The sequence below is a fragment of the Tenrec ecaudatus genome, chromosome X (genome assembly GCF_050624435.1).
Source record: "Tenrec ecaudatus isolate mTenEca1 chromosome X, mTenEca1.hap1, whole genome shotgun sequence".
In the NCBI taxonomy this organism is placed as follows: domain Eukaryota; kingdom Metazoa; phylum Chordata; class Mammalia; order Afrosoricida; family Tenrecidae; genus Tenrec; species Tenrec ecaudatus.
Genome location: NC_134548.1, coordinates 142,979,061 through 143,121,173, shown reverse-complemented (window position 1 = coordinate 143,121,173; position 142,113 = coordinate 142,979,061). Strand labels below are relative to the sequence as shown.

Genomic DNA, 142,113 nt, shown 5'->3' with positions numbered 1-142,113 from the left:
ACGAAAGTGGCTTCCTTAGTAACAGGAATCCCAGCACGGTATATGTGGTTTAGCCCCAAGGTTAGCAGTTCAAACCTACCCAGAGGCACCTCAGAAGAGAGACCTGGCGATCTTTTTGCCTAAAGGACACAGCCTTGAAAATTCCGTGGAGCAGTTCCATTCAGTACACTTAGGGTCTCCGTGGTGACAACTAACAACCGTCACTTGGGGAGAACTTTGGCCCAAGGGACAAGCAGGCAGTTGCCTCTCTCCTAGGCATGCTGGGGGACTGGAAGAGAAACACAAGGGGGCCTCCACGGGACTCTCTCAGCCATTTCCCTCCCAGAAACAGGGGGCAGTCAGAGGGATGTGCCTGAGGGGAGTGGGGAGGATTCTCATGAGTCAGCAGATTTGGCTTGGGCGTGACTTCATGTTTTCCCGAATCAAGGCTCCTACCCGCCCGCCTGCCCCGAGCAGGAGTGGCAAGTCCGGCTTTCAGGACTGGGCGGGTGGGGGGCGATGAGAGGACGCCTTGGGCTCAGTAGGCTCCCCTCCCCGACGGCTGCCTGTTGGTGGCCCCCCACTTGAGTGGGGCACTCAGCCCTATAAGATGTCCGGGACCGGCAAGATTCCAGAGCTCAGAAAGAAGGGCAAGGCGTTGGGGGAGGGGGCTAAAGCCTGGGGAATCCAGGAGCTGGGGACTTGTTTGCTTGCACGCAGTACTTCAAAGCGCCTGGGGCCACCACTTAGGCCCCCGCCGAGCTCTGGACGGTCCCTAACGTCAGCAAAGGAATTGTGGTTTCTGGGCCGGCTTTTCTCTCCGGGGATGGCGCTCTTGCCCCGGGGCAGTAGACTGGAATCGCTGAGTCCTGTCTAAGGCGTTGGGGGTGGGTTTCCCTCGCGCACTGGCGTGGCTCTCCTGAAACTAGGAGCACAGTCAGGGGCACGGGCAGAGGCCGGGGCTGGGCCTAGGTGAGCATCTAGGGAGAAGATTTCGGGTACCCCGGTGGCCATCCTATCTTCTGGAGCTCTTAAAAAAAAAGGCAAAAAACCCCACGTGGGGTTCAAACTTGCAACCTTGACCTCCTAGACCGACTTGCAGGGCCGGAACTGGAGGCGGGGTGCTGCTGACCCTGTGGTGGCTCAGGGTTCTGCAGTGGCTGCTTCAATTAGACAACGAGTATGGGGCAGCGCCCAAAATAACTTGTGGCCAGCCCCCAATGAACAACAAAATGCACGCGCCCCTTTCCTTTCCTTTTAATTCTCCTGCAAGTGCTAGGCATTGACTGCCGAAGACAAATTCACACTGCAGATATGCAAAAAGAAAGAAATGTTCCCATAATCTCACCAGCCCAGCCGCGATAACCAGCATTAGCATTTTCTGGAAATGTTGCCAAATTTTCTTGAGAAGAAAACCGTGGATTGGCACACATAAGTGGAATTATTGGGTTATATCTTGTTTGTCTGTTAGTTTGTTCGCTTAGGAAGGTAAATGTATGGAATCGACTCGATGGAAGCCCTGCGTTTGGGAACAGATTGTGAATGTTTCATATCTCAATAAACCAGTTGCTGTCAAGTCATTAAATACTCATGGGGCGGTAGAACGCAAATGTTTTGAAAATTATCATGGCAACAGGTGTACAAGTGTGCTTGACACAATGGATAGATGTGTGGAATGTGAAAAGAATTGGACGAGCCCCCAATACAATGATTTTTAAAAAGACTCATGAGGCCCCCATCTGGGCCAGAGTAAAACTGAGCCCTCTATGGCTTTTACAATTTAAAATTTTCTGTTGTTGAACATATACAATGCACATTATGTGCCAGTCCAGCAGTTTCTACATGTATGAGGGTAGAACAGTGCTACTAGGGTCTATGTTCATACATGCATGAGTTTATGTCAAACAAAACATGTGTAAATATGTCTCTGCTGTCAGGGAATGGCTGCGGCACGTTCTTGAACGGACACACTTGTCTTAGTTCCATGGGGGTGCCTCCCTACCCCCAGTCCCCAAAAAGGAAAAAAACAAACCAAAATTTAATTACAAGAGTGTCTTTCTAGTTCAAGTCCAGGCAGGGCAGTCAGATCAGATGGCTATGGAGAACTGCAGGGGAGGGTCACAAAGGGTAATCTTGCTAGATTTCCCTGAAGGAAGCAAGATGATTACAGCGGCTTAGCATGGAAAAGCTTTAAGAGAATGAAAAACTGCACTAGTGAGATTCACCGGCTAGGTGGTTTTTTTCCATCATGACAATGCTCCTTCTCTGAGGGAGCCTACCAGAATTTCATTGAGAACCCTTGTCCCAGCCACCTAACAGCCCTCATCTTGTCCCTTCAGACTTCTTTTGTTCCCCAAACTCCAAGAACATGATTTGAGTCCAGTGTGAATGCTAAAGAACTCATAAATCAAAGAGTACAGACTCTTCAGATAAGGATTCGAGAAATGGAAACTGTCTTCAGAAGTGTGTAGACAGAGATGTAGGGCAATGGCCAAAAGGCATTTGGATATGTTTGGTTAATAAAGGTTTCTCTGAGTTTGTAGCAATATTTTTTTACTTCTTGAGGCTCTTCAGTGACATCGGTTATACTTTCTGAGTTGTACAATCATTCAATCCTTATTTTCTGAGTTTTGCCCCTCCCTCAGGTTCTGTTGTCAATTTGATTCCATAGAGATCATTCTTTTTATCATTTTATTGGGGCCTCATACAACTCTTATCACAATCCATACATACATCAATTGTATAAAAGCACATTTGTACATTCATTACCCTCATCATTCTCAAAACATTTGCTCTCCACATAAGTCCATGGCATCAGCTCCTCATTTCCCCCCCTCCCTCCCTGCTCCCTCATGAGCCCTTGATAATTTATAAATTATTATTTTGTCATATCTTACACTGTCTGACATCTCCCTTCACCCACTTTTCTGTTATCCTTAAAAGAGTACAATGCAAAAAAAAAAAGGAGAAAACAATGCTCCAGGCAGACTTTAAAAAAAAAATAGAGCTAAGGTATTGTTTTACTAGTTGCGCTAAAGTGTTATTTGCTTTTAAGAAGACTTTTGGGAATGGATCATCTTCGTTTAAAGGTTAAAAGATTATCGCAAGTAGCTCAGGGCAACAATTTCAGGGACTCATGGAACTTTCAAGACTTCAGGACATCTGGAGTCTTGGAGATTTTGAAATTCTCTTCTGAATCCTCCCCCACTTTTGAACAGAGTTCTATGGAATCTTGGCTCAAAAGGTGTAGTTATGGTAGCTGGGCACCATTCACTTCTTCTGGTCTCATGGCACAGAAGGTATTTAGCTGAGTGTGCCAAATCTTCCTTCTATTCCTGACTCTCCTTGTTCCTTTATTGCTCCAGGTGACTAGAAACCAATTGTGGTACCTTGGAGGGCCACTTGCCAGTTTTTAAAATCTCAAGCGCTACACAACAAAGTAGGAGGCACAAATGAAGCACTGGACAGGCCATCATGTGTGGCCAGCACTACTTTGGAGCTGAAAGAAAAAAAGGTAAAGAAACAAGCAAGCAATGTTGAGAGCTGTAACTGTACCCTTTCCAGAGGCGACAGTGTGACACCTTTCTTCTTTTTTGAATCATTTTATTGGGGGCTCGTACAGCTCTTATCACAATCCGTACATCCATTGTGTCAAGCACCTTTGTACATTTGTTGCCCTCATCATTCTCAAAACATTTGCTTTCTACTTGCGCCTTTGGTATCAACTCATTTCCCCCCTCTCCCTCCCCACTCCCACTTCCCCTCACGAACCCTTGATAATTTATAAGTTATTATTATTTTGTCATGTCTTACACTGGTCCGATATTTCCCTTCACCCACTTTTGTGTTGTCCGTCCCCCAGGGAGGGGTTATATATACATCCTTGTGATCGGTTGCCCCTTTCTACCCCACCTTCCCTCCACCCTCCCAGTATTGCCACTCTCACCACTGGTCCTGAAGGGATCATCTGTCCTGGATTCCCTGTGTTTCCAGTTCCTATCTGCACCAGTGTACATCCTCTGGTCTATCCGGATTTGTAAGGTAGAATTGGGATCGTGATAGTGGGAGGGAGGAAGCATTTAAGAACTAGAGGAACGTTGTATGTTTCATCGTTGCTGCACTCAACCCTGACTGGCTCATCTCCTCCCTGTGATCCTTCTGTAAGAGGATGTCCAGTTGCCTACAGATGGGCTTTGGTTTCCCACTCCACACTCCCCATCATTCACAATGATATGTTTTTTTTTTCTTTTTCTTGTTCTTTGATGCCTAATACCTGATCCTAACACAGGCTGGTGTGTTTCTTCCATGTGGCTATGTTGTTTCTCAGCTAGATGGCCGCTTGTTTATCTTCAAGCCTTTAAGATACCAGGCACTGTATCTTTTGCTAGCCGGGCACCAGCACCTTTCTTCACCACATTTGCTTATTCACCCGCTTTGTCTTTAGCACTTGTGTCAGGAAAGTGAGCGTCATAGGATGCCAATTTAATAGAAGAAAGTATTCTTGCATTGAGAGAGTACTTGAGTGGAGCCCCAATGTCCATATGCTACCTTAATACGAAACTCATAAATACTTGCACATAGATCTATTTCCCCATCATCATATATTAATTTATTTACATATGTACATGTCTACATTTAGACCTCTATACATGCCTTTTGTCTCCTAGTTCTTTCCTCTATTTCCTTTTACTCTCCTCTGTGACACCTTTCTTGAGACCAAGAAAGAAAAGGTGTATTTTGGTCTAATACTCCAGGCACTCTTCTCCCTGGATAGCCGCCCAACAATTCCTGCTTTCAGGGTGCCCAAAGCCATCTGAGAATGCTATCTAAAGATTTTTTTTCCATAGAGAAAAGGAAAGGGGAGAAAGAAACCCACCTAAACTCCAACCCCAAAGGATCCTAAGCGCTCCCCAGTTTTGCTGTGTGCCAGGAGAAATACCAACTGCCTCCTGCCCAGACCTCAGAGCCCAGCCTGGGGCCTCCTTCCTCCCTGGGCGGGACTATTCCTGACTATTCCTGGAAAGTCCCGCCTTGCCTTGCTGCTCACCCTCTCCCCAAGGTGTCTCCTCCCAGAGCACAAGGATCCAATGGGCCCAGCCTAGTGCCTCCCTCCCTTTCTGTCCCCAAACTGCCCCACAGGCCTCAGCCTGTCCCCTCCCTTGATGCCCTGGTGCTGACTTCTCAGAAGCAGGGTCTGGCCTGGCATGCCTGGCTAGGTGACCTGGGGGTGGATCTGATATACTCATTTGTGTTAATGTGATAATGAGAGCTAATGGGATCTCTCGGCCTTGCCTCAGCCAAGTTCTAGCTGCCCAGAAACAGCCCCCACCCCATCCACTGCTCTAACCTCTAACCTCAAGCCTGGACTATAGGGATGGGAATTTTCAGGCGGACTAAACGCACTGCCTGCAGAGGGGGCGGGGAAGTGGAAGGAACCTCGCAGACCGGGCCATCCCAGGGTGCTTGTGCTTTCCCTGGAGGAGCCACTGCTGCCTCGGTTTCAGTTTCATCCTTGGCTGACACTGATCTCCCTGAGCTGAGTGGAGTTGCTTTGGTTTCTAAACTCCAGCCCCTCCCTCCTCCCCAGCAGCTCCCCTCCGGACTGCTAGCATTTCTCAGCCAGCACTTCACGTGGTGAGGGGAGAGATGGGAAGATAATTTGGCAGCCATGAGGGAAAAAAAAGTACACGTAGACACCCTGGACTCACAGGCTCACATACCATACGGCCTTGCAGAGACACACACAAGCCCACGCCCTGGGCAAGCACACACGCACGCTGGAGGGGACGGGATATGTCCACTACTTGGGCCTCCCTGGACACGCGTGGGCACACGCATCCATGTGGGTTAACACAGGCTCACACAAGGCCTGACAGAGAGCACACAGCCCCACCCCGCCTGCCGCAGCCCCACATGCACACTCACACGCTCGCTCACACAGAGGCCACAGCGGCCGAGTTGGATGGCTTCCTCAAAAGAGGGCTGGAAAGTTTGGTTGCTGCCAGAGAAGGGGCCTAGACATTCCACGAAATGACTCATGCTGCACCTTTGTAGACATGAAATGCTACATTTTCCTCCATTCCCCAACAACAACAACAACAACAACAACGTCCCGCAAACCCCTGCCCCACGGGGGCCTGCCCCACTGGGTTTGGCCCATGCTCTGTGGCTGGGCAGGATGGGCATCATCTGCTGCCTGGAGCGAACCTATGCCCTGAGGCAGGAACCTCAGCCTTAGTCCTTGGAGTCTGGAGTCAGGCCTGGGGCCTCCACTCTGTTATCCCCACCCCCCTACAGAGACCCTCCCCCCAAATCTCTCTGGTCTCAGGTCACTGTCCTGGATAAGTCCAATGGTGCTGTTCACATTGTTCCAAGGAGAACCCCACACAACATGTACCTAGAAGGAAGTCCCAGCTGGATTACTGCACGTGTCCTCTGTCCTCCCCACTTCTTCACACACTTAGGGACCGACAGTGAGCACTTGGTGCCGCCTCCAGCATGGCCTCTTCATCCAGCAGCCTGGTCCACCTGCATTGGTGCTTCTGAGGATGGCCAGCCCTTTGCTCCCCATTCCGAGCAGCATCGAGCAAGTAGTTAGTGGCTCTTGTGGAATCTCCATGGGGTGGTGAGACACAGTGAAGTTGCTGCCCCTTGCCACCTAAGTAAGGGATGTGTTAGGCCAGTAGCAGCTGAGTGCTGAGGGGTTAACACAGGCTCCATTGGATGGTGGCCAGAAAGGACCAGACACTTTCCCCTCTGTCCTGGTCTCAGGGATTTTGGCCAGCTGAGTGCTACTTCGGGCCAGTGGGATCTGAGACTACTGGGGGCCTGCCATCACTTGCTGAACTCTATCCAAAGTCAAGCTTCCTTATTGTTTTTTAATGAACCACAGGTTTGAGTCCCTCCCCGCAACACTCTCTCTCTCTCTCCCACCAACCAGCCAGCCTAAAGGGCATTGAACACAGTTTTCTAAGTACCAGGTTCACTCTCCAGCTGTGTGTCTGCCCAGCAGTCACTGGGCCCAGGACTGATCATGCACCATTCTGTCTTCTTCCTCCAGTGAGCCTTCCTATGTTGTTCTCCGGCCCCACAAGAAGCAAAACATGACGATATCCTAGGGGACTCTCATGGCCCCACTCAGCCAGGGCCTACAGACAAGAAAATGCACACACACACACACAAAACTCACTGCCATCAAGGAGATGCTGACTCCTAGCAAACCTATAGGACAGAGTGAAGTGCTTCTCTGTAACTCTTTTTTTTTTCCTTTAATTCTTTGCAGGAGTACAAAATCCCATCTGTCTCCTCTGGAGTGGCTGATGGTTTTGAACTTCTGACCTTATGATTAGTAGCCCGGCACATAGCAACTCGATCACCAGGCTTCCTATGGACATCAAGGAGAATATATATGTAATCTCCCCATAGATGTTGTTGGGTGCCATCGGGTCAGTTCTGACCCATAGCGACTCTATGTACAACAGCAGGAAACACTGCCCGGTCCTGCGGCAGCCTCACAAGTGTTGTGTGGAGCCCATTGTTACAACCACTGTGTCAGTCTATCACATTGAGGGCATTCCTCTTTTTCACGGACCCTCTCTCAAGCATGCGGCTTATATGTATGTACGTATGTATGTATGTATTTATGTATGTATTAATGAGAATTAACAGAGCTGGGGCCCTGGGGGTGTAGTGTATTATGCCTTGGGGCTGCTAAGCATAAGGTCAGCAGTTAAAACCCACCAGCCACCTCCCGAGAGAAAGATGAGTCTTTCTACTCCCCGAAAGATGTAGCCTCAGAAACCCACAGGGGCAGTTCTACTCTGTCCTGGAAGGTCGATATGAGTCAGAAGTGACTCGGTGGCAGTCAAGTTCTATGCTCGTCAGCCAGGAAGGTCACTGACCAGATGAAAGTCGTGACCTGAAAAATTGCTCACTCGGCACTCCCAACTTCACAGCCTCACTTCTAGTGGGGGCTGGGCCCGGGGCTCTGCTGTCAGGAGAACTCTGCAGTTCCTCCAACCTTGCCCAGGGAGTTCTGTGTGGCACCACCCAATAAGCTTTTGAGAACAAACCCTCCTTATGCTACCCAGCCACAGTCCTGGACTTAGAGATGCCTTTCGCCACCTCCCACCCCCGCCCCTGTCCCTGTATTTGACTATCTAGGGGATCATCCTGTATACTCAACAGATGCAAATCTGGAGTTTTTAAACACATCTGCAAAGGAGCATGGCCTGCTTCACAGAAAGAATTAGAAGGGGCTTCTCAACCACATTGTGCGGGAGTGGGAGTAGAGGATTCCTTCTGAACCCAACTTTTTATCTCACCTCTTAGCTATGCTTCTGCTCCCACAGTTTCATCTTCAGACCACTTTTTTGTTTGTTTGTTTTTGAGACCATTTTTCTCATATGTGCCTGTCGTGGAAGCTGTGGACTTGTGGTATCTTGCTCTGGCCACAGGTTTGAGTAGAATAATGTTTTGAGGCCAAATGGGTAAGTGTGAGGGATAGCAATCAGTCACCTTGTCGCCCAAGAATGGAGGTCATGTGTGAAGGAGCATGGGCTATTTCGAAAAGAGAGGCAAAGAGGGGCTCTGAAAGAAGCTCCAACGGAAGGGCTGTCTAAGGAGTGCAGTAGATGGAGCTGGTCCCCTAGAGACCACGCATCTTGGAAGCCTGAGAGGACCAAGCCCAAGAGTGAGGAAGAAGGGCATCCGGCAGGGGAGGGCAAGATGCCTGCACTGCTGGGTGGTGCATTGGGCATCCAGGGGCAACTCGAGAAGGGGAATTCCTGCCAAGTCAGAGGATGAGCCACTGGCAGAGATGGCATGGCTGCCGTCCGTCAGGAGAGTGGTGAGCTCAGTCTGGCAGGCTCCACCTGGCTGGGGCTCCCCAATAGGTAGGTGGAGGAGCAGGAAGCCAAATCGGGATGGGGGTAGGATGGGGACCAGCTGGCTTATCACATGGATGTGGCGTGGCTGAGGAGACAGGAGGGCCCCAGGGACCCGAGCCCATGACCCGTGCAGCTCCAATGGGAGAAAAGTGGGGCCTATTTTCAGCTGCACCTCCCAGTTCCTGGTGTGCTGGTCTAAGAGGGAATTTGTGGGATTCCCACAAACCATGGGTTCTGGGTCACTGGCAGGCCTCAGGACCAGCTATCATCAGGAGCAGACTGGCACAGTGTCGGCTCCTCTCCCTGTCTCTCTCAGGAGGAAGACCTCCAAGAGAGTTGGGGTAGACCCTCGCAATGAGGATGCAGACAGCACTTTTTGAGGGCTATACGAGGTTTTGGAGCTGTCCTAGACCCGGACTAGCTCATTCGCTTCTAGCCTTCTGTCCTGTCCTCGTGAGGGAGCTTGTTACCATCTCTAGTTCAAAAGGAGAGAAATAGAGGCCCAGAGAGTTGAAATGGTGCCCATCTGTCTGAAGTTAGGGATCATTGACCATGTGTGCGTGTGTGAGTGTGTCCATCAGCAAATTTTGAGGTCAGGGTCAAGGAGGCTTGGAGCAGTCTGTAACCCACCACAATGTTGAAGGGGAGTATAACAGATGGGAGATGAGCAGGGAGTCATGGGTCTCCTGGAGCCAGAATGCCCTTGGAGTAGAAAGTGTGCCTGTTTGTCTAAGAAAGAGGAACTTGGTTCGGGGACATGGCTGTAGGTAGCCAGAAGGTCTCACAGGCCAGTATCTCCAGTCTAGTCACTAGGTCTTCCCCTGGAAGCCTGGATGGAATTTTTGGCTGCCTTATCCGCCATGACCCTACAGTCCCCAGGCCTTCATGGGGACCAGCCTTTTTCCCACGGCTGGGGAAACAGGCAGGCACTGGGAGCCAAGCAGATCCCCCAAACCTCAGGCCCTTTACCTATCCCGGCCCCACAGAGTGAGGACCCTCCTCCCCACAAGGCCCCTTCTGCCAAGGAGACACTAGGGCTGAGGCTGGGTTGGACCCCTACCCCAGATTTAAACAAAAAGAAATCAACCTGCTGCCATGGCGTGAGTCCTGACTCAGCTCCCTTACGGTGCAGAGTAGAATCACCCTCTTAGGGTTTCCAAGGCTGTAAATGCGAAGGGAAGCAAGCTGCCACACTGCTCTCTCGCAGAGCTGCTGGTCTGTTCTTACCGCTAACTTTTCAGTTAGCAGCCCAGAGCTATCACTGTGCCATCAGGCCTCCTTAATAGAGTCATAAAACAACCATTGCTGGCTGTTGATTTGAACTCAGCGTCACCCTATAAAACAAAGTAGAACTGCCTCACGGGGGCGAAGTGGATTGAAAGTACCGGGGGCTGTCAGAAGAACAAACCTAGCTGACTTGCAAGTCCTACAACCCAAATGCTCCTTGGAAGGGAGGCTCGTGCGAGTTTGTCTGAGTTTTGCACCACTAACCCACTGCACAATTAGCAGCTTCAAACCACTAACCTATCCTGGAAAGAAAGACGACGTTTTCTACTCCCGTAGTTATTTATGGTCTCTGAAACCCACAGGAACAGTTCTACCTCCCCTATAGGGTCGCTGTGAGATTCAAAATGGACTCCACAGCAACGAGTGATCCTACAAGACGCAGCTCCCGAGCCAGCTCACGAGAGTCTGGGGGAAAGAGCAACAATGAGCGACGCCGGGCGCAAGCTTAGCAAGGCTTGTGAAGAAGGCGCGGGACGCCAGTGATTCCGCGCTCCGCAAACTCCTGCGACTCCGACTCACTTAGCACCTGCTGTCGACAGCCCCTCGCCCCAGGCCTCCTGCCCCTCCCCTGCCCTCTGCACATCCGCAGCCTCCGGTTTTCCCCACTCGCGAAGTTTAGGGCCTTAAGTCCAACTTCCCGGGACATCCCTTACCCTCTACAGTCACCCGAAGCAATCCCATAGCGTACTAGACCTAGGATCCTGCAGGTTTGACAAATTATTCCCAATTGGTTCCCCTGGGCATCGTCGTCTGCCCCCCTCCCCCTCCCCCCTCCCCGCCGCGCGCCCTCTTGGCAGGTGGGCACTTCGCAGACGCCTAGGAACCGGGGCCAGGGCATTCAGCACGTGGGTTCCCAGGCCGAGGGGCTGGACTTGGCTTTCCAGACCCTCTAGGCGTGGTGTGGGGGCTTCCCGCCGGGAGGGGGGGCGCGTCTGAGGGCGGGCCGGGAGGGGAGGGGAAGAAGCGGCGGCGCTCGCCCCTGGCACAGCTCCCCCGGCCTGGCCGGCGACTGCACGCGCTGAGGTGGAGGGGCGCTGTTTGCAGCATGATGCACAGCTCTCGCGCGCTCGCCCCCTCCCCCCCCCTCTCTCACTCCCTCCCCCCCTCCCGCCGCCCTCTCGGGTCGGTCCCTCCCTCCGGCGGCTCTTCCCTCACGCCCGCCCTGCCTCAGGCGCCCGCCCCTGCCGCCGCCTGCCTCGAGGAAGAGGGTTTCCAGCGCAGTTTCCCCTCCCGCTCGCTCCTCGCTGCACAGGTCTCGGCCGGCTCGCGCCCCCTCGCCGGGCGCCCCGCCGCCCTCCCTCGGCCGGGACCCCGCGTCCCAAGCCGCGCTCGCGGGCCACCGCCGCCTCACCTGGTTAGCGCTCCGTGCCCTCCAACTTGGCCACTGGCGGCGCGGCGGGGGGACCCTGAGCCCGCCCTGAGCAGCGTCGGCGCTGAGGTGAGTCACGGGCACCGGCTGAGGGCGGGCGGACAGGCAGGGACAGCGGCCCCGGGGACCGCGGGGACCGCCCGACCGACCCGGCGGCGTCGCGCGCGCCACTTCCACTTCTCCTTTCGCCGGCGCCACTCGCCCAGCCCGGCTTCCGAGGGCAGCGCGCGGTCCTGCCGGGCTGGGGAGGCGAGTCGCAGCCCCTTCCCGGAGGATCCCGGCGAGCTTTCGCAGCCGCAGGTATGTCGACGGCTCCGTTCTTGGCGTCTTTGGGGACCTAGAAGTTTGCCGGGCCGGCAGGAACCGGGGCTTCAGCGTGGAGGGCTAGGGCACGGTGACGGGGCCGGGTGGGGTGGGGGTGGGGGCTGACGACGTGGTGGCGACAGCCCACACTGGGCTCGCGTTGGCCCGGGGTCAGAGGAGGATTTGCTTTCCCGAAGCGGGTTTGGCCGCGTTGCCCCGAGGCCCCGGCAGCCCGTGTTCTGCGACGACCTGCTCGATGGTTAAGCGACCCTCCGAAGTTCGTGCACGAGGGCAGGCGCCTGACCTGGGCTACGACGGGGCTGCCTGACTAAGAAGGGGTTTCGGGGTCAGGCGCTTTGGGGTTAAAAAGTTAAAAATGAAAAAAAAAATGAAAGGGGGTAAAAAAAGAAAGCCTTATGACTTGGATTGCTGGATCGCCAAAATAGAGACCTCTTGGCAGGGGCTGGAGTTTCGGGTGAGCCAGCCGCCAGCTTTCCCGCTCTGGCGTTCCCGCTCTCCCGGCGTCCCCCTCAGGCCTCTCCGTTCCCTCCCTGCTGCCGCCCAGGGGACTCCGCAGCTGCGGGGACCCTGGGGTCCCCCGCCGTCAACGCCTGGTTTTCAGGGGACTGCGCAGCCCAGAACCGCTCAACCACACCCTACCCCTGCTGCCCTTTCCTCCCGTCTCTGGGCGGGGGTGGGGTGGGGTGGGGGTGGGGAGTTGGGGATCTGGCTTTTCTGACCAGAGTCCCCTCCTGACCCCGTGGCTCCTCAGCTCCTCGAAGCTCCGGGTTAGGGGCTGGGGTCGGGATGGCGCTACCTCACCCCCTGCTCATCGCACCTTAGCCAAGGGATTTGATTCGATGGCCGTTTGATTCCTGCCCCTCATCCCTCTGCCCGATAGAGGCCTGTCTGGTCCTGCAGCTTCTTGGGGTTAATGTTTGACAGTTCATTGTAGCTAATCATTTTAATTAGCTCTTAAAGCGGGGAGGAACAGTTAACCTTGGACTTCTCGATTTTGGCCTGTTAGGGCCTCAAACGGGAGGGGTGCTGGGGAGGTAGAAGCGGAAGTGAGGTCACTGCCCTGAGGGCCCCAGCCACTGCTGCTCGGCTGGGGCCCCTCAACAGCTGGCCAGGCACGCCCATTGGGGCTTTACTCCGGTGAGCTGACCCTGAGCCTCAGGGCCATGCCGGGAGTGGGGAATGGAGAGAAAGAGCCGGCTCTCCCGTTGGGGAGACAGCACACTCTGGCACTGAAAATGCCCGGGGAACACGTATGTCTAGCAAGAATGCAGCTCCCTCCTCTGGGTAGCTAGATGCGCGGGGTTTCGCTGGTAACAACGTGCTTTCTCAACCATTCATTCCTTGGGCTCGGTGCAGATGCGCCGCTGCGTGGCGGGAGTCTGTTTGGAGTTTGAGGGCGATTTTTCAGGAAGGACCTCTGACCTTAACTTGTGTCGGGGGATGAGGTGGGAAGAGGCTGCCTTGACTAGTGGGGGTCTCCAGCGCTGACTGGGTTCACAGCTTGGGGCGGCGTGGGGTGGGGGTGGGGTTAGGGGGTGTGGAACAAGCTCCACGTTGCTGTTTTCAGCCAGCTGTGAACCGAAGGAGCGGCTTGTTTGCAACTATGTCTGGCATTCCTCCCACGACTGCACTGTATTTTATTTGCTGGGTGGTTGGTTTCGAAGTGACGGAGGCCCACCCCTGGGCAAGCTGGAGACCCGAACCCTACTCTCCTCCTGGCCAGCTATAACTGCTGACACAGTGGCTTCTGTCCCCACTGTCATGTATTGGGAGCAAAAGTGAGGTGAGAAGGAGGAATCTGTCACTCATAGCTCTGATTGATGAGCTGCGCCCCAAAGCACACTACCTCCCCTGCCCCCCAATTCAAAACTCTTCTTCAAGAGGGGCCCAGCTCAAAGCTAGCTGGTGCACTCACTTTCCCAGGGAAAGCCCTGCTCCTAAACTTGGCCTTGGTCCTCCCCCACCCCCACCCCCAGCCACCCCACCTCCACAACCAATTTTCTCACTTTGCCTCCAAAATTGCCCGTGTGTGTTTCACTCCGGCTCTTTGATTTAGTAGCTGTGTTATCGCAGACAATTAATTGCATGCTTCACTTTCTTCATCTATCAAGCGAGACCTCCTTCCTAAGATTGTGATGAGGGTCACAGGCATCCATCCATGAAACCCAAAACCCCAGTGCTATCAAGTTGATTCCAAAACATAGGAACCCTATCTCTACAGGGTTCTGAGGCTGCAAATCTTTATGGGAGGAGGCAGCCTCATGTTTCTCCCTTGGAACCGCTGCATGGGTTGAACTATCTACCTTGAGGTTAGCTGGTCAGTACTCACCTGAAAGCAGCACCAACAGGCTCATCCCTACTCACTGCCATGGAGTCGATGTCGACTCACAGCGAGTCACAGGGCAGGGGAGAACTGTGAAATGTCAACAGGAGCAGAAAGGCTCATTTTTTTACTTTGGAGTCCCCCATGGGTTTGAAGTGCTGACCAGTGTGTAGCCCACTACACCATCATAAACCAACCAACACACACACACACACACACACACACAACTCTGCCATCGAGTTGATGCTGACTAAACGTGACCCTAAAGGGCCTGGTAGAACTGGCCCTGTGAGTTTCCCAGACTGTTTGAGGGAGTTGAGAGTGCCCGGTCTTTTTCCCACGGTGATTTTGAACTACTGACTTTATGGTTAGCAACCCACCTGCTAACCTGTACATCACCAGGGTTCCTCCTACACCACCATGTGTAGGAGAGTGTGTGCCTGATAGTTAGCATGAACTAACATTGCGCTATTTCACACCGTTTAAAATCAGTTTCCATTCAACTCTGCAAGTATTTTGTAAGGTCAGTTCCAGTAGTAGGCATCAAGCCGGGTGGATGAGGTGGGGAGGCCATGGATGAAGATAGAAAGCACATGCCTTGATTGTGCGCCTCTTCTTGTGTGGGCTGGACCTGGGGGATGGCAGCATGAGAAGGGACCAGCGAGAGTGATCAAGAACCCTAACCCAAAGCCAGTCCTGGATCTCCAAGACAGTGCTGGGAGCCAGGCACCCAGACTCAGGGCTTCTCCTTGCCCAAGGAGCTGGCCTGACTTCTGGGAGATAGGACAAGTAGAGGGACAGGGTGACCAGGTCCCTGCAGCTTGTAAACATTCTGGGTGTGGTTTGTTGGAATTAGTTAGGGTCCCCAACAAACACCTCTAAAGCTCCCCTGGGGTTACCCCTGCCTGTGTGGCCCCCACAGCCTCCTGGAGAGTTCTCCGATGAGCCTTCTCAACTCTGGCTAAGGCCTCACTTGCCTGGATTCTAAGCTGCAAAGAGGTTTCTGGCTTCACCACCAGTTTCTCCCCTTTGTGATGCAGAGACTGCAAGTCCGTTTTGCAGGGAAGATGGAAATCTCATCTGAGGTACCTAGACTTTTGTGGGGGTCAGGGCTTTTTCTCATCAGCACCAGCCTGTCCATACCACTCTGGTGACTGAGCCTCACGGGGGCTGTAATAGACAGTGGCCAGCCGCCTGGGCCCCAGCACTGGTTGCTAAGGAGCTGGTCGGGGTGTGTATGAGGGGTCAAACCCCACAGGGACTGCCGAGCTTCAATTCCACCAACATTTATTAACGCCTACTATGTGCCCCAGCCGAGCCAGGCTCTGTGGGGGAGCGATGACTAAGGCATTGGAACAATCAGAGGCGAGGACCAGCAGTGGGGCCAGTAGCTGGTCAGGTGCTAATTGTGCTCCTTGAGTAGGGGCCAGAGGCGCTGGGTCTCTGAGATCAGCAGCAGCCGGAGGGAGGGCAGGCTTCAGGAGGGACTCAGGCTTGAGCTAGACCTTGGAGAGGGCTGGGGGGATGGGGGGGGGGGTAAACAGCAGCACCGGGGAGAGAGGGGAGAAAAAGATTTATTTTTTTCCCCTCTATTCCCTAGCCACTGACTGACCTCCAAAGGCTGGATAATTGTTTAGCAAATGCATGTCACATAAAAGACCAGGTCAGTGAGTGTGAGTGGCTTGGTACGCTCTCCAGTCTCCACGCCGGGAGACACAAAGTGGCTGGCCTAGACAGCGGGCTAGGCATGTATTGATACGACACAAAGGGTGGCCAGGCTGTCCTGCCACCCAAGCTGAGGGCATTTCATGGTGAAAACCTCCCTGACACAGGCCCTAGAAGTGGCAGGGGCGGGGGAGTGGGGGGTGGGGGGAGGCAGGGGAGACATGTGAAGGACCGAAAGGACAGGGAAACTAACAGGCCACAGATGTTTACCACAGATACAAGGGTGACTTGAGTGGTACTCTCCCCCAGGATTCAGAGAGTTTTCTAGAAGCTCAGGTAGAGGATAGTGCTTTTCAACAATTGCCCTCCCCCACTCAACCAGCTGGTAAATTAGGGGTCTAGAAGGTACAACATGTTCCTGCCAGGACCACTCGGGTAATGTCAAGGACTAGCCATATATTTGTTCTGCTGCTTTTGTAGTGCCCTTGGTGAATAGAACATGGCCGGGTGTCGAGGGAGACTTGAACTGTTGGGCTTAATTGGATAAAAGCGTGTACACACACACACGCACACACACGCATACACACACACACACACACACACACACACCTCATCATTTCTTCTTGCTCACTGCTCTCTTGCCTCAGCACATTTCAACGTTACAGATGCATCCCAGAATGTACCAACTCTTTGGTTGGGAAATTATTGTGTCCTGGGGTGAGTTTCCAGGTTGAGAGACCACATTCTGCCCCCAGGGTGAGGAGGTGAGTCAGCCTGCAGGGCTCCCTATCTCACTAGCCTGGTCTGTGAGGGAATGCAGGGGACCATTTCTCAGAAGCCTGAGCGGCTCCTAGGTGGAACAATTGTTGCCTTGGGCTCCCCTTCTTCCAGGATTCTCAGTCTCTCTATTTCCCAGGTGCTTTCTTTCCTATACCAGTCTGCCCCAACAGCCTTCCCAAGAAGTGTTGCTGATCAATGGAAGAGTGCATAGCTCTCTGACTTCTCAGGGTGACAGTGGCCTCTTAGTTAACTTCTCTGGGTCTTGGTGCCCACCACACAGGGTTGGCGTGAGGAGTAGAGGAGCCAATACCTGGCAAGCGCTCTTCATCGTGGCTGGCGCCTAGGAACACCCAGTAAGTATTAGCACTTAAGTGCCTATGGTCCTCGATTTCCCTCCCAATACTCTTGACTTTGCTGGGTCCTGGGATCACTTCTCTGGCAGTGATGATGGGGGCACCGTTTGCTCCTTGGAATGAAGAGTTCAGTGTTGTGAACTCTGTCATCCCAAGGAATAAGATAGACTTGCCGGCAGAGAGCTTGTGTGCGTGTGTGTAATATACAGTCTTTCTGAGTGGCTGGCAATATGATGGTAAAGAATGACCTTCCAGTCATTAATATTTTGGTTGTTGTTGTTTGTTCGAAACTAGCCCGTGTGTCAGAAAAGAATTGAAGTCAGTTTCGATTTTACTTGTCTTCCTTTTATAATCACTCAGCCCAGTGTTTAGATCTGATGGGCAAGGAATCTAAAGGACTTTTTTGCTGTGACCCTTCTCTTTCTTATTCTCTCTCATTTCATTTATTTTTATCATTTTTTCCTTTTATTTGTGAAGTATGACACATGCACAGGAAAACATTATATGTAGTTGCACTGCCCATCGCATCAAAGCAGTGACACTGTCCCTGGAAACTCCCGGGTATGTCATTCTTCTTCTTTTTCTTTGTCACCCTCTCTCCTTACCTCCCTGTCCCCCCTTCCCCCCTCTTCCCCAACTCTGGCCTCTTCATAATCTTCACAGTCTTTTCCTTTGGTGTGATAACATTTGTCCCCCTTTATAATAATGGTATCATCAAATATTTATCTTTATGAGATTGACTAACTTTACTGAGCATAATGTTTTCCAATTTTGTCCAGTTCATGAGGTGTCTGACATACACATCATTGTTTTTTAAGGATGTATAATATTCCATTGTGTGTATGTTTGTAGAGCCATTCCTGCACAGACAGGGTTTTTTTATGGTTTTCATCTTGTTGCTATTATAGAAAGTGCTGTGAAGAACATGGGTGTGTATGTATCTGTTCATGTTTTGTTTGTTAGGTCTTTAAGGTATATACCAAGTCGAGAGATGGCAGGATCATAAGGTATTTGCATTTGTTTAAGGAAGTGCCATACCATTTCCCATAGGTCTTTAACATTTTTATTAGAAATGTCATCTTTACGTCTCCACTGTTTTCATCTTGAGTGCCATTCGCTGCAGAAATCTGTCCCTTTGAAAAGATTAACATTCTACCTCTGGGAACTATTTAGCAATCATCAGTTCATTTTTACTCTACGGCAGCGGTTTTCAACCTGTGGGTTGCGACGCTTTGGGCGTCAGGGGTAGCCTGATTCCTAATAGTAGCAAAATTACAGTGATGAAATAGAAACGAAAATAAATTTTACGGTTTGGGGGTCACTGCACGTTAGGAATTGTATGAAAGGGTCGTGGCACTAGGAAGCTTGAGAGCCACAGCCCATATGGTGTGTGTGACTCTGGGAGCTGACGAGCCAACACTGCTTACTTTCTCCCTCCTTTCACTAGAATAAATGGTGAGTCACTTTGGGGTCAACACCCAGAGACCTTGGGTTGGGGCTAGGGGTACCATTTTTGCAAAGAAGCGTTCCCAGGGATTGGGAGCCATTCATAGTCCAAAGTAACTTAGAGGCTCCATCTACTGAGTAAATTGTGTTTGCTTGAGGCTCGTTGGCAACCTACAAGGGCAGGCAGCCCAAGAAAAGTTAGACCACCCCCTGAGCAGAACACTCCAGCTTAGTCTCTGCTCAGCAGATTAGAACTGCTCAATTTTGGGGAATTGAAAGGTGAGCAATTCGCTGTAATCCTCCCCAAATTCCTGATGACCTGACAACAAGAAGGAACTAAGACAAAGATTTAGGAGATCATCTTCCTTCCCCCACTTAACCTCCCCCCCTCCAATTAATGTCCCCTGAAGACAAAAGAGGCTAGTTTAGCTCTTCTGGTTCTGTGGGGACCTATGCCCACAAAACACCTGGTCTCAATAAGGGATGACTTTGTTGGTACCACTCTAGTCCTTATAAAGGTACAAATAGATCTAATGCCCTGGCTCTGCAGGTTCTAAACCCATTTCTGGGATGTAGGAAGACACATTGGCCTAGCCCCATAGAAGGGAGAAGCTGGCTTGCCAACCCTGGGCACTTAATGTTTGTGGATTGGTGATGATGGATCCCCTTGGTGGTGGTGAGGTGGTGGTGGTGGAGAAAGACCATGCATGCTTCCCCTTCTGCTTATTTGGGGAAAGCTTTCTGGAGGGATGAGGGCAGATGACATTTCAAAAGAGGAAAGAGATTGTTTGTGCTACAGAGGCGTGCCAGGCTAGGTGTGTGTGTATGTGAAATGATAGTGATGTGGGAATGAGCAGAAGATGAAACAGCACACTCAGTCAGCCCTGGAGTTCAGACCCATTAGACTCAGCACACTCAGTAAGTCCCTAGGTCCAGACCTTGTCTCTATTGGTGGCACCAAGGAATGTGTTTTCTAGGAGAGTGTAGATGTTCTAGGCACCATAGTGGAGTACACATTGGGTTGCTGGCCTCAAGGTCAGCAGTTTGAAACCACCAGTCCCTCCCAGGGGGAAAGATGAGGAATTTCTCCTCCCATATAGAGTTACAGTCTCAGAAATCCTCAGGAGCTGTTCTACTTTGTCCTGTGGGTCGCTGTGAGTTGGAATCGACTCACCGCCTCGGTGAGTATTCTTACTTCTTTTATGGTATACTTTTTAGGTGTGTATACTACAGGCATTATATAATGTTGGGCTTAATGATATTTTAAGATCTCATAGGCTTGTTATGAGGATTTACTTCATGCAATGTGCTTACAACAGTGTCTAACATACAATATTGCTTTACTAAGACACAGCAATAATAATATTATATAAACCCAAACTCACTGTCATGGAGTTGATGCTGACTGTGTTAGTCTGGGTAGACTAGAGAAAAAAATCCATGGAGACTCATATGCATATAATAAAGAGTTTTATATAAAAGAGCAACTGTACATTAAGAATACATCCCAGTCCAGACCAAGTCCATACGTCTGATATTAGCCCATATGTTCCATAATAACCTATAAAGTCCTCTTCAGATTCACGAAACACATGCAATGACGTCGAATGCAGGAAGATCACAGGCCAGTGGGTAAAACGTCTTGTGGATCCAGTGGCGGTAGGAGCATCTCAGCGGCTGGCAGGGGTCTCCTTGTGACTCCACCAGTTTCCAGGGCACGGGATCTATTAGTGGAGTGCCTTGTGTCTTGTCAATAAAGCGTCTCTCAGAGAGTTAGCATAGAGAGGGAAGTGTTTCTCACCTCCAAGGAGGAAACACAGGAGTTCCCAGAATTCTCCGGAGAAGGACATGCCCACACAGAGACCTCATTAGTTATATCTTGATTGACATATTAGACTCCACCACGTCACTCTTAATCCTCAAAAAAAATTTTGTTAATCCTCAAATTGACAAACAATTATATAGCTACCACAGACTACCCCTTGCCAATTGGACACGTTCACATAACTCTTTAGCCATATATAATTTTCAAACAAACAATAATAAAATCACATCGGTACCTAATAGGATAAAACTAAAATATTGCTTTACTAAGACACAGCAATAGTAATATTTTATAAATCTTATATAAACCCAACCTCACTGTCATTGAGTTGATGCCGATTCATAGCTACCCTCTGGGTCAGAGTAGAACTGCCCCTGTGGGTTTCTAAGACTGTAACTCTACAGGAGTAGAAAGCCTGGTATTTCTCCTAATAGTATTACTGGGTATGATGAATAGAAGGAGCCTTCGTTAAGCAGAGGGTTGCTAATCACAGGTCAGTGGTTCTAACCCACCAGCCCCTCTGCATGAGAAAGAGGAGGCAGTGTACGCCTATAAAGATTCACTACCTCGAAACTCACAGGGCTAGCTCTGTTCTGTCCTAAAGGGTGGCTGTGAGTTGAAATCAGTTCGATGTCAGTGGATTTGGTTTGCTTGTTATTGCTTTATGTAATCAAATGACATGCTAAGCACTTGCTGCCACTATTATGGTTATTTTCCCTAAATTTTAAAAATTATTTGATTGGGGGCTTATTTTCTCTAACTTTAAGGACCATTCTCTTTCCTCCTATTTAACAACTTTACTGAGGTATAATTGACATGAGATGTACCTAAAATATTGAAAGTGTGTTATTTGTGATTTCCCTATGTCTACTTCTATAAAAACGCAACAACACTCAAGATCCATCGTCCTTCTTCCATTTTGCATCCCTCCTTCTCATCCCCAGGTGACCAGTGATCTGACCCTGTAGATTAGGTGGCATGTTCTAGAATTTCCTATAAATGGAACCATATATATAGTATATACTCTTTCTTTTCTTCCGGTATGGTTTCACTCCCTCAGCATACTTACTTTAAGATTCCTCTCTGTTGCTGTATATAACGCTTCATTTCTTTTTACTGCTGAGTAGCTTTCTACTGTCCATTCATCCACTCATCAGTTGACAGGCGTTTGGGGTCCGCCCCCCCCCAGTTTTTGTCTCGTACAAAGCTGCTATGGATATTTGTGGATGGCTCGTTCATTCTATGGATATACCGCTGCCCCTTTTCTCTTGGTGAAATGCCTCAGGATGGAATGGCTAGGCTAGATCATGGGATTAGTGGTGTGTTCCACTTTGTAAGAAACTGCCAAGCAGGGATAGCTGGGGGAAAGGAAGTGGTGTTGATAAACCTAGGGACAAGGGAACAAGTGATCCAAATTGGTGGTGAGGAGGGTGTAGGAGTCCTGGTAGGGTGTGACCAAGGGTAATGTAACCAAGAGGAATTACTGAAACCCACATGAAGGCTGAGCATGATAGCAGGACAAGAGGAAAGTCAAAGGAAATAGAGGAAAGAGCTAGGAGGCAAAGGGCATTCATAGAGGTCTAAATAAAGGCACATATATATCAAATGTATTTATAAATGAGGATGTGGAAATAGATCTATGTGCATATATGTATAGGCTTAGTATTAAGGTAGCAGATGGACATTGGGCCTCCAGTCAAGTACTCCCTCAGTGCAAGAATACTTTGTTCTATTAAACTGGCATTTCATGATGCTCACCTTCCTGACACAATCGCTGAAGAAAAAGTGGGTGCATGGGCAGGTGTGGTGAAGAGAGCTGATGGTGCCCGGCTATCTAGGGATGTGGCATCTGGGGTCTTGAAGACTTGGGGCGTAAACAGGCAGCCATCTGACTCAGAGGCAGCACAGCCCGCATGAAAGAAGCGCACCGGCCTGCATGATTACAAGGTGCCAAAGGGATCAGTTATCAGGCATCAAAGAACAAAAAAATCATATCATTGTGTGCTCATCTCCCTGAATTGATCGCTGAAGACAAATGGGTGCATGGGCAAATGTGGTGAAGAAAGCTGATGATGCCCGGCTATCAAAAGATATAGCATCTGGGGGTCTTAAAGCCTTGAAGGTAAACAAGTGGCCATCTAGCTCAGAAGCAACAAAGCCCACATGGAAGAAGCACACCAGCCTGTGTGATAACAAGGTGTTGAAGGGACCAGGTATCAGGCATCATCAGAACAAAAAATCATATCATTGTGAATAAGGGGGAGTGCAGAGTGGAGACCCAAAGCCCAGATGCAGGCAACTGGGCATCCCCTTACAGAAGAGTCTCAGGGAGGAGAAGAGCCTCCTCTAGTTCCTAAATGCTTGCTCCCCTACCTGCCCCACCCCACTATCATGATCCCAATTCTATCGTACGTACAAATCTGGCTAGACCAGAGAATATACACTTGTACAGATGGGAACTGGAAACACAGGGAATCCAGGACGGATGACCCCTTCAGGACCAGTGGTGTGAGTGGTGATACCAGGAGGGTAGAGGGAGAGTGGGGTGGAAAGGGGGAACCGATTACAAGGCTCTACATGTAACCTCCTCCCTGGGGAACGAACAAGAGAAAAGTGGGTGAAAGGAGACATTGGACAGTGTAAGATATGACAAAATAATAATTTATAAATTAACAAGGGTTCATGAGGGAGTGGGGAGCGCGGAGGGAGGGGGAAAACGAGGAGCTGATGGCAGGGGCTTAAGTGGAGAGCAAATGTTTTGAGAATGATGAGGGCAATGAATGTACAAAGGTGTTTTACACAATTGATGTATGTAAGGATTGTGATAAGAGTTGTATGAGCCCCTAATAAAACGATTTTTTGAAAAAATAGAAACTGCCAAGCTGTTGTCTGAAAATTTGTGTTACACTTCTGTAGTACCCCCAGCAATGTATGAGAATTCCAGTGCTCGCCATCCTCACCAACACTTAGATTTTAGTCACCTTCGTAGGCCTGGGAGTCCTGGTGGTGTAGAGGTAAAGTGTTAGACTGCAATCGGCATAGTAGCAGCTGGGAGGAAGAAAGGCTGGGCTTACAGTGTTGGAAACCTAGGGGGTAGCTATGAGTCAGCATGGGCTCCACAGGAGTGCGTTTGTTTGCTTTGGTGGTGTTTTTGGAGTAGGTGTGAAGTGCTACCTCCTTGAGTCAATGTTTCAGATGTTGAACATCCTTTCCTGTTATTTGCTCTTATTTGTCACCTACATATCTTCTTTGGTGAAGTATATGTTCACATTTTGGGCCTTTTAACATTTTTACCTGAAGTTGTTGGCTTTTCTTGTGGTTCAGTGTCGAGGGTGCTTTATATAATCGGTGCTTTGTGAAAGTCTGGTCTTCACAGTGACTTTGGTTGAGTGAACCAGTTTTTGCTGTAGTCCAATTCAGCTTTTTCCCTGTTGAGAGATCACACTTTTGGTATTGTCGCTTGAGATTCTTTAATCAGCCCTAAGTCACAAATGTTTCCTTCTAGAGCTTTTATAGTTGTAGGTTTACCTGGAGGTCTCTGATACGCCTTGAGTTGATTTTTGTATATGCTAAAAGGTAGGATTCAAACTATTATTATTTATTTATATGGTTTTCCAATTCTTCCAGCTCTATGTTTGGAAAAGGCTGCCCTCAGTCTAGTGTAATTCCTATACAACATTAATATATTTTTTAAAAGTGTGTGTTTTATTTCTGGACTCTATATTATGTTCCATTACTTTGCTTACCTGTACACCAATGTTACGTTGTTTTGATTACTGTAGCATTGTAATATTAGCCCCCCAACCCACCACGTGTTTGTCAATTTGTCATTCTGCAGTGGCTTGTGTGTTGTTGTGATGCTGGAAGTTATGTCACTGGTATTATAAATGCTAGCAGGGTCACCTAAAGTGAACAGGTTTCATCAGAGCTTCCTGACGAAGACCAGACAACAAAGAAGGACTCAGCTTCCTACTTCGGAGGAAGGAGCCGCTGAGAATCTTATGCATGGCTTTGAAACATTGCCAGATATCAAGGGCCTAAAGAATGGAAGCAGAACATTGTTGGAGATGGTGTCCCCTCAGGTCGGAGGGCACTCTCAATGTGACTGAGAAGAAGCTGATTTCTTGGAGTGAATTTGCCCATGGTGATGGGAGTGAGGTAAAACCTCTGGGGGTTGAGCCTTCGGGATCTTTATTTGCTGAGGGACATGACTCAAGGTGAAGAGAAACAGCTGCAAAAATCTGCTAATGATCAGAACGTGGAATGAAAAAAAAGAACACGGAATGTGTGAAGTATGAATCTAAGAATCTTGGAAGTCACCAAAATTGAAAGTGAACACAAAGATTGATATCCTAGACATTAGTGAGCTGAACTGGACAGGTATTGGCCATTTAGAATTAAAATATTATATGATTTGTTATGTCGGGGAATATCAACCAAGAGGAATGGCTTTGCATTCATCGTCCAAAAGGACATTACAAACAAAAGAAAAGAAAAAGGGCATTGCAAAATCAATCATGTTTGTGACAAGATTATGTCTATCTGCCATCAAGGAAATCCATTCAATGGAACTATTATTTCAATGTATACACCAACCATAAAAGCTAGTGATGAAGAAATCGAAGAATCCTACCAAAGACTTAAGTCAGAAATTGATGAAACATGCAGTCAAGATGTATTGATAATTACTGGCAATTGGAATGCAAAACTTGGAAACAAGAAGGACCAGTAGTTGGAAAATATGGACTTGGTGATAGAAATGAAGCTAGAGCTCACATAAGAGTTTTGCCAAACCAATGACTTGTTCATCGCAAGAACCTTTTTTTCAACAACACAGAAGGTGACTATTCACACGGACTTCTCCAGATGGAGTACAGAAATCAAATTGACTACATCTGTGGGAAGACATGCTGGAGAAGCTCAATATCAGCAGCTCAAACCAGCCCAGAGGCTGACTGTGGAACAGGCCACCAATTGCTCATGTGTACGTTCAGAATAAAGCTGCTGAAAAGGAAAACAGATCCATGAGAGCCAAAATATGCACTGAAGTCTATCCCACCTGAATTTGGCGACCATCTCAAGATGAAATTGATGCATTGAACACTAATGGCAGAAGACCTGATGAGTTATGGGAGGGCATCAAGAACATTCATGAAAAAAGCAAAAGGTCACTAAAAACAAGAAAAGAAAAGACCAAAGTGGATGTCAGAAGAAAGAAACTTTGAAATTTGCTCTTAATCATAGTGTAATTAAAGCAAATGGAAGAAAGGATAAAGTCAAGGAGCAGAAAATTTCAAAGGACAACTCGAGAAGACAAAAGCAAATATTGTAATGCAATGTGCAAGGACAGAATTAGAAAAGCAAAAGGGAAGAACACAGTCAGCATATCTTAAACTGAACGAACTGAAGAAAAAACACAGCAAGCCTCAGGTTGCAATATTGAAAGATTCTCTGGGCAAAATATTGGCTGATGCAGGAAGCATCAAAAGAAGATGGAAAGAGTCATTGTACCAAAAAGAACTAGTCGACATTGAAAAAGAAGAATTGATGAATTTGAATTGTGGAGCTGAGGAAGACTATTGAAAGTGCCGTGGACTGCCGAAAGAACAAATCGACCTGTCTTGGAAGAAGTATGGCCAATAGTTCAATCATATTAAGCCTTGCTAACATGCAGCGTGCATTGGCAAATGGATTGTTACAGATGCAGTTAGGTTAACATTTAGCCCTCTGTCATTTGATCTCCCTTGTTATGAGCCATTTAAATTTGTTCTAGTTTTTAACATTTTCTGCTTTCTTTTTTACTGAAGTTTTTCTCTGTTTTACTTTGTTATTGTTGTTACGTTGGTTTTCTTCAGGGAGGGGAGGTATGTTTTTCTGTGTATGAAATCCAGGAGAGGTAAATCTAAAGAGACAGTAACTGGATGAATGGCTCCTTGGGGGTATGGCTGGGGAAGTTGCTGGGGGTGGGGGTGACGAGCTGATAGCAATGAGTACCAAAAGGAAGCAGATGTTGCAAAACTAGTTGTGGTGATGATTGTACGACTCCTCTTGATGTCATTGAACTATTGAATTGTATGATATGTGAATTATACGCCAATAAACCTGTTGAAAAATAAATAAAAGGTACATTATCCAGCATAGGTTTTTAAAGCAGATAACCATGGCCTCATCTACCCAAACTGTATTCAAAATTAAGGGCAAATAATAAATAGCCCTATTTTATGATTTCTGAGGGGTATGGCAGGGTTAGTTGAGGGGGGGATGGGAAACTAACAATGAGCACAAAAAAAGAAGAAAATGTTCTGAAGTTGAGTGTGGTGATGATTGCGCTACTCTTCTTCTTAATATGATTGAACTATTCAATTGTATGATATGTGAGCTATCTGTCAATAAAACTTGTTTTAAAAAAATTAATAAAACTGTTTTTTTAAAAAGTCGTTTGATTGTACATTACCTTGAACAATAAATGAATATGAGGGAGGGACAAAAGAAGAGCTGATACCAAGGGCTCAAATAGAAAGTAAATGTTTAGAAAAGGATGATGGCATCATATGAACAAATATACTGGACACAATTGATGTATGGAATGTTATAAGAGCTGTAAGAGTCCCCACCCAATAAAATGATCTTGAATAAATAAATAGCCCAATTTTAAAAATAGACAGTAAAGCGAAGGAACTCTTTCCCCTGAGACTATCAATGAACAGATAAGCCTCCTCCAAAAGGGCATCAGGGAGAGTCGTGACTCTAAAATCAGATCTCCTATAGCAATTAATGCCAATAAGAAAAATTGAAGTATTGAAAGAAAATGTCATCGACCATTTGACTCTAAATTTATATAAAATTGCAAGTAGCCAAAAAAAAAAAGCCCAACAAACCCAAACATGCAACATTCAACTTTGAAAAAAAATAATCGAAGGCTGCTGTTGTTAAGGTGCCATAGAGTCCATTCCATCCCTTAGGGACCTTTTGCACAGCAGAACAAAACACTGTCTGGTCCTCACAATTGCTCCTATGCTTGAGCCCTTTGTTGCAGCCACTGTGTCAGTGCATCTCTTTGAGGGCCTTCTTCTTCTTTGCTGCCCCTCTACTTTCCCAAGCATGGTGTCCTTCTCCAGGACTGGTCTCTCCTGACAACATGCCCAAAGTATGTGAGATGAAGTCTTGCCTTCCTTGCCTCTAAGAAGCCCTGTGACCGAACTTCTTCCAAGACAGGTCGCTTTGTTCTTTCGGCAGTCCATGGCACTTTTAATAGTCTTGATCTTCCCCAGCTCCACAATTCAAACACATCAATTCTTCTTTTTGAATGCCAACTAGCTTCTTATGGTACAGTGAATCTTTCCATCTTCTTTTGATGGAAAATCAAGGGAAATATGGGTGACTAAGTAAAGTGGAGGCATCTTCGTGGCATAGGGAGTTACACATTGGCCTGCTAACCACAAGTCCGGCGATTTGAACCCACCAGCTGCTCCGAGGGAGAAAGATGAGGCTTTCTACTCCCATAAAGATTTATAGCCTGGGAAACCCACAGGGGCAGTTCTGCTCTGTTCTCTAGGGTCGCTATATGTTGGAATCGACTCGAAAGCTGTGAGGGTTTTTTTTTTTTTTTGGTTTTTAGGCAGAGGGGTCAGAATGTGAAGGACTTTTTGAAACCAAGCAGTTGGTTTGAACTAAAAGGTTCTGTTGGGTATGGCTGCTGTGGCCACAAGCATAGATCTACAGGTGAGTCCTGAAGTAGGAGCTGCCCCTCATTAAGAGGCTGGTGGAGAAGCTAGTCCGAGGCTGGACCATGATTAGAACTTCAGCTTCCTCAGTCTCGGTGAAGTGGATCTTCTGTTGTTCCAGGCCTCTCATTATTAGCTTCGCAAAGGGCAATCCCATTCGCTTTAGATCATTTCGTAACGGAGCCCACAGGCCGGGGAAGTAGATGGCGAAGGTCAGCTCTCTCCACAACTCACACTGGGACCCGAACCCACACCACAGAGTGGCCCTCTCTCATTAACTACCCCAACCCATGGCCTGCTGCATGCCCCAGAGCATCCCCCTTGCACCCCAACAGCTCTAGAAGGCCATTTAAAACGTGAATGTCGTAATTTGACATCCCTTTACAGAAGGGTCACAAAGAAGAGATGAGCCAGTCAGGGGGCAGTATAGCACTGATGAAACACAACATTCCTCTAGTTCTTTAATGCTTTCTGCTCCCCCCCCCCACCATCACAATCCCAATTGTACCTTACAAATCCTGCTAGACTAGAGGATGTACACTGGTACAGATAAGAACAGGAAACACAGAGAATCCAGGACAGATAAACCCGTCAGGAACAATAATGAGAGTAGCAATACCAGGAGGGTAAGGGAAAGGTGGGGATGAAAAGGGGAAACTTATCACAAATAACCCTCTACCTGGGGGACAGGCAAAAGAAAAGCGGGTGAAGGGAGACATCGGTCAGTATAAAACATGAAAAAATAATAATTATAAACTCTCAAGGGTTCATGAGGGAGAGAGGGTGGGGAGGGAGGGGGGAAAATGAGCTGATACCGAGGGCTCACATAGAAAGAAAATGTTTTGAAAATGATGATGACAACAAATGCTCAAATGTGTGTGACACAATGGATAGATGGATGTGTGGGTTGTGATAAGAGCTGTACGAGCCCCCAATAAAATGATTTTTTTAAAAAAAGAATGAAAGTCAAAAAACCAAAAACATAAATGTCTTTTGAGTTGCCTGTGTGAGGCAGTGAGTGGACTCCTAGGGGATGGCTCTGACTGGTACTAGTTAGAGGTCTGGGTAGCAAGAGGGCCATAGTAGGAGCAGGGACATGGCAAGAGCCACGTGACATGGCATGCCTGTGGTCGCACAGCCTGTTAAATGGCCATATTGCCTGAGCAGAGCTTTTGCAAGCCTTCCCACCAAAAGCGCCATATTCTTGTTGTCCTAGAGACCTAGCAGGACGCAGCCAGTAGTTGGCGAGCTAATTCCACATATGTCAGGGTACAACTGTGCAACGTAGGATTTCTGGTGGCTAGATTTTCAGGAGTAGATCACCAGGTCTTTCTTCTGAGACACCACTGGGCAGACTCCAACCTCCCACCTTTTGATTAGCAGTTGAGCCCTCTAACAGTTTAAAAATTTAAACTATTGTCTGTGTTTTAGGCTGCAGATTGCAAATTTTACACTTAGTATACAGCAATGGTTTAAATTTTGAAAATCAATTTTTTAAAAAAGTATGATTTCTCACTGAACAAAATGGAAACTTCTGGAAGATGGGTGGGGCTGGTTCTGTGACTTTGATGCCTAGTTGACCGAGGTTAGGTCAGTGCTGGCGAGCGGGCCTTGTGCCTGGGGAATTGGGGGTTGGTCAGGACTTGACTTTTTGGGAGGTTCATTTGTCTATCACCGCCCTCTCTGCTCCACTTCTTGATCCAGACCCAGCTAATAGAAAAACCCAGGCCCCGAGGTTCTGGGAGAAAGTGGTTGGACAACCTCAGGGCTTAGTTCCTGCTGGTTAGATGGCTGAGCAGATCTTAGGGTGGGGTGGAGATAGCCTGGGAACCAAGAAGTCTGTGTGGATCAACCAAGGCCTGAGGCTCAGGATTTCCCATTTCAGCCTCAGTTTCACCTCCGAGTGTTAGGTGATTAGGGACAGAAGAGCCACAAAGGTGCTCCCGGCCAAAGGGAGCCTCCTCAGCAGCCCTGTCCCCACAGCCTGTGATAGTTGCACAAGAACACATGCCCTTCTCACATGGGACCAGCTGGCTCAAGCACCGTAACTATTCAGGTTTCACGCTGGTTGGCAGGGCCTGCTGCCCGGCCTGGGGCACTAATGGCCAGTGCCAGGCAACAGGTCTTTGTCCACACCTCCTGCCTTCAGGGAGTGACGACACCAGAAATAGGTAGGGCCCTGCGCAGGCTGTCTGGGCGGGGCGGGGCAGCCAAGGGTGAGGCCCAGATTCCCCAGGCTGATAAGGCAGCTTGTAAACACCCAGTGAGGGGAGGGGGCAGAGGGAAGGCCACCAGATGGCAGGAGGGGGGCAGGGATCAGGGCCCAGGTCTCACTGCAGGAAATAGGGCTCGATGTGGAAACATCCTGTCCTGTCCGGTGGGGGGCTAGATTGGTGGCCACCAGCATTCACTCTTTTTACCCCCCAAGACAAGTTCAAGTCCAAGGTGGGATTCTCCAAAGGACATGCTGCACGGTCTTCTAGTCTGGCTTGTTCCCTGTCCCAGCTCTGCTGACATCAAAGCGGAGCCAAGCTGGCTCCTCCCACCCCCCCACCCCACCCCCCGCACATCCCCCACAGACACCAGAGCAGGAGGGTGGTCTTCGAGGAGGTAACTCTCCTGAGAGATGTTCTGATTCCACTCCCAAGCTAGTTGGCCCGGGATGGCAGGTCCCCTAGCCTATACTCAGTCCTTCCTTGTGACCTCCTTTTGGTGGAGCCAACGGAGCTGCTAGTGAACTCACCCACCTCCCGTTACAGATGGGGAACTGAGATCCAGGGAGGAACAGGGACTCAGCCACCAATTGAATGGCCGACCTGGAATGAAAACCCCTGCCCCTGAAAGCACTTTCCACAGCCTACCCTGCTGTTGCTGAGGCAGTGATGGAATGCCCGCCTCGCAGGTGGGAGATCCAGGTTCAATTCCCAGCCAATGCCCCTCAAGCGCAGCTATCACCCGTCTGTCAGTGGCGCTTTCAGACACAGACAGACTAGGAAGCAAGGCCTGACAATGAACAATGTACTTCTGAAAATGAGTCCATGAAAACGCCATGGTTCCTAAGGGTTCATTCTGTGTGTCCTGAGGCGGTAGCTGACTTGAGGGCAGGCAGCTGGAGATGCAGACAAAACCCTCACACACAGGGCTGGGCCTGCCTTGCTCGCTGACCAGACCTGGGGTGTTATCCTGGTCTGGGATTATGGAGGGGCCAGCAGGGGGAAAGAGCCTCCAAGTCATAAAGACGGAGACATGATGTCTGGCTTGAACTGCTCCATCAACTGTGGGTCTCAGTTGTTGTTTTAAATAACAACTTTATTGAGATATATTTCACAGGCCAGACCATTCACCCATTGCAAGTGTGCAAGCCTGTGGTTTTCGGTGCATTCATAGCATTGTGCAACTGTCACCACTATCTAATTCCAGAACATTTTTATCAACCCAGGGGGGGAAAAACCCGGTACCCATGAGCAATCCCTCCCCATGTTCCCTCTAACCCCTGGGCCTTAGTTCTGAAGAGACATTCACTGTGGAGGTGCCTTGGAGAAAAAACAGCCACCACTGTTTGGGTCAATGCTTACAACATTGTTTAACCTGGCTGGCTGGGAATGTAGATACTTAGAGACCCTGGGAGGGAAAGGCATTGGGTGGGCCCAGGGATCAAACCCTGGCACAGATGAGGTACTCAGACTGACTTTCCATAAATATTTGAATAAACATGTGAACCAACACCCCAAGATAACCAGATTTCCATTATGTGTAAGCTGAGAGTAAGTGTATATTTATGGGGCAGGGACCGTATCATGGCTACTCCAGGACTGAGGCCAGTCTAGGAAGAACTCTCTGGAAAAGAGTAGCTTCCAAAGGTACAAGAGCAGAGTCAGCATTAGCCACCCATAGCAACAGAGCTGGAAGGCCCTCCTACCCCCACCCCACTCCATTTGGGGGCATCCTTGACCTGGGAAGTTAGGGTTGACTTATCCAAAGGCGATTTGGTTGAGATTGAGGCCCCTGGTGACAAGCTTCTGTCAAGGGGTGGGGGTGGGGGGCATCATAGAGACTTCAAAGGTGGGTGCTGTGAGGAAGCCCTGAGAAAGGTCATGGGGTGATGATGATCTCCAGCGTGGGGGACTCTGGGGAAATGAACTCTGAGGCCACAGTCAGATAGGCTTAGGTTTGAGTTCGGTCTCCACGCTGGACTGGCACCCTGACCCTAGATCCTATCATGTCCGCTTTCCTATGTTTTTTTTAAAATTTTTAATCATTGTATTAAGGGCTCATACAACTCTTATCATAATCCATACATACATCAATTGTGCAAAGCACATTTGTACATTCATTGCCCTCATCACTCTCAAAACATTCGCTCTCCACTTAAAGCCCCTAGAATCAGCTCTTCATTTTTCCCCTCCCTCCCCGCACTCCCCTTCCTCATTAACCCTAGGTAATTTATAAATTATTGTTTTTGTCATATCTTGCACCATCCGACACCTCCCCTCACCCATCTTTCTGTTGTCCATCCCCCAGGGAGGAGGCTATATGTAGATCCCTGTAATCGGTTCCCCCTTTCCACCCCACCCTCGCTCAACCCTTCCAGCATCGCCACTCTCACCACTGGTCCCAAAGGGATCATCCTCCCTGGATTCCCTGTGTTTCCAGTTCCTATCTGTATCAGTGTACATCCTCTAGTCTAGCCAGATTTGGAAGGTTGAATTGGGATCATGATAGTGGCAGGGAGGAAGCATTTAGGAACCAGAGGAAAGTTGTATGTTTCATCATTGCTACACTACACCCTGACTGGCTTTTCTCCTCCCCGTGACCCTTCTGTAAGAGGATGTCCAGTTGCCTACAGATGGGCTTTGGGTCTCCACTCCGCACTTGCCCTCATTCATAATGATGTGATTTTGTAACATGGAAATATGATGGGAGTATTTAGAGAATAGGTTTTAGCTTGGCCACTTGCTCGATATGCGTTGGGTGGGGGGCGGTGAGGGGCTATGATGGAATGAAGGGAGATGGAGAAAGAATGCAAAGTGCTCAACCCCACACCAGCCCCCACAGCTACCTCCACCCCCAGCCCTGGCTCCGCTGTCCCATCCTCTGACCCCCTGCCTCTGAAGCAACTTGATGGGATAGCAGAGGGCACCAAAGAAAAACTTGTCCACGTTTAAACGAGGACCCATGGCCCCTCCCCTCTCCCAGCTGGGCCCATGGCACAAGCCACAGCAGCCACACCCACCGCCCTGGGCGGGCGCAAACTCAGGTCAGTGCCAACCCCGCATGCGCTCACCCTGAGCTGGCAGTGACCTCAAGCGCTTCCACCCCGCGGGCCCACAGCCTAGCCGGCCCACAGCCTATGCGTTCCAAACACATGCCGCCAGCGCGCTGAGCTGGGCTGTCACCAAACCTGACGCCGGTGCTCTGCAGATGTGGGGAGGGACTGGCAGGAGCCCAGGTGCACATCCAGATGTCTCTGAGACATGCGTGGCGTCCCTTGCAGCAGCTGGGGAAGGGGTGGAGAATCAGACTTGAATGGTGTCGGCACTCCCCCCACCCACACACACACCCCCCAGGGTAAGGGGCCCTGTCGCTGGGAGGCTGGCCTCCTAGTTGTCCTTGAGGACATGGAGGGAAATTGGACGGGCAAATGTGGGACTCTGCTGTCTTAAAAGGGGGCCAGGCTGGATAGAGCTTTCAGCCAAAGGCACCAAAGGCTGCCCCCCTCCTCAACTGAGAGACTAGGCACACATCCATATGTTTTTTGTCCCAACCAGAAGGATCTTCCTCAGGATTCCCTTTGTTTCTCTCAGGGAACAACATCACCCCTGGGTGGCAAAGGCAACTGGGAGGTGTTCACAAGTATGTGTCACCACACCCCCCTCTTTAGCTGCTACTGGATGGGAGAGCTCCCTGGTCTCTAACCCAGAACAAGCCATTAACCTTGACCTATATATGGTAGAATCCTTGGCTTTTCACGGGTGCCTCTGCCTATGGTTGCCGAGGTTAAGCCCTCGACAAAATTATGAAGTGACACTGATTTCAGCGTGCTCCATCTGAAGCCAATCCCTACTTGGACATTATCTTCAGGCACAGACATTTCTATTTCGGTTTTTCATCCAACCTTTCCAAGACTGGGCTCACTCTGCACTCCCCCTCTCCCCACTGTCCCCCACAAGAACTATGTAAAATGGTGATTTCCTATGTACTTGTCTGGTAACAGGAGAGGATTGAGGTTTTGAAACTGCCTCAGTCTCCCTCCAGGGAAGACACCCTTTCTACCCACCCTTCTGAACTTGAAGCTGCTGGGTTGTCCCCTTTTACAGACAGCTGTCTCCTCAGCCCGCCTGTAAGGGATCATCCCCATTCGTAACTCGAGGGGGCCCCTCCCCTCTCTGCACTGTCTGACCTGTGTGGGGCAGGGGTGGGGCTGGGAGGGCCAGCAGGCTCTGAAGGGGAAACTGCTGAAACCCCGGGACAGGAAGTGGCAACAAGGGGCTGTTTCCTCTGGTGGCAGCACAGGGGTGCGGTGAGAGCTGGCCCATCTCCTACTTGTCTGTCTGCCTGCCTGGAGGGGGAGGGGGCCGGGGGAGGTAAAAGCCCTTCTTTGCTCCCCACCCCAGGCCTGGGGAGTGTCTTTTTGAGGAGGCCATCTTCATTTTGCAGGGAGAGGAATTCAGGGCAAAGGGGGGACAGCAGAGCAGAAGGGAAGGGGTGGGGCAGGTGATGAGGGACCGAGGGGGCCCCCACAATGGCAGCAGAAAGCCACCGCTGGACAGAAGGACCTTGTCGAGAGCCCTGGCCCCAAGAAGAAAAGATCAGGGCCGTGCTGCCCAAACTGCATAGATAGCTGTGACGAGAGACCACTTCATTGTGCAGAGGAGGAAACTGGGGGCCCACAGAGCGGAAGTGCCTGGCTCAAGGTCACATCATGAATCCGGGCCTGAGCTGAGGCCAGAGCTCAGATCGGCTAACCCCAGACTAGGACTTTCTTTACTGCAAGTCTCCCACGTGTGTGCTGCGGTGCCATCCACATCTCTCTCCAGGCACCTTCACATCCAAGTGCTCTGTTGACGGGTGTGCTCAGAAATGAACTTGACCATGTTCACAATTTCCTGTAAAGGGTCAGAGACTGAATGCTTTTAGACCTTTTGGACGCTACGATCTCTGTCACAACTCCTCGGCAGGACTGTGATAGCGAGCAAGGACCGTAGTCCTTATTTAAATGGAGGAGTATGGCTCTGTCCCAATAAAACTTTATTCATGGACACTGAAACGTGAATTGCATATCATCTTTGTGTGTCTCAAGACATGCTTTTGATGTGGTTTGTGCGTGTGCATTTAACCATTTCAAAATGTAAAATATATATTTATTATTATTATTATTTTGCATCCTCAATTTGGGGATTTTGAAATTCATAAAAACAGAAAAAAACATTCTTAGCTCACAGGCTGGCTAAAAACAGAGGGTGGGCCCAATTGTTTTTGGGCTGTCGTCTGCTGACTCTGTGCTTTAGTCTGAAGGATCGAGCCCTGGTGGCCTGTTGGGTCACCACAAGGTCAGTGGTTCGAGCATACTGTCAGAAAGATGAGCCTATCAGCTCCGGGAAAGGTATAAAGTCTCAGAAACGCACAGGGCAATTTGACCCTGCCCTATGGCACTACTGTGTCCCACTTGCGTGTCAGTTTGTCTTACTGTGGTGGTTGGCGTGTTGCTGTGAGACTGACAGCTATGTCACCAGTACATCAATGGCACTGAGTGAGATGTAGTCTAAGACTTCCAAACCCCCCACTGCTGCTGAGTCCATGCCATCTCAGACTGGAAGCCACACTTACAGGACGGAGTAGAACTGCTCCATCCACTTTCTGACGCTTTCAATACAGCTTTATGGAATCTGCAGGCCTTGTCTTCATCCTGTGAAGCAGCTGGAGGCTTTACAGCACGGTGCTTAGCTCATCATTCCACCAGGGCTGAGGTGTTTAAGAGGAGGAGCAGATAGAGCAGGTGAGGAGGAAGCAAGTGACCCTTTGATAATGAGACACTTTTGCTTTCGGGCCTGAAGGATATCTTGGGAACCAGGACTGCAAAAATTTGGGCTGAACCTGTCCAGCCTAGGGGACAGAGTGGACATAGGCCTGGTAGGGGAGACATTGTGAAAGTTGAGGATGTTCTGCACATCGTGGCCTTGTTGTTATTTGCCAGGGAAGGAGCTCTGGCCTCCTCTGGTCCAGTTCTCCCTTGAGGGATGAGTTGGCTTTGTTGAGGATGCTGAGAGACAATGAGGAATGCAGGGAAAAGGGAGGTGCCCTGGAGCTTCGAGGGAAGGGGACATTTGGACAGGCAGGTTTTCCCATGGCTCAGGTGGAGATAGGCCCAGATTAGAATCAGAGCCTCTAGGTTAGGAGCATTGACAAAGAACTTTGTCTCTTCCACTGAATATCTTCTTGGTGGTGAGTCACCAAAACCACACCAATGAATTTAATTAGTCTCTCTCTGGTCAGTGTCCTTGTTCCCTCCCCCAGCAAGGAAAGCAAGCAGGCCTCCCTGGGGCCCTAGGTGGGATGACATTCAGAGTCACTGCTCTTTCGGGGGGATCATGGGCTGCATCAGGCCAGGTCTGTCCCTTTGGCCACTAAAGACTTGTCTAAACGCCTCCTGCCCTGCAAAATGAGGGCAAGCAAAAAGAAAAAAAATGCCTCTCTGGGCCCTCTCTTGCACCCACCCCCTCCCCGTTAATTCTGTTCTTTTAGGATGATCCCAACTTCAAATGCCAACACTAAACGTTTAGCCTGCTTGCCCTATCACCAGTCCCAGCCACTATCTTTGAACATTCTTAGTGAGGACAGACTACACAGTTTGGCGTCTCTACCGCTTTTGTGTTAGCCTAGAGTCCTGCAGCAGAAGGGCTCAGAGATTCACCTCCTGGGTTCCAGCTGCTTCCCCTGCTGTCTACCCATAGATCCGCCCACACACCCAGCCAGACCCAACTGACCATCCATCCTTGGGACCTGCTATCTTTGAGTCCCCCCTTGTTCAAGAATCTACACTAACTCCAAGTTGCTGACCATATAAAGTTCAAATCCCACTGCCTATTGCTTGGAGGCCCAGTTCACTCAGCCAGTTTATTCCCCTGACTCCCCAGCAAGCCCCCTCACCTCCCCCTGTAATCAAACTGGGCTCCCCCTCTACCATCAATTGGAGAGTCCAGGGTTATGGCTGCCCCCACAGCTGCCTTCATGTCTTGTCATTTCATCATCGCCCTTGCTCTTCTGTGTAAAGATCCACCCGGAATGAATACTTTATGAGTAGCCACAGCTCTCCCCCCCCCAAAAAAAAACCCTGACCCAAATCAGACTAAACAACTATAAAGCATGGTAGGACATAACCAAACATAACACCTACTTGAACTTGTTGGCTCTTTCCAGCCACCATAGGTTACTCTGTTATTTTTTTAACCATAGGATACTCTTATGCCCATTTTACAGATGAGGAAAGTGAGGGTTGGGAGTTAGGATACTTGCCTACACCCCAGGGCAAAGCTGAGAAGCTTACATCCTTAGACTTCAGGGACCTTCTAGCTGTGGTTGGCAGCCTGTACTTGCATTTGGCCCCCCAGTTGCAGTGGCCCTAGTTCCTGCAGAGTGCCCTCCACCCATTCCCAGCCACTGGCTTGTTCTTCCCTTCCCAGAAGGACTTAGTGCCGCTCTGCCTTGATCCCAGAGCGCTCCTTCTAGGGGGTGGAGGGGTGAGGGGGACAGACTCTTTTGGTTTCTCAGGCTGAGTCCTGATTAGACAAGGCAGCTGAGGAAATGTAAGTTCCCTTTGTTAGTAGCCCTCCCCCTCTTCCTCCTCCTCCTCCTCCTCCTCCTGCTCCTCCTCCCCTACTGGGGTTTCTGCTGTGCTCTTCTTGCCACATAACCACAACCCAAAGGTGGGGTGAAGGTGACGTGCACAGGGGACAGGGAGAGGCCCACCAACACAGCAGCCTGCCCCTCTGGCAGAAGCCTCACCCAGGTGAAGGAGGAGTGGGGGTGTCCATCCCTTCCAAGCCAACAGCTGGGACCCTCAACCCCTGCCCTGTCTATATTCTGGAGCCAGGGGTGGGGGCATCCCCTGAGCCCCTTGATCTTTGGGAGGTCACCTGAAATGCCTCATCTGGATGAGTGCTTTTTAATTTTTCAAGTGCAACACCCCCCCACAACCATCTCCATCCATCCAACCCTCCCATCCCCTCACTGCACCCCCCCCACCCCTGCTTGCTAAGCCTGGATTTTCCTCAGCCACTTCAAGGAGAGAAATCACAGGCCAGCAAGGTGGTTGACTGTCACAGGATCACCCTGTGGGTGGGATGCAGCCAGGAGAAGAGCCCCCTATGCACTCTGGGTGGGCCGAGGGCACCCCTGGATCTAGAGGAGAGATCATGTCCTTGGCTGCCATTGCCTGCAGCCTAGCCACCCCTCGTCTGGGGCAGGCCAGGGCCTGGGAGGTGGAAGCTGAACTGGGGTCTGAGAGAGAGAGAGACCAGGGAGGCAGCTGGCAAAGAATGCAGGGCCCACGTCACCACTGGAGTGTCTCGGCAAGTCCCGTGTGAGAATTCAGCAGTGACTGAGAGGCAAGGAAGGAAACTGGGTTTCTTATAAATATGCACAGAGAAACCCCAGGCAAGAGAGCTTGCAAAACCCTTTTTCCTCCCTCTTCCTGATTTTATCGAAAATGGGGGCGGGGCAGGGCAGGGCTGGTGGCTGAGGAGCAGGAGCTGACAACACAACTGGGGCCATGGGCCCTTTCTCTGGAGGACCCCTTCCTCCCCAAAAAAGAAGATTGAGTTGGCTGATTACAGAGCCCAGTTCCCAGGATGGGTTATTGAGACTCTACCCATGACTACAGATTGAGCCCCTGACAGGGAGGTGGAGTGTGGCTGTTGCTTAAATACATGCCACTGGTCACAAAGGTGCAGCCTCAGCTCTGCTGTCTGATGGATGGATGGATGTTAGCTGGGGGGGGGGCTGTTTTTCAGTGGAAGGTACAGCTGTTTTTTTTGGGGGGGCGGTAGTTTCCATTTTGTTTGGGTGGGGGATGGGAGAGGTGTTGAGAGAGTGGGAAATGGCATGAAGGAAATTGTCGCTTCCTTTCCAGAGAATTCCAGAAAGGTTTCCTGGAGGACAGGGTATTTCAGGAGTGGGAACTGGCTGAGTGGGGGGTGGGGGTGGGGGGCGAGAAATGAAGGACTGGGAGGGAGACTGTGTTCTGCTTTGCGGCCCCAGCTGACCATCTGGCCCCCATGTTTCCTGGCATAAGTGAAAATGCCATGGGTGTGACACCTCCCCCCCCCCAAAGCTCAGCCAAACGGGTGCAGATTTCAACTCACACCAGGAGGACTGAGGACTGTGGACGTGGCTCTTGTGTAGGGGAGGCCCAGCTGGGGGGAAGGGGAGGTGCTCTGGACACTGCTTGACATGTCCCAGTGACAGACCCAGGAGAGGGGCCTGTGCGTCTCTGAAGGGGGCCCAGCTGTGGTGGGGCTGAAGGCTGCCTAAACTACTTCTAGTTTGCTTTGGCTTGGAAAGGCAGAGCGCGGAGGTGTGCGGGTTGGGGAGCTCCGCCCTCACTGGCTGGCTCCCTCCCTCCCTCCCTCGAGTGACACTCAGGATCCAGGGGCCTCCTAGTCTCCCACAGGCTTCACTGACTGCAGCCCATGTAGAGCAGGCCTGGGCAGCCAGGGACCTGGCTGTACTCTTGCCACCTTGGAAGGGGACTTTGACAGGGGGTGCAGTTATGGGCCAGAGAGGCAGGGGCAGGGTGGGAATATACCGCCAGTTACCAAGGGCCTCCAGGCGCCTCAGTTCCTTGAGCCCGGGGGCTGTGTGTGCCCACACACCCAAGGCCAGCCAGGGCACTAAGCCACCGAAGCTGCACCTCAACCCCAAAACTGTCAGTAAGGGTGCCAGAGTGGGGCGGCCCTGGGCTGGGCCCTAGGTGGCCGCCTTCTGTGGTGGTGTGTTTGGGTTTCAGGCTCCTGGGAGAGGGAGGTTATTTTGAGGGACTTGGGGTGTGAGGGGGAGGGGGTGGGTGGGTGTTGGCACATTCCTCTGCAAGGGAGAGAGAGAGTGAACATGCAAAAGAGTGTCTCTCCACCTCTCACTTTCAAATCCTCAAACTTTGGAGGGGTGGGGCCAGCCAGGCAAGCTCTCAGGCCTGGGAGCCTTCATGGCCCGGGGGAGGGTTTTCCCAGCCTGGACCACAGGCGGTAGCAAGCGACTTCCACCCTGTACCCCCTTCTGAACACCCCCTCGGTCCCACCCCAGCTTCAGGCTAGACCAAGATCCCCACGGTCATTTTGGGGTGCTCAGAGTCATCTCACCACCCTGGGATAGTGGAACCTGCCTCTCTCCCGCCCAAGTCTTGAGTGTAGACTTTGAAATGGGGGAGCTGATGCAAGATAGCCACTGGGTTTGGCCTCTCTTCGGACCTCTGCTCTCTGTTTGAACTGCCAAGGGGTCTATCTAGTAGGGGAGCCTTCCCTCTCTGCCCCCAGGGCCCATGGGCTACCTCCTGCTTGAATGGCGATCTTCCTTGGCAGCAGCGGGTGGCAGGGGCAGCGGTGGCTCAGAGGTGGAGGAGGAAGAACCCCGCTCCCTGCTCAGAGGTGCCTTTTGACACACCGAGGCCGGCCCACGCGTGTGTTCCCCCCCCCTCCCGGTAGCCAGCAAAGCCCAAGTGCACAGCTCTAAGGCACTTTCCAGGGGCCCTGGAGCACAAGGGTTAAGCACTCTGCTGTGGGAAGATTGGTCGTTCAAACCCACCCGATGGCGCGCCGCTGGAGAAATGGGAGGCGGCAGCTTGCACCCGAGTGACAGTCTCTTTGGAGAGCCTAGGCACAGTGCTGCCGTGTCCTTTAGGGTCCCTGTGAGCCCCCAAGTGATTCTATGGCACCGAGCAACCACGGGCAGCTGTGGGACGCAGGAGCTCACCGGACATCCCCGGGGCCACGCAGGTGCGCCCACTCTGCCGGTCACCGGGCTCTCCAGGCAGCCAGGCCTTGGTCGAGGCGCTGGGGTGCCCGCACACAGCTGTCCCGCCCTCCAGGAAGCCGCTGTCTGCTAGGGGAGGGGCGGGGGCCTTCCCAGCCGCGGCGGGCGGCAGCTGGAGACCTCGCGAACTTGAAATACCGGTGCGGATCTGCGCTGAGCAGGCCGAGCTGCGGGAACCTGGAGAGGAGAGCTGGGCCGGCGGAATGACCTCGGAGTGCAAGGGGAGCAGACGCTGGCTTTCGTGTTTAGAGAGCATGGGATTAGGGAAAAGCGATCCCCTTTAAGTTGGTAGTCTATGAATGCTGTGGGGGGCGGCGCACAGACTGGCCGTGGGGTTGGGGGTGGGCGCTGTGGAGTGCTGGGCTTGGAGACAGATCTGCCAAGCAGAAATGACTCTGGAATGCTTCGAGGACCACAGGGATCAGGTCACTGGGGGAGGGAGACTGGGAGGTCACCTAGTAGCAGGGCTCTGGCTCTCCCACTGAGACGGGGAGAAGTAGGGTCTCGTGGAGGTTTGTTGTCGGGGGAGGGGAAAGGTGTGGGAGTGGGGTAGGGGTGGGGGAAAGGGCGGAGTCAGTCCTGTGGGCTAACGGAAAGGAAGTGAGAGAGGCCTGGGTGTCTCTAGTGGGGGAAAGCGGTCATCGGGGAGGTCACCCTTGGTCCCCTCCCTCCCTCTCTTTCCCCCCTCTCTGCGGTTCCTCATTTCTTTCCAGGCCAGGAGGTTTGTTGCCATCCTGGCACTGCCTGGGGTGTGCCAAGGAAGTAGGGGTCAAGTGAGCTGCTCCTACCGTGGATGTGGAGCTGATTCTTGAGATGTTGCTGTTCTTCAGATGTTGCAGGTTAAAGTGCGCCGTTAGTAGAACAAGCGCCTGCAGCCCAACACACAGCAGAACCCCCCAGGGCCAAAGTGGGGTTCAGTGGTAAAATTCTCACCTTCCCAGCCTGAGAAACGCAGCCTCATTTCCTAAGCACTGCACTCAGTGGGGACGAATGTGGCGATGATGCTGAACAGGTTTCAGCAGAGCATCCAGAGTAAGATAGACTAGGAAGAAAGGCCTGGTGCTCAACACCCAAAATTAGTCCAGAGAAATCCGACAAATCACACCTGAATTTGTTTGGTCACGGGGATGAAGCAGGACCAGGCAGATATGTTCCAGGGTGCAGGGGGTTGGGCATGCACAAGGGAAGGAGGGGGGTCGGGCTGGCAGCCACCCACATAACAGGAACCAAAGACTGGTACCTAGTTGTGGAGAAGGGCCCCTTGAGTGCTGGAGGGACGGAGCCAGCCACCCAGAGAAGGACCGCCTGAAAAAGTGCTAGCAGGGTTGGCATCCTGAGGGGTGGAGACCCAGAAAGCCACAGGAGGCCTGAATGAGCATCCGAGGCACAGTCTCCGGTGGGGGTGTGGGGACTGGGGGCTGCAGCAGACAGATTGGGGTGAGAGGTGGGGCTTAGTCAGCCCTGGGGGCATGGGGACAGGGACAGTTCCAGCAGCCTCTCCTTGCTCATTGGGTCCCAGGATGACAGTTTCAATCTTGAAACTGAAAGTGAAGCTGAACCAAGAACTCAAACCACACACAGCACCCAAGGCCATCTCCCCTGACATTGGGGGCAAGACATCTGGCCCATCGTCCCTCTCTCCCCAGACCCTCTGGCTCCTGCCACCACTGCCCCTGACACAACACAACCCCTATGGTGAGACATTTCCTCCACTGCAAGCTCCACCTCTCAAAAGGAGCCTGGCCCCGTCATACACCCCCCCCCCCACACACACACACACACGCACAAGGTTCTTTCCTAAGCCCAGAGCACTTAGAAGCTGCCTCCTGCCATCCATGAGGCCAGCCTCCGTAGCTGAACCTTGGAGCTAGTGCTGGGGACACCATCCGTCACCTTCTCTGGGCAGGGAGTGGGGGAGCTGGGAGGGAGAATGTGTGTCTTCAGGCTGGTGGCCACTGAAGGTGCAGAGCTGACTCCTCTTCCCCGGTTCTCCACCTGCTTCCTTACCCCCTCACCCAGTCCTTCCCTTCTGCCTCCTCTCTTCTGGCAGCCTGTCCTGTCCTGGCACACCCAGATCCCTCTGGTTCACCAGCTGTCCCAGAAGGTGATGTTCTCACAGCCCCCATCTCTGTTTGTCTAGGTTGTTCCTGAGCCGGACTTAGTCCACTCTGAGTCCAGAAGCTCCCATCTCACTCAAGAACCCCGGTTGCTCCAGAGGGGCCTGCAGACTCCACCGTCAGCTCTCCGGGAAGGCAGCATGGCCGTTACCCTGCAGGCCAGTGACTTGATCTTTGAGTTTGCAAGTAACGGGATGGACGACAGTCACCAGGTATGGTCCATAGCCCCAGGCCCAGCCAGCTAGCATGAACCATGAGCTCAGCACAGAGAGCCAGGGCTGCCTGCCAGGGACCCAGCCGGCAAAGAGTGACCAGGCACCTACTGTGCTTAAAGCACTGTGCCCTCTTGCCAACCAGACCGTATGCCAACTGGTCACTCATGGGGCACAGGCAGTCCTTAAGGAGCTGGTTGTCTGCGGGCGATTATGTGCCACGTGCAGCCACCAAGCCAGCTAAACAGCTGAGCTGTTGGTCTGTCAGCAGCGTGGACTGAGAGACAGCCAGCTGATCTCCGAGCCACACCCCTCCACCCCCTGAGTCACAGTGAGAAAACTCATGGGATGAGCACAGGCCGGCTGGCAAGAAGTTCAGGTAGAGTCCACTGCCTGGCGTCTTTAGACGTGTGTCCCTAACCCTGCTGTTGGCCCCTCGCATGACTCTCTTCTTGGCCCTCACAAGCTGAGGATCCAGGAACAAACTGAAAAGGTGGGAGGGAGTCAAGAACGTGGACCGGACTCTGGCGATCACTGCCGTACTGCTTCATTCCCAGCCCTGCGCCGGGGGTCAAGAGGGCACGTTTGCTGGGCACGCACCTGTACCTGTTGGATGGTGCCCTGGCCTACTTGCTGCCAGCCTCCACTCGTTCCACACAATGGAGAAAGAAGGCATGAAAGATGAGGACTCTGGGCCACAGGGTCACCTAGACAAGTCCTGCCCCTACTGTCTCTGGGCTATCAAAACCCTCTCTTCACAGAGAGGCGAACCTGCTGGATTACCCACCTCTGGGAGCCCTGGTGGCGCAGTGGTTGGGCACTCAGCTGCTAGCCAAAAGGTCAGTGGTACAAACCTACCCGTTGCTCCATGGGAGGAAGACGTGACTGTCTGTTCCTGGAAAGCCATGGAAACCCCATAGGGCAGTCCCACTCTGTCCTATAGGGCACTGTGAGTTGGAGTAGATTCAATGGCAACAGGTTTGGTTTGTTTGGGGTTTGGGGGATTCTGTTTTGTTTTTGTCTTTTGGAAGGGGCATCATAGCCTAACTCCATGATGTATCCTAAATCCCTGGGAGTATGAATAACCATGTCCAGTCTCCAGTGACCTGCCAAAGTTGCCCCCTAGTGGAGCTTTCAGCACATTGTGTGCATTTTCTTTTTTTTCACTTTGACTTTTTAAATCATTTTATTGGGGGCTCTTACCGCTCTTATATCCATTGTGACCCTTCTGTGAAGGAATGTCCAATTGTCTACAGGTGGGCTTTGGGTCTCCACTCCGTCCCCCCCCCCCCTCGTTTGCATCAATGCGATTGTTTTGGGTCTTCTGATGCCTGGTACCTGATGCTGTTGACATCCCGTGATCACACAGGCTGGTGTGCTTCTTCCATGTGGGCTTTGTTGCTTCCCAGCTAGATGGCCGCTAGTTTATCTTCAAGTCTTTAAGACCCCAGATGCTATATCTTTTGATAACTGGGCACCATCAGCTTTCTTCACCACATTTGCTTATGCACCCATTTTGACTTCAGTGATCGTGTCGGGAAGGTGAGCAATACAGAATGCCGGGTTATTAGAACAAAGTGTTCTTGCATTGAGGGAGGACTTGAGTAGAGGCCCAATGTCTGTCTGCTACCTTGATACTTAACTTATAAATACATATGCATAGACCTTTGGAAAATGGCAATTCGAAACTACCAGCCACTCCGTGGGAGAAAGAGGAGGCTTCCTTCTCCCGTAAGAAGTCAGTCTCGGAAACCCACAGGAGCAGTTCTACCCTGTCCGACAGGGTTTCTAGGAGTCGGAATCAACTCAATGGCAGTGAGTTGGTTGTGCTTTGCTTATTGGGTAGCCCTGATGGTGTTGGGGGGCTACGCGTTGGGCCACTAACTGCAAGGTGAGCAGTTCAAAGCCAACAGCCACTCCTCAGGAGAAGGATGACATTGTTTTCTCCCGTAAAGATGTCCAGTTGGGGCAAGCCTATACAGGGCTGCTTTCGGTTGGGATCAGCTCACTGACAGTGGGATTTTGGGCTTATGGGGTAGATACTATGATTACTCCAATTCAGTAAATGATACTGAGATACCCAGAGAGGTCGATGACTTGTTTAAGGTCACACAGATAGTAAATTACCCAAACCTGGCTTCAAACCCAGGTAGTCAGTTTCCAGATCAGCACAGCCCAGTGGAACGCTTGGAGGGCCTGGCCGCAGCTAACTATGAAGCATGGGGAATGTGTCCTAGTGCAATGGAAGAACGAACTTTTTAATGAAAGCCCCACCCCTGTTTTTTTAAATGAATTGACCTTGAAGAGCCCTTGGGTTTATATGCTCGGCTACTAACCGAAAGCTTGCAGGGTCAGGTTCACCCAGAGGCACCTCAGAAGAAAACTCTGGCAATCTGCTTCCGAAAAATGCAGCCGCTGTGAACCCTGAAGGCGCAGAACTTTGTCTGTCGTGAGTCTGCATTGATCCTAGGGCAATGGGCTTACTTAGTTTCCTCGCCTGTGGCTGGTGGCCATCGATTCCAGGGCCTGCCTTATCACCCCACCTGTCGGGGACCCCAGCCCTTGCCTGACGCTGCTCTGGTCAGCAAGACTGCCCAGGGCCCAGAACTGGACGATTCTTCTACATGCCCCAGAACCCTTGGGTGAGCTGACCATGCTACTTCTTTTTTTCATGAAGAACTAACATTCTCATGACATTTCTGGGAAATATGGAAAAGTGGGATAAGGGATGGGGTGGGGGGACTACCCAGTGTCCCACAACCAAAATATAACTAGTATGAACATTCTGGGACAGTTCCTTTCCTATGTATATATTTTCCCCATTGTTGTTACACTCCGTTTTCACTCTGCTTAGCTTAGTTTTCCTGGGGGGAGCAAAGGGTCAATGCCTTCGGCTGCTAATCGAAAGATTGACCGTTGGAGTCCACCTGCGACACCCAGGAGAGAAAGGCCTGGTGATCTACTCAAGATACCTCAGCCATCGAAACCCCGTGGAGCACCCACCGAAACCCTGTGGAGCACCCACCCGGTTGCCCTGATTAGACAGCAACTAGTGGCTGCTTTAAAGATCAGACAATTATGTCTCCTGGGGCCTGAGCCTCACCTGGATAATTCTAGACCCTTCGAGGGCTCTCAGTGACCACCACTGCCCTTGTGAGCTCGCAGACATGTGCTTTTGGTGCCATCAGCAGGTGTCTGCAGTTCAGACACCCCAAAGGTACTTCCAGGATCCCTGCTGTCATAGTGGTGACGTGCAGGGCTGCTAACTGCCAAAGCAAGCAGTTCGAAACCACAAGCTGCTGCTCAGAAAAAAAGATGAGGTTTTTTTACTCCCGTAGAGTTACAGTCTGAAAAACTCTCATGGGAACTTATACCCTGTCCTATAGGGTTGCTATGAGTTAGAATTGGCTCATTGGCAGGGAGTTTAATGTTTATACTCAGCTGGAAACCCAGGTTGTTCTCCACAAGACTGGAAGTTCAAACCCACCTGTCACTGTGAGGGCGAAAGCTGAAGCTTTCTGCTCCTATGAAGATTTACAGCCTTGGAAACCCACAGAGGCAGTTCCACCCTGTCATAGGAGTCAGAAATTACTCAATGGCAGTGATTGAGGAAAACAAAAGGTTGGTGGTTCGAACACAGCCCTCAGCACCGCATCTGTAAAGCTTATAGCTCTGTCAGCTCAGGCGGGAGGAGGGCTGGTGGTGCTCTGGGGAAGTGCTTGGCTGCTAACTGAAAAGGTCATCTGTTCAAACCAAGTCACTGATCGACAGGAGAAAGATGGGGCCCTTGGAAGTGTAAAGATTGACAGCCTTGGAAACTCTGTGGAGGCCTTTCTGCCTTGTGCCATAAGGTCACTATGAGAATCGCTCAAAGACAACACGCTTTATTTTGTTTCAACCTTATGAAACGGTTCTCCTCTGTAACCCACGGAGGTCTCCCAAGTCACCGCCCCATGACACAAACAAAGCCACCACCAACGGAGCTGCTCCTCTACTGCGCACATAAACGGTATTCCCATTACCTTCCCCGCTCCATTGAATCCAGCGGGAAGCCCAACCTCCTCCCCTGGCAGACTGGGACTGCACCCCTGCCTTTCTGTCCTCAGGATGCCTCTCTTCTTCCAGTTCCATTGCCACTGGTATTGCCACACTTAGCCCCTCGCTGTCCACACTCAGAGCCCTTAAACCTGCCTGTGAACCTGGGCCTCTACCTAGACTAAAGACCTAGCCCTCACCGTTGCCATGGGCAAATTTGTTCCCCCTCCACCCCACCCCGCTCTCTCGGCATGAGCGCGACCCTTCTCATAGCTCTGACCCTGGCCACAGATGAAGCATACCTACAACCTAGGAAAAATGCCTGCTCTTGGTGGTGGTTCAGAGGGTGCAGGGCCAACCCATTTCTGTTCATCAAGAACCCAGACCAACATCTGGGGCATGTGTACCCAGGCCAATGCCAAGAGCAGCCCCCTGCTTGGTGCTGGAACTTGATTCTGCAAAACCACACGAAAGGGTTGAAAATAGGAGAGAAAATTCCTTTCCTTTCCTGATAAAATGCTAGTATGTCTGATAAGCCTAGTTCTGTAAACTGGCTGGTTCATAAATACTGACATTCGAGGAAAGAGGAGACTCGTTTACAAGCTTGCATATCAGGATCAGGCTGTATACAGTTCGGAAAACAAATGCTAGTAGGTATCCTAACAGTAATTGATATAAGGAGGGCTGGTGGCACTCCCAAGAGGAGCCCTGGTGGCACAGTGGGTTACCCATTGGACTGCTAACCCGAAAGTCAGCAGTTCAAAAACAACAGCCGCTCCTTGGCAGAAGAATGAGGCGGTTGACTCACGTAAAGAATTGGCCTTTGAAAACCCAAACAGCGCTTATATTCTGCCCTGTAGGGTCACTCCACCACTGGTCTGTCAGTTTGTCACACTGTGGTGGCCTGTGTGTTGCTGTGATGCTAGAAGCTATGTCACTGGCGTGTCAAATGTTCACCAAAGTGAACAGGTGTCAGTGGAGCTTCCAGACCAAGAGCAGATAATGAAGAAGGGACAGACTGTTTGCTGCGGAGGAATGAGCCACTGAAAACCTATGGATTGCGACTGAGCCTTGTCTGACGCTGAGCAGCTCATGGCTACCAGCAGAACACTGTCAGAGATAGTGCCACCAGATGAGTCCCTCAAGTCAGAAGGTGCTCGAACTATGATGGAGGAAAAGTTGACTTCTGAAAGTAGAATCCACCACAATGATGGACGGGGTGAAGCCTTCGGGACCTTCATTTGCTGGTGGGGTGCGACTCAAAATGAGAAGAACCAGCTGCAACCATCTATCAATGATTTGACTTAGGAATATCTGAAGTATGAATCGAAGAAAATCGGAAGTCGTCAAAAATGAAATGGACCACATTTAGACCTTCAATAAGATGGACTGACCCAGGGGCTGCAACGATGGGTTCAAACACATTAGCAAGCGTGACGATGACCCAGGACTGGGCAGTGCTTCATTGTGTTGTGCACAGGCTCGCTGTGAGTAGGAAGGAACTCACTCACAATACTAGGGTCTCTATGAGTCCTGATGGCAGTGGGGCCCTTGACTCTCTGCTCTCTCACCCCTCTTATCTTTTGTAGATAAAAGGTGATGCAAAAAAACAAAAAATAGTTGATGCAGGCCACACTCCAGGGAAACTCCCGTGGCATCGGACCTGGGTTGTGACATGAGTAAGGGTGTTACATCCTATCCGAATCCCCTCATAATTGATTGGCTGCTCCCATCAGCCCATCATTTCATGTAGATGATCCCACACTGGCAGAACTGCCAAATCAGTGAGAATCATGGCCCGACCAAGAAGACACAGATTTTTAAAAAACATTTTTATTAAAACAAAATTTTTTATTAAAAATGAGGTAGCATGTCTAGATTTCAGACCATCAACTCTATAGTCAACACTTTAAGCTACTACTCTACTTCCACCCCAACCCCATTGTTTACCCTTCACCCACTCCTTGATTTCTCTTCTCCCTGTGATAAGCACTGAGCTTCCATTTCACCCAAGGTGACACTCATCCACAGTCTATCTTCCCTCCTCCCCACTCTTCCTCTGTTGTTCCCTTTGGTCTGAAAGTTGTTATGTTGGTGTTTCTGTTGTCCCCCACATCATAGAATATTTGACCTTTGGGGACTGGCTGATTTCACTCATCATAATGTTCCCATGACACATACTTTTTAAGGAGCCAATGCAATCGACGATAAGCTTCAAGGGACAAAGGCCCGGCAGTCAGCAAGGTGGAGACTGGTAGGCAGAAGCAAGTCAGAGACCAGTAGGCAGAAGAATGCCTCCCTCGTCCCGTCCCTCCCCCAATATGAACATGCTAATCTCCAGAAGCCCAGGAATAGGCAATACATGAGGTCACTTGACAAGGGACAACAGGAACAGGCTGCAGATGGACTGAAGGTCCCTCCTCAGTTAACCTTAAACTCGGGAGAATAGTAGCCTGGATAATCCAGTTGGGCTCAGTGTCATCATTGGGGACCTGTTAAGACAGGAGGGTGGAGAAAGATGAGGGACAATTGAAGAGAGACAGTGGCATGAGAAGGACTTAGCCCAGTGTTGCTGGCTTTGAAGATGGAGAAAAGGGCCACAAGCCAAGGAATGCAGGCAACCTAATGCTTCTTACCCCCTTGATTTTAGCCCAGCGAGACTCACATTGAACATCTTACCCCCAGAACAGTGTGATGCTGAGTTTAGGTTGTCCTGAGTCACTTAGAACCCATGCAACGTGTCACCTAGTGCTGATGACCACAGGGCAGCATCGTCTTCTACAGAGGACAGCTCCTCCATCCGGCTTTCAAGAGCTAGGGATTGCATCAAGGCCCAGACTCTGGGGAGATGGGAATCCTCAAAGAGGTGGGTGGGCCTTGAACCAGACCCCTCTTTTATCCTTAGGTGGAAGATCCCCCTGTGTTCCCAGCTGTGATCGTGGAGCAGGTACCCTACCCCGAATTACTGCACCTGTACTCAGGCCTGGATTTAGATGATGTTCACAATGGCATCCTCGAAGACAAGACCCTGTGCATGACGGAGAATCAGATGCTGGAAGGCAGGTTTTGGGGGGCAGGTGTGTCAGGGGAGGGCTGGTGAAGAAGGGGGAGCTCTGTCTTCAGGGGCTAGGAGCCCAAGCAGCATGTACCAGTGCCCCACCCCCCCGACCATGGGCAAGTAGGGGGCGAGTGTGATTAGGACAAAGGAGGGAGCCGTCTTAGGAGATGGAGTGGGACCATGAGGCATGGAGGCCAGCTGGGAAGTTATGGGGGAAAAGAGGGGAGTTATGGTGGGCTGGCACTGCTCCACGGATCTTCTGCTTCTGTGGCTCCTTAACCCCTGCCCTGTGCCCCATATCCTGAGGGGATTTTTCTTCTCTCTTCCCTCTTCAGATGACAATGAGGCAAGTTCACCCACCACATCCACCACGGAAGTCTTGCTCAATGTGGAATCTCCCAACGAGGTCCTGGATGAAAAGCAGATCTGTGAGTTGGCGCCTCAGTGCCTGCCTTGCCCTGGGCTGATCACCTAGAGTCCTGTTCAGAAGTATCACCTGGCTGGGCTTTCCTCACAGACATATTTTTGGGCGGCTACATAGAGAATGAGAGGGGTTAAAGGCTCCACCCTACTGCCATAGGGCCCACAGCCACAGGGGTGTCTCCTGTCCGACCCCCTTTCCTCCAGTCCAGCAGGCACCATGATAGAGCAGGTAAAGCAAGCCTGGAAGGTGAGACGGACAAACTTGACTCCATCACACAGCTTCCTTCCGGGTTTGCCAAGTCTTTCCAGGCACCCTGGAGTCACTGGGTTCTGAAGCCCCTTTGAGTTTCAAATGGAGTAACGACTCCATCAAGGTGGCTCTTTTCCTGGGAATGTCCCTGTCAATGTCCTCCGGTGGATCCTGCACATCCGCGTCTCTGAGGGACAGCGCCCCATCCCCGAGGACTGCCCTGCTTTCCGTCTTGGGCAACCCTGCCCCAGGACCCACTCATGCCAGGCATTCCCTCCTGCAGTCAGCACCTCAGAAATGCTCCCGGACGCCGATGATGCTGCCACCTACCTGTTTCCTGTCTCTGAGCCTGAGCCCCTGCACGGGGACGGGGACTTTGATGAGGATGAGAGGAGTCTCAAAGAGGAGTATGCCAAGAAGACAGCAAAGTCAAAGAAGAGAAGTGAGTGTGTGTGTGTGTGTGTGTGTGTGTGTGTGTGTCACCAAGGGGGTGGTGGTGGGGGTGCGGGTCAGGGAGACCCAAGGGAAGGCTGGGTTGAGGTGCCCAGACACATTAAGAAGGCAGCTCTCTGGCAGGTCATTTCCCCCAGCCTTTGCCCCCACCCCTCATGTACCCCCCCCCCGCCCGCCATTGAGTCCATTTGCAGCAGCGACCAAATGCCAGTTTCCTGAGACCATACATCCTTACAGGGAGCAGTCTGCCACGTCTTTCTTCTGGGGAGTGGCTCACCCCCTTTGCCCCACCTAGATGTAAGCTCTTCCTAGCAGTGCCCCGTGCGGACTTTGGAGGTTGATGTCACACTCGGGAGAGGACTTTGGGCGTTTCCAGACTGCCGTTCTCAAATAACCAGTCAGCGTGGCCACTAAGCTCCAGCTCCACCTGGCCCACCTCTCAGCTGACTTCCCACTTCCCCACTGCAAGGAGGCAGCAGATGCATTGCCCACAAGGAGCCCCAGCAGTGTAGGGGTTCAGTACTGAGCTGCTAACCCCATGAGGCTGGCGGTTCCCAAATCCACCCCATAGTGGCCTCCACGAAAGAAAGACCTGGTGATCTACTTCACAGCAAGTTGCCCGAGCATGGGTCCCCACACCCTAACTCCCTCTGAGCCCCCAACCTCCTGCACTTGCCCCCTTCTTGTCCACATGCCCCACCACCACCACCAGGTGAGCTCCTGGATCCTCCCTCCCTCCCCCTCAGCTTCCCCCTGGTCTCCCACCTCTCTCTCACAGTTCGGAAGACCAAGAGTAACCGAAGTACTTCGCCTGTCACTGACCCCAGCATCCCCATACGGAAAAAATCCAAGGATGGCAAAGGTATGTCTGCACCTCGGCAGGGTGGGCTGGGTGCTTCCTCAGCCCCCAGGGCCGCCCTTCATGGCCCGCCCCATCTGCAGGCAGCACCATCTACCTGTGGGAGTTCCTCCTGGCACTTCTGCAAGATAGAAACACCTGCCCTAAATACATCAAATGGACCCAACGAGAGAAGGGCATCTTCAAGCTGGTGGACTCCAAAGCGGTGTCCAAGCTGTGGGGGAAGCAGAAAAACAAACCGGACATGAACTATGAGACAATGGGACGGGCCCTCAGGTAGGACTGCCCCCCAAGTGTGTCCCTAGTGTTTCTCCTGACAAGTCATCTGAGGGCCCCATCTACAGGCTCTCATCAGCTTTCTATCCTGCCATCTGCTGCCCCCTGAGGATTCCCCAAAGCTAGAGACACCCCCCCTCCCACTTAGCCTCTTTTCCGAGCATGAAGCACATTTCTGGCCAGACATGCACGGGGATAGGCTTGCATGGGTCTCTCTGGCTAGGGGGATGGCCTGGCCATCTGTCCCTCACTCAAGTTCCTCTCCCTCACTCCCCCACGTCCTCTGCCGCAAAGCAACATGGGGCTTGACACTTAATCACCTTCCATCATTATTTTCCTTTGCGTCCCTGGGGGTGGGGGGTGGGGATCTCCCTCATTTCCTAAAAGCCCTCCAAGTTCCAAGAGTGGGACTCACCTCGTGCTCCTGGTGGGCTCCCCTGGTGACCTTAGCCTCTTGCCTTCCTGGTCTAGGGGGTGGCGTGTCAGGGAGACCCAGGGGTGAGGGTGGCCTCCCAGCTGCGCCTGAGCTCATGGTCATATCTTGTCCCCCAGATATTACTACCAAAGAGGCATCCTTGCCAAGGTAGAAGGGCAGCGGTTGGTGTACCAGTTTAAGGAGATGCCCAAAGACCTGGTGGTGATTGAAGATGAAGAAGAGGGCAATGAGGTCACAGCCGAGTCCCCTCAGGCCTCCACTTCCTCCACGCCCACCCCACGCCGAGCCAGCTCCAGGGTCTCATCCAGAGTCTCCACCCAGGGCAAGGGCAGCCTTTCTTGGGAGAAGCCAAAGATCCAGCACGTTGGTCTGCAGCCATCTGCGAGCCTGGAATTGGGGCTGTCTGCTGATGAACAGACACCCACTACCTCCGCGGTGCTTGTCTCTCCACCGGAGAGTCAGCTCCCCCAAGCCACAAGGTAAGGGTGCCGCCAGAGCCAGCGCAGAGTGCCTCTGCTAGGGTGTGGGGGAGGGGGGGGGTCCGTCTTTAACCTATCGTCAAGCTCAGCGCTCTCTGGCCTCCTGGGACCCTCACAGGATCTCTGGGAAGCTAGCTGGGTCCTTGTTGGTTAAGAGAGAACAGTGGTTGGCCCAGGGTCATGCATGGAGCCCTTGACCTGGGGGGACTTCTGCCACCAGCTAGGGCTGCTCTTGTCACCACCAGGAGCCTCTCTAAGCCCAGCTGGAAAATTCCCTCCCTCTGGTCCTCATAAGGTGCTCCCGAGCGGTGACATCCGTCATGAAAGACTGGGCTTCTGCGTTTGTGCCTCTTCTGAGGAGACGAGGCAGAGCCGACTGATAAGGAACACAGGCTATGGAGTGGGAGTCCCAGCTCTGTTGCTGTGTGCTCTCGGGCAAGTCACACAACCTCTCTGTACCTTAGTCGCCTCCGGCCGTGAAGTCACCAGACTATTCCTCTTATGCAATGGTGGGCCGCCATGAGGACTGCGCAAGCTTTTCACTGAGTGTAGAGATGTTTGAATGGCCGCGGACCCGGCTCGAGTGCTCAATAAGCATTCGCCAGAAGGTCCCCAAGTGATGTCAATGGTTTTTGAGCCAGTACTACCCTGGATGTTGATGGTTTGAACCCATTCCTCAGTGCTGCGCAAGAAAGGCTTGGTGTTCTGCACCTATAAGATGGTAACCCCCACAGGGTCGCCATAATTCGGAACGGACTCTACAGCAGTGGATAAACCAACAACAAAGACCGGGACCCTCAGCCTCACTCCCCAGGTACCCCCTTTTCCAGTCGGCGTGTGTCTGTTGTCTTAACCACATCTTTTTTGTTTCTTCTTAGTTCGTCTTCAGTGCCCGGCAACATCCACCTAGAAGTGGGCCCTGTGGGATCAGGCTCGACCTTGACCCTGCAGACCATCCCACTGACCACGGTGCTGACAAACGGGCCCCCTGCCAGTACAACTGCCCCGGCCCAGCTGCTTCTCCAGAACGTTCCATCTGCTTCCACTGTGCAGGCCTCCTTCCCCTTAAGCACCAGTTTCCCAGAGCGCCAGGTGGCAGCATCAGGGCCCCCACTGATTCTTAGTGCCACCCCCCAACTGTTAGCTGCATCCAGCCGCCCAATCAACCCGGCACCAGTCCCGGCCACTGGTGCTGGAGGAGCAGGGCCTAGCTCGCGACCCCAGGGGCCCATCATAACTGCCTTCATCAGGACGGCCACAGCAGCCCCTGGGGTCAAGGAGGGGCCAGTCACGGCTTCTTCCTCTCTGCAGGGTATGGTGACAGGGGGTCCCGTGGAGGGTTTGCTCGTGCCAGAGGAGACCCTGAGGGAGCTCCTGAGAGATCAGGCTCAACTTCAGCCACTCCCAACCCAGGTACTTGCCTGCAGCTCCCCGAATCAGAGCCTTGTGGAAAATCAGACATTCTCTCCACCCAGCTGCCCCACTGTTGGGCTGACCCCAGTGGCTGAACTTGAGCTCTCCTCTGGCTCAGGGTCCCTGTATATGACTGAGCCTAGCGTGACCTCCTCTGCGAGCCTGCTGACCAGATCCCCGACCTCAGGCTCCTTTGTTCCATTTAACCCCACTTCCCTCATTAAGATGGGGCCCCATGACATATAAGGCCAAGGGAGTTGGCGGAAGTGGGGCTGCTTAGGCCAGGTTGGGCAGTGTTGTTTTGAATGGTCTTTCTTTAGGGGAGACTGACTTGAGCAGGGTGCCCTGCCCTTCCATTTTGCCCCCCACTCCGGCCTGGGCTGGCCCTGGCCAACCCCTGCCCAGCTATGACCTCCCTAGCATCAAGCGGCTCTGCCTTGTCAGGATAACTGGCCTGACTCGGTGGGGATGGGCGGAAACCACCGCCCTCCACCCCCCCATCGCCCCCCCCCCACCCCGGTCAGGCTGGTGTGATGCATCAGGGGAATTGGCTGTCCCATATGTGAATATCTCTGTATGTATTTGTGTGTTTTTGTCTGTATCTAAGTTTCTTTGGGAAGATCAGAGTTGTTGTAGCTGTGAGGTCTTCAAGTATGTGTGACTTTCCGTAGACATAGGTCAGCCACAGACATGGGGACTTTTTAAAGAGAAAAGCATGATATAACTGCCTTGGTAGAAGCTGAGAGGCACTTGCTCTGGCATTCTAGGGAACCTCAGATCTAGAGTGATACCACAGCTGGCGCAGGCCACATGGGCGAGCTGCACTGTGGCAGGTGAGGGGATGCAGTCGGAAGGGACCAGAAAGCCCAGTGGTGTAAAACCCTGAAGGCCAGTGGAGGGTGGGGGTGGGGTGAGACTTAGTCCCAGGCAGCTTCTGGTACAAGCCAGCCTCACCCCCTGTCCTAGAGTTTGGCACCTTCACCAGGCCACAAAGCCAGAGCCGAAGGGGTGACATCAGGTTCTCAGCCTTCTGTAGTGCGTGGGGGCCTCACTTGGCCCCATGCTCACAATTTCCCTAACTCCTCTCTCCCCCGCTACCCCGCCTTCTCCAGCTCTGGAACTCTGGACTCATTTTACCCTGGTATTTCTCAGCTGCCCAGCGCTGTAGCTAGGATTCATCGCCCCAGGCAGAGGCAGGGTTCCCATAGATCATCTGCAGGAGCCCACTGCCCAGAATCTCCACCCCTCACGAGAAGGCAGGTGCTCCAGAGGTTGCCTAGTCACATCGCTCCGTCCTTTCTCCAAGGGGGGTGGGCAACCTATTCTCTACAAAAGTTGATCTCTGAGTCTGAGCTGAGGGCCTGGGTCCCTTCCCCCCTCTTTGTGTCAGCCTGCCTCCCCTGCCAAGTTTGAGGGCCAGGCTATGAAGTGTCAGCCTCGGATCCAGCCATATGTTTCTGGTGATTTTGGTTGGTGTGAATCCGTGCCTTAGGACCTTTACTACGTCCTTGGTACAAAGTCATGCACTTGACCTAACTACCTCCCCCAGTTGCTCTTTGCCTTCCTCTCCCAGTTTTCTTCCTACTCCAACCCCTCCCCCCTCCTCCAGGAGGGAACCACCCAAGTTTTTGCAGGTGCATTTACTACGTGTTTCCAGCAGATGGCATTAAAGTGTTTTTTTTCTAATAAAATCAGCGTGTTACAATTTCCTAGTGGTTGAAAGTAATTTATCTTGAGAAGGGAGTAACCCTTACAAAATAGGAACGAATGCACTGCATGGGTTCAGATGACTCTGCCCACCCTCCCTCACCCCTCCCCCAAAGTGGTCATACAAAGGTCATCCATACCTCTATGGTCAAATCCAATGGTCTCTTTCTGCCCCTATGGGTTCTGACAACATGTGACTTGAATGCCCCTCGCCCTCCGTCTGCACTAGCTCATCTTCTCTGTTGATTCTTGTGGCTGGAGCTGAGCACACTGGAGATGAGTCAAGAACAGCCCCGTCACCTTTCCTCCTAAGCTCCTGGCTCCCAGGTCCAGTGGGCTCCCAGCCATTTCCACCTTGGTGCCTGTTGGTCCCTCCAAGACACACCCTCTTCTTAGCAGTGGCTTTCTGTAGTCGTGCACCCACACAAGCCCTTCCCCCAAACAAGCAAGAAACACCTTCCTAATGTCACCATTTCCCTGATCTTCCAACCTTGAAAGAGCTGAGCCAAACCCTCCATCTCTGAAATCTGGCCTTTCTTCCGCATCCCCAGCACCAAGCTGACCTCGCCGGCTCCCCCAGGCATACAGAGGGCCTGCAGCATAACCTGGCGCGCTGCCTCCAATTAGCCAGGCCGCTAGCTCGGCCCTTCATTGCCCACTGGTAGGAGAGATACTCAAAACACTTCCAAGCTGACCAAGGTGATCGCACGCTTCAGCTGTTGGGTTCTGGAAGTGACGATGGTGGAGACAAGGAGGCAGTGGTTCCAGCAGCGTTTCAAGTTCAGTATCACTCCTGCCTTCAGACAGAGTCCTGAGCCTGCCCTTCAAAGCCCTTTCCCACTGGGCCCTCCACCTGAATGTGCCACCCAGTGGTGCCCAGTGGAGTGGACAGGCCTGGCGCTCACCTTGCTCAGAGCACCTTGCTCCCGAGGTGCTTCTGGGTAAAATCGAACTAGCAACCTTGAGGTTAGCAGTCGATCACCTCTAGTACCCACGAAATCGGAGCTATCATTCAAGACAACTCACAGTAGTAGTCTCACCATGCCAGCCTTCAGGGGGTTCTCGAGTTTGAACTAAGAACAATCTCCACTCTGGAATGGACCATGGCCAGTCTGTGATGTCACCTCTTTTCTAATCACAAGCACTGAAAGCTTTCCTGGCGTGAATCTATTTGAAATGAAAACCAAACTCAACGCCATCAAGGATTGCCCTACTCATAGCGACCCAGTAAGACAAGGTAGAACTGCCCCTGTGAGTTTTCCAGACTTTTATTTTTTTCTATCCTTTCCCCCCCCCGCTTAATTCAACTTAAAAGAAATCATTTTATTAAGGGCTCATACAACTCCTATCACAATCCATACATACATCAATGGTGTAAAGCACATTTGTACATTCGTTGCCCTCACCTTTTCATGGGAGTAGAAAGGCTTGTTTTTATAACACAAGGTAGAACTGCCCCTGTGAGTTTTCCGGACAAACTTTTCAAGGAAGTAGAAAGAAGCCTCATCTTGAGAGAAGAGGCTAGTAGTTTCCAACTGCAGACTTTGAGGGTAGCAGCCCAATGCATAACCACTGTGCCACCAGGGCTCCTGTATCTTAGTCTCCCCACTCATTTGTTAGCTCCTGAGGGTACGGGGTCTCTGTCACATGCAGAACAGGGCATTCTGTGAGCAAGCTGATGAAAAAAGAATCCAAACTCAGAGAGGTGACCTCTGACTTCCTGTCATCACAGGAATCCTCAGGTGACATTTTCCAGGGCCGGACTGTCTAAGCTCCTGGCCCTCTGGATACCCTCACCCCTCAGCCAGAGCTCCCAAGACTCTCTACTACTTGGAATGTCCTCTGGCCGGGAAGAGACTTTCCTGGCCAGTATCTTTCCTATTGGAAGTGTTAAGCAAAACAACCTGGTGCAGGAGCCTGTGCTGACCTAATTGTGGTAGGGCACTTGGGAGAACCTCAGGAGTCAGGTTCATTCAAACGGGTCATGTGGCAACCATGTCCCTGCCTTTGCCACAGTGTTGTTCCCCCCTCGCCCACCCCCCACCCCCGCCGCTAGCAGCTAGTGATCACTCCTCCCTTGGGCCCTCTCAGCCTGCTGTCCCTATCTCTTATCACTGTTGGCTCCCCACCCAGTATCTAGCATGGGGCTCAATATATGTTTAGGGAAAGAATGGAGGAGTCCTGTCTAATTTGGGGATACCAGCTCTGTGCTATGGCAGTTATGAACAGTGGGAGATGGACAAGCCAGGCCAGTTCTTGGAACCCTCATGAAAGGGGCCCTGGTGGCACTGCAGGATCAGCACACAAGCTCAGTGGTTCAACTCCATCAGTGTTCTTCGAGAGAAAGAGGAGGCTGCTTACTTCTGTACAGTTTTGGAAATTGCGTCCCGGGTGTTGGGGCGGGGGGAGGGGGGTGTCATTTTGAGTTGGAATGCTTGAAGGTAGTTGGGGTGTGTGCGTTATATTTTGATGTTTTTAGTTGTAACGTCATCACCCATTTGCTTCCTTTGCCCATGTCAGTGGCCACCTCTCGGACAACAGCTATGCTTCCCTGTCACCACACAGCTGGCCAACCCCCCCACCCCTTGCTGAGCCTGCCTCACCACTATTTCCTCAACCCTGGGCGGGGCTGCGTGCTGGGACTGTCAGGTCCTAGGAGGGGGCGACTTTTCTAACCCCTATCAGGTATAAGAAGAAGCCAAGGCAGCTGGCCCCAAGGTGGTGCGCTCCTTTCCGGCAGGTGGGCCCTTCCCCGGGCTCAGAGCCCCGGCGACGCAGCTTGCCAGAGCTTTGGCTGAGTGTGGAGGTCGGAGCCCAGCAGGTGGCGTTGTCAAGCCGGCGATTGCGGGCGGGCGACCCTGGGAGCCCAGGAAGAGGGGCGGGGCCTGCCGCTCCCCGCGGAGCTAGCCGGTCGCTTCCTGTCCCTCTGTTATGTGTCAGCGCCCCCAACCTTTTGTCCCTCAGCTGCCGGGACCTCCCTCCAGGGCAATGTAGCGATGGGTTGAATGGCTTCTCCTCATTGGCCAGTCGTGCCGGCCCCGCCCCACCTGGCAGGTGAGCCAGCCGCGGTGGCTCAGGCGCCCTTTCCAGGGGGCTCAGGGCTGCACCCCAGCCGCCCTGCCCTGCGCTCTGCTCGCAAGAGGACATCTTCACGTGGGCCGCGTCCCACCTGAAATCTGAGCGGGAACCTGGTGCCCGCGACTTCCGTTCAAAGCAAAGGGCCCAGCTGCCAGCTGCAGGAGCCCCTAAAGGCGGCGGCCCCCCTGCTCCACCAGGCTGAGGACCTGACGCAGCAGCTCAATAGGACGCCCGTGCGGCAAACCCACCACTACACACATACTTGCCAGAGTATTGGCGGGACACAATGAAACAGGGTGGCAGAGAAGGGGCAGAAGTTTAAGTGCCAAATTCAACCCCTACAGACGCTAGCTCAGTGTGTGTGGCAGTCCATCTGGGCTCTGCAGGGTTCGCAGGGGCTGATGCTAACAAGGGGTGTGGAGTTAGGGGGCTAGGCCTTTCTCAGAGAATGGAGTTGAGCAGAGCCTGCTTGTCAGCCCCCGCCCCCAGAGAACATTCTTGGTAGGCTTCTATCAGCTCACTGCCCTATGTAAGTGAATTCAGAGACCCTCTAGGGCAGAGTAGAATGATCCTTTCGGATTTCGGATGCCGTCCTTAAGGAAGCTGATCGCCGGCCACAGACAGCATCTTTTCCCACCAAGGTGCTGGTGCACTCCAAGGGAAGACTTTCCCGTTGGCGGCAGTTGAGCCCGGTGTGCTCCGTGCCATCAGGGCCCCGTGTCGGTGAGTCACTCATTGCCATCGAGTTGATTCAGACTCACCGTGACCCTATAGAGCAGAGTTACACAACCCTTGCTGCTGCGCTGAGCAGCTGGTGGTTTTGTACTGCTAAGTTTGAGGTTCGCAGACCAACATGTAAGCGAAGGGCTCCTCCTTCCGTAGGTATGACCGCACTTCTGCAGCAGCAACAAGTGCGCACGAGCAAGGCATCCATCCCATCCTCTGCAGGATTCTCTTTGATGCATAAATGGAATCGTGTTAGGCAGAAGGAGCAAATATGGCTCTGGAAAGATTCACCTATCACCCAGTGCAGCCAAGCAGGGCAATTTTCACTCCCTGTTCTCTAGTCAGACAGCAGACCTTGAGCAAGTGCAGTTGAAGGAGCCCCAAAGCCCAAAACTTGAAACTACTTCGAACTCACAGCAAGGGCTATGGACACACAGGGCTGGCCAAGCCATTTCTTTGCGGGGTTGTGACTTTGCCCACAGTATCCCCTGGCCCTCCATACTCTTTCCTCTCAAAGGACTCAATGATAATTCTTCTTCCCCTCTCTCTTTGCCCCAAACCATTTCTACCAATTTATTAAAATAAAGCAAACCATAAAACCGTTGACCTTTCACTACTTGTTTTAAATCTCCCCCAGGTGCCCAATGTCATAGACAAAGGTCCTTGCCTGTCTTCGCCTGGCCTGCAGGGCTCCCGCCTCCTCACTCCAATGCGTTCTTTGCTCAGATTATCCCCAGGTCTTATCTGCCTCCCCTATTTCCACTTACTGTGCGCATCACCTCTCCTGGAAAGCTTTCTCTGGTCACCTGTTCTAGGCTGAGGACCAGCCTTTGAAAGGTCTAGAGCATTCTGTGCCCCATGGAAACCCAGAACCACACTGCTCTTGTGGCCTATTGCACTATCGGTACTTCACTAAAAGTTCCAAGCAGAGGATGGACCTGAATCAGAGCTATAAAGGGGATGTTCATGAAGCAGTCAAGTCAGGTCTTGAAATCAGAATTGGGGATGATGTGGGGGTAATGCCAAGGCAAAGGAGATAATGCTCCAGGCCCAAGAAGTCAGGTCTGGATGCAGGCCAGTCCCTGGGGCTGGAGCCCTGAGATCAGAGATGGCTGAAAGCTAGTCAGGGAGTTCTGGTGCCACGATGATTACGTGCTGGACTGTCAAAAGTTTGAAATAGTCAGCTGCTCAGGAGGAAAATGCGTTCATCTCAGTCAAGACTCTTGGCAACCCGATGTGTGGGGGTGGGGGTGTCTCCTCTGTCCCACAGTGTCTCTCTGAGTGGGAATCAACTCAATGGCAACAGATTTGGGTTTTGTTAGTGTGGGTTCGGTTTGGTTTTGATGATAGCAGCCCTCCCTTCTACACTCACTATCCCAGGCTCTCCAGAGACTATGGTCATGGGTACAGGCCCCAGGAATAGAACTTAAGGGGGCCTTGCCATGGTCTAGCCCAACATTCGCTCTTGGAATCAGAAGGAACCATAGCTCTTAGCACAAGCTTTCAGCAACTCATAAGATCTTTGGTGAACTTCTGAGTTTCACAATAGCTGCAGCTCAGAAAAGCACAGCCTTGGAAGGCTGACCCAATGCCAGCGTGGGCAGTCCCCGGCAGACAAGAGAATGGCCAGCAGGTGATTTTCCTAGCTTATTCGTGCTTCTTGCTGCTGAAAAGAGCCACACTGCACGTCTCACCAGACTGCAGGCAGGCCCTTGGTATGCGGAATGAGCCCCTGGTTTTCTTTTTCCATCCAGAGCTTGACCCAGTGACCCCAATCTCCACTAACTAGCTACTACTTAACCTCTTTCATTCACTGCACCCCAGTGACTCAGTGGGCATTACCATCTTCATGGTCCCCAGGGGAAAGTCACACAGGACAAGTATGAGGAGAAAGACAGCAGACAGAAGGCCTGAGCCAGGTTTTCGGTTTTGCAAATGTTTTTGAGTCCACAGCCTGTTGCTTAAAAAACAAGAACCAACTAAACCCCCTCCCTCCCCACCCCCCAAAAAAACAACTGACAAAGGAAACATCCAGGGCAGCCAGAATACATACCTCAATGCAAAAGAGTAAAACCAGGTCTCAAAGAAACCACACAACACCACCGCCCAAACACAACCCAAAAAATCCAAGTGCCAAACCCCTCAACTTTATATATATATATTTTTGTCTTTTTTTGTTTTTGTCTTTTTTTGTCTGTTGTTTTGTTGGGGGTTTTTTTGTTTGTTTTTTTAAAAAGGGAGAACTGTTCAAAACCAACTGGGTAGTAATAGTGGGGGTGGGAGCAGTCCTACAGAAGGGGTTCTGGAACCCCCTAGGAATGAAGGACAAACACAATACAAAGAAAAGAACCACCGGGGCTCCCGCAATGGGCCAGGAGCCTTCCAGAGAACAGATTGTCCCATCTTCAAACTGGCTGGTTTGTTTGGTTTTCCTCCTCCATTTTCTTCTTCTTCTTCTTCATCCTCTGTTGTTGTTGTTGTTGTTGTTTTAGCACCTGTACAATAAAACTGTACCATCTCCAACCAGAGCCGGCCACAGGGAGGCCCTTATGCCTTTGGATGGCACATACTCTTTCTACCAGGATTGTTCGGAAAAATAGCAATTGACAGAAAAATCAGAGCAAGAGGGGAGAAGCTAACGGCACAGAAGGGGTGGGGAACATGAGCTCCTGCGTCCTCTCTCTCTCTCTCCATGAACAAGCCCCACGCTGGAGGCCTGAGGGGCCGGCAGGAGTGGAGCTCAGGCTGGAGCCCAATCTCCTGCCTAGCCTGGAGTTCCCATCTGGTAGTCAGTCCCGAAGCAATTCCCAGATTCCAAAGGAACCAGGGGCAGAGGGAAGAGAGAAGGGAGAGGGTGCTGCCTGGCTGGGCAGAGGTGAACCCTGCAGAAGCTCCGTCTCTAGAGACTGAAGATTGAGGCTGAGGCAAGGCAAAAGATGTGGGAAGAAATCCATATTGTGTACTCTGAGGGGAGGGGGCAGTGAAGAGGGGCCACACTCTGCACTCTTCCTTTACTGTAGTGACTCATTAACCTCTCAACCCCCCCCCCCCCCCCCCCCGCTTCCCTGCCCTCCGGTGAGCAGGGATCTGAAGCTAGCAGGACTGTAGCAAAGAGAAGCAGAAACTCTGTGTGTGTGGTGGTAGTGGGGGGAGCACCAAAGCCTGGGGGTTTGTTAACCCCCAGGCCTCTAGCCCTGGGCCAATACCAGTTGGCTTAATTCTCACACTCAGTGCACACCCCGCCCCCCCCCACCAGGCCTCAACACAGTCACTTTGTCAGAAGGAAGGAGCAGCTCCCGAGAAACAGAAAAGGGGGGGAAGAAAGTCCCTCAACACAACAAGTTGTCTCAAACCATCACAGTGATACAGACTTATCAGAAACCAATGAAACAATACAAATTAAATACTAATAAAATAAATACTATGAAAGACAGAAGAACACAGGGGCACAGGGGCACGGAGGGGGCCTTCAGAGTGAGTTTTTCTCATTTCTCCTCAGGACAGGCTGTGGCCACACCAAGGCCCATGCTGGGTCCTAGCCACCCACAGGAAGGCCAGACAGATCACTGGACCTCAGTGCTGCCTGCCACCACCCCTGGGGACTTCTGGTCCTCGGATGTGGGGTTCACCCTTCCTAACGACCAACCACGGCAACAATGACAAGGACGGGGAGATGAGAACTAATTGTAACCCCCCCCTCCCCTCAAAAAAAAATCCAGTCACTAGTGCTGGCGTTTGATAAGGCGGCATCTTGGTTGGTCCATGTTATTGCCTCTTTCTGCAGTCTGGTGCTTGGTGGCGAGGGGGGTGGGAGTGGGGAGAGACACAGGGGGGTGGAGATGAGGGAAAGGCTTGGGAGGAGAGAGCAGAAAAGGAGGGGGCCTTCCCGGTCAACTGGCCCAGGACTGGAATTCCACCTCAGAGCCCAGGAGCCGCAGCAGCTCCGGCTCATAGGGCACCAGCTCCACAGTCTCAGAGGAGCCTGGTGGAGAGGGGGACTCTCCCAGGCCTGAGGGCTGCTCAGCAGGGGTCAGCAGCTGACTTGAGGCCACCTGCCGGTAGAACTCAGCCTTGGGCAAAGTGGCAATTTCAAAGTGCGGGAATCGAGCCTGAAAGATCCTGGAGGAAAGCTTCAGCCTCTTCAGGACGTCAGAAAAGAGGAACCAGTTGCAGGGCCTGAAAAAGCAAGAAGGGATGTCAGGAAAGGGGGCTGAGGGGCAGGCTGGTAGGTCACCATGCTGGCCGGGCCACCCCCACCCCCTCCAGTGAACCAGGGGTTCTGGAGGTCTTTAAAGCAAACCTGCTGCCATAAAGTTGACTCCAACCTTTTGGCAACCCTGGAGGACGGAAAGGAACTGTCTCGGGAGACTTCCGCAGGAACCCTGATGGCACAGTGGCTGGCTGCACGCTGGGCTGTTAATGGCGAATGCCTGCAGCTCGAAACTACTAGATGCTCCTTCGGAAGAAAGACAGGGCTTTCTAGTCTTGTAAAGAATTAGTTTCTGAGGTTCACAGGGGCAGTTCTTACCCTGTCTTATGGGGTCACTAGGAGCCCGCAGCAACTCCATGGCAGTGAGCTTTAACTCAATAGGGTAGCAGATGGCTGCATCTTCCTCCCCAGGAGTCGCTCATGGATTCCACCAGGCTCTTGGAATGCAGCCAACCAAGTGCTTTAACCACTGAGCCACCAGGGCATCTCCTTCCAGGAAGCTAAAGTGACTATTTTCTTCAGAGCTGGCCCAGTTTCCCCCAAAATGGCCAGCACTGAACCTATGGATGGGCCTGTTCTGAAAGAGAGGGCGTGGGAGGAAATGGAGAATTGGCACAAGCCTTCCAGAAGCGGCACCTCTTTGCCGGCTTCCCCAGGACATCACCTGGCACTGACCATCTGCTGGCGCCCCCCAACCCTGACAGGTGCGGCTTGCTCACTCTCTCCTGTGTTCACTCCTGCTTCCCCTGCCTTCTTGTTCTCCATGGCTTACCCTGGCCGAAGGGGGCCGTGGAGAAAGGCCTAACCTGTGGGTAAGCCAAATGGCATTTCTCTGGGGCTCTGGAATGCATTAGACAAGTTTTCTCTCCAGTGGAGGCAGGGGCAGCACCATGGTTTCTACAGGCCAGAGGCTCATGTTACAGGCTGACTTAGAGGAGTGTCCCCGACTAGGCAACAGTCAGGACGGGTGACGGGGAGGCCCCGACAGTGACCAAGTGCCGCATCCCCACACAACTGTGTCCCCCCCGCCCCGTTCCCAGGGTTTCCCTCTTTGTAGGCCTTGCCCCGTTCCAGCTGCCACCACTCTGGCCTGAGTACATTGCATCAGGCTCCTCACTGGCTGCCCTCTGCCAACAATCACTCGTGTGCACCTCCCACCTCCCTTCACTGAGTCCTCTCTATTACTTGTTGTTTCTTACAAAGAAAGGCAGACCCTCTTCCACCCTCCTTCCCTCCCTCTATAGCTTGCAATGGTTCCCCAGTGCTTCCAGAAAATCTCCAAATTCTTTAGCTTCTTATGATACACAATCTTCCATACATGACTCCATTAGACTTCTTCAGCCCAATCTCCATCCTTCTCTCTCTGTCTCTCTCTCTCACACACAAACACACCCCATCACCCCGTCATGCGCCAGCCATTTGGTCGAAGACCAAGCACTGTTTTCAGCATATATGCACCCCAATGCCTTTGCCTGCGCCATCACCTCCTCCCTGGCCTAGTTCACATGCGGGTCACCTGTACGGTCTTCATGTAGCCGAGGGCTCATGCCATCCTCATTGGGCTCCTGGCACTTGCCGCACAGCCTGCTGTCAATATATCAAGACCTGTTTCTGCAAGGGTGCCAAAGCAACTGGAGCTGGCGTTCTCTGCATGGCACAGGTGAAGTGTGGCTTCTACTCCCCTCGCTCCTCCCTCCTGTACCGCCTTGCTTTGCTTTTCACAAGGAGCATGTATTACTGTCCTAACACATCTTTGTAGAACACAGAACATGGTGGGTTGTACTAGAGTTCACTAACTGTACCCGGGCCTGTCTCCCCTACTAGACGGCTGTGGGCTCGGCTGTGCCCGAGTTGGGTTCTGCTTCTCGGGGCAGCCTGACCTGGTGAGGCTGCTGAAGACTTGTTCATCGGACATACCCCTCTGTTTAGCACCTGAAACTTCACCTGCACCCCGTAGCCTTACAATGTGCCAGTTCTCTCAAGTTATGGTAATCTTTGTCATCTCAAACCATCAGGGAATCAAGTGTTGTGGGTCAAGAGAAGCAAGAACCAGAAGAAAACCATTCCAACGCAAAGCAACTTTAAACTCTTTACGGGAGCAGATATCCTCAGCCTCATCTTTCTCCTGCACAGGGACTGGTGGATTCGAAATGCCGACTGGTGGTTAGCCGTCCAATTCTTACCTCACAGTGCCACCTGAGTTATGGCCCCATAGGACAAGGTGGAACTGCCCCAACATTTCTGAGACTTTAACTGTGGTGGTTTGAAATCACCAACTTTGTGATTAGCAGTACAACCCGCAACCCAGTATACTACTTGAGAACATGGTTTGAGAAGTGGCGTGGGAACAACCAAACTCACTGCCATTGGGTTGGTTCTAGCCCATAGCGACCCTATAAGATATTATCGAACTGGTCCTTTGGGTCTCTCGGACTGCAGTTCCTTCTTTAGGGGAGTAGAAAGCTTCGTCCTTCTCCCGGGAAGTGGCCCAACACATCACCACGATGCCTTCATCGCCTGGGACCATCGCTTAAAAGCATCGAAAATCACGTCCCGTCCCCCCAGATCATACACAGAAGCCTAGCTTTGATGACTTGTAAGGCACTGCCACACAGCTCTCCCGACTCCTGCCGCCTGCCCCGCGCCCCGCTTCAAGAACATACACGTGCCCATCCTGCCGCAGCTGGGGGAAGGGCAGCTTCAAAACCGACTGTCAGGTCAGACAACCTGCACACTGGCTTCACGAGTCCACTCTGCTGAATGAGTACTTCCCCCACTGGCTGGGGGACAACATGCAGCCTGCAGTGGCCCTGACGGCTGCCTGCACCTAGAGTCAACTGCCCTGGTCCCTTTACTGCCCAGGGCCCGGTATCCTGTTTCAGACAAGGCGGTGCTGAGTACTTTGGAGGAATTAATTAACCGTGCAATACTATATCCCTGAGGCCCTCCTCTGCCAAGGATCAGCTTATGGCCAGAAGAATAAGGACCCAAAAGCTCCTGAAATCTGACCCCTCCTGGTGTCATCGCATAGGCTGTTTTTACTCTTATCAGGCCATGGCAGGGAGGGGGCAAAGAAGCCATGGTGGAGTGGTCAGAGTATTAAACTGAGGTCTCACCCATCTTCCACCCCCAGCAATGTGCTCTTCATGAAAAAAAAAAAGAGAGAGAGAGACTCCGATATCTTTTCCACTAGATATCGAAGAACAATTTTTACAACTTAGTGCAAAGGTATTTGCCATATGCGAAGACGCAGGTGAGAGAGTATTTTATACGGGGACGGAGCATAAGAAAAGCCAGCCAGCGCGTCCTTCCCCAGCGTGGCCCCACCCGGTGAGCATGTGACGGGAACCATGGTCCTCCAGGCTGCCCGACTTCCTGCCGAGTCATCGGACAGAAAGGAAAGTGGCTTCTGTCTCCTTTTTAAAGTGTTTGGTAGAGTCTCCTGAAATGGGTCACCCTGTCACATGACACAGTATGAGCAGACATGACAGTGCTGATACCATCACCTTGCCACACTTCAGGCTCCGAGGAACCAGGTGGTGGCGTGCTTAAGAACCCAAGGGGCCCCCAGCTACGGCAGCCTTGTGTCTCGGCTTGTCCAAGAACTTTAATTTCAAATATGCTGTCTGGCTGTCCCCAGAAACCACAAAAATGTTCCAAAGAGCCTAAATAGTTCATCAGTCCACCTATATCCCAAGCTCATCTCTTATATGCAGGACCACCACCAAGTACTCCTGCCCTGAGAATGGATTCTCACTGTTTGGTCCTAGAAACCCAACGGAGCAACCGACATGGAGCCTACAGACTCTACTGAGAAGGCAGGTAATCCAGGCAGAAGGTTCAGCTGGCCCCAGTCGTAGGTCATGTTCATGAGCTCCTTTCTCCAGGTCTCAGCTCCTGCCTGGAGAGCTCCGCCCTTCCTTAGAGAAGGAGGCAACCTGGGGTTGCCAGGATCCTGATGCTCAGTCCCCAAAGATTTCTCAGACACTTACCCACGGGACACTGATACTTGGAGGTTGTAGCAAGGCAGAAGAGGCTTGTCTGAGAATTCAAACATGAAATCATCCTCTTCCACATCATCTCCTTCTTGGTCAGAATTCCCGGGAGGATTATGCAGGAGGTCGCAGGCAAAGCCATCTTTTTCCTCTGTAAGGACAGAAAATGGCCGATTCAGACATCATAGATGCCGTGTCACCATGAGATACAATGGTGTATGTGCAGGTGGGTGATGGAGATAACCACTACTAAGTCCAAAGACCCTTGGCCAAGGTCAAGTTTCATGGAATCTCATCTTGGATGAAAGTTAGTCAGTGGCCAGAATATCCATTCTACTCTTCCCTCCAAACAGCAAGGGCATGTAAGGGATGAGCTACTTAGATGGCAAAGAATACGAACACCCTTTCCAATGCCTTCCCAAACTGCCCCGCTGCCAGCTGGAGGGGTCTAAGATGGGGCTTCCCCCCAATACGTGTCTGGGTGTGACTTATTTCATTTCATCCCAACCTTCTCTTTTTCCAGCTTACTCCAAGCTTGGGGGCACATGCCTCCCCCAATCTTCAACCTCCGAATGCCTGGTAACCAAAAACAAACAAACTAACAAAAAACCTCACTGCCATCAATTCTGACTCCTAGCAACCCTATAAGACAGAATAAAACTCTCCTTGTGGGTTTCTAAGACTCTACATCTTCATGGGAAGCTGAAAGCCTCATCTTTCTTCCTTAGGGTAGCTGTTAGTTTCACACTGCTGATCTTGCAGGCCCAAGGCGTACATAACCACTGTACCACCAGGATACCAAGAAAGCAAAATGGGGGCCAGAGGCTACAAGTCTCCAAGCAAGAAGTTTCCCTGGATACTCTTTGTGCATCGTACGGGCATACCAAGGAGGGACCGGCAGCTGCAGGATGGGCGTTGGTCCTTTGGGCTTCTGGCTAAAGCTAAACAAGGGTGAAGAAAGGGATCTTAAAAGAAAGAAGTAGAAACCAAAAACCAAGTAACACTCCAGGTGGGGAGTGGGAAAGGGCTAGAGCTCCTGAGGGAAGGCGTGGTTCGATTAGTGGTGTGTCTCCTGGATTAGGTAGTGAGTCCTGCCACTGGGAGTGGATAGGCTAGGATTGGATCAATACAACCTAAAGCAGGGGTCCTCAAAATTTTTAAATGGCCCTCATACCCGTTGGAGGGCCGGACTATAGTTAAAAAAACTATGAACAAATTCCTATGCACACTGCACATATCTTATTTTGAAGTAAAAAGCAAAATGGGGCAAAAACATCCCGTGGGCCAGAGAAATGTCCTTGGTGGGCCACATGTGGCCCGCGGGCTGTAGTTTGAGGACCCCTGACCTAAAGCAATCCACAGTTTTGTGCCACACAGTCCAGGGTGGAAGAAACCCACTGCTGACACTCTCTCTCTGTCTCTCTCTCTCTCTCACACACACACTTCACTCACTCGAAAAGGAAAAAAAACCCCATTGCAAGCTTACCCAACACCGAACTGCTGTAAAAGTCCCAGGACACTCCAGGATCCCCCTCTGCCCGGCCCTGGAGATCTGAGAGGTGATCTGAAGAAGGAAGAGAAGGTGTGAGACAAGGGGTGGGGGCAGGGGCAGGGGTAGGGCTGGCAGCAACATGTTTGCACGTGGGGTCAGGGGAATGGGAGAGAGGGAGGAAAGACCCCAAGAGGGACCCCCAATGACTAGAGAGAGGCTTCCTGCTCTCCTCCAGAGGCTGCTAGCCTGAAGCCAGGAGTCAGCTCTAGCCACTGACCACTGGAGGTTTGGCCCAATGTTGTAAAGTTAAAGATGTTTCATAAAGTCTCCCAGATTTTAAAATGTGGAGATTTCAGAGATTTCTAACTTTTTCTAAGAAAGAAAGAAACAAAAACCACACCCACAACCAATCAGAAGACCTGGCAACATTGGGTCCCCATTTCTGCAGGTCACAAGTTGACTGGGGGGCAGGTGACCAGTGGCTACCCAAAGGCAGTTAGACCCATTGAGTCCTGCTTGCAATGGTGCTGGAGCCATCTGTGCTAGCAGAACCCCAGACCGAAGGCAGGCGCCCAATTCCCGGTGTTCACACAGCGGCCACCCCTGGTCTCTCCGATTTGAAGAAAGGCTGAGCAAGTGTTTCCATCTGCCCCACCTTTAGGAACCAGGCTGGGGGGGGATGGCCAATGAAAGGGTTTCCTGAAGAGAATGGCCAACTTTAACCTTGCAGAAACCTTTCACTTCCACTCCTAGGTAGAGACCTCAAAGAACTGGAAGTAGATGCCAAAACCAACACTGTCCAACAGAGCCACAAGTGGAAACAGCCCACATGGAAAAAGACAATGTGGTCCACACACTCAATGAACTATTAAGCCAAAAGATACCTCACTGCCATTGAGTCTATGCCAACTCATAGCGACTCTATAGGACAGGGTAGAATGCCTCAGTGAGTTTCCCAGCCTGTAATTCTTTATGGCAGTACAAAGCCCCATCTTTTCTTGCACAGAGCTGCTGGTGGTTTTGAACAGTCGACCTTGTGGATCGAAGCCCAACGGGTAACCACACCACCAGGGTCACTCAATGGACTCATAGTACAGAAACATGCTGCCACAGAGCTAGTCTGTGAAAACATTACATTTGGTGACAGAGGCCAGACACCAAAGGGCCCGTATCTCGTCTGACTGCACTGATACGAGGTCTTGAGAACAGGTCCCTCTATGGAGACAAAAAGCAGACTGGTGGCTGCCAGAGAGAGATGGAGGCTGCACACCAGTGTGAATGTACAAAATGTTCCTCAAGAGTCCACTTTCACAAGGCCACGGTGGTTAAGTTGTATGTGTGCTTTTCAGGAACACTTGCGCTTACTTGCTCTGGAGATGGGCAGCATTAGCCTCCTTGTTCCCTGGCTAAGGATCATCAAGTGGCACTCTTCTCACTTCTCAGCATTCAGTGGACCACAAGTAGGTCCACTCGGTTCTCAGAGCAAATTTTGTCTAGCTCAGCAGTCGCCAAAATGCCACCTAGCACAACTGACAAGCTGGCTTCTCTGTCACTCGCTATCTTCTTTACTTCCTGGCTAAAAGGGCAGGAGAGAGTCCAAAGGGCACAGCGGAGGCCAGTGTACCCACTCAACACCAAACCTCAGGAGGAAGTTGGCAACAACTAGGAAAGGGGCGGGGCTAGTTTCCAACAATTGAAAACACCTCAGCGCCCTAACTGAACTTCCCCTTGGGGCCCAAATCCTATGGCCAAGAATACCAAGCAATTGTCGCAAGCTACTGGGAAAGTCATTATACAGCAACCTAGTGGGAGATGACGGGTTTCTCCCAGTAAGAAAAGGCAGCCATCTGACAGATCCCCTCTAGCCACAAGTGAGGGACTCAAAACAGCTTTACTCTCAGACAGAGATTATTATATAATTCCATATGGTGCATAGAACCGTGGTATGATAGTCAGTTGACCTCCCTCTTGACTCAACCTCAATTTGCTCTACATTTCTTGCTTCATGACCGAAATCTCTTCCCTGGCTTTTTAAATCTTGTTGGTGGTCTTTTCTTTCTTAATCTTTATTTTTAGCTTTATATTATTATTATTATTGTTCTTTCTGTGTTGTTTTTTATTTTTTCTGTTAGATTTCCCAGTTTGTGAAGTACAGGTGGGGTGGATGCATACAGACAATAATTGAAATAATGGTTTATCACGACTGGGGTGGGGAAGGTGAAGGGAATTGGGGAACAAATAATGTGGGAGGGAGGAGGGAGCAGAGGGGGAGGAAGCACTAAAACTGACTGTGATGCTATATATACAATTCCTTTAGAAAGTCGTTGGAATGTAGAAGTGTATGGGATGTGAATATTATATCAAGAAAACTACCAAATAACCCAAAATGAAACCTGACCAGTGGTTATCATGGGTGAAGGAGGAAGAGTTGTTGCCTACGGGTTAAAGATTTTATGTTAATACTGGTAGAATAATTTGGAAAAAGCTATCAATAATGGCTGTACGCCATGGAGAGTATAATCAATGACAGTGCATTATACATGTACAAGTTGTTGAATGGGAGAATGCTCTGTTGAATATATTTTTGCCATAATTTAAAAAATTACATGAATAATAGTGAGCACAATGAAGAAATGTTCTAAAATTGATTGTGAGAATAATTGTACAACTCTTCCTGATATAATTGAACTACTGTATTGTATGATATGTGGATGAAAGGCCAATCAAATTGTTAAAATAAAAGAAAGAAAGGCAGTCAAAGAGAAGCTTCTAGTACGACAGCCAAACACCCCGAAAGGAAAAAACCTATGCCTCTTAGACCTTCTGTACATTCCCTTGGGTGGGGGGGGGGGAACCCAGCCCCGCCTCTGAGATCAGCTACTCTGCACCTCTGTACGCTGTGCACTTCGAGACCTATCTGCACGTTTTCCCAGAAGCACATGGGAGTCAGGTTTTACGTTGTCTACTCCTCGGGCCTAACCCTGGGCCAGGTGTCCTGGGAGAGAAAGCAGGAAGTTTTTTTCTATTTCCCAAAAAGCATGTTCCTCAGGGTATGGTATAGCACCGATGAAACATACAACTTTCCTCTAGTTCATCAATGCTTCTTCCCCCCCACTCTCATGACCCCAATTCTACCTTATAAATCCGGCTAGACTAGAGCATGTACATGGGTACAGATAAGAGCTGGAAACACAGGGAATCCAGGACAGATGAACCCCTCAGGGCCAATATTGAGAGTAGCAATATCAGGGGGGAAAGGGGAAGGCAAGGGGAGAAAGGGGGAACCAATCACAATGATCAACATATAACCCCTTCCCAGGGGGGTGGACAACAGAAAAGTAGGTAAAGGGAGACAGCAGTCAGTGTATGATAGGACAAAATAATAATAATTTATAAATGATCAAGGGTTCATGAGGGAGGGGGAGAGGGGGAAATGAGCTGATACCAAGGGCTCAAGTAGAAAGAATATGTTTTGAAAATGATGATGGGAACAAATGTCCAAATGTGCTTGACACAATGGATGGATGCATGCATTGTGATAAGACCTTTACGAGCCCCCAGTAAAATGATTAAGAATACATAAATCTGAAGATAATTTTTTAAAAAGCAGATTCCATCTTTGTCTCATTCTTCATTGACTCCCTGGTTCCTAAGCTGAGGAAGGAAAGAAGAAAAAAGAAGGTAAGAAGGAGCGAATGAGAGCGGGTGGGAAGAGGGAGGAGAGGACAGGAACGGAGGGCAGAAAGGTCTACATATGAGACTATACATTCGGGTACTTGCCTACACGTAAGCACTCAAATAACTGTCATCCTCCCTGCCCCATACGGTCATATGATGATTTCATCAGAGTGGCCCTCCTTTACCACATTCATGGTGAGGGGTGGGGCTCTCAAGAAACTGCCTTCTGAGTCCACCAGCCCAGGCCTCTAGTTCTCCTGCCCGATGGCTACTCTAGGTCACTCACAGGTCAATGTGCTGAAAGCTAACTGGTACCAGCAAAGGTGCGAAAGTCCCAGGCAGGCCCTGACGAGCACCCAGTGGAGCGAATACTAACATATGCCGAGGATGAGGACCTGTTTCCTGCCCTCCTCTCTACCCATGCGCAACCTGCGTCCTTTATTCCGGTCTTCGCAATGCCAAGCCTAGGCTTAAGCATCAAAGAATTGAACGCAGGGATTAAAACAGATGTGTGTCCACCAATGTTCACTGCAGCCCGAAGTACAATAGCTGCAAGGTAGACACCACCCAAGTGTCTGTCAACATGTGAAGTATGCACGTGTGCAGTACATACATACAACAGAGTATTACTGAGCTGCGCCATAAAGAGCGATGCTACAACAAGGATGAACCTTACAAACACCATGCTGAGCGAAATACCCCCCCCCCAAAAAAAATCTAACACACTGTCATCGAGTCGATCCTGATTCATGGCCTCATAGCAACCCTATAGGACAGGGGAGAACTGTCCCTGTGATTTTCAGAGACTGTAACTCTTACAGGCGTAGAAAGATTCGTCTTTTGCCTGAGTAGTGGCTGGTGGTTTTGCACTGCTGACCTTGAAGTTAACAGCAGGATGTGTAACCATTACACCACCAGGGCTCCTGAACAAAATCAACCAACTGCAAAAGACTAACTGCTGTACGATTCCCTAATATGAATTATGTAGAGCAGGCAGTTCCAAAAGACGAAAAACTGGTTAGAGAAGATCAAGGGCTGGGGGTGGGACATGGGGGTATTGCTTAAAGGGTACCAAATTTCCATTTGGGGGTGAAAAAACCACTGACTCTTTTCCCGCTGCTCCTCTGCCTTCTGCTTGGCCATGCTGCGGTCTCTCTTTCTCAGGCTCAGGTCGCCACATGTAAGCGTGTGGTCCTGTGTTCAGTTCACTGTCAAACCTGACACTTCTTCTATCCTTTATAAACACTCATTTGGATCACAAACCAGGCTTCAGCTTGCATTTCTTTCTCATGCAAAGCCAAGGACCGAGGTATTTCCCACGGAGGAACCTAACAGCACCTCAAGCTTAAGAAAACCAAACCCTTCACAACTGGACCAAGAGACATCAGATAGACAAAGAAAAGATTGACGCTGTCAAGGACTTAATTTTACTTGGATCCACAGTGGACACCCATGAAAGCAGCAGTCAAGAAATCAAATGATGGACTGCAGCGAGTAAACCTGCTTTACAAGCTTTCTTCAAAGTCTCAACAAGCAAAGACGTCACTTGAGGATTAAAGTGTGTTTGATGCAAGCCATGGTATATTCAATCCCCTAGTATGCAAGTGAAAGTCGGACCACGACCAAGGAAGGCTGCAGAAAAACTGATGCACTTGAATCCTGGTGCTGGTGAAGAATAGTGAAAGTACCGTGGACTGCCAGACCAACTACATGTGTCTGGAAGGAAGTACAAGCAGAATGCTCCTTAGTCACGAGAATGCTAAGACTTCATCTCAGCTATTTCTGGCATATTATCAGGAGAGAGAGACAGTGGTAGCTAAATAATATCGCATGAACTTGAGGGTATTAAGAGTGAAGGAGTGGAGTTCAGCCTGTCAATCAGGTCACAGCCTGATGACGCCTCCTTGTGGGTCTGGCCTTCTCATGAGGATTCTGGGAACTTCCTCTCTCTCTACCTTCATCTTCCTGTTGATAAGTGACACAGACTTACTGAGACCTGTGAAGAGTATCTCTTTCTGCTTCACCTTCTTGTCGGAGAACCATACTCAGAGAGCTGGAGGAGCCACCCAGAAACCCGCGCCAACACTGAGATGCTTCCACTACCACTGGATCCACAAGACTTTTCCCCCACTGGCCTGTGATCTTCCTGAATTCAGTATCATTGCATATGCTGCCTGAGTCTGAAGAGGAACTTATGGACTAGTATCTGGCACATGGGCTAATCTCGGATTTATGGACTTTATCTGGACTGGGTTGGGATGTTGTATCAGCATACGATTGTTCTTTGATATAAAGCTCTTTCTTACACAGACACACCACTTTGGAAATAGGTTGTGGTGCTGGTTGTATAATGTGGTATGGGGAATTAATGTTGCTGAACTGTACATGTAAAAAGGGTTACACTACCAGTTCTGATGTTATCTAGAGTTTACTGTAATATTTAATTTTTCACATTTAAGTAAAAAAGCCTAAACCACAAGGTACAGCTCATAGCCAATAGGTTGGCTTTAATAAAAATGACAGACAATGACAGGTGTTGGTGAGGATGTGGAGAGAAATAGTTCCTCAGGTCAAATCCCTAGATGAGCCAGCAAGCCCACTCCAAGGGAAAGGCAGGTATTCTGACAAGCACACATAGCCAGTGTGCACAGTGGGATACTCATAGTGGCCCATTCACCTAAGAGTACCAAAGACTCAAAACCAAACTCACTGCCATCAAGTCTGTGCTGACTCGTAGTGAACCTTTAGGGCGGGGTATAATAGCCCTTGTGGATTTCCAATACTGTAATTCTTTATAGGAGTAGAAAGTTTTATGACTGTTGGATTCACACTGCTCACCTTGTGTTTAGTTGGCACACTTGTAACCCACTATGCCACCAGGGCTCCTTGGTGAGGGTATACAGTGTTGTGTCTGTTCTCACTGCCAGGGAATGTCCACTTTAAAATGGAGATTTTTACATTATGTGACTTTCATCTCAATCAAAAGGGACTGCTTATCAGGAACTCACGGTGGAGCAGGGCCCCAGCCCCCAGAGGGTCTGATTTCCACGGTCATCTGCTAAGAAAGGGAAACCACAGAAGAAGGTGCCTTGAACTGAGCATCATACAGCAGAGGCCTCTGGAAGGATAAACGAACTCCTGTGATTCGAGGTCCTCCAGTGGGAGGAAAAGCTGTTGAGGTGCTCCCCTTGACACCCTAAACCCAAAGGCCACAATTCCCCCCATTCCCACAGAAGAGGAAAACCAGCAGAAGAGGAAAACCAGCCTGTTTCCTTTGGCTGGCTGGGATCGTGCTCTTTTCTTCAAAGGGTCAAAGGTTAAGCCAGTCTATAATTTGGCCTAAAGGGAGAGGCCTTTCAAAGGCCACTCTGAGGGGCTGGCTGCTGGGTGTTCCAAGCATGAGGATGAAGTAGAAAGGGCTTAACAGCAGGTCTTGAGTACCTGTGTAGCAGCTGCACCCAACATAGCCCCAACTCCAAACCTACCATCGAGTCAATTCTGACTCAGAAAGGGATCTTATGGTACAGAGTAGAACTACCCCTGCGGATTCTTGAGACTTGAGCTTCCTGGAAGTAGACAGCCTCACCTTTCTCCTGTGGAACAAACAACTGGAGGATCTGAACTGCTGGATTTGCGGTTAGCAGCCCAACACCTAACCCACAGCACCACCAGGGCCTTCTAAACCTAACAGTAAACGTCTGGTGCCTGGATGGATGGATGAACAAATGAAGAGTTGGCACTTCCCTCTTTTATGATTGCCAGAGAAATGGTCTCATTTTAAGCAAACCCAATATAATAGAATCCACATTTATGACTGGGATGAACTACTAGCAGTTATTGCCATATAAAATGACCCTCCACTGGACCCCTGGAAGCAGGGACCCCCACTTTTCCAGAACAAGGATCTTGCACAGTGCTAGCTGTGTGAGGCACGGCCTTGATGCTCCTGCTTGCCCTTTCAGCCTGCAGAAAATGGGGCCCTTTGCATCCACACGGCTTCTCCTTTAATGTTATGCCCAGGGGGAGTGGGGAGGAGAAGAGTGTGCAATCTACAGAAGGTTTGGGCAGGCAAGTACTTAGGATAGAAAAGCCCAACATTTTTAAAGTCCCTCAGCCAGGCAACCAAGGAAGAAAACTGAAAGCTAAACCCTGTAGCCTGTGCAGACTGGCTGGGGGTAGGGCTGGGGAGGTGGGGAGATGGGAGGGAAATAGGGCCCCAACATGTTCCTGGCAGCCACCACACCACTGTCCCCACTGGGGTCTTGGGAATGCATGTGTGTAGGGGGAAGCAGGACGGGGATAACAAAGAGGAAAATAATTGACTTGAGCTATCAGAAAAGTCCGTAAATACTGTCTTTTCACCCCTCAATATGTCCTTTGGGCTAAAGTTCCTCCTCACTCTCCAGAGTTGGCTGACGTCGGCCAGTGCCTGCCTCTCTGTAGTGCGGGCAAGGTCCAGTTTGCAAGTACGCCTCCCTACTAGCCAGAGAATTGCTGTACCTTTAATCAAATCAAAACAACAAAAAAGAAGTTGCTGACTAGGGGCCCCATAGGCTATTTTGGGGCTGTTTGGGGGGCAGGGGGTGGAGAAGATTGACAGGCCTTGCCTCCAAGGTGCCTCTGAGTGGACTCTCTCACTTTTCAGTTAGCAGGTGAGCGCTTTAACTGTTTGTGCCACCCTGCGACCTTTCTGCCTCTAATAGTCTGCATAGAAAGGGGGAGGGCAGTGGCTAAGAACCCTGGCAAGCACCATTTATAAAGCTACGAACCATAGACAAACGATGGCAAGATGTGAATGGAGTTGCATGGAGTCCCCAGATAGCCCAAAGAGTTAAGCACTCAGTTGTTACCTCAAAGGTTGAAGTTCAAGGCCACCCAGAGGTACTTCACGTGAAAGGGGCCTGGTGAGCAACTTCCAAAAATCTAACCCCTGAGAAGCCTACTGTGACAGGCATGGGGACACCAGGAGGGGTGATGGTCTCCAGCAATACTGCTGTTTGGGCTTTTCATTCTTAGGATGGCTGGCACTGGAGTTCGTGAAGGAAGTGTCAAAAGGCTGGTTAGTTATTGGGATAAAGAACAACAACAACAAAAACAAAAAACAAACTCATAGCCATCACATCAATGCCAACTCACAGTGACCCTCTAGGACAGGGAAGACTGTCCTGTGAGTTTCCAAGACTGAACTCTTTCCAGGAGTAGAACACCCCGTCTTTCTCCCGAGAGCAGCTGGCTGGTGGTATCGAACTGCTGACCTTAAAGAACACAGCCCAGCACATAGCCACATCACCACCAAGGCTCCTGCTGTTATTGGGATGCATTTCCAGAACTAAGAAGGGATAGGGGTAGGGGTTTCTGTGTGATTTTTGGACTATTTCAGCCATTTCAACATCCTTTTTGGATTTTTGGCAGAAGAGACCATCTGTTTAAGAACTGTCTTTGGACCCAGGGATCCCCAAGACAACAGAACAGCAATCTCGAGCCCAAAGGGACACCTAAACTAGACCATTTTTTTCCCCGCCAAGACAGCTTGTCTTGCACAACCTCTGACAGAGACGCTCTGGCTATGCATGGTTGTCAGAGCTGGCTGGGCCGAGTGCAGACAAGAACATGTGTCGGGCTGTGAGAGAGAGCGTGGACGGCTTCCCTGGCCCCTAGCGATGCGACTACAAATAGGCCTCACATGACTGCCTGCCTGGGCATCCCATGGCAGCTTGGCTCTGAAAGACCTGGGAACCTAGGGGAGAGCGGGGGTGGGGAGGGTCCAGACCAGGGAGAGAGGGCTTAGTGGCTGGAATGGCACTGGCCTGAGGCTTTTCTTGCGCCTTCCACCAGGGCCTTGTCTGCAGCCACTTTCCCTTTCTTCCTCCACCAGCAGCTATTCAGTTATTAACCTTTGTTTCAGAAGCAAACAAGGCCCTGGTTGGGAGCCTGGAACTCTATCTCTGAGGAGAGTGGGGTTGGGACTAAACAAGTGGGAGGAGGGGGGTGGTCTTGGACAAAATCCTAGGTCCTGATAGTTTCCGATTCTAGAGGCACTGACCACCGACTCTGAAGCTTCCGAAGAAGATGGGAGATCCCGCTCCCAGCTGCTCTGTCGCTCAGGCAGTGAGAAGAAACTGCTAGAGCCAGGGCCAAGCTGTGATGTCACAAAGGAAACAGGCTTTTTGTTTTGTAATTCGGAGGTCAAGTCTGAGGAGAGTCCTACTGAGCATGCCCGAGCCAGACTCCCCTCCTTCCCTCCTCCAGGGCCCCACCACTCAGTAGAGCTCTCTAACTGCAGACAAACAGCTGTTAGCCACTAATGAGAACAGAAATGCATGCTGGCTTGTGGCCCTTGCCATGGGCCTGAGCACCAGACCCTTTCCAAAGGAGGTCGATGAAGGAGGAAGAGAAACCGGGGAAGAGAAGATAGGTGCAGGGGTACAGGTGAAAGTTGCAGTTACCACAGCAAGGGTGGTGAGGAACACAGCTTCGAAAGGGATTCCTGAGGGCTCCCCAGGATCATAGACTAGGCAAAAGTCCAAGAAAAACAAAAGCAAGATGTGAAGTGTCGCTTCTTTGGCAACGGACATCTCCCGCAATGCATAGGTCATTGTCTTGTTGCCTCAAACGGAACCAGAGACAGGGGCTCACTCACCCCACTGGGAGGCCTCGCTCCAAGATCCCAAACTGTTCAAGGGGTCCCCTGGGGCCACCAGGTTCCAGAAGAGGGTGCTTGCCTGCGGATGCTCCTAGCAGCAGGGTAGGAGGAAGTAGACACCTCAGGGCTTTTTCAAGTGCACAGAAATTTCTGAGAAGCTGGAAGCCTAGCCTGTGAAGAGGGCTACTGCCCCCTCATGGGAACTGTTTGCAGCTGAAGGACAAGTAAGAGTGTCCGCTTTCCAGGAGAGCTGGAAGCAGCCCCGGGCCCTGCTTACCACTGAGGAAGCGCTTCATGGTGTCGCTGCTGGCCAGCTTCATGGCTGTCTGCCCTGAGTAGGTGGCCAGCGTGGGGTCCGCCCCATAGGACAGCAAGAGCCAGATGGTCTCAAGGTTGTCGTTGACCACTGCGTCATGAACAGGCCTACAGAGGTGATACAGAGTGAGGACCAAGTGGGAACCGAGGGTCTAGGCTTGGGACCACATCATCAAGGAAAAGGGAGGTGACCCCCTACCCCCTACTCCTCTAGCGCATGGTCCCCTTTCAGGGCACTCTCCGGTGCTATGGAGCTCCATGGAGGTTCTGAACAAACTGAGTCTAGGAGCATGAGCAGAGTTTAAGCACATGCTACTGGCATGGGGTGGGTGGTGACCAAACTATGGAGCCAAACAACCTCCAGGGGCAGAGCTAATCAAAGCAGCTCCACACACCAGGCAATGGCCGAGCGAGTTTGCACCCCTGGACGACCCAGGACCCCTGACTTGGAAGGCAGCTCAGGCCCTCTGATGGAGCAAAGGTGAATGGGTGCCATTGCCTCAAGACAGTAGGTTTTTAAAAAAATCAAATCTGAGAGTGATCTGACAGTCAGCCTTCCAGTTAGCTCTTAAGACCCAAGAGTCTGCCAGAGATAGGGTGCCCCTAGGGTGATCTCCAGGGTCCTAGCAAAGCTAGCTTCCACCTCAAAACCAGCACAGACAGACTAGCCATTTCCAGAACCCAGCGGGCCTGGCCCAGGCTGGTTCTTCCTTGAGTCTGGCAGTCTTGACTACATCCCCTCCTGAACCAAGCCCCCTAGAAGCCAGCCTGCAGCCTGGCCTGATGAAGGACCCATGTTGTGGGCTGGAGCCGCCGCCTTGCCTTGTGCCATCCTGCGCACTGCAGTTCACGTTGGCCCCATGCTCCAGCAGGATGTTCAGGATGTCGGTCCAGCCCCGGGAGCAGGCCTCATGCAGAGCCGTGTACCCAGCGTTGTCTCGATGATTCACATCCTCACTGTCCTTCTGGAGGCAGTAGAGAACGACGTCCTGTGGGGACAAGGGCAGGGGGAGAGCTCCATGACCAGCGAGGTCTAGCTCTTGGCATCAAATCAGTTCAAGTCTATGCTTCACAAACCATCCACTGACTCAGACAGAGCCTGGTCTTCAGGGTGGGACGGAAGCCAACCTCAAAATCATGCCAGCCCAGTCAGTCCTGAGCCACCATCGCCAGGCGCCCAGACCTAAGCTGTCTTCCTGATAGTGGGGAGATAAGGCTACACTACATGGGGGTACAGTCCTTAGAGCCGCCCTGCCACAGCTCAAACCCTAAGACCTCAACTCCCTAGTCACATTCACACACACTTCATTGGGCTAAGACGAGGGGGCCAAAGATGAGAACTAGAGGCACTCTTGTTTGCCTGGGATGAGGCCAGTAAGAGAGCGGAGGGCCTGACTTGCAACCCAGTGAACTCATAAGTGCACCAGTACTGCCCCTCTGCCGGACACTGCTGAGAGGGGACACTCACTGGGCTGCCTGACAGTGTGTGCTGCAGTGGGGGAGGGGCAGCTTTACTAACGGTGGCCCCTTCCTCTTCACAGCCTTCTCAGACCACTCACTCTCCGCACCTTCCCAACAAGCTCCTCCTCACATGAAGACCCTGGCCTTTGGGTTCTCAGAGAGGCCTGACTGCTAGTTTTGTCCCAAGAACTCAAAGATAGAGGGGGATTCAGGTCACTTTTAGCAATTTCTGCCCAACTAAGATGGGTGGGTGGACCATGAGCCTGAAGTCCACTGTACTGTGTTGGCCAGCCCAGCTGGGAACAGAGCAGTCTTAAAATAAGTCAGCCAGAGCTCTCAGAAGGAGAGTACAGTCACAACTCAGAGCTCTCAGTCACAACTCTCAAAAAGGAGAGCTCAGTCTGGAACCCAGCAAGTCCACTGCTAAAAGAGCAAATTCTTGAGGCTGTGCTCAGTGGGGTAGGCCAAAATCTGTGTTCAAGTTTGCAGACACAAAAAAATGGGTGAGGACCTAAACGTCCAACCACAGAACTAGTTTCTGGTCATGAGTCAGTCTTCCATCACTACCCTGGGAACTAAACAGACCCTGGTTTGAACTCAAGATGTGTGTGTGTGTGCATATATTCACCTTATCTATACACATATATATACACAAATATGCATATGTATGTCTATGCCGCTGTGGTGTTGAGTCGATTAAGACTGAGCAACCCCATGTGACAGAAGAGAACTGCGCCGCCCCCCACCCCCAAGGTTTCCTTGGCTGTCATCTTTGGAGGAGCTGAGTGCCAGATGTTTTTCCCACAGAACTCTTGGGTGAGTTCAAACCACCTGTTTTTCACCATAGAACCAACAGGCTCCCTACATACTAAGCATGTACGAGGGGGCTTCCTAAAGCATATGGGGAAACCAGATTGTCTTTTATTTCCACTTTTCCACAGTTTTTTGAAGCCCCCCCCCCTTTGAGTTTCCTATTCACTTGGGTGACCCTGGCTCAATCACTTTACCCTGCTAAGTCCTGATTTTCTCACTTGTAAAATGGGGGCCACAAAGCCTATCTCCACATCCACAGGCTGACCATGAAGATTAAGTGACATGAAATAACCACAACTCTTAACATGACAAAAGAGGCCTCCATCAACCTCAGCTTCCTTTCCACCAGGGTAAAGCGAGGTTAGCTCAACCTCACCCATCGAACTTCTTTCTGACCCCTCTACTACAGAAAACCTAAATGCAGGGGTAGTGGTGGCAATTATCCCTCATTCCTCTCTGGTAAGGGGGGAGCCACCACTCGGGAAATTCAAGACTACACGAAAATGCCCAAATCCTTCTTCTGGCCTAGGAGTATACTGGATGAGACTGTGTTACCATGTCAATTGCCTTCATCTCACACTGCCATTTCAAGTGAGTTTGTGTTCCCACACACCCAGTGGGCAATGGAACAGGCAAGCCCCAGCAGTCATATGGGCAGTGAAGGAAGTTGGCCCTGGTCCCCACACCCCCTTAGGCTCAAGTCCTGAAAAAAGCCCTGCTGGCCCTGCCTGGGCTATACCAAAGAACCATTGACAAGAAGCTTCTCCCCTGAAGTTCAGGCCCACAGCAACCTGGGGCCCCCTCACCTTATAGCCTAGTCTCGCTGCCCGCTGTAAGAGGGTCTCGCCAGCATTCTTGTTCACGATCAGCCTCCGGGCTTCCGGCGGGATCTGACGGGCTGTGGGGGACTCTGCCTCCTCTAGGCCGGCACTTCGGGACTTAGAGGGCATGCAAGGTTCCATGGGCTTCACTGGGCTGGGAGATTTGGGAGACCGAGCCTTATGCTGGCTCCAGCGACCTTTACCCTGTGCAAAAGCAGAGATGCAGAACCGAGTTAGGTCAGAGAGCAGTTCCCATGGTGGCCACCCTACCCAGATGCCCAGGTCTTCTCAACTTCTCTTTGGCCACAGTACTGTTTGCATGGAGCCACCCAAATGGTCGTGACCCTGGTGGGTAGGGTTGAGGGCCTGCACCTGTTACTAGACCTTCCTTTGGAATCATTCTGGGTCCCTTACATGTCCTATCTGTAAATAAGCTGACATACATATGAGAAATGCAAAGCAGAGGGAGTCAGCGATCTTTGAAGGGACCAAAACACAGCTCCCAAACACCCACTCTTGGTGTAAAAGTGCCCCCTCCCAATCCTCTCATCAGACTTTCCTCATCTTTCCCCATACCATGCTTCCAGATAATACTCAGTCTCACCTAGACTGGGTGCCAGCACTGGTGGGCACCCTGCCTGCCTCTGCCCTCCACTAAGCACAAGGCCCAAGCAATAGAGACTTCCCTCTGAGCTACCCTATGGACTCCACAACTGGGAAGGCTCCAGAACCATGCATGCAAAAGGCAGGTACCCCAAATAGTTGAGCCCTTCCTTTGTGAGTGGCCGGAGAGCTCCACACATTAAAGTGGGATGTCATCAGTGTATTGCTACCACCTGTGCCACCATTGGCTGGTAGATGAGAACACGTGACATCCTGCATTCAGAGAGCTTCAGCCAGTGAGGCATTCTGAGCTGTGCTCAGGGAACCAGACGGCTCAGGGAGCCTTGGCTGCACTCGCACCTAATTTAAATGAGGAGACATCCCAAGAGGGCCCCTGAGGAGGCCCACCTTCCAGATAGAGCTCGGCTGTGTGACCAATGGGCCGCAGACATGATGCTGCGCAACTAGGTTCCAAAAGACACTGTGATTTCTGCCTTGCTCTCTCTGGATTCCCTGGCTCTGGGGGAAGCAAGCTGCCATGTGTGAAAGCAGTCACACAGCCCTCGGAAAAGGTCCACGAGGCCAGGGAAGGGGGCTTCTGGCCAACCACCACCATCAGCCTGCCAGCCCCCCTGCAAGTGGCAGAGTCATTCAGCCCCAGGTACACCTCTAGGTGATTGCAGCCATGGCTGATCACCTTGCCTGCCACCTCATGAGAGAACCCGGCCAGACATGCCCAGCTAAGCCAGTTCTGAATTCCCGACCCTCAAAACCCGTCTTGAGAGAATATATGATGACGGCTGTTTGAAACTGCTAAATTCTAGAGTGATTTGTTATCCAGCAGAAGGTGGCTCCGGCATGCCACCAATCTCAGAGCCTCAGCGCGTTAAGGCCTCAGCGAAGCCCTGGGTCTTCTACAACATTCTACAGGCCCCTGGTTCCCAGTGCCCTCCTTCTCTGCCTACCCAGAGCACCGAGGCGAGGCGGAGCCGCACCTCAGTCGCTCACTGCCTCCCTGCTTCACGTCCACTCAGTGTTGCACGAGGACGTCTTGCCTCCCCTGCTCAGTGTAAAGCTAGCTCTGTGGGGGTGGGGAGAGCACATGGTCTTGTGCACTTTTGCTCCTCCCACCCCCGAGCTCGGGGCAGGGCGCCGTATTGCAACCAGTACTGGTTGGCTGGATTCAAGCTGACTATGTGCCAGGCCCTGTGCCCAGCAGGCAGGCTGCTGAGGAAGAATGGGAGCCTGGACAGGAGGAGCAGAGAACAGATAAACACCTGGAGCATTTGCTCCATTCTGGTTCAATCCCAGGATAGCTCGAAGCCACGAGCTTTCCCGTCCTGTAAGGGCAGAGGACAATCCCACGCGGGGAGGTCACAGGTCTGTCTGATCATGCTGCTGGCTTTCCAGGCGGATACATTCCCAATAAGTTGATTGTGCCGTGTGGCAAACCCACGCGTTACAGACTAGAACTGTGGCACCAGAGGGCTGTCGATAGCTGACATCTTTCTGGAAGCAATGCCCCCGGGTGGCTGTGAACTGCCAACTTTCAGGTGAGTGGTCGGGATGCACACACCTTGGCTCTTTCCAGGAAAACAGCAGTGTATGAAGAAGGTAGGACTGGAAGGTGCTGGGGAAAACACACAGATTTCAACTACACAGCCAAAGGGCGTCTCTCCTACAGGGGAGGCGTGGTGTGTGAGCAGGAGCCTGGGACACCCCACTTGTGCCAGGGCTTGCAGAAAGTCCCTGACCAACTCCCCCAGTGTCTCCAGGATACAGACAGACACCACCCAACTCAGTCAGCGGCTGATGTGAAGAGCTCAGATTCTAGAAGCAGACAAGCTTCTAGAGTGCCCCGTCCCAAGTCTGTCACCCATGACTACTGAGTCACCTCCCACAAGACCATTGCTCACCCTCCCACCCGGAGCACCTTAGTTTCCTCACCAGAAAAGGTGGGACCTGGCCCTTAGCCCCAACCAATAAGCCCGCCTTGTCCCTCGGTCCTCCTGCTTTTATCTCTGGGCTTGTGTGCCGCCCCTCTGAGTCTCTGTCCCCTCAGGCTGGTTACCTCCTCCAGCACAGGGACACACGGTAGCCTTCTGAGAGTACTTTATCCTTCTGATGCTTATTGCCTTCTTTGTTCCCCCAAGGGTCCTTGTGAGCTACACAGGGCAAGGAGTGCTGTCTGCGTTGTTCACAAATGGGAACATGGCTTGAGTACCTTGTTGGAGCTGGAACCAGATTCCAAGAGGGGCAGGGGAGGGAGAGAAAGGGAGACTCACTACTCACAGGCAACAAGCCCGTGGGCCTTGGTTTTTCCAGTTGCCAACAATGAGTATGCTTTATGGGTATCCACTGAATGTGGACAGCTGGCCCTTCCCTCAAATGGAAAGCCCCTCCTCCAGGGCAAGGACTGGGGACAGCATGGAAACCAATATGAATGTCAGGTTCCAACGGGCGAGAATTGTGGGAATACTCGGCTACTGGTTAATGAGTGTCCCTTTGCTTCCCCAGGAAACCATCAAACTGGGGAAGGGGAGGGAGGAGGGCAGTTACAGCCCAGACCCAAGGGGAATCCCTTGGGTCCCACCCTTAAGCAACCTGTCTGGACATCGATTTCTATGAGTGGTTCTCTGCCTTGATTGACTCAGAAAGCTCTCTGATGATTGGTTTCCAATGAGGTGAGTCCAGATCAAAGTTTCTTGCCATATTCTTGAGCTCTTCCTTAACTCAAAAGGAAGCCAAGGCTTATTGCAAGAAGACCAAGGGTTATTGTTATATGTCTCCAGCTCCCACTCATCACCCGGTGCACCACCAAGCAAAAGGCTGCCCAGTCCTAGCCCATCCTGTGACCCAGTATGGACTCAGGTGAGGCAGCGAGTTTTCATTGTCTGACTTGTAGCAAACAGACCACCAGCCTTTTCTTCCTAGTTTATCTTACTCTGGAAGGCCCACTGAAACTTGTTCGGCCTTAGAGCAACACACACCCCTCCCTTAATTTATGGGCAGGGGCCATATCTGTGGTACACTGGTGATGATGGAAACTGGGCTGCCTAAATGAAAAGTGAAAATTCTCTCCCCTAACTGCCACTGCTCCCAGAACCAGCTTATAAAATACTTCAATGAACGCGAGTTAACTTGGCTCTCCTCAGCCACCATTCTCTCACTCCCTCCCTCCCTCCCTCACAGGATTAATGACTGAGGAGCTTGGCAAGAAGCCTGCGGAACTCTAGCCCACTCCCCCTTTCCCACTACTATACCTTGGCCTCTTCGGAGATGTTTGCCATGTGCTTGGTCTTGCACTTCCGCTTTCCTGATGGCTTTTCTGAATTTTCGAGGCAGGCTGGCTCCTCCAGGTTATTTGGGAGGAAACCATTGGGTGATTCCGCGATCCCTTGGGCTTTGTTGGGCAAGAGAAGGTTCCTGTTCCTGAGGTGGTGCTCTGAACTTTGGGAGGATGCCTTTTGCTTGTGGGCCTTTAAATCTGCAGCCATAAGAAGGAAGGAGTAGATGTCAGAAGCAGCCAAAGCACCTTCTTCTGAGATGAATCAGAGGTCTCTGGGGATTCAAATCTCCAAGCAAAGTTTTGCAATCATCAGCTATCAATCCATATCCAGCACTGGATGTCACCCGAATGCTTTCCTCAATGTCAAGCTTCCGCCGCTTCCATAAGCAGAAGAAAACTCCCAGCCAGGCCAGCAGGGGGCAGCACATCTGGGAGTCCCCAAGATGAGGGTACTTTTACAAGGACTTCCAGGAACCCAGAACTTTCATTGCCGCTTTCCCTCCACGCCATCCCTCCTCCCCCTTTGACTCTTTAACACTCTCCCAGGAAGGCAAGTTTAGCAGCATTGCCAAGCATGACATTGATACTGGGGTGAGGAATTAGAATCTTTCCTTCTGAGCCGCTGTCCTGCCACCTGTTTGCCGCTCTGCAGACACAAATATTACAGCCAGCAGAAAAGTCTCTGAGACCAGAACGCACCAGGGGGTCGACTCGGCTAGTAGTCAAGAGCAGAAACAAATGGCCTTTCTCAATGGAAAATCAACTAACTGGTGCCACTGAAACATAATGGGCAACATTTCTAAGTGGCCATAGCTCACTGATTCTAGCAAGGCCTACTGAGAATTCCACTGTGAAGGCCTTTCTCCTACAGGGTCTTCTAGAACACCCCACACCCCCCGTCTAGGCATCTCAACCCCATGGTAAGAGGGTGACTAGCCCAACCTCAAATTGTGCCACTGACATGAGCCAAGTTGTCATCTCTCCAAGACTCAGTTTTCATATCTGCCATATGTGGAGAATATGAGGGGGCTTCAAGACATTCACAGACAAAGGAATTGAGATCATGGGCATTTTCCAGGCACACGTTGATGCTGCCTTAGGTTCTCCACATCAAAGGACTGGCATGAGAAACCATTGAGGTAGTACATGTAGAACTAGATTATAAAGTAAGGCATCCATTCATATGGTAGTTAGATATACAGGTTCTTTAAATAAGGGCAATGCCCATGCCTGGCACATGGTAAAAGACTGTTAAGTCTGCTGGCTAACATTAGTGAACACTTTGATCAAACATTACAAAGAAGAATCCTGATTAAAAGGGAGGAAATACAGCACAGCAATAAAACTCTGAGATTCTAGATTTCCTAGAGTCACACAGGGTAGGTGACTCTCTGAAACCAAAACCAAAAGAGCCCCAGACATATCCTTAAAATCTAAGAATAACCAAACCCACTGCCCGAGTCACCTTCAACTCATAGCAACTGTATAGGACAGAGTAGCAATACTGTCCTTTTGTTTCTGAGGCTAGAAATGTTTACGGGACACAAAGTCTCATCATTCTCCCTCTGCGGGGCTGGTGGATCCAAACTGCTGACCTTACAGTGGGTTTGGTTATTCTTAGACCCACCTTAGGGGGCACTGCATTTCTGATAATGGGGAAGGACTCAGAAAGAGAAGGTGAGAATGGAATCAACATTAGTTCATCGCACACGTGGAAATTGCTAAATTGGTGTAGTTTTTGCTGTGGATATTCTCAACAGCAATCAACTAAACCAGTGGTTCTCAACCTGTGGATCATGACCCTTTGGGGGGGAGTCGAAGGACCCTTTCACAGGGGTTGCCTGATTCCTAACAGTAGCAAAATTACAGTTATGAAGCAGCAACGAAAATACGTTAATGGTTGGGGATCACAACATGAGGAACTGTATTAAAGGGTCACAGCATTAGGAAGGCTCAGAACCACTGAACTAAATAAAATATAAAGATTGAAAAAAAAGGAGCATTATATATGTGAGGTAAGTTAGCCAGCGCCTCAGTTTCTCCAACTTGGGAAATGAGGGAGTGGAGCTAGACCCAAGGGTCCTCAACCTGCTTCGCTCCGCCTGGACATGCACGCTCACATGTGACATCTCCAAGGGCAAATGTCCAAGAGAAATGATACTTCCAGAAGTGAGAGTCGGCATTACAGCCTATGGTATCAAACATCTGTTGCTTATGAAAGAGCCAGCTGTAAGACTACCTCTTTTCCTCCCAACTAAACCAGACCCATTAGTGAGTCCCCCTGTCCGAGAACTGCTGTGCTCATCTCTAATAGTGCTTCTAGTCAAGAACATTCTAAACCTGGGCTTTTGATGCAACGTTTTGGCCAAGGCAAAAGAGGGACCAGAACCATGTCTTACAAGGTATTCAGGCCACATCAGGGAGCCAGCCATATTACAGCTTTCATCGCTGCAAGAAATGCAGCATTCATTCCTTCTACCCCCACTACCCAGGGAAGCCCAGGCTCTGGAGCTCATTCCATGGCAGAGGAAAAGGGGCTTACAGTCACATGGGAAGGACTAGTGCTGTGGTAGGAGGTGTAGGAGGTGTGTGAGGGGAAGTGGCTCTGCCTGTTACCCCTGCAGGCCAAGTCAGCATGAAAGGGAAGATCTCGAGGCTCAGAGAAGAGGAAGGCGACCTGCCTAGCTAGGCCTTCGCCGGATTCTCTAATTATCAACCTGAAAGGCAGGTTGTCGTAGGAGGGATTGGTGCTTTCTGAGAAGGGAGATGCTTGCCAGGGAATTCATTCAGGAAAATGCCATCTTCAGAGCTGGTGGAAGATAACCTGACCATATGCCAAAGCCAGCTGCCTCAACACAAACACTCAGCCACACACATGGAGGGGAGTATGACCCACTTTCCAACAACTGGAATTTCCTTTAAATCAAACAGTGAGGCGTTCTATGCTTCTGGAGGCATTCGAGCAAAGGCTAGTTTCTCTATCTACCCAGAATGCTGTGCAGATCTCTGAATCGGGTGGAAAACCTGGGGCCAGGCAACCTCTCGGGGCCTTGGTGTTCCCAGAGCCGGCCAGTCCTGCAGGAAGCTGGGAAGCTAGGAAGCCAGCCTCCAACAGAGAAGATCAGGGGACAGGAAAGCTCCTCTTCATTCCAACACAAGTGGCATTGACAACTCATTCCCGACTAATCAGTTATGGCTCTGGCAGAAGAATGGGAAAATTGTCCCCGTGCTCTCACAGAGCTGATGCAAATGGGCTCAATTACTCTCTTGAGTGCAGGGATAGGCAGCACAGCTTACACAGAGCTAGAAATAAGGTTAAGCTTTCTTTGCATTATAGTAAACTAGAAGCTGCTCCTCATTCACAGTGCAATTATTCAATTTTACCTGTAATAAGGGCACTACAGATATTTACCAGCAGCGCTGGATGAATCCTGTTACAGGACACAGTCAATTGGTTCTTTGAGGGCAGAGGTCACAGTGAGAGAATGACGCAGGGGTCCTTACAGACCCCAAAGATCGGCTTTTAGAATCCGCTACAGGATTGGGCCTGAGGAGTCCTTACTGGAACAGACTGATAGTAGCCCTTTTGTGGCAGTCTATGTCTCTGTGATTTCATAGTCTAACATCTGACAGGGCCAAAGAAAACGTGGTTTTCTTTTTGGGCTGACTGCTTTCTCAACCTAGGCCCATGAAAAATGAGGCCACCCTGGCCCACCTCGAAGTTCCACTCCATCACATAGTAACCTCTGTGGCAGCAACTGAGAAAGTCAAGCTGTTCCTGCTTCTACTCCAAGTTACTATGCTAGCTTAAGAGAACTGCTGGACTTGGCACTTGAGGAACTAGAAACCTCCTGGGCAAAGCAGCCAATTCCTGCCCTCTTTCCTCGTGACACAAAGAGTCTAGGCCAGGGGTCCGCAAATTGTGGCTTGTGAGCCATACGCAGCTGTTTTGGTACTTCCATGTGGCTCTGAAATAAAACTAAAAAAAAAGAAAGAAAGGATAGTATTCTGATCAGGGTGATTTCATTTGTTTGTAAAACTGTATTTATGGCTCTCAAATCAATCTTAAATTGTGGTGATGGACAGGATTGGCTCTTCCGTCTCAAAAGTTTGCCGAGCCCCGTTCTGGGAGAAACCACCTGGCCTCCAAGAGGCCTGACTCCCTCAGCTCAACCAAGGGATTGGCTGACCTGCCAAGGTTGTCTCTGTGCTTTACCCATGGCTTCAAACTTCTATAAGAAACTGGAGGGCCTGGGTAGAACTGCCCCTGTGAGTTTCCATGACTATATCCCTTTACCGGAATAGAAGGCCTCATCTTTCGCCCATGGCGTGACTCGTGCATTCGAACTGCTGACCTTGTAGTAAGCAGCCCAAAGCATAACTCACTATGCTACCATCACTGGTGCTCCTTCAGGCCAGGCCTCATTCACACAAGCTCAACTCAAAGCCAATACCTTGGGCCTGCAGTGGAGTGAGCCCCCTCTGGCAGCTGGAGATCATAGCACCAGGTTTTTCTGGGGCCACAGGCCTTCTGCTGGTGCCAAACAGGCAGCAGCAGGCTCTTGGGAAACCCGGAGATGCCGCGGGTCCCTGACAGTGGGACTGCCAGCCTTACCTGTTCTCCCTTTCCGCCGCTGTTCTTCCTCTTGCTCAGTTAGATACTCCCCGGTCTGATACTTTCGGCTCTTCTGTCGCCTCCTTTTCTTCCTCTTCAACAGGCCTTCCTCCTCATCGTCATCCTCCTCCTCGTTGGTATCCCACATTTGCCTGGCAGCCTCTGTCCTCCAGGGCATTTCTCGGGCTCGCCACAGGTGTCTACGGCCCTGGCTCAGCAGGGTCTTATCCTGGGCATGGTGGCTGCGATACTGAGTGTCCCGTTGGGTCTTCCTCACCTTGCGACGCTTAGCTGGGGTGGGGGTCACCTCTTCTTCCTCCTCAGTGGGGAAGACTTCCTGGTTTCCCACATCACTGTCTGCCAGACCAGTGAAAGAGCTACAGATGCTGCCTGTAGAAGACAGGGAGAGGTGGTTCAGAGGCATCTCCAAAGGACGAAAAGCTCAAGCTCTGCGAATTTGTATACTTCTGGAACATTCTTTCATTTCTGTCTCCCCAGCTATCAATCAGGGATGGTGTTCCCTGCCTCATTGACCATGTCCCCCCAGGTTGTTTCTGAGGAACAAACCTGAAAATGCTCCCATAAATGCTTCTTCAACTATAATCGTCATATCCCATTTGCCCACCAACTTTGGTAAGCCCCCTTGTAACACAGTATTAGCAATACACACCCTTGCTCACCCCTGTGCAGTGTCACTGTCATTCACTCCCCAACCTCTTACTTGGAGCCTGGAAAAGACACTCTGCATTGTGAGAGGTTGCAGGGGCAGGCCAGAGAACCCTGCTCTGTGGGAACTCACTCACTGCCATTGAGTAGGTGCAGACTCATAGAGACCCTGCAGGACAGGGTGGAACTGTCCTTGTGAGTTTCCAAGACAGTAACTATTTACGGGAGTAGTAGAAAACCCTGACTTTGTCCTGTGGATCTGCTGGTGCTTTCAGACTGCTGACCTTCTGGATCGCAGCCCAGTGTGTAAACCACGACGCCACGAGTGTTCCCCCATCTGTGGGAAATTGGGGTTTAATAGAGGATGAAGGTGGCATCGTGCCCTGTGCCTGCTCTCCTCATGGCACTGCCCCCTCCACCAAATTTTGATGTCAGACCCACCCCAGACCAACAGGATCAACACCAAAGGAGAGTCTCAGACAAAGTGGAATGCCAGAGGCCCTTTCCTGAGAGACAGTCTCATGCAGCCAGGTCCAAATGAGCCTTCTTCCTTTCAATCGACTCTTCTTGTGCAGGTGCCGAGGGTTTGGGGGTGGAGCTGGCTCCCTGGCCCCATGCCCATCTCGGCAGCAGCTGTTGCTCACCACTGGGTGGGTACCTCACCCACCTGTGCTGACCACCCCAGCACCAGTGGTACCTCTTCAGGCTGCCAAGGCGGCCTAGTCAAGGGGTTAACACCCAAAGTCCAGTCTGAAAGTGGCCTGATTGAGCAGTCTGAGAGATCTGACACCTGCCTTGAAAATAGCTCTGGAATTCTACCACTTTTCTCCTCAGGCCCACCTCTCAACTTGATACCCTCCTAATTCAAGTGAGGTCCGCTGAAGAAAGAAAGAAATGGTTGGAGGCAAACAGAGAAAATTCTTGGCCAAAGTTTCAAGTTGGTCATACCAACTTTCCTGTATACACACCAGGCAGGGAGCAAAGTGTTCTGGTTACTCTCATATTCTCCTCCATGTGGAATTCCTACAGAGCTTGCCCATTTCCAAAGAATCAAACACAGTCCAATGGGTTTAATATCCTAATGGCCCCACATCATCCAATTGCACTGATGGTTCCCCCAGACTCAGACTACCATGGCCATGAGCTCCAATGACCATCTCCCTCTCCTGAGAGGTCAGTTAATAGAATATCAGCTAACTGGGTTTATACAGCACTCCGCTTTCCCCACTGTACCAAATTTGTATGACAGTCTGGGTGAACCATCAATGCAGAGGCTAATGGAAGCTAATGGTGACCAGAAAGGGTTAAGTGTTTTCCAGGTAACAAGGGTTTTCCCAATACCAATTCAAGGGACCAAATGTGATTTGGCCTACTCTGGTGACTCCACAGCCAGTTTCAGTTTTGATGACGTCTGCCAGTCACTCCAAGACCCAAAGGTTCAATGTTCAGGTCTGAGGTTGGCCCCCATCATTATCAGACACCAGAGATTGGAGTCAGGCCAGCTTTCCAAGGGGCACCGGGATGTCCTTCCACCCCTGCCTCCCCAGGCTGGAAAGCCAGGCTCCCAATCTTGTCGCACTAGAGTTGATTCTGAGTCATAGTGACCCTGTATGTCAAGAGCAGAACTGAGCTCCAAAGAGTTGTCCTAGCCATAAACTACGTGGAAGGAGATCACCGGGCTTTTCTTTTGATGTGCTTCTGAGTGGGTTTGAATTTCCAACCTTTTGATTACATGCTGACTCATTACGGCCCCTACAGAACAGAGTAGAACTGCCCCTGTGGGTTTCCAAGACAATAACTCTTTAGACGGGTAAAAAGCTTCATCTTTCTCCCTCGGAGCGGCTGGTGGATTTAAACTTCTGACCTAGTAGCCCAATGTATTACCCAATACATCACCAGGGCTCCTTAACCAAACCCTTTGCGCCACCCAGGGACCCCTCAAATCCTGAATAACACCCACTGCACCCCACCTCGACCCCCTGCTCTCTTGCCTCAGTAGGGAATTGAGCATCTTGGCACAGCAAATCACCTCCACCACTGTCCACTAGGGCAAATGCAACAATGGCTCAACGAGGTTCTCTTTTCAGAGTTCTTGCCAAATGGGCCATTGCCTCGGAGGACTCACTCACCAGACTGACTGCGCGTCCGGGTGCTCAGGACCACAGGGATAAAGTCCCGGAAACTGCTCTTCGCTTTCTTTTCCAAGGAACCTGGGGTTTGGGTGGGGGAGTTCATCAGGACAGAAGGCAGAAATGACAGAGTAATTGTGTTTGCCCCGGGGTAATACCCATTCATCCCATGTCTGAGAAGGTGAGCAGTTCCTGGTGGCTTTGGAAAATGACACATTTGGTCATGTTTGCTGACACCCCCAAACACGCATCGATTGGACAGCATGAGGGTATGGCTTGGAGGCAGCTATCCCGCAACAGAGTTAGAACTGGGTTGGAGCAAATCCCAGAGATGAACCACCTCAAATGGAGCTTGGTGGTCAGAGCAAGGCAAGAAGACAGGAGGAAAGAGGGGTGAACAGAGGAAAACTGCTATGTAAGAACAAGCTGAAAGAAGCAGGTCATGTCCAATAGGCAAGACCACAAATATGGACTCCCAGGCAAAGAATACAGGGACTTCCTCTCCTTAATGAGGGACTGAGGAGCCATGTGTGGCAGAGCTCACAGGTTGAGCACACTGCCGAAATCAACTGTCCCATGTACCCTTCAATAACAATAAGGGGACCCGATGCCTCTAAACCCTTCGAGTCATTCATTTTTAACTTCTAACAATGGGAGCTTTGGGGTACACACAGGAAGAGCATGCTGCATAAGGAAACCCTGTGTTCTGTCTCTAAAATCTCTGGATACCCATTTCTTTTTGAGCCAAGATCAGCTGCAGAGTGATGGCAGCCACCACCACCTTTGACCCTAGCAGTACACGACTCACTTTCCTCCCTGCCTCCTTAACCAAATCTTCTTAATCTTCTTCCACAGTGGAGGAGCCTCCCTTCCCTCGGTGTCCCAGGGACCCTTTTCCAGCCCAGCTTAGCCCAGCGGGTCAGGCCTGCAGCCTACCTTCCTCATGGCTCTCGGCTCGCTTTCCTGGAGACTGGGCTTCCGGCCTCACTGGCTTTCGGTGCTTGTGCTTGACCATGATTCCGTTGTGCTCTTTTCCTGACTCTGAAGCCCCCCGGGAATTTTTCTTAGTAGGTTCTTGGAGGTCACTGGGCAGCTTTCGGCACTGTGGGAGGTAGAGAGGGGCAGGTATGAGGTTGTCTTATCATTTTTTAAAGTTAAGTCACCAGTGTGTGGGGTGAGGGGAAGGGCCACTTGCCACCTTCCCCGGGGCACAGAGGTGGCTCAGGATGGTTCCCATTGTCCAGGAGACTCCGATGGGCTTCCACACTGCATGATTTTAAACAGTTTCACAGAATCTGGGTTCACAAGCAGAAGAAACGCCAAACACATTTCAAAAGGTGCTGAGTCAGGATCCCACCCTTTACTCAAACGCATACCAAGGGCAAGATGGACATAAACACCAACGCCTGTCCTGCCAATTGGGCGATTAAGTGGTTCACATGCAGGTTTCCCCCAATACCCCAAAGCAGAGCTTTCCTATGAAACCTTCAAAAAGTCGAAATGGTGTAAGGCTAAGAAGCAGGTTACCATGGGTGCCTATAGGAACAATTTTTGCATGTTTCTAGAGGCAACAAGTGACCTAACAATCAATACACAAAGCCTCACAGAATCCTTACACACGGTGATCTCAGACACAGTTGGAGGCCAGAGCGGCCTGCTGCTGTGACACTGAAAGTCATTCCCCAGGAAAGGAGCTTGGGGACACCACTCTTCGTGTGTGTGTGTGTGTGTGTGTGTGTGTGTGTGTGTGCGCGCGCGCGCACACGCGCATACACTCTGTCTCTTTAACGACTAACTACAAAACAAATGCCGAACCCCAGCTTCTATATTTTCCTTTTGCCTTTATTCCGTGAAATCAAAAATCCTCTTTGGCTTACTTTTGGTGAGCCAGAACAGGTCCTAAAGGTAGGTCTTTTATAAAAGCCTAGTGACATAAAGCAAACTTGTGAAAAGTGTTGGTGGGCAGGGGGTGGGGGTGGGGTTACCTGTGACTTGACAGTGAAACGTACTGATAGCAACAACCAAAAAAGATTCCTTAGACCCAGTCAGTCAAGAAAAGGCATCTCTTTTCCTGTGTGAATTAATACCAGGAAGTAGATCCAATTCAGGCATGAAGAAAAACACAAAGCAGAAGCAAATCAAGTGTCCCCATACTTCTGCAGGACAATGACAAGGCCCAGGCAGTCATAGTAACACCACTTCATAGCCAGCAGGGCTTCCAACTTCTCAAAAGGCTCTCATCGCCATGGTCTGGTTCGATCTCCCCAACAGCCCTGAGAGGAGATGCTAAAACCATCCCCATTCAACAAATGAGCAAACTAAGGCTTCCTCCAAAGCACTCTTCGCTGCCAACTAGTCAATGATGACACATAGTGATGCCCTGTAGGTTCCCGAGACTGTAACTGTTGATGGAGTAGAAAGCCCAGTCTTTCTCCCACGGAGCTGGTGCTTTCGAACTGCCAAACATGCAGATAGCAACCCAGTGCTTAACCACTATGCCACCAGGGCTTCTTCTGGACAAGAAAAGGTAACCAATGGATTTGCTCAGGAACTGCCACACTCTCCAGGCAAACCTGGACCTTTGCTCATTCACACTGACAGTAACAAGTAACACTGCTGGGACTGAGACCCATGCCCTTGATCCCCAGCCTCTTCTTCTCAGCTCTCCTAACCCCTCCTGCACCACTCAACAGACTCACGGGGGACCAAGGACACTCTCAGCCTAACAGCCACCATCCACGCTCACAAACTTTGAGGCCACTCAACACTGCTACACCAAGAAAAGGCCACGGAAGGTCGGCATTCTCTGTAGTGGAGCAGCCAGGGTGTGCAGAAGATGTGAAATGTTTGAATAGTGAACGCTGGGGGTGTGGCGAGGAAGTTCCACTTGCTGGAGGGTTTTGTTTTTTACCCTCTGAACAGACCCACACCATACCATCTAGAACACAGATTCCCAAACTTATTTGGTGCTTTTCGCCGGCAACAAAAATGTTTGTACTGTAGCCCAGAATCCAAGACAAAGGGGTAAGGTCTGCTTTTTGCAGCCCTCCTGGATCATTCCAGAGGCCCCTCCCTGGGGGAAAAGGTATCGCCCACTTTGGGAAATCCTGTACTAGAAAGCCATCCCTATCAAACGAAGGCTATGACAGAGCTCTTGTTGACAGAACATCTTCTGGAATAAGGGGGTCTCAATTTTCTGGGGATTGTGGTCATCATCACCCAGTCCAATTTCAGGGAACCTCCCACCCCCGAGTCCCTTCCTGCGTTTTCTTCAGCAGAGCTGAAAATTCAATCCCAGCTTTGCTTGCTGCTACGTCCGATGAACAAAAAGTGTCCCAAAAAGAAAGAACCAGGACGCCCGGCCGACGGGGAAACCATTTGTAGTCAGGGGAAATGACAGTAAATACACACATTGGTGAACATGCCCTATTTATCTCTGAATGTCACTTTGAACTGACTCTTTCACGGAGAGATTGTTAACTTTTACTTCCCGAGGTAGACAAAAACACGTAAAACAGAACGTCTGCAAGGGATTTCTACTTGTCTTTTCTGCAAGGGCAGCAACCCTGAAAGTAAAAACTTTACAGACAGGCCTCATTTTATTGCTCTTCACAGAGGCCACATTTTCACAAATGCAAGGTTTGTGGCAGCCCTGCACTGGGCAAGGCCTAGCAGTGCCATGTTTTCCAACAGCATGGGCTCACTTGGTGTCTCTGGGTCCCATATTTCACTTATCTCCATCTTCACAATCTTTCCAATATTTCTATGATGCTAATACACATTTCATACATGACGGTGGAGTGCACCCATGACTTTATTGTGATACTCGCTACATTGGCGTGGTCTGGAATGGAACCCAGGCCGGCCTGTAGTGCTTACTCCAGCTTAAGCTAACAGTTGGGAGGCTGGAGTGACCTCGTAAGCTGAAGGTTCTGGTTAACAGAGTTCTAAAATATTGTCCAAGGAATTTTCTAAAAGAAGACAATAAAACACACCCAGTGCCAAGTACAGCAGAAATGTGCCTTTGCTCATGACTCTGGACTCTTAAAGGATTCCAGCAGGCCTTGGAACAGGTAGTTGAGGAGTTAGGAGACTGTCCCATTGCTTGGCCAGGGCTTTGAAGGGGGCTGTTTTGAATTAAACCTGTGTTTGGATTCCTTGGTTGCTAGCCAAAAGGTTGGAGGTTTGAGTCTACCTAGAGGTACTTGGGAAGAAAGGCCTGGTGATCTCCTTCTGAAAACCCAAGGCAATGCAAACCCTAGGAAACACAGCCATACTCATTACACACAAGGGGTCATCATGAGTTGTTGCAACTTGATAGGAAGTGGGTTATCCACCCCCCCCCTTTGTTCTTCTTGGTTGACTTGCCACTAGTTTCTTTCTCAAGAGAATGGGGGACCTAGTGAAAGTTAAGATCGACGTTATTTGCTCTATTAAAAACTAGACACTTGCTGTATCATAGGCCACTTCAACACCCGGTAACTTTACTCCTTGTCCACTGCAGCTGTTCATCTGCCCAGCACACTGCTCATCGAATTCAAGAAGAGCCAGGCCTGCCTGTCACTGAGCCATCCACAGGGCCAGGGCCAGGGCCACGTCGGTTTTGCTTGCAATAGTAACAGCAGCAGCCACCAGCATGGAGCCCTGGTCTAAGCATATCAACGGACAAGGGTCGGTCAAAGGCTTGGTGCAAAATGAGTGAAACGGGCCTGAAATAGAAATACCGAAAGGTGCAGCTACTCCCGATATCTCCTCCAGCTAGGTCTGTGTGCTTCTGAGGGAGGTGCTTTCCACCTCTCTAACCCTTCCCCTGAAGAATTCCCCGCTATTCCATTGGCACCCCATCCAAACAGCAGTTTGGGCACCCGCTAGGGACTCAAGTTGTGTTCCTTTTCTTTTCAACATTCAAAGGAAGTCAGTCATTCAGGCTAAGCTCAGGGCTGTAGGGTAAACAGTTAACATTTCCCAGAGAAACTGTTGTAGGACAGCCCTTGCTCCCAGTGTACCTTGCAGGTATAGTGTGGTGAGAAAAAGAAACAAAACCAAAATAAACACCTTGGCATCGTTTTCTTTCTCACTAATGCGGTCTTTTAAAAAACTTTTTCCTAAGAAGCCTCTGTGATGATTTTCTGCACCTTGAACAAAATCTATCTAGACGAACCTCCATTGAAATCTTTAGACAACAAAAGCAAAACAACAGATACTATAATTTTCTGGCTTGGGAGAACTTGTAAAGAGTTACCATAGGCTCTGGAGGACAGTGGGAGCCCCAAGCCCATCTACAGAATATCTGGTCAGATTAAGCCTCTTGCAGAACCCTCTAGCCACAGGCAAGGGTCGCGAACAGCTTTACTATCAGACAGAGATCATTTTAAACTTGATTATGCTGGATCGCACTTGATACTGGGTCAGTTGACCTTCCACTTGACCCAACCTGAATTTGTTCTACGCTTAAGTATTTCTTGCTTGTTCTATGACAACAGTTTCTTCCCTGGCTTTTTAAAAATTGATGGTGGTCTTTTTTTCCCTCACCCATTATTTGTATTTTTTCCTTTATATTATTATTACTTTATCCTTACCACTTTTTGTCTTTTATTGTGTCTGTTGGTTTTCCCAGTTGTGAAGCATAGAAGGAGGAGATGCATAAAGATAATAACTGATGCAAGGGTTTATAGTGGGGTTGGGGGTAGGGAGGGTGATGGGGAATTAGGGAGCAAACATAAAATGCAGAAGGGGAAAGGAGCACTAGAACGGATTGTGATGATAAAACTCATTTTAAAATGGTTATCATGATATGTAAATACTATATAAGGAAAACAACGAAAATTAAAAAAAACCAAACTTGAACAATGGTTCCCATAGGTGATGGGGGAAAAGCGTTGTTGCATAGGGGACATTGAGTTGATGTCAATGGTGGTAGAATAATTTAGAAAAGGCCATCAATAGTGGCTGTACAGCACATAGAGTATAATCAAGGACACAGAATAATACCAGCAGAAATTGTGGAATTGGAGAATGTTCTGTATATATTTGCCACAATTAGAAAAAAAATTACATAAACAATGAAGACAAGGAAGAAAATGTGCTAGAATAGAATATGACAATTCTTCAACTCTTCTTAATATAATTGAATTGTATGACATGTGGATAAAGAGCTAATAAAACTGGGGTGTTTTTTTGGGGGGGGGTTTACAGTGTTGGAAATCCATAGGGGCAATTCTACCCTGTCCTACAGGGTCGCTATGAGTCACTGTGTTTGGCTATAACAGTGGTTCTCAAACTTCCTATTGCTGACCCTTTTAAACAGTTCCTCGTGTGGTGGTGAATGCCCCAACCATCAAATGATTTTCATTGCTACTTCATTACTGTCATTTTGCTACTGTGATGAATCGGGCGAACCCTATTTAAGGGTCATTCAACCCCCCACCCCCAGGGGGTCATGACCCACAGGTTGAGAACTGCTGGGTTATAACCTTCTGAGCCTCCTTCTCTGCCTTGAAGTTAACTGGCCCAGTAGAATCTCTCAGAAGCCACTAGTGTGCTTGGAACCTGTTCTCTGGCTCTTATTGGTAAAGCCAAGACTCATCCTTGGTTATGATTTGTTGCATTAAATCATCTTCATTAGCTTCAGTCTTGCTTAAAAGACTGATGGAAAAATCAGCTCATGGAGCTGGCTGACGATCATGCAATGCATTTGTCACCACTCCAGCCCAAAGCTCGTTGAGGCCAAGATGTTCTCTTTAAACAAGAAATGCTGCCCCATGTGTGAGAGCCCCAACCTTGGGAGGGCCTGCATCAGTGTTAATTCTATGGTCTTTTCCACCAGTTTCTGGACTCCAGCCACAGCTTCTTCTTTCATCAAGGTTGATGGTCTTCCTTCTCTTGGCTCATCTTTGAGGGCTTTCCAACCTTACTCAAGACACTTGATCCATCTAAACACTGTTGTTTTAGGTGGGAAAGCATTTCTGTACACTGTTGCAAAGCTTCCCTGATTGGGGAATACTCCCACTTGAGTTTTGTTAAAGATTTGTGATTAGCCCTAACCTCAAAAATTATTTTTTTCACAGCACAAAAGTATTTTTGGGGGGAAAGTCACCCTCAAAAGATTTGTCTGTAGCCATCTACTGATGGCAGGGACATGTCTAATCATGTGTTACTTATAATAAACCTACGTGTACATGAACTGGCACCCTGGTAGCAATACTATTTTTTAGTTACTCTTGTATAACTTCCTGCCATCTTTATTTCTAGTAACAGCTTTACTGAGATCTAATATACACACAGACATGTAGTTCACTTATTTAAGAGTATAACTCCGTAATTTTTAGTAATATTAACAACATTGTATAGCCATCACCACTAATTTGGAAAACATTTTCAACTCCCCCTTAAGTAACCTTCTACCCATCTACCTTCCTAAACTCTCTGGATTCTTTCTGTCTATATAGCTTTGCCTGTCTGGGGCATGTTATATCATTCCATGCAATCTTCATAACCATCCAATAAAGAGGCATTATATCATTGCCTCGTGTCACAGATGAGAACACTGAGGGTCAGAGACATGAACTCACTCGACTGATCTCACAGTTAGGAAGGAGTGGAGCCAGGATTCAAACTCAGCACTCTGCCTGGTTCCAGAGAGCACAGGAGTCACCAAGACTGTGCACCACAATGATATAGCAGGCACCAAGCAAGTGGATAATCATGCGGCCCCTCGGAAGAAGAGGATGGGTTTTCAAGTCAAAGGGGCCTGAGTGTGAGTTCCAACACTGCCACTTAGTAGCTTTGCAATAGGAACCTGACCCTCTCTCAGCAGCTGTTTCCTAGGTTTTCTCATCTGTGACATAGGTGTAGTATTCACCCCATAGGGTCATTACTCACTGCCACTGAATCAATGATGACTCACAGCAACACCCTGTGGGTTTCCAAGACTCTCACTGTTTATGGGAGTAGAAAGGCCAGTCTTTCTCCCGAGGAGCTGCTGGTGATGTCCAACTGCTGACCCTGTGTGCACAGCAGCCCGATGTGTGACCACACCACCAAGGCTCCATATATGGTCATTATACAAACTGATTTACATAACACATGAAAAACACGTAGTATAACATCTAGGTACAAAATGCCTCAAAAAATCCACTCAGTTGCTGCAGAGCTGATTTTAGGTCATGACAATCCCTTGCCTGTCAGAGGACTGTGCTCCATAGAGGTTTTCACGATAGTGACCTCTTAGAAGCAGATAACCAGGTTTTTCCCATTGTGCTTAACCATTGACAACACCCAGGAACTCCAGGTTTCTACTCAAAGACTTGAAAGTAGAAACTTGGAGACATGCACACCGATGTTCATTGCAATGTAAGAGATTGACAAACTCGATACCCATCAACAGATAAAGGGAAAACCAGGGGTGGCACCTACATGCAATGAAACACTCGTTGACCATCAAGAGAAATGGAGTTCTGCCATATACTTCAACAAGGGGGAACCTTAAACATTATGTGAAGTGAAATCTCTCTGTTCAAAAAAAGGACAAATACTAGATCATTCCACTGAGGTTGAACTATGCGGCACAGGAACTACAGAGTGAGCAAAGTTTCCCAGTGACCACCAGGGGTTGGGGAAAATGAAAAGGGCCCAGGTGGTATAGAAGATTAAGCACTGGGCTGTTCACAGCCAAGGTGAGTGGTTTGTACCCACCAGCCATTCAACAGGAATAGGGTGAGACTTTCTGCTCACATACAGATCTACAGCCTTGGAAACCCAATGGAGCAGTTATACTCTGTCCTATGGGATCAATATGTGGCAGAATTGACTTGATGGCAGTGAGTTTGATTTTCGAGTTTGGGGAAAATGAAGAATTACTTATGGGGTACTGAATTTCTGGTTCACCAAAAACCAAACCCACTGCCATAGACTTGCTTCTGTCAGACAAACTAGCCCTGTGGATTCTCTCACTCACTCACTCACTCTCACTGCCATTGAGTCAATTCCGACTCATAATGACCATACAGGACAGGGTAGAACTGCCCTCTGTGGGTTTCCAAGACTGTCACTCTCTGTGGAAGCAGAAAACCTCACCTATGTCTCATGGAGCGGCTGGGAGTTTCCAATTGTTGACCTATGTTTAGCAGCCCAGTAGCATAGTCACTAAAATACCAGGGCTCCTCCCCTGTGGGTTACTAAAACCAGACTCACTGACATAGAGTCTATGCTGACTTATAGCAACCCTATAGGGTAGGACAGAACTGCTCCTGTGAATGTTTAAGACCATAATTCTTTACAGGAGTAGAAAGCCCCATCTTTCTCCGCAGAGCAGCTGGTGATTTTGAAGTGCTGATCATGCGGGTCACAGCATAACCACTACACCACCCACAAGAGCTGCTGAGTTTCTGTTTAGGGGGGTGAAAACTTATTTGGAAACGAATAGTGGCAATAGTTGCACTCTATGGTGAAAGCGATCCATGTAACGGATTCAAAACCGTTCCAAAGGCAAATACTTTATTATTTCAACCAACATTAAAAAAAAACAACACACCACTTGGTATCTAGTAGGAGTTGAACAAATGGGAACAAATCTACTACTGTTGATTATTAGTCGTATTACCACCAAGGGCAGATTACTTCCTGAGCTGACCAAACATCATGCTCTCCTAGGCCATGACCTCTGTTTCATCTCTGATAGAGAGATGGCTACGAGGTTGAGTGAAACCAAGGCAAACGCTGTCCCAGGAGTTCTGAGCCTGGGGTCTATGGATGGCTTTGGGGAGAGGTGGGTTCAAGGACCTCCAGAAAGGATTGGCAAAACTCTGAGGTCATTTCTCTGGGGAGAGAGTTCACAACTCTCAGCTGCTTCCCAAAGCAGCTTCTCAAAGTGGCCCCAGAACAATCCAGAACTTCCGCCACAACCAATGCATGTGGTGTTCTGGCTAGAAATGTGTTCAGTAGCATTTACCAGTATCCTATTTGAGTGTCTAATAACAAAACGTTAAATATTTGTGTGTGCGGGGGAGGGCATTGTATCCTTGATTGCTTAAAAGAATGCCCTGGGGTCACCAGTGGCATCCACTGGATTCAACTCGAGTCCTCCTGGCCTTTGGGGGCAGTGAGGGAGTGCTAACGGGGGAGGAAGAAGCCAGAAAAGAAGGATGAGACTGCTTGCACAATCCTAAAACGGCATCAGTGTCACTGGTTTGACACTGCTCCATCAGTTAATTTTGTTGTATCCATTCTCAACAACAAGATATGTAAACTTTGTAAAAGGGAAAATGGTATGCCTTGTGTTGACAGCAGCCAAACACGTGAATGTACTACAGAACACTGTACTGTGCACTTCTAAATGGCTAAAATGGTGATGAAAACCCCAACTGATGTGCTTTGGTGGTTGTTGCTCGAGCCCTGGTAGCACAGTAGTTACATGTTGGGTTGTGATCCCCAGAGTCCAGAGTTGGAAACCACCAGTCACTCTGTGGGAGAAAGATGAAACTTTACTCCTGTAAATAGTTAGTGTCTCAAAAACCCACAGGGGCGGTCCTACCTTGTCCTATAGGGTCACTTTAAGTCAACTTCAACTTGATGGCAGTACGCTTGGTTTGGGTTTTGTGGTTATTGCTGAACAACAGCCATTCAACTGTTTCTCCACATGCCATTGGGTGTCATTGATGACACTCTGTCAGGATGGGGACCATTCTTACCCTCCTTTTCCACGTTGCCCCCCACCACTAGCATAAACTCACTATCCCCCTGAGCCTCCTATTGAACCTTTCAAGATACTGTTGTCAATCAAACATGAGATTTTTGTTATACAAGTAGTTGATGACAACAAGCAGTCAACAATTATGTAAGTAAATGACTAATCTGGTACAGTGCAGGTGCTTACCTGCCTTGCACACTAAATTCCTACTGGCCCCAAGCTCAAAGCTGCCACCCCAAGAGTGAGGTGTCTAGGCACCTAGTGGGTTAAGCCCCCAAACCAAATTGGTTCTTGTTCCATGAGGCTTTCCCAATGGGGCAAAGAACAACCCTGTCCAAGGCCCTCTTACTCACTTGCTGGGCCTTAAGTTCTCAAGGAAGGAAAAGCAGCTGCTATCAGGGAAGGGCTTGTTATTCATTTCCTTCCCCAACACCGTCTTTTGCTTTCCAACCTCATCTGGGACAATGCCGTCTATAGCCCCCGGGGTCAAATCCACTGCCACATCTTCTAAGAGATAAGTGACCCTGCCCCTCTGGATATATCTGGAGAATCTCACTCACACCCACTCACTGCCATCAAGTTGATGTCCACTCATAGCGACCGTATATCTAGAGAATGGGGCTTGAAAAGCTTGTCAATAAAAGTTCCCTTCACAGAGCCACTCCAGAGTGCATAAAACAAGGTGGCTATCTGAGGAACAAAGGTGGTGTCTCTGTCCAGCCCGAGAGCCCATCCCAGCACTCACCTTGGGTCCATGTGAACTCCGGACTATGGGTTTGGGTTGTGGTGGCTGCTGCTCCTCATTTTCCTTCTCTTTGCTACACTTCGATTTCTTGGGTGGCAGTGACTCGGTCATGTCGTCTGGCTGCCACTTGTTCTTGCAAGTGAAGACTCCAACAGTTTCCTGTTTTACTCGCGCCTGCCCAGCCTGGCCCAGAACCTCAGCCTGGCCCCTCTGGGGAGCTGGTGGAAGGCCGTCGGCCCGGAAGCAGGTGGCTAGATTGAAGACCACGTCGCCTTCCACCTTCTCCATTTTTACCCGCCCCAAGTCCACCTGGCTTCCCAGCTGTGGGAGCTCAGCGCTTGGGTCCCTCTTGCTGCTTGGAACCACATCCAAGATGAGCTCCTTGGGGTGGCTGTCATGAGGTAGCAAAGGCAGTTCGTGGGACATGTAGGTGGCCAGTACTTGGTTCTTGGGCTTAGTGTCTCCAGCCAGCTTCAGGCTACAAGCCCCCTGGGGGCCTTCCACCTTAGAGGTGCTGTCAGGGCAGAGGTGAGTCTCAGACTCCTCCAGGCCCTGGTTCATTCTTACATCCCCACTGCTGGGCTGAACAGACAGGGCCAGGGTCCCTGTCTGAGGGCTGAGAGTCAAGAGGACGGGATTGACTTGTTCTTCATAAGGCTTGGCAGCAATCCGGCAAGTTTTGTTCTTTGAGACTGTGTCCTGCTCGGGCACAAAGGGGACCCCAGGCCTGGGCTGCCCATCGGGAAGTCCATGCACAGGTTCACCAGAAAACTCAGGCACCACACTGCTGGGCCGGATGGGCACCCCTTGCTGACTGGGGCTCAGCTGTCCAGCACCGGAAATACCGATGGATAGCAGAGATGCTTGGTGATATGGTGACCAGCCTACAGGCAGGACCTGGGTGCTGGTGGCTTTCCCATTGACTGAACACCGAGAATAAATATTTGCCTGTCCTGTGGGTTTCCACAATGAGAGCTCCTTGGTTTGGCACCCTGGCAGCCCAGGGGCAATGCGGGCTGGCGGATAACGTTTGGCTGTGCTTGGCTGTCCCTCAACACTGGCCTGGCTACCCTTTTTAGGGCAAGGGGCAGCCATGTTCTTCGGCTCACCTTGATCAATGATGGAGATGGGCTCCTGCTTGGGAAGATGGCGGGGATCTCGGGGGAGGCCCAGGTTGGGGTCTTTGTTCAGCAGCAGGGAGGCAGGCACTGGATTGGCTACGCCCACATAGGTGCCTGGAATGGTACTGATGAGTGCAGTGGAGTTCTTCACCCAGGTGCTGGGGTCACCGTTCCTCACAATCTCAGGGAAGATGACAAAGGGAGAGGATGTGGAGCCCAGGCATGAGGTGACACCACTGCCAGCTGCCTGGGTCGTGCGCTGAGACCTAGACAGGACTGTGGAGAGGAGGGCCTTGCTGCTGGTATGCACGGGAGTCAACACTGGCATGGGGGGAGTCTTGCGCTGGTTCGGCAATGGAAGCTTCTGACGGTTGGACTTGGAGGAGAGATCAAGGGGCATCTCGCTGCACTCCGGAGGAGAGGCCATCTCTCGCTCCAGCTGTGGAGGTGACTTGAGGGGAGAGAAGGTGACGGAAGTCCCTTCTGTTTGCTGCTCTGTGCCACCAGGCATCTTGGCTGGGTGTGGCGGGGCTGAGCTCCCACTGGAGAGTGGCAGCAGAGGCTGTGCAGCTGGAAGCACCCTGGCAGAAGTGGTGCCAGGGGCCGTCTCTGCCAAGGGCCCAGGGACCCCATCAGCGGCAGGCTGGGTGCTGGCGCTGCTAGACGGGGAAGTGCAGGGCAGCCTGTTCATCTCCAGGGGCACCAGCTTGGAGTCGGAAGTCAGAGGCCGGGCCACCGAGAATGCATACGGGTAGGAGCGGAGCTCTGGGGAGGCCAGCACGCCAGGAAGACACCGTTCCTGCAGGTAGGATGGCAGGACAGGAAGGGTCAGGGTGGAGGAGACCCCCAGGGTGGTTGGCAGTGTGGCCACACTGAGTGGCTGTCCACAGCTCGGAGGTGGGATATAAACCAGCGGTGGGCTGGGAGTCAGGACTGTCCCCGGCTGAAAGGACAGGGGGACTTTTTGCATAGCTGGTGCTTGTGCCGCAGGAAAGCACACTCGATTCAAACTGAAGGAGGCGGGGATCGGGGCCGAGGTGGGGATGACAGTAGGTGTGGCGGCCGGCATGGGTGTAGGAGCTGGAGTAAAGATGGGGGCCGGCGTTGGGGCTGGCACTGGGGTCGGGGCAAAGGCTGGGATGAGGGTGGGAGTAGAAGGTGGGCCGGAGGAGGGGGTGGTGGTGGGGGTGGGCATCGGTGCTGCTGGAGGTGGGGGAGCTGCTGGAGGAGTGGAGGATGGCATGGGGGCTAGAACAGGAGTGGGGACAGGAGCCAGCACCAATGTGGGAGCTGTGGGAGGCACAGGAGCCTGGATGAGGGCCAAGGGAGGTGCAGAAGCAGGGACTGAGAGAGGGGCAGGGGTGGGAACAGGGATGGGGACTGGACCTGAGGGGGAAGCAGACGCTGGCACAGACACCAAAACTGAGGCAGAGACTGATACTGGGGCTGGGGCCAGAGCCGGAACTGGTGCTAAGGGAGAGGAAGGCGCTGGAACTGAGGTGGTCACTTGGACAGGGACTAGTCCGGAATGGGGCACTGGGGCAGGGACAGAGAGGGGAACCTGGAATGGTTCGGGAACAGATGGGGAAACAGAAACCGAGCCAGGAGCGGGGGGGCAGATGGGGGCTGGCATGGAGCTGAAGTTGGTGGTAACCAGAGGCAGGGTCCCCTCCATGGGGACACCTGTTCCCAGAGTTGCCAAAATGAAAGCATTCTTTTCTCCACCGCTGTGCCGAGAGTCCGGAGCCTTGCTGGAGGTGGAGGTGGCCGCGCTGTCGGCCTGCTTGCTCATTTGGACACTGAGGGGTGCCCAGGGACACTCAGCCCTGCTGTTGCTGGCCTCGGCACTGTCAGGAGGGGGAAGCTTGAGTTTATCCCCTGGGCTGCTCAGGGCCCCGACCAGGCCATCAGCCGCTGCCTCGTTCCCAGCATAGTCCATTTTCTGGTGAGGGTCATCAAGCTTTTCTCCTGACTTGTGCCCAAGTTTTTCTGTCGCACAGCCATCTGGGTCTGCCCCCCGGGCATTGCTGCCACTACCAACCGCTGTGAGCTCCACCTGCAATGACAGAGTCGTGCGCATGTCTTAGCGTACTCCCTTTTGGTGGTGCAAGGGTCCCTGAGTGACCACTGCAGGGTCTCTCTGAAACTCCACCCTCCAGGTCTAGGAAGACACCCGTAGCCACACCTGGGAAACACCCAAGGGCCTTCCCACCTCTCTCCCTGGGATAGCAGCCTAGGTGTGTCACCCCAGGCAGGTCAGCCCCACCCTCTGGTGAGCAGCACATGGCTCCACATGTCCCCTTACCTTGGAAAAGCTGCTGCTGACACAAAACTCCTGAGATCCAAAGCGCTGGCAGTCACCTGTCGTGGACTCCTCATCAGAAAGAGGTGCTCTTCTAGCAGGGGGAAGAGAGCCAGAGGATGGAGGGCCATGAGGCCTGATCTGGGGCCACCACCACCTGTTTCCCAGTGTTTCCCTGGAGGCCCCTTGAACCTTCCTACCAGGCTTCCCTCAGTGGCTGGTGAGGTATTACAATGAATTGGGGAGGGTTGGGGGGCCGCTAGGCTGCAAACTGTGGCTTTCTCAGTTTGGCAAGTTCTTCCCAGCAGGTGATCCCCCCAGAGTGACCAGGGCACTGTCTGATTTTATGTCTGTCAGGGAGACTGGCTGGAGGTGCCATATAGGCACCATGTTTATACCCTAAATCTGAATGTTCACCTTGTTGCCTGATGTGTGGCCACCAGGTCACAGGGTGCTGAGGAGTATGAAGGGCACTCCTTCCTGCCTGTAGCATACATCTCCCTGGTTTTAGCATGGCCCCTGGCTCCAGGCCCATACCCTGTCTCCGACTGCTGGAGCCTACATAAATTCCATCTGTTTCCATCCCCACAATCTTCCCTAAACCACTCAACACCACCCCATTCACTTCCATCCCAAAGGAAGTTACTTAAGGCCACAGGAGCCAAGTTCGGGCTAGCATATCCCAGACGAAGAGCTCCAGGCCAGAGAGATGGGTTCCAAAGGAAGGAATATCCACTGTCCTTTGGCCTGCACACAAATTCGTCTCCAAATTTCAAGCGAGAGTATAAGAAAATGGGCCATCCTGACCACAAAAGGGTCACTTGAAGAGGGTGACACTGAAGAAGGATCCAATCGACTCTGAAGGCTGGGTGTTTCGTGGCTTTCAGCACAGCAAGAATGCCCTATTCCCTTGTCTCCTGCTCAAGGGAAGATGAAGCAGGAATAGGAGCTTGGAGTTGCCAGAGAGGGAGATATGGGCTAAAGCAGAAAGCCCTCACATACCAGCTGCAGCCCATCTCCTAGGTGGACAAAGCACTAGGATGTTCTGTACCTCTCAAGAAAATCTTGGACTGTCCTCAGGATTGCTTCCCTACTGTGTCCCTGAAGAAGTCGGCTCCCACCTCCCCGGCTGCCTTAGCCAAAGGGCAGTCAGGGTGCCCGGATCCAGACCCAACCAGAGAAAGGAGAGCTCAGCTAACTCACTCTCACATGAGCAACCAGGTACCATTGAGGACTCTGATACTCTACCTTTGGCGAGACTGGCAAAACAAACAAACAAGGAGGGGCCGGTCACCACAGACCTAACCCCATCTTTGCAGGGTTCCATGATGAGCTAACTGGTAGAGGGTGGGGAACCACTTGGTTCCTTTAAGAGGCAGCTAGGAGGGCAGAAGAGAGACAAACCACAGAAAGGATCTGTAAGAGAGGCAAGGATGATAGGATGGTGTGTGGGGGGGGGGGGGAGGATGGAGACAGGGGGAGAAGGAGAGCCTGAGAGAAAAGGAAGACATTCTTTCACAGCAACCTCTGAGAGACCAGAAAAGTCTGCCCTCTAGCCAGCCTTGGGGAAGGGGGACAAGCATGGTCTGACTAGATTTAACAGGGATGGCTTGTGGGGAAGATGGGGGGGCAAGAGGAAACAAGGGGAAGCCCCTCCACCCCACCCCTCTGGGGCTGCATAGGGGCAGTATTTTTTCATTTTCTCTCCCCTTCTCACCAGAAAAAGTGGAGAGAGTCAGCTGCAGACTCTAGCCTCCTGCTCAGCTCTCATGAAAGGCTCCCTCGTGCGACGAGTCTGCCACCAGAGAATAGCAATGGTAACCAAAAGGACTCAGGAAGTAGTAGCAGTGAGAGCAGCTGTCCAAGCCATGTCAGGGACGACCCTTGAGTATGTCCCAACCCCTGAGGTGCTGGCAAAATGTCCTGGGGCCTCATTTCAAACCTTCTGAGGAGAGAGATGTGTACAGAGCTAAGGCAATGCTCAGTTCCTCAGTTGAGAGCTTCTGGGACCAGAATGGTTTATAGGGTTGGTGGGGGTGGTGGAAGGGAGCGACGGGAGCTGGGTCAAAGGGGCAAGGTTATGAGGGGGATGGGGCAGAGAGAAGGAGGGGAGGGCATGGGTCAAGGCAGGCTTCAATCAGGCCTGAAAATCAATCCTACTGCTTCATTCCACTACAGATCCCCGCCTGCCCCCGGGCTGTTAGGTACTTAAACTTTAACCAGAAACGGACACAGCCTTTCAGGGCTATGTCCCTGATTACCAAGGACCAGCCCACTGTCAAACTGGACCTCTTTCACTCACTTGTTGAGCCCCGATTACAGGAGTCACAGTAATATCCGAGCCAGTCCACACTAAGCCCCTTACCTTCTAGCCCATACCTCCAGGACTGCCTTCATCCCAGCCAGAGGCCTCCCCAAACCCTCATTTCCAAATCCTCTTCATCCTTCCAGACCCTACTCAAAGGTCACTGCCACTGGGAAGCCTTCCTTTATTTCTGCTGGAAGTTGGTCTTTGTGCCCAGATGCCCAAAGAATCTGTACATGTCACTCTCACTGCGCATCCCAACAATCAACCTCATGTGACTGTTGGTTTGTCTCGCTGTGTTTAATAACTCTTTGCAGAAATGTGCAGAATGAAGGAAAACATTCATTCTAGAAAGGAAGCAAACAAGCCAGGAAGATCGATTTCACTGGAGACTCGACTAGAGATGGCTGGCCAGGCTGCAAACAGAATGGGAAGAGCTCACCATCAGGTACAGCTTTAGACCCCAAACCTCTCAGTTCAACGTGTTGTCAAATGCAGAGGAAGATGGGTTTTAAATAAGGTGAGATCACATTTTGGAAATCAGCTGTGGTGCACAGCCTAGGCTGGGGGTGGGAAGGCTACGATAGAAGATAGAAGGTGGATGAGATCAGAAGAGAAAAGCCTCAAAATTAAAAGGTCACCTTAACCACCAGGCACTTCAAAAAAGATCCTCAAAGAGAGAAGAGTGAGTTTGGGGGGGCCCACTTCCTGCTCCGGTCTTTGGAAAGAGTTATAATGAATGAAAAGGTCCTGGTGGGGGCAGTGCTTAAAAGTATTCAGCTGCTAATAAAGAGGTTGGTCGTTCAAACCCACCCATTATCTCTGTAGGAAGAAGACCTGACTGTCTCCTCCCATAAAGATTGGAGCCCCGAAAACCCAATGGGAATTCAGCTCTGTCATAATGGGTCATCATGAATGGAAGTCAACATGACGGACATGATGAAGAGAGAAGCAAGGTGACTTCAAAGTTGGCTTTTTGAAGGCTCTAATGAAGAGATGACTGTATCAAAATCTCAAATACAGCCAGATCAACCTAACTTACCAATGAACACTTCACACACATCCATCGGCCACCCTTCCCTCCCCTGGATCAGCTCTTAATATTTATCAGCTGACATCCCTCAAATACAAAGATGAATACCTTTCTTCCTCAGTAACTGAGAAGATAAGTGTCTTATCTAATCTTGTAAAATTAAATTTCTTTCAGGTCCATCTGTAATTTGGTCCTTGGTAAAGAGAATGAAGACATCAGGCACTAATGGCCTAAACAAGTAAAAATATCTGTTCTCTTTGGCCTAAACCCCAGACAAGTAGACAGGCACACACTTTCCCAGTTAGAATAGGATGTGAATATAGATCAACACAAAGATTAGTTATTCCTTTTCCAAATTTACCAATATTCTTCCTCCACATGCACAGATACATACATACATGGCAAACAATTCTTAACTTTACCCAAGGAAATGGCAAAGCTTAAACCTCGAAAAAGCCATGTTTTGTGTTCTAGTTGGTTCATCTGATGCATTTGGATGGAAATAACCAATGGATTGAAACAACAGCTAAATGGCAACAATCATGGAGAGGGGAGCATGTCTTCCCTAACTAAGGGGGAGAAGCAAGCATCTCACTGCAGCTCTTCAGCTAAGGGTAATAAAAGTCAAACATACAGGTCTTAAAGGCTTGAAGATAAACAAGCAGCCATCTAGCTCAGAAGCAACAAAGCCCACATGGAAGGAGCACACCAAGGGATCAGGTATCAGGCATTGAAGACCAAAAAAACCATATCATTGTAAATGAGGGTGAGTGCAGAGTGGAGACTTAAAGCCCATCGGTAGGTAACTGGACACCCCCTTACAGAAGGGTCACGGGGAGATGAGCCAGTCAGGGTGCAAGGTAGCAACGATGAAATATATAACTTTCCTCTAGTTCTTAAATGCTTCCTCTCCCCCATCCCCACTATCATGATCCCAATTCTGCCTTGCAAATCTGGCTAGACCAGAGGATGTAGATTGGTACAGATAGCAACTGGAAGCACGGGGAATCCTGGACAGATGATCCCTTCAGGACCAGTGGTAAAAGTAGCAATGCCTGGAGGGTAGAGGGAATGTGGGGTGGAAAGGGGGAACCGATTACAAGAATCTACCTATAATCTTCCCCTTGGGGGATGGACAACAGAGAAGTGGGCTAGGGGAGATGTCAGACAGTAAAAGATATGGCAAAATAATAATAATTTATGAATTATGAAGGGTTCATGAGGGGGGAGTGGGGAGGAAGGGGGAAAATGAGGAGCTGATTTTAAGGGCTCAAGTAGGAGGCAAATGTTTTGAGAATGATGAGGGCAACAAATGTACAAATGTGCTTGAAACAATGGATGTATGTATAGATTGTGAATAAGAATTGTATGAGCCCCCAATAAAATGATTTAAAAAAAAACAAAAAAGAAAAATACATCAAGAGAAACTTCCCACACTAAAATGCAAAGAGTAAATAGAGTGAAAAATAAAAAGAATATCATAGAACTATGACTTCATTACAAAAGGTGAAACACAGGCATGTTCTAAAACTGATTGTTGTGATATATTTTCAACATTTTTTGATATGACTGAACAATGGAAGTGTATGATACATGAATTATATCTCAAGAAAACTATTAAAAATACACATGAGGGAGGGGGGAAAGGGGAGGGAGGGGAAAAAAAGAGTACCTGATACAAGGGGCTTAAGTGGAGAGCAAATGCCTTGAGAATGATTGGGGCAGGGAATGTATGGATGTGCTTTATACAATTGATGTATGTATATGTATGGATTGTGATAAGAGTTGTATGAGTCCCTAATAAAATGTAAAAAAAGAAAAAAAACTATTAAAAATATATAGTAACAAAGCAAAAAAATAGAGGGGGTGGGGTGGGAGGGGAAAAAAGCAAAAAAAAAAATACAATTAGAATGTCATTTTGAGTACTCATGGTACAGGGCATAGTAAGACAATGGCTTATCTGGTCAAACAAATATTTTGGCGAGCAGAAAGAGGGAAACACATACGCCAATTAGGCAAGCATCATTATCAACTATTAACACTCAGTTAACTGAGACCAGTAGGACTAGATGGTGCCGAGTTACCTCTTTCTTACCATTCCGACCAGGGACACAATAGAAGATCCCAGATCCTATGGGTGGGTAGGGGTTGGGGGGTACGGAAAGGAAAGTACAACAAAACCAAAATTCCTTAAAAAAAAAAAGTCCAGGATTCTCTAGTTGGCTGACAGAGAATAAAGGAATGCCTGTCAAGCCTATCATCATAATACTCTTTGACCTGAAGCTTTTTCTGCAGCTCACCTTTCAGTCAAATAATAAACTGGCATATAAAATAAGCTCTATCCCCTGTGAGTACTGTGCTCCTTAAACAATGAACTATCTGTGACCAAATGGTCAACAGCTACCCAAAAGCACAGTTCAGACCTTTGAGATTAGCGAAGATCCCTTTGGACTTTCCCCCCAAACTACCCCCTTTAATAAGCTCACTATTACTGTTCAAACCTTTACAAACCAAAAAACAAAGCTGAGAAGGCAAAGAGGGGCAGGAAAGTTAAAATGAATGGAAACAGTAGAACTAGTGAGAATGCTGCCACATTATGGAAATCATAACTAATGACAGTGGGTGAAGGGGGACGTCAGACAGTGCAAGACATGACAAAATAATAGTAATTTATAAATTATCAAGGGTTCGTGAGGGAGGGAGGGTGGTGCGGGAGAGAGGGGAAAAATGAGCAGCTGATAGCAAGGGCTCAAGTAGAAAGCAAATGTCTTGAGAATGATGATGACAACAAATGTACAAATGTGCTTGATACAATGGATGGATGGATGGATTGTGATAAGAGTTGTATGAGACCCCCAGTAGAATGATATAGGAAATTAAAAAAAACCTGGTAAACGAGAATCTAATTTGCTGTGCAGATTTTCACCAGAAACAAAGTAAAATGGTATTTTAAAAGAAAGCAGTTCAACCACTTTGTCTTCCATTGACTTGTGGTGGGCCTCATAATGATCCATCCATGAAGGGTCAAAGAAAGACAAAAAGGTTGAACTGCATTTGTTTGCTTGTTTGTTTTTAATAATATGACTGTGTTTTAGGAACCCTGGTGGTGTAGTGGGTTACATGTTGGGCTACTAACCTCAAGATCAGTAGTTCAAAACCACAAGCTACTCCGCAGGAGAAAGGGGAGGGAGGCTTTCTAACTCCCATAAAGAATTCAGAAATGAGGCAGCGAGATCTCCTAAGCTTTGATCTAAGACCACCATAAAAAAAAGAAAGAAAGAAAACTCCAAACACTATTCAGTTGATACCGATTCATGGAAATCCTATCGGGCAGGGTAGAACTGCCCCTGTGGGTTTTTGAGGCTGTTCACGCTTTATAGGAGAAAGTCCAGTACTTTATAGCATGTCTCAATTCAAGCCAGAGTCACTTCAATTGCTCACCAGTCAAGTGTGGCTAGGAAGACCAAATGTTGACACAGCAAGTAAATACTGCAACTGCCTGAGCATCTCCTTATACTCCAAAATCTAACCGCTCTTAACAAGTGGACAAACAGTAGTTGGCACAGGGCCCCACCCCATCCCTTCCCAACCCATCTAAGGACAATTGGAAACTACCAACAATCTCCCCTCCACAGGCCCTGTTGTGATCAGCCCTCTGCTCACTAGAGGCCACCAGCTGCCACCTTCCCAGCCACCTCACCTCTCCTCGTTGATGCCACACATGTGAATCCGGTCAGAACTGGTCCAGTTGTGTACGCCGCTGTAGAGCGGTGCCGTAGAGATCATGACAGCCACTCACCACCAGCTAGGACCTGCTGTGGCCACTCCCCCTGGGAAAAAGAAGACAAAAGAATCAGAACTCAGAACAGGGACAGCTGTCACCACTGCCACCTTTTACCCAGAAATGAGCTTAAAAGGAATCGCTGCATCAAGACACTAATGCCATCTAACGAGCCAGCCTGCGGTGGAAGGATGTCGTCCAAATGGGATGAGGGGCTCCAGCTTTCCAAGATGGAGACAAGGCCACTGCTAATCCTTTAGGGTGCTTTTTAAAACTATCCTACAGAGTTGAGTATTTGAAGAAATACCATTAATGTCAGAGAAATGGGTTTTTTTTTCTACTCATGTTTAGCTGAGGGTCTGTCTCTCATCTACTCTAATCCATGGGTACTCAAGTAAGCAATGTAGTCAACTTAAGGAGGGAGCACAAGCTCTTTATAAGCCTGTCACAAACACCCAAAACCGAGGTCAAGTTGGACCTCATGCATATCACCTAACCTGCTATAAGGCTTCTGTCAGAGCAGATCCAATCTTCCGAGGACTAGTGGATCACAAGCAAGCAAACAGCCAAAACTTGGTTCATCAACAACCACATAGTCTAGTCTGTCCTTTCCTGGTAGTCTGGCAGCCCCATGCGGTATTATCCCTCTCCCCAGACAGCATCCAGCTCTCACTGGTGATGACCACCACACAGTCAGGTCACCTTCTAGAGAAAAGGAGGCAGCCACCAAAGAGAGGCTTATCCAAAGAGCTTGCCATGTAAGCCTTACACTCTAGACTTAATTTATTAACTGAAATCCTTATTCATCAAAACTCAGCTGAAAAGGACTCAAGAGTTGATCAGAATATTATGCTGTTCACCACTTGCCAGAGAAACAAATCATAGTAAAATAGTCACATCAGGAATTTGTTCCATTTACATTGCATATCATCTTCAGAGAATGTCCCCATGAAACATGCTATCCCTTAGCCTATGTGCCAGTAAAGGCACCCTGGTGACACAGCAGGTCTAGCACTGGGCCACTAACTGCTAGGTCAGTGGTTCAAACCTACTAGGTGCTCAGAGGAAGATGAAGTTGTCTGCTCCCATAAAGATTTATGGTCTTGAAAACACTAAGGAGTGGTTCTACTGTGTCCTTTGGGTTGCCATGAGTCAGATTCACCACAATAGCAGTGGGCTTGTGTTTGTATGTCTGTTTGTTTTTTGGTATGTGTCAGCATTGTTCCACACACTGCTGCGGGTCCTGTCCATTCTATTTCTGACGCACAGAACTGCCCAATCAGGTTTTCTAGGTAGTAATCCTTCCAGGAGAAGATCATCAGATCTTTCTTGTGTGGAGCCTGAGGGTAGATTCTAACTTCGAACCTTTCACTTAGCAGTTGGAGCACTTAACAGCACCTAAGGCTCCCTGTTCTAAGCACTAGAGGGTTAACAATTAACACAAGCCTAACTAACTTCCCAGTAGACTGAGACAATGAACATATGTAATTGTTCGATGTTCTGGGATGTGAGAAGGTGGTATCACACAGCTAAGGGGTCTGGGAATGTCCTAGAATGGTTCGTTGTGAGAAGCCATCGAATCAGCCCTTGATACACTGTGACACCACGCTCAATGCAATGCTGCTCAGTCGTACACCAGCTACAAGGGTGGTAATGGAATGGGCCATTGTGATCCTAGGTTGCCTTTCAGCAGTTAAGGTCATGAAGATTTTCTCCTTGGTCCAACTGAGTCGGGAAACTCCACTGAAACATGTTCAGTATCAAAGCAGCGTGCAAGCTTCCACCGAAGGCTGGGTGGCAGTAGAGTCGAAGATACATTGAACCACCACTGTCTCCCATCCTGGGGGCAGGGACTTCTGATTTGAAAGAGGGTACAATCAGGGGAGGCCTTGCTGAGAAAGTGACATTTAAGCCACTTAAAAGCAATAAAGAGATGAGCCGTGCTGCTATGTGAGAGAAGAAAACTCCAGGCCCAGGAAAACATTTCAGGGAAGGTTCTAAGGCAGACCACAAGCCATGTGGTCAGTGGGATCCCTTGCTCTGGTCAGTGGGATCCCTTACATCTCTCCTCTTACTTTTCTGTTTCCTCCTCCTCCCTACCATCCTCTTCTGCTGACTAGTCTTCTAGCCATCTCTCTTCCCCATTATCTTCTTCCTCTACAGCTCTCTCTGCAGGTTCCTCTCCTTGAAACTTTTACCCCCTATCCACCTCTCTCTTCCCATTGTTCCTGACCTGCCATCTTACCCCCCCTATTCCCATCTAGCTCTCCTACAGAAGGTCACCTCTCTTCACTTCTCCCTCTCTCTCCTTCATCCTCCATCCTTTCCCCTCTACTGTGTACTTCTGCCTCTGCCTTCCTCTCTGTAATTCTGTCTCCTGGTGTCTCTCGTTCCCTCTTGCTCTATTGGTTTACGCCATGCCACCCGTCTCTCTACTCCATGGCTCTCTCCCATCCCCATCTCTCTCCTCCTGTGCATCAATGTCTGCCTTGCTTCTCCTCCTTCAGCTCATGAGCTCCCTCACTTTCATCACACCTGCTTTATGCCCTCAATCCGGACTCCCAATTCTGTCTCTGTAGCCCTCACCAGCTCTCCTTAGGCCCAGATCAGAATTTCCAGCTGCCATGCTCTTGTTGTTAAATGGAAATCTACCAAGCCCCCCCCCCCCAAATTCAACACATCTCAAATCTCCCTGATTATCTGGCCCCATAAACTTGTTCACACCCTCTCACGCACAGGACATTTCCTATCTTAGTTAATAGCATCACTATCCCCACTGCCCACAAACAAAGGTCTAGACTTAATTGTGCTCTCCACAGCTTCTCCTTGTGCCCCTCCCTCTCCTACTACTCCGATGCAGGCCCCCATCATCTCTCCCCCAGAATACAATAGCTTCGAACTGAGCCCTCTGCCTTCAATTCCTGGATTCTAAAATCAATTCATCTTCTACAGCACCTGTTTGATCTTGATCATGCCCCCCCACCCCTTCTGCCTCAAAAAATTTCAAAAGCTTGTCCTCTTCCACCACCTTCCATGTCCCTGCCACCCCAGCTGCTTCCCCTTCCCTCAACTGATTACCTCAGTTCAAAATGCAGCTGTTTCTTCATCCTGAAATGACCATTCCTGTGTCACCCCAAGGCCCCCACCCTCCTCCATCATCCTTCAAAGCCTAGCTAAAACTTGATCAGGTCAGCTCTCCAGCCCCAGTCCCCCTCAAAGTTAACCCCTCCCTTGCTGGTTCTCCTCCCTGAATTCACACCTCTACCCCAGGGCAGATTCAGATTCGTGATTCTCCTCTGCAGGGTTGTCTGGGGATGGCTAGGTGGGGTACACCCTGTTTTCTTTTTTTTAAAACAATTTATTAGGGGCTCATACAACTCTTACCACAGTTCATACATACACATACATCAATTGTATAAAGCACACCCTGTTTTCTTCACTTAAACAATTAGCTACTTAAGGTGAAAGAGATTGTCTGCCTTCTTAAAGTCTGGTTTGTCAAGCATAGCTTATGTGTAACTAAGCACTCAGTAAATGTGTGTTATGTGGACCTGAGTTGGAAATGAGAAATGGGGTGAAGACCTTGAGATATCATAAGAAGAAACACATCTATTGTGCTACTGCAATACAGAGGGAACCCAGGTGTTGTAGTAGTTACTTATTGGACTCCATCTGCAATGTATGCAGTTCAAAATCACCAGCAGCTCTGAAGGAGAAAGATTGACTTTCTCCTCCCATTAAAGACTTCCAATCTCAGAAACTTACCGGGGCAGTTCTACCCTGTCCTATAGGGTTGCTAGGAGTCAGCATTGATTCCATGGCAGTGAATTTAACATAATACAGAAACAAAATTCTGTGCTTCAATAGGAAAACAAAAACTATGCAATGCCTATGCTGCTTCTATATGGGCTGCCTGATTTTAACCCAGTTAGTTCATGGTCCTTGAGTTATTTTGCACCTCTATGAATTATAGGTAACTGATGGCACTTGTCTTGTTCAGTAGAGTTCAGATGGACTTCCAGCTACACTATGGAAAACTCAGTTCTGCCTCCATTTACAATTCAACTCCTATAGACCATAAAAATTGGTGCTTCTGGATGAACAATCTGGAGGAGAAAACAACGGGACCGACAGTTCCAGGGGGACATGAGAGAGGGGGAGGTGGGCAGGGGGGAAGAAGTGGTGTTAACAAATCCAGGGACAAGGGAACAACAAGTGATCCAAATTGGTGGTGAGGAGGGTGTAGGATACCTGGTAGGGCGTGATCAAGGGTAATATAACCGAGAGGAATTAATGAAACCCAAATGAAAACTGAGCATGATAGTCAGACAAGAGGAAAGTAAAAGGAAATAGAGGAAAGAGCTATGAGGCAAAGGGCATTTATAGAGGTCTAAATAAAGGCATGTACATATGTAAATATATTTATACATGAGGATGGGGGAATAGGTTTAGTATTAAGGTAGCAGATTGACATTGGGCCTCCCTCAATGCAAGAACACTTTGTTCTATTAAACTGGCATTCCATGATGCTCACCTTCCGAACACAATCACTGAAGACAAAGCAGGTGCATAAGCTAATGTGGTGAAGAAAGCTGATGGTGCCCAGCTACCAAAAGTTATAGCGTCTGGGGTCTTAAAGGCTTGAAGATAAACAGGTGGCTATCTAGCTCAGAAGCAACAAAGCCCATACGGAACAAACACACCAGCCTGTGCGATCACAAGGAGTCCAAGGGATCAGGTATCAATAAACAAAAAATCATATCACCGTGAATGAGGGGGAGTGCGGAGTGGGGACCCAAAGCTCATCCGTAAGTAACTGGACATCCTCTTACAGAAGGGTTGTGAGGAGGAGACAAGCCAGTCAGGATGCAGTGTAGGAACGATGAAACATACAACTTTTCTCTAGTTACTAAAGGCTCCCCGCCCCCAATTATCATGATCCCAATTCTACCTTACAAATCTGGCTAGACCAGAGGATGTACAGTGGCACAGATAGGAACTGGAAACACAGGGAATCCAGGAGGGATGATTCCTTCAGGAACTGTGGTGAGACTGGCGATACCAGGAGGGTTGAGGGAAGGTGGGGTGGAAAGGGGGAACCTATTACAGGGATCTACATGTGGCCTCCTTCCTGGAAAACAGACAATGGAAAAGTGGGTGACGGAGGCATCGGACAGTGTAAGATATGACAAAATAATAATTTATAACTTATCAAGGGTTCATGAGGGATGGGGAGGAGGGAAGGAGAGGGAAAATGAGGACCTGATGTCAAGGGCTTAAGTGGAAAGTAAGTGTTTTGAGAGTGATGAAGGCAACGAATGTACAAATGTGCTGTACACGATTGATGTATGCATGGATTGTGATAAGAGTTGTATGAGCCACTCATAAAATGGTTTTAAAAATTGGTGCTTCTTGACTCTGGCAGCTAGTTATAACAGCTGTCCAGTTCCCTCTTTAGTTGATTAATGGGAAAAATTAAGTATTTCACACTTTTATACCCATACGAGAGTCGTGATTTTACCTTTTTCTGAAACTTATCTTTTGAACGTTATTAAGATGGTTAAGCAGGAGAGAGCTGAGGCTTACTCCCGGATAGAGTTTCCATCTCGGAAACCCACAGGGGCAGTTCTACCCTGTCATAGAGGGTCGGTAGCAGTCAGAATGGATTCAATGGCTGTGAGTTTAGAGTTTAGTTTGGTTGCTAACCAACAGTTGCCTTTATGGGAAAAAGGCACAGGCAGGGAGCACTGGGCCAAGCGGTCTACACAAGGCGGCAAGATGGGTCTTCCCAGACCAGAGAGGAAGCCAGAGGAACTTCCAGAGAAGCACCAGAAAACAAAGGTTCTCAGTAGTACAGGAAGGGAAGAGGCCAAGATGGCTAGCATGCACCATGGTGTCTCAAGCCAGAATCAATGAGGTGCTGATTCCACCCATAGATTCCGAGATCCCAGCCCCAGAGATTCTGATTCAGGAGAACTTTTATCAGGTTTTGGTGTATCGTGTTCAATTGAACTACGAAGTACTTTCCTAGGAAAGGTGAGCAAAAGGACAAGCCTTTTTACTTGATTGACTGCACTGGTGCACACGGTTGTACTCAGTCTTTGCTTTTGCTTGTGTGTGTAATCTCTGTGTGTCTGTTTCTCGGATGGGAACCATCCCATCAAAAGCAGAGAGGTTCCTAAAAGTAACTTGGAAAACACCTGATAATCCCAAATGGCCCAGGAAGTACAATCCTAGGATTTTAAATACCTCAAAGGCTTTACCCAGATGTCGCAGCCATCTAACTGTTAAGAAATGAACAGCTGCATAGGTCAAGAACTAAATGTTGGCCACCATTCAGAAGCCAGTGGGACCACTGTGAGCTAGCCCCTTCCCCCCTTGGTGGGGAGGAGCGAGGGACGGCTCAAAATAAATGTTCAACTCCTGGGGAGTGGGGGACAAAGGAGAGGGCAAATGCTGGAAGAGAACTCAGCACACAAGTCCCTTTGAGCTCTAAGAGGCACATGCATACAGAAAGAGAAGGATGCCCGAGAGCCAGGGCAATTAATTCAACTAGTGGACAGTCAGCCACCAGCAGCAGAGGGTAGATAGTCAGGCACGTGGAACAGGGGAAGCTGAAAAGAGAAAGGCTAATCAGAGCCTGGTAACTAGAAAATTGTGAAGAGGGATTGAAGCAGAGGGTGAGCGTGTAGTAGAAGAAAAATCATCCTAAAGCTGAGACCTGAAAAAAAAGTGGGGGGAGGAAGAGGGAGAATATTCTAGAAGATAAAGGCAGGTGTGAACGGCACAAAAGAGAAACCTATGGAGTTTAACAACCAAAAGGGGAAAAACCGTGAAATAGGGGAACCTGGGCTATTTCACCATCGTGGGCCAAACTGAAACCCTTTGGGGAAGCAGTGACAAGACAGACATTTTAGAACAGTTTAAAGAGAAAAAAAAGTTTAAAGAGAATGTGTTATCAAAAGGGGAAGAGCAATGCCACACCAGAGCCAAAGTCTGGGGAAGAGGGAGTTAGGAATAGAGGATGGGCTGGACTGAATCTCAAAGAAGAGCTGACAGAAAGGCTAAGGATGTGCTTGGGGTTTTTTTGGCTTGAAATAAAGATTCCCCAACAAGCAGATTTCACAATGGCCAGCAAATGCGTGGTCATCGTGCATATGAGGAAGGGGAGGACATGGATGGAGGTGAGAGACAATCAATCTGACAGATGACTTTGACTCAGCTAGGCACAGCATTTGGAAGTGTTTAAACTTGAAATGAAACTGACCAGACTGGGCGATTGTTCAGTTGACAAGTTCTCCAGAAGCCTGTAGTTCTCTCAGGAGTGAAGACCCCTTCACAAACAGAGCAAATAGAGATGCCAATATCTGAGGCTCTAACTAGAGCTGCTATATATTGCAGGACACCTGCCCTTCCCTTCCTGGTTGGATTTCACCATCGAGACAGCAAATTAAGAACCCAAGATGGAGAGATCCTGAACAAATGAAATCTGGTGCTGCTTCCCTAAGCCTCTTTTGTTTCATACTGTCTGGTAACCTGGGAGCCATAGGACTTAAATATGAAAGAACTAGAAAATAGGCATTTTGAAACTTGGCCCTGAATCTAGCCTCAAAAGGATAGGCATGGCCAGTCTTGGATCAGGAGGGTTGGATCAGTAATGACTAATAGAAACACACACAAACTTTAGCACCTATTATACCAATAGAAAAGCAGAATTCTGACTAAAGGCCCCATGTGATAGAATCATTCACATTCAAACGCCACACATACAAGAAAGAGAGGTCACCCCATTGTCCCACCTTGGAAGAAGGCAGCATCTAATAAACAGTGTCCTGGTACCAAAAATAACCTTTTCAAGGGGTTCCATAGGATCAACAAACCTAGGGTGCTGAAAGACAAAGTCCAAGCTGCACTGAAGGACAACAGCTACAAACAAGGTTCCAGGAACTGGTAAAATAAAAATTGAGATGTTTCAAACAAATGAATGCAATGCTGGAGGTGCTCACTCATCTGGCCAAGTGACTGGAAGAGATCCATATGCATGCCCCCTCCAAATAAAGGTGATCCAACAGAACGCAGAAATTATTATACTGTATAATCAATATCATATGCAAGTAAAATATTGTTGAAGATCATTCAAAAGTGGTTGCAGCAGTACTTCAACGGGGAGTTGCCAGAAATCCAAGCTGGATTCAGAAGAGGACTTAGAATGAGGAATATCATTGCTGTTGTCAGATGACCTTGGCTGAAAACAGAGAATACAAGAAAGGTTTTGCCTGAGTTTCACTCACTATGCAAAGGCACTAGACTCTAGAGGTTTACAAAGAATGGGAATACCAGAACACTGAACTATGCTCATATGGAACCTGTACATATAGACGAACAGGAAGTTATCTGAACAAAGCAGGGAGATATTGTGTGATTTGAAATCCAGAAAGGTGTGCATTACAGTTGTATCCTTTCACCATACTTCTTCAATCTGTATGCTGAGCAGGTGATCTGAGGAGCTGGACTATCTGAAGAATGTGGCATCAGCAGTGGAGGGGAACTCATTAGCCGGCAATATGCAGATGATACAACCTTGCTTGTTGAGAATGAAGACTTGAAGCATTCCTGATGTAAATGGACTACGAGCTTCAGTATGGATTACACCACAACATCAGCAAAGTAAACGTCCTTAAGTGACTCAATAAGCAACATCATGATAAATAGAAAATAATTTCAATTCACTTGGGTCCACGATGAACACTCCTGGAAGCAGCGGCCAAGAAATCAAACAACATATTGCATTGGGCAAATCTGCTGCAAAAGACCTCTTTAGAGTGTTGATGTCACTTTGAGGGTTAAAGTGAGCCTGACCCAAGCCATGGTATTTTCTATTGATCCATAAGTATAGGCAACCTAACCAAGGATAAGACTGAAGAATAATGGATAGCTTTGGATCATGATGCTGGTGAAGAATTTTAATACACCATAGACTTCCAGAAGAATAAGGAAGCCTGGCGATATTGTGGCTTAGGCATTCTGATGCTAACTACAAGGTTGGTGGTTCAAACCCACCAACCATCCCCCAGGAGACAGATGAGGTTGTCTGTTCTAACAATTCACAGCACTGGAAACCCTCTATAGGGTGGCTATGAGTCAGAATTGATTTGATTACAGTAGGTTTGGTGGTTTGAAGCCAGAACATGAACAGATCTTTTAGAAGAAGTAGAGTCTGAAATTCTCCTTAGAAACAAGGCTAACAAGAGACTTCCTCTCATATACTATGAACATGTTATCAGAAGGGACCAGTGCCTGGAGCAGGATATCATGCTTGGTAAAGAAGAGGGTCAGCAAAAAAAGAGGAAGAGCCTCAATGAAATGGAGTGTGAGAGCTGCCACATAATAATAGATGTGAGGATGATGTAGGAACAGGCCAGTGTTGCTGTGAGTTGGAACTGACTTGAAGCACCCAACAGCAGCAGCAGTGGCAGCAAAGACATCAGCAAAGAGATCCAAGAGACCACTGAAATTGAGATCATCAAGCCAAAGTGAAAAGGCCATGATTTCCGCCCACTGGAGTGTCTTTTTGAATAAGTCAGAACTTCTCAAAATCATTGTTTTCAAAAGGACAAATTACACAGATCCAACCAGGATACTTTTACCTTGCTTTCCCTATGGTGCTACAGTGTGCTGAGGGGTCGGGCTGCTAATTGCAAGTTGGTAATTCAAACCCACCTGTTGCTCCCAAGGGAGAACAATGAGGCTGTCCTCATAAAGATTCACAGCCTTGGAAACCCTGAGGAGCAGTTAGTTCTATCTATCCAATAGTGTCCTTATGAATAGGAATTCACTCGACGGCAGTGGGTTTGCTTTGGTTTGGTTCAGATATGGAATTCCCACTACAGGTTTTACCCTCCTTGTCTCTCTGCCTCTATCCATATATGCTCAACAGGAGACTAACCTTCCTGGTTTCCTACCTAATCAGATTACTCCCTGCCCCCACTCCCAGTGAGGGTCTCATCAAAACTGTTCTTATTTAATAATTTCTCATATAAAGCTAATCTAATATTCTCTGAAGGCTTTCCCCAAATACTGGCATTCCCTAGTCTTCCGCACCATTAACAACACATTAACCACTCCTTCACACCGAATAGTCCCACATGTATACCTCAGTCATGAGACTTTGCCTCCCTTCACGCAAAATGGGCTCATCTACCACCATACACAGACACACACACGGAAATAATCTGTCAGATAATTTTTAAGAGGAAGGGTCCTTTAAGCTGTGCCCAACCTTCTGCCTAACAAAAAAACTATTTCAATATGTTATAGTTTCTGTTTAAGGAGCCCTAGTGGTGTAGTGGGTTACACATTGGGTTACTAGCTGCAAGGTCAGCAGTTCGAATCCACCAGCCACTCTGAAGGTCAACTATGAAGCTGCCTACTCCTGTAAAGAGGTAGTCTTTCAGAAACCCATAAAGACAGTTCTGTCCTGACCAATATGAGTCGGAATGACAATGAGAATGAAAGTGAGAGAGTGAGAGAGAAAGGGATTGTTTGTTTTTTGTGTGTGTTCCTATTCAAATATTTCCACTGGTCAGATAAATGAATTTCGGGATTTAGGAGCAAGGCGAAGACGGTGGTCTGCCCCTGGCTACAGCATAAGCACCTTCATAGACTCCTTTGGTTCTTCCACGTTTAACAAATCGTGCCTATAAACACTAATGAGACTGAATACAAAGGAATGTTAACTGTTTGGTAAACCTGTGAGAACTGACTCATTCAAATGAAGGCAGGTAGCTTCAAAGAAGCCACCCCAGAGACTGGACATGTATCTCAATGTTTTGCCGTCTCTCTGCAGTTCCTTTAGGACAGTTATCAGTCAAACACGGGCCACACCCTTTTCAATCTCCTCACTAGTCCTGAAGTTCCATCTTTGAAGGACCGATCTGAGGCTGAGAAACTGCCCCAATGCCTTCCAAATCATCAAGTCAAAGACCAGCGTACCCTGGGAAAGTGAAGTACCAACGATAGTGGAAAGACATGGGGAGCACTTCCAGGGCCCAATTTGCCATCACTTCAGTCTATTTCACTATGTCCACCTCACTCCATCATTTATAAAACAGGGATAAACTAGCCCCTGCCTAAAATATGGGTTCCCGGCCAGTGCAAACTATCAATGCATGTAGGTACTAAGTGAAAAGTTGTTCAAGTTCACCCAGAGGCATCTCGGAAGGCCTGGAGATCTACTATCGAAAATCTAGCCACTGGAACACAGTTCTACTGTGACACATAAGATTCAAAATCTACTCGAATTGATGCGACCCCACTGGACAGGGTAGAAATTTGCCTGTGAGTTTCTGAAACTGTAACTGTTTATGGGAGTAGAAAGCACTGCCTTTCTGTCCTGAAGCACCGGGTGGTATCAAACTGTGGCCCACGGCATAACCAATACACCACTAGGGCTCCTCTAATGACCTAAAATTGAGACTAGCAGTAAGTACTTGAAAGGGCCAAAGGTAATACAAACAATGAAGTAGGCTATTAAGATCTGCCGGTAACATTCAACTTATATCCCATGCCCCCAGGTACTTTTAACACAGCCAAGTGGAAACTTTTCCTTATTATTCAACTAGTACTGACTTTCATTTCACTCTTTGTAAGGAAAACACCTCACCAATGCTTTATACCAGAGACCTGGGCTCTGGAGCCAATATTTTTGTACAGCTTCTAGGTGGCATGACTCTCAAGGAAAGCCGAACAATGATCTTCCTAGGCAATTAATTTCCTTCACTCCTAAGGAAATGCAGCCGTCTTGTTCAAAATGCAACGGCATCTCAACACGTCACCCTGAGGAACTCGGTTCATTTTTGGAGCACTCCGAATTTGTTGCTAGATCAAAAGGAAGAGTTTGCTCTTCTACGTCTTCAACAAGACCCCAGGAAATAGTTATAGAGTGCCATTTAGGGCGACAGAAGACTAACTCCTGGTTTCCTCACATCGCTATGTCCCTGCCATGCACTGTGATGCTGCATTCTCATGTTGCCATTTCATCAACTTTCTGAAGCCCCTTTGTGTTAAGTACCACAAGTAATGACATAAAATCAAACCCAAATTCATTGTCAAGGAGTCCATTCCAACTCACAGTGACCCTTACAGAGGTTTTTGAGACTGTAAATCTTTACAAGAGCATATGGCCTCGCTTTCCCTGCAGGGCAGCTGCTGGGTTTGAACCACCAATCGTGGTGCTAGTAGCCCAATGCCTGACTCACAGTGCCACCAAGGCTCCTTATAAGTGATCTAGAGATGACATAAGGTATACAGGAATATGTGTATAGGTGATATGTGGGTGAGTAAGAAACGTATTGCTACTATAGCTCCAGTTCATACCTGCATAGGCTTATTCCAAACAAAATGTGTTTTAAACATGTCTCTGTCATCAGTGAATGGCTGCAGACATGCTCTCTCAGTAATGCACTTGTCTTAATCTCCTTAGGGTACTTTTGAAAACTCAGAACCCATTGACATCGAGTTGATGCACACTCACAGCAACCCTACAGGACAGGGTAGAACTTGCCCCTGTGAGTTTCCGAACCTGTAACAGTTTATGGGAGGTAAAATCCCCTGTCTTTTTCCCACCGAGTGACCGGTGGTTTCGAACTACTAACCCTGTGAATCCCAGCCCAACCCATAACCACTATGCCACCAGGGTTCCCCTGCCTTCAAAAGAGGTTCAGTCAAAACAGTGGCTTCTGCTGGGCCAGTTAAATTCAAGGCAGAGAGAGTAGCTCAGGTGCTTATGTGACTGTTTTGGGAGGATTCTAACGGGGTCTTCTTGGTAAGATTTTCTTAAAAGACAGGGAAATTATGGGAGTTTGTTAGGAAGAAGTGTGAAGAAAATTGAAAACTATTGGTAAGAAAAAGGGCAGGCCCTGTATAACCAAGAAAACGTATATTTTTTTAAATTGGTGTATGTATATTTGTACATTCTCAACAACAAATGAAAATATAATTATACATAATTTATTCTGAATAAACTTATGGCTGATCTTCAAAAAAGAAAAGAAAAAGGGCAGGAAAGGTAGGCCGGATTTTTTCCCATCATACTCTTTCTTTGAGGGCAGTAAAAGCTCTCTTGTGAAAATTTCTTTAGGAAACATTACCCCTTCTTCCCTATAACCTTGATTCTGTCCCTTTCAGACCTCTTTTTGTCCTAAATCTCAAAGTACGTTTAAAAGGAACTCAATTTGAGCCTTGTGAGGATGCCCAAGCTGCAGCTTTGACGTGACATAAATGGAAGAGTGGGGAAGTCTTCAAGGAAGAGCTAAACAGATGGAAAAACCACTGGCAGAAGTGGATACACCTAGAGGGAGGAGACGTGGAAAAAGAGTTGCTTCATATTTTGATATTTTTTTGTTCAATAAAAGCTTCTCTGCTTTTGAAGCACTACCTTTTTACTTACCTCTTGTATGCAAATACTATGCCATCTCATCTAAGGGGACTTGAATGTCCCAGGATTTTGGTATTCCCAGGGGAGCCTAGAAGGAATCTCTAGTAAATGACAAGGGACTTGTGACTGTGCCACATTCATGATATGCAAATTGTCATCCAAAGAGCATTCCTCCATGCCTAATTTGTTTCCCTGAAGTCTCCTGGATTGTATATGCACAGACCAATATGTGGCAAGGCCTTTATTAGGTTATTTTTGTATTCTCTCACCCTAGCTCCAGCCATGTGCTTAACTTGGAAATACAGAAATATATAACCTAATAATGGCCTCTCCACATAGCAGTGCATATGTGTTTGTTCAGCTATGTGTATGTATATGTATGCTGTTGTTTTGTTGTTAAGTAGTGCCAAGTTGATTCCAGTTCATAGCAGCCCTACGGGCCAGGATAGAACTGCCCCACAGGGTTCTCTGTGTTGTAATCTTTGTATGAACAGGTACCCAGGTCTTTCTCCCGTTGAACTTATGGGTGGGTTTCAAACCACCAACTTTTCGAGCATATAACCATTGTGTTTCCAGGGTTCCTTAATAGGTCACAGAATTTCAAAACCTTCGCCCCTGACTCAAATGGTTGTCAGTTTCTTAAGTCCCTCAAGATGAGAAAGACTATTTGCTTGGTTTTTCCCAGTCCCCTCCCATTAGTGTCTACCACGAGGCTAGGCACATGATATAGAGGCTAGGAACTGTTCTTGCAAAATTATTGAACTCCAATCTATGCCACACAGAAATGGAGGATGCAAATGGAAAAAAAATGATTAGAGCAAGGGGTTCCTTTTCTTTCGCTTTCGCTTCTTTCCATCCACAAGATCGCTGGGATCACCTAAAATGGACCTGGGGCAAATAATGGTCAAATCTGCTTCCAATGAGCTGAGTAGGGTTTAGCCACAGCTCATTTCAAAACCCGCTGGGGGAGAAGGCAAGCAGAGAAGAATAAGGCATTTCCAAAGTCAAACAGATTCTTCATTTGGGAACTGAGCTACCATTTTAGATTAGCCTGCCATCCGTCTCTCCCACCAATGGCTCAGCAGAAGCCACTGCCATCCAAGTTTGCTGCTGAGAAGGGAGTCTAGTGGACATGTCATTTCTCCCTGCTCCCAAGTTTGGTTTGAGTACGCCCAAGCAATTTGAGATACTGTGATTCTCTCCCATTCAACTGTTGAACAAATCCTAGTCATAGGACCAGACCAGCTAGCTACCAGTTTTTATAGCATGTCCAGATGTCACAGACAGCTGGTAAGCCCAGCCAGTCATAAACACACCAGCCCTATTCAGAAAGCAATAGTTTCAAAAATGGTTCATCCAAGTAACTCAACTGGGGTAATTTTTAAAGTAGAAACAGAAATTCCACCCCACCCCCCAAGTTCCAATGGCATAGACCTCCTAAAGTTCATGCTACGGAATATCAAACATAGCTGTTAAAGAAGCTGCCACTTCCACCTCAAAGGTGGATGCAATTGTGCAGCAAGATAAGCCCAGATCTTTCTTCCTATCACATTGGCGATACCAAATAAGAACTCATACAACAGGAATGTGGAGCAAGTGCACAGACAATAATCAGGGAGGGAGCCTCAGGAGCTATTGGTAGCTTTCACTCAGCCATCAAAGTGACCAGAACATAATATACAAGGTAACTGCCACAAGACACAAGGCTGAATAAAAACATTCTGATTAGAATTATAATGTGGTACTTGTTAGTTGCTGGGGAGTCCATTCTCAGTGTTAGAGAACTGAGCTATTCCAGAAGGTTTCCTGGCTGTCAAAGTAACCAGAAGATGATTTTGCTGGGTGGGTTTCAACTGCCAATCTTTCAGGGAGCACAAGCCATTTGGTTAGGTGCTGTTTCTTGGGCACCTACTATGTGCTTGGGGCTCCACTTGTATCAAGGTTTAATACCCATTAAACCCATCCAGCTGCTCTGCAGAAGAAAGGCCTGGTGATCTACTTCCATAAAAATTACAGCCAAAACAACTATATGGGATATCTCTACTCTAAGTACAGGGTCACTCAACCACAATGACAACTATGAGCTTGGCACTATCCATATATGATTGTGTGGGTACCTCAGAACCCCAAGAGATTGCAATCATCTCCATTTCAGAGATGAGTAAACTAAGGCACAAGAAAGTTAAGTGACTTGCCTCATGCTACACAGCTACGAGGCAGAAAGTTGAGGACTCTAGCCTAAGATCTGGTTATCTCTACAAACTTCCAGGTGGCAAGATACTGACCTGTCCATGGTACAACCAAGTCAACCGGAGTAAAGCCCAGTCATAATAGAACACCTACCTAATCATCTCAGGCACCGAGACGGGGACATAGAAAAGCTACACTGCTCTCCTTGCCCCCTAATACCAGCACTATAGCAAAACTCAACTGTACCCTTAAATGATACAAACACGATGATTTCTAGACATACCTTAGCGATGAGGTAGCCAAGTTTTGTTTCTTAGCCGGCAGTGGGTCGAGAAGCCGAAACACAAAGCTTTGCCTGCCTCTCAGTACTCTTCACACATGCTTAACTAAGGTCTTCTGAAGAGCCAAATGAAGACATGCCCTGCCTCTTGTACTTGGGTGTATGTTTCTGAAAAGGACATTTTACAAATAATACATCATCTCTTCAGATTCATCACAATTCAATGACCAGATAAAATATAACCTTGACATACAGCCTTGCAGCTGCTTTGTAAAAACAGTACCCACTTTTTAATGTTTTATGGGGAAAGGGTCGCTTCTGCCTTAGAGAAAAAGAGACCAATCGGCGTATTTGAAGTATGAGGCTAGAAACACAAGAGTGAATTTCAACTTCAGTTCACCAAAGCAAGTTTTCATCCAAAAAGACTGAGTTTAAATTATGAGCCATAGGAAAGGGTCACAGCTGGAAGGGGACTCATTGGAAAGAGGACAAGCTCTACAATAGCTTAGAGATGGTCATTCAAAATAGGCATGAATAAAACTTAGTTCACAGATGAGGTTATATAAAATACATCCTCATGGTAGACTATTACCTACCTTTTCGACCATCTTGACAAACATTCTGGCAAGCATCAGCTCATACCAAATTTGAACTCCAGCATAGAAAATGTCCTTTTGGAAACCACTAAGGTCTACTGGGGTCTTCCCTGCCCATACATAATCATCTGTGGCTTCCTTCACCACCTTTCCCAATCTATTTTATCCTAACAACCTCTACTTTCCCAGAATGCTTTGTGCTCTACTCTAGTCACCCACCACAGCCTCCTTCTCTCTGAATCCTGAATGCTGGTTGGCCCTGGGAAACAGCTCTTCCCTGTAGCTGCTCCATCCCACTCAAAGCTTAGCCTAGTAGAATTAATGCACTCCATGGCTTGATTTTAGATGCTGTCTTGTTGACCTCCTGATTAGAGCCCTTTCCAGGCTCCCATCGCACTTGCTAATCCTGGCTTAGGACCCCCATGCCACACGCTACTCTTCTTTATCCTGCTTTGCACTGGACTTCCCACACCACTCCCTATCTTGGATCTCTCCCATTTGCACACGGACAAAACTGGTGCATTCCCACCTTCTCCTTCTTTAGGGACAGCAGGGCCCTTCCCTATCTGCTAGTCTTCACTTTCATCTAGATTTTCCAGTGCAAGCTTAATCCCAGATCTGTGCAGACTTCTGCTTCCTTGCTTCTACCGAAGACAAGTGTTCCCTTCTACAGCAGCAGCTCCAAATGTAAAATGTAACTTTGAGTAAAATGTCTTCAGTCCTTGGCTTTTTCATTCTCTCTCTGTTTTTTTAACCTGTAAGTTCTAATGGGATACATATAGTTATATTTCTTCCTAAGTGCCAGTTTCCTTCCAACCCTATTTTTACCCAAGCTCTGCTTTATCTCTTGCTCCCTTCCTTAGTGATTCTAACTCCAAAGTGTAGCAAAACAAAGTTCCTTCAAACTTCATTTTGTAAAACATTATCCTAAAAATCTCGAAGTTCTACTTCTTCTTTACTTGGTCCCAACACAGGCCTGTGATTGCCCACCCTTCCTCTCCATCACTGCTCAGCCAGCTCTCTCCCTGACTTCTCTCTCTGCTTTTGCTCTAGTATTCAAGTCATTTCCTCCCGTAATTCTGTTCCCCCAAGAGAAGCCCATCTAGATCAAGGATGTGAGAAGCCCCTCTACACCCATTAACAACATTTCTCCCTCCCTCCTCTTCGGTGAGTTCATACAGAGTCCCTGAATGGCCCAAATAGCCAAGGACTCAACTATGAGCCAACCTACTCAGAGGTGCCTCTGAAGACAGACCTGGAGATGTGTCTCTGCAAATGGCTTGCCCAGGCAGAATTCTCTGCAGTGCAGATTTAAGGTGACACTCATGGTGTGTCCATGAATGGCAATCAACTCAATGGCAATTAACACCAGTTCGATGAACCACATTATGAATCAAGCAAAGAAACACCTGGAGAGACCCCTTTTGCCTCTCAAGAAAGTCCCATGCCATGGAGCAAGAAATAGCTCTTTCCCTTTCTCCCCTCCCTTTTCCTGGCAAATCAAAATGACCCATCCACATGAGTGCCTTTGGTGCAGCTGTCCTTCTCTTCTGCAACTCCCCTTCAACTCTGCCCAATTCAGACTCCAACAGCAGCGCTTCTGAGGCTTTTAGCTTTCCTCTGCCCCATCTCAACCATTTGCCTAGTCCTCTTAACCCAAATAATAGCCACCACCCTCTACCTACCAACCTACCTGCACACACACACCTTTCCTCCGCCAATAGCTTACTGAATCTAATTCTTCTATTTGTAAGGCTCTGTGCCCCTCATCCCCACACCCACCCCAAGGGCATCTGCCTCAGTTGCCCTATCCAAAAATGGGTCTGCCTGTCCACAGTCACAAGGCTTAATCAAGATTGCCATGTCCCTCCTAAAGTCTGTCGACCTGCCAAGTCTCCAAACGTGACTCATGGAACCCCTCTGCTCCTCCTAGCTTCCCAAGTCATTCCTACTAATCTGGAGTGCCCATCACAATTTTCTAGGTTCTTCTGCAACCTTTTGCTCTCCTTTGAGATCCTGGGTGGTTCTTAGGATTGTTACCCCACCTGATAGCCGACGGAACCCTTCAAGTTCCCTTTCTACATTCCTTCGTCTTCAGAACCACATGATAATTTCATCTTCCAATGTGAGCACCCTTAGACCCCCAAACATGCAACCTGGCATCCCCCCATGACAAACATTCCTCAGTTCCAACATTCAAGGAAAGGACAAACAGAACTAGATAATCTTTAATGTCTCTCCCAAGCCTGGAATTTTATTATCTACCTAATCCACTCCCAACCCCAAATGCACCCCTTGTTCACTTCCCCATAGAAATATCTCCCCTTCCTGTCATTGAAGAATTGCTAAGTTGAAGAGAGCCTTTTAGTTAGTCCAGTAGAACGACGACGTACAACTACACCCCCAGAAGTAGCACCATGGCTTTCTACAACTGTCCTCCACCCCTATGCCATGGAGAAGCCCCTCCCCCCAAAAAAACTGCCTTGAGGTTCTGGCTGTGTCACTAAGTTACCAGGGCCCCCCTCCCACATTCCTGGAAAGCGTCCCTAAACCCCAGGACTTGAGGAGGTCTCGCCAAGGGACAGCTGTCCTTCGTGTCGACGCTAGAATACACCAGGAATGAGTAAGTCTCACCACGTCCACAGTTTCTAACAGCCACCACTGAACATTTCAAAACAATAAAACAAAACAACAAAAAAGGAGAGTGCCACTGGGGGCAGGGGGAGGGACGACTGAACCAAATAACCCCCCCCCCACTGGCCTGTGCTGCCACTCCCCCCGTTGGCCACAGGCTGGCCTCCTGCTTTGCTCCTAGACCACAGCTTTGCCCAACACCACGGTCTCCAGAACCTCCTTAACTCGAAATCCCCAAGCTGAGGTGCGGCCGGCTCCTCCCAGTCTTGCCCCGGACGTCCCTCTGGCCCAGCCTTCCTCTCCGCGGGACCCCGCCAAAGAGGGCCCCCTTCGGCGCCCAGCTCACCACCCCGGTCCTCCCCAGACCCCCCTGCAGGACTCCATCCCGAAACAGAACCTCAACGCACAGAGCCCACGAGGCCCGTCGCGGGACCCACCTCCCTTCCTTCTCCCAGAACCTCGTCCTCCATGCACCCGGCCCCCGGGGCTCCTCGTCGTCGTCGTCGTCCGGGCTCGCACCGCCCCCCGTCGGGGCTCCACCCCCCCCGCCTGCCTCCGCCCCCCCCCCAGCTACCCCCTCCCCACTGCGCGCCGCCGGCGCCCTCTGCCCCGGCACGGGACTCCCTTTGGCCTCCGTTCCCCGCCCAGAAGCGGCGGCGGCGACGGCGGCCACGGCTGCGGCGGCCCCAGCAGGAGCAGCAGCGGCAGCGGCGGCGGCGGCGGCGGCGGCAGCGCCGCCCCGGCCCCGCCCCGCGCCCGCCGGAGCCCCACGCCCCGCCCGCCCGCCGCCGCCGGACTGCTCCCCCCACCCCAAGCCCACCGCCGAGCCCCCCTACGCCCCAGCCGGGATCCGCTCAAATCCAGCTCCGCGGGGCCTGCTGTCCGTTCTGCACGCCCCTTAGGACCCGGGAAGAGGAAAGCCCTGGGTTCGCGGCCATCCCTTTCCCTCTTTCTACCAGGGTTGGGGAATTGCCCCTGATCCCCAAACCCGGCCCCGTAACCGGAGCCTCTCTCCTCCCAGCCTTAGGCTCCGCTCGCAGACCCCGTGCCTCCAGGCCTGGCGCGAAGCGGGTGGAGGGTTTACATGCCGGCTTCCCCCGTGGCTGGCCAGAGCTAGGGTGAATTGCCCCCGATCGTAGCCTCCTGCCCTGTAAGCCCCCTCCCCACAGCGCCTGGCCCGGCGGCTCCAGCCCCTGGAGCGAGGGCAGCAGAGCCAGGGCACTCCGAAGTCATCCCCCGCCTTTTTTCCAGGGACTAGGCTAATTGCCCCTGCCCCCATCACAGCACTCCCACTCCCGAACCCAGGCCCCGCCGCCACCTAGGGGTCCCCCTTACCCTATGGTTCCAGCACCCCAGCACCAGGAGAAAACAGCCCTCAAGTGCACCCGTCGCACCTCCCCTCTGAGGTTAGAGGGTATTTTCTCCCGGTCTGTTCAAGACTTCATCGCGGACACCCCCACCCCACCCCCCAAAATATCAAACCCTTTTTCGCTCTGCTCTGCTAGCCAGCCTCCCTTAGGGTCGGCGGGTCCTTGGATCAAGGGTCGGGGGCCAGAGAGTTCAGAAGATCATAGCCCCCACCGCCCTTTCGGAGTGGGGTAATTCCAGTGGTTCCCCCACCTCAGAATCAATTGAACCCCTGGCTTCCATGGAGGCCCCCGCCCAGCCGGGAAGATGACTCTCGAAACGCGGCGAACAAGTCTCACCTGGCTATGGGAGAAGGGGGTGAGGCGAGGGTAGGATAGGGCAAGAATGGGATACGAAGGTGGGAAGTGGAGGGGAGCTGTCCCGAAGGGAGGGGCCAGGACGGCGCGAGCTCCAGGGAGCGCTATGTCCGGGGACAAGAAGAGGACGGCGCCCCTAAGGGGCAGACAGAGCGGCCACTGGACGAAGAAGGGACGGAGCTGAGGGAAGGCTTAAGATAGAAAGAAGAGGGTGGGGAGGGGAGGGGACACGAGAAAGCAGGGGAGTCAAAGGGGTGGTAGGCTTGGAGCAGAAAAAAAAGACGCACCTGTTCCCGGGTCGGTTCCGCGGGGAGGCTCAGGCCGTCACCCGGGCTCCCTCTAACCCCTTCAGAACCGCCACCCGCCTAATACCGCCCCGAGCGGCCGCCCCCCTCCGCCCCTTATCACCACCGACCTCCTTCTCCTCTCTCTCGGCGGCGGCGGCGGTCGGACTCTAGGAACTGAGAGGAAGAAGGGAGGGCTCAGCAAAGCGGAGGAGAGACAGAGCCACACACTGGCAGCAGCCGCGGCAAGCGAACGAGTGAGGGGGAGAGCGGTGTGTGTGTGTGTGTGTGTGTGTGTCTGTGTGTCTGTGTGTGCGAGCGAAAGCCTGGTGGAGTGGGTGCCGGTCGCACGGCTCGACGGGAAGTGGAGTCCGGTCGGGCTTGCGGGCGGTGCCAGCTGCTACTTCGCGGGACTACAACTCCCAGAATGCTGCCAACGCAAGGAGGGGGGAGTGGGGAGGAGGAGGCGAAGGGAGGGAGAGAGCGAGAGAGGGAGGGACGAAAGCTGGGAGCAAGCGGCGGCGAAGGGGGCAGAGCCAAGCAGCCCCGGTGACACTGGGAGGGGAGGGAAGGAGGAGGGGATCGCGGCGAGGACCAAGCGGATTCCGGAGAGGGAGGCAGCAGTAGCTGCAGCAAGCCGGGCAAAGAGCTAGACTCCTGGGAGAGGTGGAGGCGCTCATTCTGAGGGGCTACAAGCGCCCCCACGTCGTCCGTCCCCCCCCACTAACGTCCCTCGAAGCGGGAGGTTGAGGGAGGGAGATGAGCCTGCCTTGGCCAGAGGTTTCTCTCTCTTTCTTGCAACCCTCCACACCTTATGCCCTGACCTGACTTTCTCAGGCCACTGAGCCCGACCCAGTGAGCAAAACCGGAGATCTTCCCCGCCGGGCCGGCCGCACAGAGCACTCGCATTCCGTCCCCTCCTCCCAGGGGCCAGAGGGAGGCTCCCCTTGGACAGGGCGTGACTCCCCCCTTCTCCCCTCCCCCCTCAGGCTTCGCCACCCTCCACCTCCCTCCCCGGAACCCCTCCCCTGAAGCGAGGGCTGGTCTCACTCCCCGCCAAGAAGCGGTGTCCTGAGGGGTGCAGACCCACCCTCTCCCTGTACTGGGCCCTCTACCCACAGGATCCCCTTCTCAGTACTGCCCACCTCACCGAAGTGGGGGCGACCCGAATTGGACTAGTAGCGACTTTCTCTCTGAGACCAGCTGTCCTTCTCCACGCTGCGACCCTGTGGAAAGACGAGGCACTGTAACACTCCCGCCCCTCGCCCCGCCGGGCTCAGATCCCCGTGGAAATGGCTCGCAGGAAAAGGGTTGGTAGTGGAAGTGAGTAGGAGGTGAATCCCAAAGCTCAAACCCCAACTCAGGCGTGAAAATCCAGGGATTTGTCCTTTTCCCTAAAAGTCATCAAATTGCTTGGGGGGGGCAGGGGGAGTAGATTAGTTAAACCCTAATGTCCACGCGAGTCGAAGCGACACTACATTGTCAGAATAAGATACGAACTAGGCTGCCTCCGCGGGAGGAAAACTCTGCCTCCCATCATCATGCACCTTCCACTACAGACACCCAAAAGAGTCAGATGGCCTCTAAAAGAGGGGAGGGAGTGGAAGTGCTTGGGGTTGGAAGGCTGAGGCCAGGGATGGTCATCGACCCCCAGGGAGCAGGATCCAGATGTTAAGAGGTGTGGGGGGAGTGCGGGGGGGTGCAGCATAATTGCAGGCGCTGTCTTTGCTCGCTTTTCCTGGAATCGCCGCCCCGAACCCCGTCTAACACTAGGAGTTGCTTACCAGTCAATCCCCTCGCCCCATTTGTGCGCGGAAGGTGGCTGGAGTCCGGGGAACCCGGGCAGAAACTCCGCGGAAGCTGGCCTCCGTCGCTGCCGCGCCACCGCGGGCCTCCCTCCCTCAGCTCGCGGCCCCGCCGATCTACCTTCGTCCCCGGCCGAGGCCAGACCCCGTTCGCAACTCCACGCCCCTACTCCACCCCCGGCTCCCCTCCCCGCGCCGCCCGCCGGTCCGGCCCAGCCCTCGCGCCGCCCCGCCCTACCGCTGGGTCCGGAGCCCAGCAAGTGCCCCGAACTCGCCCCCCGCCCCCACGCCCAGGCCAGCCCGCCGGGCCTGCTTCCCTCTCGCGCGCCCCACCCCCGAACCCACGTCCTACTTCGCCGCCCAACTCGGCCCCGGCCCGGTTCGGCCCGAGCCCAGGCCACTCTTGTCCCAGGTTCGGTCCAGCGTGCAGCTACCCACCCCGCCCTTGCCTGGGTGCCGGCCTGGCCCGCTGCCGGCGCCAGCCGAGCCGGCCCAGGCGCGAGGTCTCGGTCTGAGTCCCGGCCTCGGTCCGGGCGCCGTTGCCGCGTCTCGCCACGAGGGCTCGGTCCACGCAGGATCCGAACCTGTGCGCTTTGGGGGCAGTGGAGAGCAAGTTTGTTTCTCTCCCCCCGCCCCCGCCCCCGCCGCAGAGCCGCAACGTTCCCCCCCCCGCCCCCAAGGCGCCCCCTTCACCTGGGCAGAGCCCCCAGGCCACTGTCGCAACTTTGCTCTTCTCCACGCCGCTGGGGAACGGGCGACGCGAAAGGAGGGAGGTGGCGGGGAAGGGGGTGCTGAGATCAGGCCGCTGGGCTTGGGCGAGGACACGTGGGGGAGGAGGGGAAGGAGGAGGAGGAAGGGGGGGCGGGCCTGCAGTTCTCGGGGCTCCCCCTGCCAGCCCTGGGGAAGCCGGAACCTCGCCTGGCAGCCGCAGACCCCGCACTGGCCTTGGAGGAAGAGCGGGGCCACCTTCCTTGGCCAGCCCAAGCTCCAGGAAGGTGGGGGGGGGGGGGAGCCCGCGAGCAGCGCCGCTCGGGGTCGGAGAGCGAGCGTTTTCGCTTGTGCTTTATGTGACTCCTTCTCCCCGTTTTAGCCCCTGTGTCTGTGGGTTGGGGGAGCATGGGATAGTGCTCGCCGAGGGGGCGCCCCCCAGGGGCCTCACCCCTCCCCCGATCCTCCACTTCCCCATCCTGGGCGGCCTCGGTGCGTGGCTCTGGAGCTTGGGCACCGAGGCCGCCCGCGGGCGCAGCCCCAGCCGAGGAGCTGCCGAAGTGGGACAGGTGCTGGGGAAGAGAAAATGCCGGGGCTTGCCGCCTCACCTAGTCTCTCCGATGCCGCCCACCCTCCGTGGCAATCTCCTGGGCTGCAAACCCCCAGGGTCGCCCTCCACGCGCAGCCACCTCCACCCCCACCCGGGCAGGGTGGAGGCACAAGGGGGGGGGCGGGAACGGGCACAGATGGGGGAGGGGGACGAAAGGTCTGTTGCAGGCTGCCTAGACTTGGGCCAAAACGGACTCCAAGAGGACTCTATTGCTGCAGACTTTCAGGGGGTTCTGGGATGCCAAAGGGAACCCCTTGACCTTTACCCTTTACCCAAAGGGTTCTCCGTTTGTCCTGCCAGGCCATCCTCCTGGACTGGAGGGCTGAGAAGCTTGCGATCCAAATTGGAACTCTGATGACTTTACATTTAACTCCAGGAGAGAATCTTGCGAAGGAGCTCAAGCTGCCTGCGGACTTGCTTTCAATCTTCAATCTTTGGGTACTTTCTTAGCAGCGCTAACCCCAAGCCTAGGGTGGGGACTTCCTAGACATCTCCTCAGCCAGAAGGGCACTTGGGGAGGTGCCCAACAGGTCCTGGAGGGTTCCGTGTTTTGGAAACAGAATGAAAAATGAATAGCAGGATTTTTTTTGGGGGGGGAGGGTATCTTCATCTGTGGATATATCGATGTTATTATA

The 142,113-nt window shown here is 50.4% G+C and overlaps 2 protein-coding genes across 9 annotated transcripts; one reads left to right on the top strand and one right to left on the bottom strand.

The window, feature by feature from the left end:
* Window positions 1-11,335: 11,335 nt before the first annotated feature.
* Window positions 11,336-56,706, top strand: ELF4 (E74 like ETS transcription factor 4). Of its 4 annotated transcripts, none has more exons than XM_075538250.1 (10): window positions 11,336-11,592; window positions 43,127-43,315; window positions 43,873-44,154; window positions 50,256-50,409; window positions 50,744-50,836; window positions 51,365-51,523; window positions 52,313-52,396; window positions 52,477-52,669; window positions 53,222-53,584; window positions 54,463-56,706. In XM_075538250.1, exons 2-10 carry the CDS (start codon window positions 43,244-43,246, stop codon window positions 55,241-55,243), a joined length of 2,181 nt encoding a protein of 726 aa, XP_075394365.1. In that variant the 5' UTR covers window positions 11,336-11,592; window positions 43,127-43,243; the 3' UTR covers window positions 55,244-56,706. The 4 variants fall into 4 exon arrangements, with proteins under 4 accessions (XP_075394365.1, XP_075394367.1, XP_075394368.1 ...); XM_075538252.1 differs by having other exon boundaries at window positions 11,337-11,592; window positions 44,077-44,154; XM_075538251.1 differs by lacking the exon at window positions 11,336-11,592 and adding an exon at window positions 11,630-11,823.
* A 6,846-nt stretch (window positions 56,707-63,552) lies between these two features.
* BCORL1 (BCL6 corepressor like 1) lies at window positions 63,553-140,962 on the bottom strand. Of its 5 annotated transcripts, XM_075538637.1 has the most exons (15): window positions 140,140-140,280; window positions 139,506-139,581; window positions 117,132-117,261; window positions 110,097-110,187; window positions 106,671-109,847; window positions 96,175-96,340; window positions 95,239-95,319; window positions 92,444-92,833; window positions 87,803-88,026; window positions 83,922-84,140; window positions 81,664-81,830; window positions 80,804-80,949; window positions 70,200-70,277; window positions 68,711-68,864; window positions 63,553-64,684 (listed from the first exon to the last, which is right to left on the bottom strand). In XM_075538637.1, exons 3-15 carry the CDS (start codon window positions 117,215-117,217, stop codon window positions 64,399-64,401), a joined length of 5,265 nt encoding a protein of 1,754 aa, XP_075394752.1. In that variant the 5' UTR covers window positions 117,218-117,261; window positions 139,506-139,581; window positions 140,140-140,280; the 3' UTR covers window positions 63,553-64,398. The 5 variants fall into 5 exon arrangements, with proteins under 5 accessions (XP_075394752.1, XP_075394756.1, XP_075394755.1 ...); XM_075538641.1 differs by lacking the exons at window positions 139,506-139,581; window positions 140,140-140,280 and adding an exon at window positions 140,854-140,962; XM_075538640.1 differs by lacking the exon at window positions 139,506-139,581.
* Window positions 140,963-142,113: the final 1,151 nt, after the last annotated feature.

What these genes read in the sequence shown, in the direction of transcription:
- ELF4 (XM_075538250.1), top strand. Translation starts at nt 43,244, where the DNA reads ATGGCCGTTACCCTGCAGGCCAGTGACTTGATCTTTGAGTTTGCAAGT. An exon ending in CCTGGATGAAAAGCAGATCT is followed by an intron (nt 50,837 to 51,364) that starts GTGAGTTGGCGC and finishes TCCCTCCTGCAG; the next exon opens with TCAGCACCTCAGAAATGCTC. An exon ending in CAGCTCCCCCAAGCCACAAG is followed by an intron (nt 53,585 to 54,462) that starts GTAAGGGTGCCG and finishes GTTTCTTCTTAG; the next exon opens with TTCGTCTTCAGTGCCCGGCA.
- BCORL1 (XM_075538641.1), bottom strand. Translation starts at nt 117,217, where the DNA reads ATGATCTCTACGGCACCGCTCTACAGCGGCGTACACAACTGGACCAGT. An exon ending in TCAGCAGCAGCTTTTCCAAG is followed by an intron (nt 109,848 to 110,096) that starts GTAAGGGGACAT and finishes CTGTCATTGCAG; the next exon opens with GTGGAGCTCACAGCGGTTGG. An exon ending in GGAGTTCACATGGACCCAAG is followed by an intron (nt 96,341 to 106,670) that starts GTGAGTGCTGGG and finishes TACCTCCCACAG; the next exon opens with TGCCGAAAGCTGCCCAGTGA.